Source organism: Equus przewalskii, chromosome 13 (genome assembly GCF_037783145.1).
Source record: "Equus przewalskii isolate Varuska chromosome 13, EquPr2, whole genome shotgun sequence".
Classification (NCBI taxonomy): Eukaryota; Metazoa; Chordata; class Mammalia; order Perissodactyla; family Equidae; genus Equus; species Equus przewalskii.
Window position 1 is genome coordinate 71,848,072 of NC_091843.1, and position 144,179 is coordinate 71,992,250.

The 144,179-nt window shown below is 39.3% G+C and overlaps 1 protein-coding gene and 2 long non-coding RNA genes across 3 annotated transcripts in view; all 3 read left to right on the forward strand.

Annotated features, from left to right (window-relative positions):
- LOC139075152 (uncharacterized) overlaps nucleotides 1-6,861 on the forward strand; it is a 24,663-nt gene extending 17,802 nt beyond the window's left edge. The window contains exons 2-3 of the long non-coding RNA XR_011525269.1: nucleotides 1,217-1,397; nucleotides 3,727-6,861. This is a non-coding gene — a long non-coding RNA (uncharacterized lncRNA). The remainder of the gene's footprint in view (nucleotides 1-1,216; nucleotides 1,398-3,726) is intronic.
- A 38,569-nt stretch (nucleotides 6,862-45,430) lies between these two features.
- On the forward strand, nucleotides 45,431-119,653 carry ELL2 (elongation factor for RNA polymerase II 2). Its single transcript, XM_070569676.1, has 12 exons — nucleotides 45,431-45,915; nucleotides 61,975-62,022; nucleotides 88,728-88,849; nucleotides 93,635-93,798; nucleotides 100,700-100,959; nucleotides 104,218-104,342; nucleotides 104,750-104,837; nucleotides 106,657-107,227; nucleotides 109,781-109,847; nucleotides 113,243-113,414; nucleotides 115,623-115,667; nucleotides 115,759-119,653. The coding sequence occupies exons 1-12, from the start codon at nucleotides 45,769-45,771 to the stop codon at nucleotides 115,873-115,875; spliced, it is 1,926 nt and encodes a 641-aa protein (XP_070425777.1). The 5' UTR covers nucleotides 45,431-45,768; the 3' UTR covers nucleotides 115,876-119,653.
- Nucleotides 119,654-123,596: 3,943 nt separating this feature from the next.
- On the forward strand, nucleotides 123,597-134,732 carry LOC139075153 (uncharacterized). Its single transcript, XR_011525270.1, has 3 exons — nucleotides 123,597-123,686; nucleotides 132,232-132,332; nucleotides 134,514-134,732. It is a non-coding gene; the product is annotated as an uncharacterized lncRNA (long non-coding RNA).
- The last annotated feature ends 9,447 nt before the right edge of the window (nucleotides 134,733-144,179 follow it).

Below are 144,179 nucleotides of genomic sequence, written 5' to 3' on the forward strand. Positions count from 1 at the left end.
ACCCAACCACCCTCCCCCCAGAGCAAAATACTGTTAGTAGTTTCTTATGTATTACTCCATAAATGTACTATGCACTATAGGTTTATAAAGATAAAAATACAGAGCATTTGCATATTATCTTAAGGATGTATATCTAAAGACCTGACATAATTGAATACTTATTTTCTAGGGCTGGCCCTGTGGCTGAGTGGTTAAGTTCATGCACTCTGCTTTGGTGGCCCAAGGTTTCGCCCATTTGGATAGTGGGCCTGGATCATCAGGCCATGCTGAGGTGGCATCCCAGAGAGCACAACCAGAGGCACTCACACTAGAATATATAACTGTGTACTGGGGGTCTTGGGGAGAAGAAGAAAAAAAAGAAGAAGATTAGCAACAGATGTTAGCTCAGCTGCCAACTTTAAAAAAAAAAAAAACAACATCTTATTTTCCCATAGGACTGCTAAGGAAAAACAAGTATTTTTTTTTAACCAACTACAATGGCAATGGCATTAAAAACAATTTATAACTCACTAGGCCCACCAACTTGAAAAAGTATGCAATCCTTACTTAATTCTTTTTAATGTGGGGGAACTCACAATATTTCATTTATATAGAAATGCAAAGGACATAGAGTAGCTACAATTTAGAAGAACAAAGTTGGCAGAGTTACACTACCCAAATTTTGAGACTTACAATTTAGCTATAGTAATTAAGACAGGATGGCACAGTGTGGCATGGACACAAGAATAGACGAACAGGTTAATAGAACAGAATACAACATATTCTTAGCAGTTTATCACATTAATAATCGTGATTGAACTGACAATTCACTAAAACCACTAAATCTTTTTCATATGGGCGACTATTTATCCAGGTCAGCCTCATCCTCATTTTTCCCAGTTGATGATTTGGAGCAGGTATGGGACCTTACATTCATCACTACTACATTTTATCTTATTGTTGTTGCTCTTCTTTATAGCCAAGATCTTTCTGGATTTTCATTCTGTCATCTAATATATTCTCTCTCTCCTCATGCTTCTCACTGTCTGGGAACTTGGTAATCACGTTATTTAGCACTCTTTAAGTTATAATTAATAAAGATACAGTTGAAATTGACCTAAGCCAAAGAGGAAATTTATTGGCTCACATGATCAAAAAGTCCGGTGTAAATTCAGATAAAACTATATCCAGGTAATAGAATAATATCATGGTTTCTCCCCCTCTCTCCATCTCTCAGCATTGCGTTCCTCTGCATGGGTTTGAGCCTCTCTCCCAGTGATTTCAGCAAGACTTGGAACTGTATCTCATTGGCTTGAAATGAGTCACATGTCCATCTCAGAACCAATCAACGTGATTAGGAGAATATATTTCTCTGATTGTCCTGGTCTGAATAACATGCTCAAGGAGCCACGGATGAGGTAAGCCTCCCTTCAACCACATCCTGAGGACTGAAAATGGGAAAAAGAGATTTTCCAAGGAAAACAACGCATTTTAACCAGATTGTAAGGGAATGGACTCCAGAGAAAGGAAAAAATGAGATATTTACACTACAGCACGCATCTAGGTTGTTGAAAAAAATTCTAGGTATGGCCAAATGAAAGGACAAATAAGATGCTTCTGAACATAAAGATATTGTCTCCAAAAATAATCTATTTTTATATTTGGTTTTAGAGTATGGTACCAGGAAAACGAATGGGTGTTAGGTCTAAAGGAAGTAGGAGAATATCACCTCTATACGCTCCGTACTAGTTAAGGTTTAATCACCCTATTCTACTTATATTGAATCCAAAACCTGAAAAAGTTGGAGAAGGCCCGTGTCTTAGATAATCAGGCTGCTATAACAAATACCATAGACCAATTTGTTGCCTTAAACAACAGGACAGTTATTTCTCACAGTTCTGAAGGCTGGGAAGGCCAAGATCAAGGTGCTGGCAGATTCAGTTCTTGGTGAGGTCCCTCTTCCTGTCTTGTAGACAGCCACTTGCTCATTGTGTGCTCCCATGGCCTTTGCTCAGTGCATGCTCATGGAAAGAGATATCTCTTGTGTTTTACCTCTTCTTATAAGGGCATTAATTCCATCATTAAGGCACCACCCTTATGACTTTATCTAAACCTAAATATCTCCCAAAGGCCCACCTCCAAATACTACTGCATTGAGGGCGTAGGGATTCAACATATGAATTTTGAAAGGACACGAACATTCAGTCCATAATAGCCTACAAAAGAGCTGTAACCAAGTTCAAAAATCAAGCAAATGGTCAAAGGAATGAAGTTTATTTAGCCATTATTCACACAATGAAAATCAAAAGAACCAAAGATGGTCAATTCAATCTTCCACCCAGAAATAGTATTATTCTTTGGGGAGCTTAATGTGCAAAACAATGAGAAAAACATTCTCTGTATCACCTCCAAGATTTCTTGCTTGGACCAGGAGCTAGTATTAAAGTCAACATAACAGGAAAAAAGCCTCAAAGGATACTACTGAAGTAAACTATGTCCCATAGGCAGGAAGTTCAAGCACAAGAGATTACCTTTAATGGAAGCAAACTGGTCAATTAATTGAAGAATATGACATCAAAACCACCTTTTAAACTCCACAAGAATATCTGATAATTATGTGATCGAGGGAAACTGGAAGTACAAGATGTAAAATGGGTGATGCCAAAAAAGAAAAGAAAATTACAGGTTATTATGCCAATTAGGGCTTTTAAAATACGTTTTTAAAGCTTAGATATTTAGCTATTGCAGGGCTGTCATTTTCATTTTGGGATCTACTGAGAGAAAACAAGGTATGAGAGGACTTTCTGCAATATCTAGTTCTTACAATATAAAATGGAATTTAAAAAGTATAGAAAGTAATAAGGAAGTAAGTAAAACATGCTAGAGAGTCCAATCCAAGCACTATATGCTCACCACGGTTTTGCTTCAAGGTCAATCTCACTATCCTGGAGTTTATGCTTCCAAGTTTAGTGTCTACTGTGATGACAGCAACAGTAGACACCACACAACTTTGGTGCCCCAGGACAAAGCTATGCTCCTGCCCCTGGTATCAGAGGGCTTGATTTCTAAGCTCCACTATGCCTCTAGATCAGCAGATAAATCACTTAATTCCTATGAAACAGGACCGCCATTTAGACAAACTGATGGACAGGAACAGGAGAGCAATAATGCCCAACAACAGGTAGCACAACATTTCAAAGATGTGGCCTAGCCAGATGTGCTCATTGAACACCCCACCCCTGACCAGTCCTGCACAACCTCTAATGTGGTGTGTTCTTAGTGGTTTAGGACACTTAGATGGGGGTGAAGAGGCAAACTTGAATAATCATACTCGAAAACTATATTAATCCACTGATGGAAAAATTGTCTACCACTTAATCTTAAAAATGGGCATTCATTTATTATTTTAAAAATCAAGAGGATCCATAAAGAATAAATTGACCGGTAATATTGAATAACTCAGAATGTAAGGCATATATGTATAGACAGTATTTATTAACAATAATACCATATTTTATTTTTAATAATTTATTTTGTTTTCAAAATCAATAATGAAATTGATTTTATTTATAGTATATTTTGATGCTCATTAATTTTATTGTACTATATTTAATATAAGATATAGTATGCATTATACTGTACTCTTTCCTTTGCTGCTTCTTTTTTGTTTCTCCAATTTTTTTTTTTTAAAGATTCGCACCTGAGCTAACACCTGTTGCCAATCTTCTTTTTTCCTTCTCCCCAAAGCCCCCTGGTACATAGTTGTATATTCTAGTTGTGAGTGCCTCTAGTTGTGCTATGTGGGACGCGACCTCAACATGGTCTGATGAGCCGTGCCATGTCCGCGCCCAGGATCCGAACTGGCGAAACCCCGCGCCGCCAAAGAAGGAGAGAGGGCGAACTTGACCGCTGGGCCACGGGGCCAGCACCTCCAATTCAATTTTTTAAGGGACTTTGTTTTATAGAAAAGTTTTAGATTTACAGAAAAATTGTGAAGAAGAGTTCCCATATACCCCACACCCAGTTTCCCCTATTATTAAGATCTATAAATGTTTTATTTCAGTTTGAACTGCTTTTATTTCCACTTGATTTTAACTAATAAAACTGATACAATTGCTAATATAATCAAAGTAATAAAAAGCTGATAATCAAATCCATCAGTCTTCCCCATGAGTAATCACTTTCATCTGTATAGCTATTTCTTCTAGTTATTTAACCTCTGTGCTTCTAAATAACATATTTATACTGAAATTCCTGAATTTATCAATATTAGAAATTTTGATAATTTTTTCCAAATGCTCCATCAGATTTGTCAGAGACCTATCAACATTACTTTCTGAGCAGTCTAGAGTTATCAGATAACCCAACTATTTCATTTCTTCCCCCTATTTCCATTATGGAACTTCTATCCTCTTGCTCCAGTCTGCAACTGGTGGCTCTCCAGGCTTGATGCGAAGCTGATACTTCCTTCAGCAATCTCCTGTGTTGGAGCCACAGTTTCTTGGGCCTCCAGACTGTTTTTCTTGGGTTGTGCCCTCATTTTCTTGGGATAGATCTTCTAGCTGCTTACAAAAAAACTACACGGAGGTAATTTTTTTAAACTTTATTTATCTAACGCTGTCTTTATTCTACCCTCATAATTGTTTGCCTGGCTGAGTACAGAATTCTAGGCTGCAAACCATTTTTTCTCAGAATTCTACTGGCTTTGCTTTATTGTCTTCTATCTTCCAAAATTGCTACTGAAATGTACTGTGCTATTCTATTACCTATTGTATGTGACCTGGTCTTCCAGAATTTTTTCTTGAATCCTAGGGTGCTAAAATTTTATGAAGACTTGCTTTACAAGGATTTCTTTTCATTCACTGTGCTAGGCCCTTTCAAACTGGAGACTCATGTATCATATTATTCTCTGCTTTCTATCTTCTAATGTGGTGTTGAAATCTCACATCTATTAATGACTCCATTCCCACCTTTTACCAGAAGTCCTTTGAGATAATATTTTAAGTGTATAGTCAACTCAATTATTAACTCTGATGGCATATGTAGTGACTTTGGAATATGGTCTAAAATTTTGGAATATATAGCGTTTCAAGCCAAATAATAAAGATACTTGAAGAAAACTCAATCACCTGAGTTGAAGTTACCCAGTTTTCTCATTTACCTCCACATAAAAATATTCACATAGGACTGAGTTAATAAATTATGAAACATTTATATAATAGAATATCATGTCATTATTGTTGTTGTTCTAAACCATCTGAGAATAAGTTGGAGACATCATGCCCTTTACCACTAATATTTCAGTATGTGTTTCCTAGAAATAAGTCATTCTGTCACATAATGCCTTAATTTTATGCCCAGATTGAAGGAAGAAGAGATGATCCTGCTAAAATGAACCATATACACAGAATTTCTGTATATAATGTATCTACAATGGACATAGTCCAAAGAGATTTAATGATAACAATACAGCAGGGTCTTTTTGTAATGATTTCACCTCTCATTTCATCCTGTGACAGAGGCCCTGTAAAGCTCTAGAGGGCATGGTCACATAGTACAACCAGCCAACATCCAGCATGTTTTCGAAAGCCAAAATGAACTTATTTTATTACTCATCTTTGATATGCAAAGAACTCTAATGTGCTATATTTAAATGTTGGTTTATTCTACATGTATGCCACCCCTTCATCTTATTCTATTTTAAAAGCTGGAGCTGTCCTAATTTATGAGTATGAAAAAAAAAAGATTACTGTATTTGGATTTGCTATTTTAAATGCCTGAATGTAATTCTCTCCTTCATATGTGTTTTGGAATTTTCCCATATCAGAAAGCTTATCAGGGTCAAGATATGGGAACATATGAACATGTGTATAGGCTCTATAACAGGGAAATGTGGTTTAGCTGAAGCTTATAATTGTGGTCATTTAAAAACGCTTTTCTAGTCTTTAGGAAGGATTTGAGACAAATTCCATTCAAAAAAACTTTTTTAATTCTAGGTAACCAAACACCATCAATACATCTAAGTTATTAAAGAGAAATGACTTTTTAAATGATCTCTCTCAACTATAATATTTGTGATTTTTATTGTGAAATAAACATAGTCTGTGCAAGCAATCACAATGAGAATAGTTACAAAATATTGACAAAATTTGAAAATCAAAACTAAGAGTTGACACTGACTGCCAATTTAGTGAAAGGTATTATATTACCATAAGGGAGATAAAGAAAGAATGAGTTAAACATATCCCTGCAATATTTGAGATGGTTTCAAAGATAAACAAATGTTGCAATATTATTAATAGCACCTTCGCACATTTGTGGCAAATGAAAGCTAGTGCTCCTTTCACTTAAAAGTGTTTAATAACACCTTACCAAATGTGGTGGACATCTGTTGTTTGTGTCTGCCTGGTATCCACTGGGGACCTGCTCCTCTTTCACCCTATGTGGATCTGGATAATTTGTCAATCAGAGGGCCTTGCTATGCCCTGGGTTCATGAGCTGGGGCAGTTCTTGGGCTAGTCATACCTTCTAGTTATACCTTCTTCTGCTGTTCACAGAGATTGGTGCAAGGGTTAAGCAAACTACCCAAGTAGGACCAATCAGAGTCCCCTGATGAGATTCAGTATATGGACCCCAAAGAGTCTTTCTTCCTCTGATCTCAACTTATAAAGACCAGACAAATCTGGAGGTGCCAGTGGCTATCTTGGACAACTACATGCTGAGAATCTGCCTGAGAATGATGATAATACCCAGAAGGCTGAATTGAGTGACAGAGGGTGAGAGAGCCCATAATTCTGATGAGTCCCTAGATTCAACTGTGATAAAGCCAGTCCCAGACCTGGACTTGCTAGTTAAGGGCCAATAAATTCCCTTTTTTCTTGAGTTAATTTGAGTCTGATTTCTGTCACTTGCAACCAAGCACCCTGACTAATAGACCAAGACAAGTCTTTTTCAAAACACAATGTATAACTAAGGCATATCTAAGTACACTTGAACAAGGGTTGCTCCTAAATGGTATATCTGCCCAGTAAAGATTATATAATTATATGAATGTAATGTAATGTTACCTTAATTTTCTTATAACTTTGCAAACAGTTCCACTACTCACAAATAAGACTATCTACTGTCAAGAAGAGAAAATGTACATGTATGTGGAGGCAACAGGGGAGAATTGGAGGGGGATCTCAAGCCAAATGAGCACAGACGCTTTGGTCTGAAAAGCCTTCAAAAGTCAGAAGTTTAGTTTCTGTACGTTACATGAAAGACTATTAGATAATTTAGGTTCAAGTCTGAAGGTGCTGTAGTTATATAAAGAAGTTCAGAAAATGTATTGATGTTACTCAGAATCTGAAAGACAAGTCTTGGGAACAGGGGCATGAAGTTGATTTATATCAGATTCATGTTCTTGCAATATATTAAAACATACTTCCTAACAAAATGTCTTATACTGAAGGTTTGCTCTTTGGGAAAACCTGAAATATAAGAAATATCCATTCTAATTTTCAATGCAATAAAGAGAATTGGATACCTAATATCTGTCAAGTTCTTTACATAGTCCCAGGTGTTATATACCCTTCCCTTTTACTTCTCTTAAGGAAATATACCTTTTTACTACAATGTAAGGAAATCTCATTGTCCAAAGGCTGGTTGCAGCTCTACAGGCTGGAACTCCTCTGTCACATGTCTGACACGTGAATTTTCTCCTGCAGGGCACATTCTCTAAGCTGATCCTTGGGATCATTTTCCTTCTTGTTTCATCCTTCCCAGTTAACTCCTCGGTCAGAGAGAGATGCATTTCTACACCAAGGGAATCATAGGACTAGCATAAAATGTGCAATATTATCTTTTAATGATTTGTTTTCACATCCCTTTCTATAAAAGCATCTGGCATCTCTGTCCTGCCCTTGATTAATAGTGCCCAACAGTGCCTGGCACAAAGTGAGTACTCAATAAATGCTGACTGAAGGAATAAATAGAACATTCCAAGGAAAAGATCTTAGAAATGAACTGCCACTTTATACTGGGAGCAAATTGAGGGTCTCAGAAATTAAATGATATTCCAAGAACACAAAGCCGTTAGTGGTAGTCCTAGAACCAAGTCTCTTGACTCCTAGTTGGATCTTTATTCACTAAACCAGAGTTTTCAGCCATTTTTTAATTTTATTTATTTATTTATTTATTTTTGAGGAAGATTAGCCCTGAGCTAACTACTGCCAATCCTCCTCTTTTTGCCGAGGGAGACTGGCCTTGAGCTAACATCCATGCTCATCTTCCTTTACTTTATATGTGGGACACCTAACACAGCATGGCTTTTGCCAAGCGGTGCCACATCCACACCCAGGATCGGAATCGGCAAACCCCGGGCCACTGAAAAGCAGAATGTGCGAACTTAACCGCTGCACCACCAGGCTGGCCCCTCAGCCATTTTTCTAATAATGTTCACATGGGAGAAGTTCTCAAGGTATAACCTGGGATGTGATCAATTCTAAGATATCACTATAACCCCTACTCTAAGCATATCAAGTGGTTTAAAAAAAAATCATTAGCAAACAGTTGTATTTGAACTCTTCATTAGTCATACATTTTTTGAGATACACCTTAGAACAGACAGTGACAAACTAATATGTTAAGAGACCAAAGAAGCTGAAACCATTACACTAGACTAATGTGTACAGGTATTTTCCCTGAGGACACCAAAGCCATCCCCTTGATTTTACCTCAGAGTCATTCTTCTTGAAGTCACCAGATCTTGATTCCTGGTGTGTTCCTCTGTTCTACAATCTAATTATGGATATACACCTCCCTAGACTGTACTTGAAGTTAGAAATTATATCATTTATCTTTGCATCACCAGTGCCTACCCTAGAGCCAAGCACCTAATAGATGTCAGTTTACAAAACAAGTGAAAACAATTGGATGTCCACATGCAAAATGATGAACTTAGACTTTTACCTCAGATCATATACAAAAATTAACTCACGTGGATCAGAGACTTAATGTAAGAGCTAAATAGAAAAAAATATAGGAGGAAATCTTTGAGACTTTAAGTAAGGCAAATACTTTTTTAGATGTGACACCAAAAACACATTCCACAAAAGAAAAAGTTGGTAAATTGGACATCATCAAACTTTAAAACTTTTGCACTACAAAAGACATCACTAATAAAATTAAAAGACAAGCAACAGAGTGTGAGAAAATATTTGCAAAACACATATCTGATGAAGGATTTATACCTGAAATACACAAAGAACTCTTATAACCCCTTAATAAAAAGACAAATGACCCAATAAAAAAATGGGCAAAATATATGAGCTGATATTTCACTAAAGAAGATATACAAATGGCTAGTGGCTAATATAGACATCAAAAGATGTTCAACATCTTTAGTCATTAGGGAAACGCAAATAAGAATGAGATACCATTTCTTACTCACTAGAAAGGTTATAATATAATAAGACAGACAATAACAAATGTTGGTGAGGATGTGGAGAAATGACGCCTCATACATCACTAGTGGGAATATAAAATGGTGCAGCCACTTTTAGAAATGCTTTGGCAGTTTCTCAAAAAGCTAAACATAAAACTACCAATTATTCTGCAATTCTACCCCTAGATATCTACCCAAGAGAAATAAAAACAAAACATATGTCTATACCAAGATTGGCATAGAAATCTTCAACACCAGCATTACTCATAGTAGCCCCAAATTTGCAAACAACCTGAATTTCAATCAACCAGTGAATGGATATACTGAATGTGATATATCCATATACTGGGATACTACTTGGCAATAAAAAGGAACTACCAACATATGCTACATCACAGATGAGCTTCAAAAACAGAAAGCAAAGAGAAAGGAGCCAGACATAAGAGACCGTATATTGTATGATTCCGTTTATATGAAGTGTCCAGAAAAGGCAACCTTATAAACAGAAAATAGATTAGTAGTTGCCTGGGACTGCGAGTAGGAATGGGAATAACTGTAAATGGGCATAAGTAATCTTGTTGGTAGGATGAAAATGTTCTAAAACTCATTTATTGTGATGGTTGCACCACTCGGTAAAGTTACCAATAATCATTGAATTGTACACTTGAAATGGATGAATTTAATAATATGTAAATTATACCTAAGTTATTCTTTGTTTTTTTTTTTTGTTTTTGGGTGGTTTATTTTGCTGAGGAAGAGTAGCCCTGAGCTAACATCTGTTGTCAATCTTCCTCTTTTTTTTGCTTGAGGAAGATTAGCACTGTGCTAAAATCTGTGCCAAGCCGCCATACTATGTGTAGGTCCATGTCTGGGATCCGAACCCGCAAACCCAGGCCACAGAAGCAGAGCACGCCGAACTTTAACCACTACTCCATGAGGCCAGCCCCGCTAAGTTGTATTTTAAAAAGACAAGTGCATGAATCATTGCTCCACTTATATCCCTTGAAAAGATGGTCCTCTTCATTGTCATTTACTATTCCATTATATGGATATACCGCCACTTTCCAGAAGCTCTCTACTCTCCTTATCTTAAGATTCATACCCTTCCCCACTGCATACCCCCTACAAAAACTCTCTCAAAAGCCCTTAGTACATTTTAGCATATTTGTCCCAGTTCCTCCAGGGACAGCACGGAAACATGGGCCCTTTGGCAGCGACTCATTCACATTTTTATGGAGTCCATGTCTAGCAGGTACCTTGCTCTCAGAATGCTAACAATCTGACAGAAGAGACACAGAGGTTTCACAGAATTAACTGAAATAGAGTTTCCGAGGATGGCAAAAGTTCCTACTGGATGTGAATGGGGGAAAATCGAGGAAGTCTTTCTGTAGGAGGGGTCATCTCAACAACACACTGCACAGCAGTCAGAATTCCCACAGCTGGAAATGAGCAGTATAAGACCTCCTCAACTGGGGCCAGTGGGTGAGTATATCTATTTTGAGTGCTTTGAGCTACACATCTTTGTTCCAGATCTATCTCTTCTCTTGCCAAACCATGTTCACCTGTTGTTAGCTCTGTTATCATACCTAACTACTCAAACTCAGGAAGATAAAGAGCAGAAGCTAGAGAAATAACTTGGCTTTCATCTGAGCCCTGTGATTGTTATCTCCACATCATCAATACATAATTATATCTCAGAAGGTACTATTTCACAAATGCTATTTTTCTCAAATTTTAAGCTCCTCACACCTAGACATAGTGTCAGAGAGGGGAAGGATAGAACAGTGGTAGGAAAGGAAGTCCTGACAGATCACAAGCACTAAAGCTCTGGAAAGACACCTTCTTTGGTGATAAACACATCAGACATATGGGTACAATTTCCCCTGATACATATGTGAATAAATATGTGATAAATCACTATGTGGTATCTTATGTTTGACCATGCATGGAAAATGAATCCTGGCTTTGGTTGAGAAATCCACTGAACCAGAAGTTTGACCCTGAAGTAGAGAACCTGTTGAATGACTGTACAGAAAAATATTACTCAATTTGCTTCTTTGGTTCCAAAGCATTCTCAGATTTTTGAGCACTTGTATATGTAAAATGTCATTGTTTTCAATATTTCTGTCCGTTACTGTTTATCATGTGATGAACAAATTCAGCCATTAAACAAATACTTATAGAGTACCTACCATGTACCAGGCACTGGACTAACATTGAGGAATGAGGATTAATAAGCATGAAAGATGTGTAAGGAGCTCAAGTATAGTCCAATGTTTAAAAAAGTATGGTCTATGGACCATCTGTATCTGAATCACCTGAAAAGTTATTAAAAATGAATCAGAATCTCTGTAGGTAGGGCCCAGGAACACACATCTTAAAAAGCTTCACAGGTGATTTTTTTATGTACACTAAAGTCTGAGAATCATTGCTGTGCTGAGGCCTCGAGAGGACTCACATCACAAACAATTGTAACACAGTAGAATAATTGATGTCTCCATTAGGTTCTGATAATTATGTGCCAGAGTGCCCTCAGATAATATTCTCGGTACTGAAAATTTTTATATATGAGCTTGTTTCTAGAATAAAGAGTATCCAAAGAAACCACTATAAAACTATCAATATCATGAAAATAATTATCAATGTTAAAGGAGGGCACAAAGGAGGACGGGATTGACTTACCAGAGGCAGGAAAATTATCATAGAAAAAACACTTGAGTTGAGTCTTAAAGTTAGAGCTTTAAGCTGGGTCAGCCAGCGTTGAGGCTTTCTGTCAGTAACACACTCAAGAAGTGGATGAATCAAGTTGCTGCCACCACTGATCCTAAATAGGGTTGGCTTCCGCCATCCATTCTAGAGCCAGCAATGTGATGCTTTGTGACCAGCCTGTTTCCTCCCATAGGTCACTTCTGAGTCAAGGTCTTTCTTGGTGCATCAAACTGGTCACATATCTGGACACTAGCTACAGGGGAGACTTGGAAACATAGATTTTTGTTTTTGTTTTTGTTTTTATGCTACTTTGGAAAGCTGAAATTCACAATGCAGGGAACCATCAAAACATGACGTGGATGGTCAAGAAATTTTGAGCTGCTATGATGTCATATGTCTACCACAAAGTCTATCTCCAGAACCTAGACTTTTAGCCACTCTGCTATACTGCTTCTTACAGTGGTCAGGGGTAAGCCGTACTCTCATTGCCCAGATCCGGGTCATGCACAGAATGTACGTGGTTGTCTTTGTCTTTCGGGCTGCTATAATAAAAATATCATAAACCAAGTAGCTTATAAATGGCAGAAATTTTATCTCTCACAGTTCTGGAAGTTTAGAAGTCCAAGGTCAGGCATTAGCAGATTTGGCGTCTAATGAGAGCCTGCTTCCTGGTTCACAGACTCTCTTTTCACTGTATCCTCACATGCTCACATGGCTGATGGATCTCTCTGTGGTCTCTTTTAAAAGGGCACTAATACCATTCATGAAGGCTCTCCCTCATGACCTAATCACGTCCCAAAGGCCCTGCCTCCTACTACCATCATTTTGGGGATTAGGATTTCAACATATGAATTTGGGGGAGACATATACATTCAGTCCACTGCAGAGGTATTTGGAATTGGAATGGGAAGGGATGAGCACTTCAGAGAGCATAGTCTAACCCCCAAAGGGATCTAATATAACTGTTTCCAAAGCCTCCTCCTCTTCAACCACAGCCATACTTAATTAAACAGCATGAACTGGATCCTGGCACAGCAGATGGGAATGCAAGAATCCTCCTCTCTGCTAAGGACCTGAGACCACAACATGTAACTGAATCTGTTGATCAGTTGCTTCAGAAATCAATAACAATCCAGTATCAAGTATCCTATGACCCAAATCTTCATTTTCCACATAACAAATCTCAGCAACACTCAGATAGAAAATAGTAAATAATTCAATAGGTAAACTAATGTAATTAGCCGAGGCTATGTCTTAAAGATAACTTGGTAGGTTTATCAGGCTACAGACCAACTCAAATCAAAACACTGTACACGATCCATATTAAAGTTTTATAGTAGAAGCAGGTAACTATTGAATGAAATAGCCTTATCAATGGAATTTGTCTTCTCTCCATGTAATATAAAAATTAGGGATTCAACAGAATGCTCGTCTAAATATTTAAACAGATAAAATCCCTTGCTGGGGGGATGAGTTCCACTTGGGGCAGGGTATTTGATTCTTATAAAAATATCAACATCTACAAGCTTCATTTTTAGATAACACCTCAGTCCTTCTCCAAAGACTTCAACCACACCTTTGTTCTTGAGCTCACATCAATTGTCTTGGTCAGGTTACTGACTGAAAAGCTGCTCCAAGCAGTAGAACAATGAGAAGCTATGTCCTTTACCCTTGCTCCTAGAAAAAAAATGGTTTATCCATGGTCAGTGTAAGAGTCAAGCATATGAAGAATACTTCCAACTTTTTTCAGTCCTTTAGAAAATATCGCCCAGTGTGGTATTTAATGTTCTTAAGAGAAAATTCTCATGGAAAATCACTCTTTCCTGCTTATAAAAATGTATCATCTTCAGACAGGCAAATATTCTTCCATTTATGGTACAATGAAAAGTATATACCAAATGCAGTTTTTATTTTTGTATTACCTACCAGGAACCTTGAAGCTAAATTTAGAGCTCAATTATAATAATTACCTTTAACTGTTTTTTAGGAATAGTTAACTCTTCTCCTTTATTATTTGGTTCATATTCATTTAATAGTGTGTTATTAATTTCAAAGTCTCAAATTCTTTTTTCAATTTATATTTATATTGGTTAAATTTAACATAAAAGTCACTCACTTTAAATGTAGAGTTGGATGAGTTTTCATAATTGTATATAATCCTGTAACTATCAGCACAATCAAGTTACAGAATATTTCTATCACCTTGAAAAATGTCCTCTTTGCAACTGATCCCCTCCCTTGATACCCAGCCTCAGGTAACCATTGATCTGCTTTCTGTCACCATAGTTTTACCTTTTCTAGAATTTTATATGAATATAATCATACAGAACATAATTTTGTGATTTCTTTCACTTAGTATAAGGTTTTTGAAATTCATCCATGTTGTTGAATATCAGTATTTTGTTCCTTCTTTATGGCCAAATAGAATTCCATAGTATGGTTATACCACAACTTGTTTATCCATTAATCAGTTGATGGATAATTGGATTGTTTCATTTGAGGCTATTATGAACAATGTGGTTGAAACATTCATATACAAGTGTCTGTATGGACATATGTTTTCATTTCTCTTGAGTAAATACCTGTGAAGTAGAAATGCTGGGTCCTATAGGTATATGCTAATCGTATAAGACAGTGCTAAGCCATTTTTCAAAGTAGCTGAACCATTTTGCAATCCCACCAGCAATATATGAGAGGTCCAGTTGCTCCACACCTTTGTCAACACTTGATGGTGCCAAGCTTTTTAAACTTAGCCATTCTACTCAGTGTGTAGTGGTATCTCATTATGATTTTAATTTTTATTTCCCTGAAGACTAGTGATGTTGAGCATCTTTTCATGTGCTTATTGGTCATATTTATAGGTTCTTTTTTGAAGTGTCTGTTCAAATTCTTTGCCAATATTTTTATTAGACTTTTTGTTTTCTTATTATTGATTATAAGAGTTCTTTATATATTCTGAATCTGAGCCTTTTGTCAGATATATGTTTTGTAAATACTTTCTCCAAGTCTTTGGTGCCTTTTTATTTTCTTAACTGTCTTTCAGAAACAGAAAAGTTTTAAATTTTCAGTAAGTTCATTTTGTTACTTGTTGTCTTTTACGACTCATGATTTTTGTGATCTATTTAAGAAGTCTTTGATTAACCCAGTCTTTCTTAACCTCTGTACTATTGACATTTTGGATTGGATAATTTTTTGTTGTAGGGAGCTGACCTATACATTGTAGGATGTTTATCAGTATGCTCGGCATCTATGCATTAGATTTCAACAGGATGCTCCCCACCCCAGTGTAACAATTAAAAAATGTCTCCAGACAGTGCCAATGTCCCTTGAAGGACAAAACTGCTCCCAGTTGAGAAGCACTAGCCTAACCCAAAGCCACAAAGATTTTCTCTCTATTTTTTTTTTTTAGAAGTTTTATAGCTTTAGCTCTTACATTTAAGTCTACAATCCATGTTGAGTTCATTTCTGTGTAAGGTTCAGGTAAGGATCAAAGTTCATTTTTTCCATACAGATATTCAGTTGTTCTAGCACCATTTGTTGAAAAGACTATCCCTTCCTCCATTAGATTACCTTGGTACTTTATCAGAAAATCAATTGATCATATAAATGGTGATCTGTTACTGAGCCCTCTATTCTGTTCTATTTCCATATGTCTATCCTTATGCCAATACCAACAGTCTTGATTATTGTAGCTTTATAATAAGTCACGAAATTAGGTAGTCTAAATAGCTCATTCTTCTTTTTCAAAATTGTTTTGGCTATTTTAGGTCGTTTGCCTTTCCGTATATTTTAGAATAACCTTGTTGATTTCTTTAATAAACTTTTTATTTTGGAATAATTTTAGATTTGAAGAAAAGTTGCAAAGATAGTATCAAGAGTTTACAGAAATGGTGCAAAGACAGTATGAAGAGTTGACATATACCCCTCATCCAATTTCTGTTTCCCTTAATGTTACCATCTTACGTTACCATGGTACATCTGTCAAAACTAAGAAACCAGCATTGGTACATTGCTATTAACTAAATTGAAGACTTCATTTGGATTTCACTAGTTTTTCCATGAATCCTCTTTCTGTTCCAGGATCCAATCTAGAATACCACATTGCATTTAGTCATCTTATCTCCCCTCTCTCTTCTGATCTGTGACAGTTCTCAGACTTGCCTTGTTTTTCATGCATGACCTTAATGGTCCTGAGGAATACTGGTCAAGTATTTTGTAAAACGTCCCCTAACTTGGTTTATTTGATGTTTTTCTCATGATTAGACTGGGATCATGGGTTTTCTGAAAGAATGCCATAGAGGTTAAGTGCACTTCTCATCATATAATATCAGCTATCCACATGGCATCACTAATGATGTTAACCTTGAAGTCAAATTCCTTTGAAAAGCCCACTAGGGGGGCTGGCCCCATGGCCAAGTGGTTATGTTCACGCGCTTTGTTTTGGTGGCCCAGGGTTTCGCCAGTTCAAATCCTGGGCACGGACATGGCACAGGTCATCAGGCCATGCTGAGGCAGGAGAAAAAGGAAAAATAAAATCTTAAAAAAAAAAAAAAAGCCTGCTAGGATTGTAATTGGGGTTGCAATAACTCCATGTGTCAATTTTAGGAGGATTGCCATCTTAATAACACGGAGTTTTCTCACCTATAAACAAGGTTTATCTCTCTACCTATTTAAGTCTTCAATTTCCCTTACCTCCTCGAAACATGAATTTCTCACCAGGATCTGTCTGCTTCTGTCTACTCTCCTGTACTTTCAAGGAGCTGCTGTTAATTGTTATAAAAATATATACATGTTCTAGAGGCTACAGTTGTTATCTGGAGAAGGTCAGTTTAGTAAGATCTCACTCAGCCATTGCTGAAAGCAGAACCTAACATTGCCTCAAATACTTTTTAAAGGTAGACAGGAAAAAATAGATAGACAAATTTATGTTATTATCCTTAAAATATCCTTAGAGTAGAGTCATAATCACAATCTGTGCTAAGCCAACCTTCAATCTTAAAGTTCACCAACAATTAGTAGACATACAGTCTGTGATCATGAAATAGAGCCTTGCTGTGTGTCAAATGAATTTGACTATATGAAATTAATGGCTTCCTGCTTGCTTAAAATTTCAAATCCTAAAAGATCAAACATGGGAAAATATTAAAATCTTAGTAAAATCATTCAATGCCATCCACGTTGTGGTAAAATGGGCATATTTCTGTAATGTATTTTTAATGGTAATACAGTTAGGTTAACTCCTTTGGAAAGCAAATACACAAAAACCTTAAAATTATTCATATCTTTGACTTAAAAATTCCACTTCTGAGACTCTATCCTACGGAAATAATGCTAAATAGTGTCAGAGGGAAGAGTGACCGTTACGGACAAATATTTTCATTAAAGCATTAGTCATAATATAAAACAATTGATAATACTTAAATGTCCAATAGGAAAATAAGTTATTATATTTACCTAGTCATTTAAAAATGATGTTCATAAAAAGCTTTTAATAACACTATAATATTAAACATATGCGTATGCTGTATGAGCTCAACTCTAATTTTTTTTAAGTGTAGAACAAAAGACAAGAAGTTAATACACTATACTCTTACTGGAGGCTAGATGTTTTCTTTTTCTTCCTACATGCTATTTTTCAACAGTGAGCCAAGAAAACAATAAGATTTTTTTAATCTTATAAAAATTTACCTTACTATTGAATTTCTTTTTTTTTTTTTTAAGATTGGCACCTGAGCTAACGACTGTTGCCAATCTTTTTTGTTGTTACTGTTTTTCTTTTCTGCTTTTTCTCCCCAAATCCCCCCAGTATTATTGAATTTCTGAGCTGGAAAAAAATTTTTAAAACTAGTTTACACTCTGTACTTGATTGATAAGGAAACTTCCTTATCAAATGGAGGCACAGAGAGTTGAAAATATTTGTCTAAGTCCACAAAATGAGTTGGTAGTACTCTAAAACTGCTATCTCCTGACTCTTTGGACATGACACCACATTCTGGTCATTTTTGTTCTGTTCCAATCTCCATTTCTAGGGTTAAGGGAATGGGCATGGTTCACATGAGCAATATTTAATTAAAAATAATTTTTAAATTATTAAATAAAACACTTCAAACAATTTTAATATGAACGCTCTACTGGAAAATGGAAGAAATTTTAGAGTTGTGCTTCCAATGAATATTTCAAATGCTGAATAAAAGTGGAGTTTTATTCTAGAAAGCTTTCCAGTTTTGAGATTTAAGATAGCTAATAAAGAACTTATATTACATTTTATTTATTAAAAGCTCATTGTTCCCTTATTAGAGTTATTACTGTTTGCTTGCAGTTGCACAAACAGAAATGACAGGGTACAGTGTGATCTTATAAATCAGGACTTTCTGTTATGAACTGGTCTACCTTTACTGTTCAAGTCTCATGAGCTAACGATACAGTAAGTACTCTATCAGCATGGCTGATAATTACTAATCATACACTAGACATAATGACCTTTAACTGGGTTTCAAATATCCCAAACAATTTTTCCTGAAGTCTTTTTGAATAGAAAAAAACATTTTTAGTTTAACATTTCATACCACTGGATGACAATTCAAAGGGAATGCTTAAGGTTAGTAGAGTGTTTATCTTATCAAAAGTGGTCTGGTCTGTTTGGGTTACTGCTTAGATTCCAGGTTATCAGGCCTATTTACTAGTTTAAGAACTTTCAGCAATTAACAGTGTTCAAACAGCACCAATCTGCTATGTTATTTCAGCTGGGACAACAGCTATATGAACCAATACAGCTTCCTTACTAAACATAAATGATAGCACTTTCCACTCACTGGGGAGTTAGTTTTTAGGTATGTCACACTGTCACACTGCATAGCAAAACAAAAGAGTGTGAAATGTCTAAAGAATAAAAAACCCAAAAGACATAGCATGTTTTTGCATTTAAAAAAATAATAAAGTAACCTTGCCAACAAAAACATCATTGCAGGAAGACAAAACAAATATAAAGTAAATTTAAGCAGTAGGTTGTGGTCCCTTTTCCATCAAGAACAACTATTTTCCTTGTTTTTGAGACTGCTCAGTTATATTAGCAATTTTCAGCACACAGTAGCTCAAATCAACAATACATTTGCTCTTCAGACTTTGACACTTCCCCAGCTGCTAGGCCTGTGCTTAACTAAACAAGTACAGTAGTGCAAGTGGAACATTTATGTAACACAGAAACTATAAATGTTCTCTGAGAAACAGAGGTCTACTCATTCTAGACGATGTGAGAAAAGGACAAGAGCGTTCTATTTTAAATCTCCTGTGAGGAATATATATATCCTATACATGTTGTAGTTAAAAGTATAGCCTCATTTGTTTACTGACAATGAAATATCATTTTTTTCTCTAAATAATTTTTAAAAATTCATTGAGTATCTATCTGGCATTAGACACTATACTAAGGACTTTACAAGTATCTTTTCACTAATCCTTTCAACAATCCTATGAGATGTAGATATTAACATTTATCTTCATTTTGCAGATGGAGAAACTGAGACTTAGAAAGGTTAAGCAACCTGCCCAAGGTCACTCAGTAAATACTGGAGCATGGTTTGAACGCAGGAGGTCTGACTTCAGAGCCTTCGCGCTTCCCCACTACGGGCAAATCAAAATGACACTGAAGAATTTTTAGAATAGAAGAGATATCAAACTACCTGAAATAAACATTATTGATAATAAAATCATAAAACACATACTATCTATGGTCTTTCTTTTCCCACTGACAGATATTTAGTGACTTCCCTTACCAATGCTAGCTCTTTCTTCCCCCTTTTGCCCCTTCCTCTTCCACTTTCCAGCAAACACACACACACACCCCAGAAGCTTCACTCACAGTGCCTGTGGTGCTAAAAAAATAGGGCAGGAAGGGGCCAGCCCTGTGGCCTAGGGGTTAAGTACAGTGCACCCTGCTTTGGCAGCCCAGGTTCAGTTCCCACACACAAACCTACACCACTCATTGGCATCCATGCTGTAGTGATGACCCACATACAAAATAGAGGAAGACTGGCACAGATGTTAGCTCAGGGTGAATCTTCCTCAGCAAAAAATAAGAAAAGAAAAAAATAGAGCAGGAAAAAGTTAATGTTCTACTTCAAAAAATGAACTAAATAGTAAGTGTGGCCTCAGAACTTGTAGGGTGGGGAGGAGGGGAAGAGAGATCAGTATCTGAACAATCGATTGGCCTTCCCAGTTGTTTGTTTACTTCTAGGTAAACTCATTTACAGGTATATAGGAACAAGGAAAAAAAGGCTCCACGGAAGAGGTGGTTCCTGGATTTCCTTCACTTCTCTTCCCAAGCCAAAAAGTCTGTTGTTTACCTGACAGAAACAAACGTAGTGGGTTTTCCAGAACAGAGTTAAAAGTGAATTTTCTCTGAATAAAATTAGCCCTTACTGAAGCAGATTCTTATATACTAGCGTTTTCCAGCCAATAGAACTTTCTGTAATGAAGGAAATGTTTAATGTCTCTGCTGTTCAATGTGTAGCCACTAGACACACATGGCTGCTGAGCACTTGAAATGTGGCTAGTGGGACTTGGGAACAAAAGTTTTAATTTTATTTCATTTTACACAGTCACATATGACTAAGGGTTATCATTTGGACAAAACAGCTGTAGAATAATAAGTACTATTCACTAAGTATCTACTATGTGCTACATAGCTACCTTTGAGGAAGGTATAATTTTGTCCTCATTTTACAGAAAAGGAAACTGAGGCTCAGAGAGATTAAGTGACTTGCTCATGGATTTACAACTAATAAGTGGTAAATTCTGGATTTTACACCCACATCTAACCCTCTCAAGGCCTGATACTTTCACTACCAGTGGTTCTCAACACTGGCTGCATATTAGCTAGTGTGCTTTTCCTATCTACTCTTCCCACGGTCCCACTCCCCAGACATTTTTATTTAATTGGTCTGGGGAAGAGCCTAGGCACATGCATATCCCTGAAACTTTGACTGTGCAACACCACCAGTGTGACCAAGGCCCCCTGGTAGTGGACAACCATTTCCAAAAGGGAACTGGGATAATGTTCTACCTCTACCTCTTGTCTTAAGCATGGCTAACAGTTTAATGCTAAAAAGAGTCCCACTCCTTCCTTCTGCAGATCAGAGTAAATGACCAACAGCAGCTACTCCTAGCTAGGGTGAGGTCACATAGCTGGTATTTTGATAGAGCTGAGACCAGGGCCCAGGTGAAAGTTATATGTAAATGCTCCAGCTTCTGGAACTGTGGGGACAGCAAACAAGCTAAGGTCAGGAAAGCTCAGCTCAGAATTTAAAACCCTATGCAGCAACTCAGAAACCCAAGGGCAGACAAAGGCTGGCATGTATAGTATCTGACTATTTCCAGAGGTGGGAATGCTCAGCTCTCCCAGGCTTGTCAACTTCAACTTTTCCATCCCCTCTTTCTGCCACTCCAAAGGTCCTTAGGTGGGGTCCAAGGGCCTCTGTGCAGCGTTTTTCACTCTGCCAAGATTACTTCTTTTTTTTTAAATTGAGATATAATTAACATATAACATTATAGTTTCAGGGTAAAACATAATGACTCAGTATTTGTATATACTGCAAAATGATCACCACAGTAAGTGTAGTTAACATCCCTCACCACACTTAGTTACAAATTTATTTTTTTCTTGTGATGAGCTGCCAAGATTACTTCTAATGGATGTAACCCTACCCTGGCACTTAGTCGGTGCTTAAAATTAGGATTGTGAAATGAATGAAAGCAGATTTTGGACTTCAAGAAACTGAAATTACAGCTTCTACACAGGTTCAGATTCTGAGTATGTACTTGGCAAATAACTTTTAAAAAATCAAATCCAAAAGTCCCTTCAGAACCTTTGCACTTGCCTCACAAAAGTGGTTAGAGAAGAAGACATCAGCCTCCAGGACAGGACTATATTTTGTTTCAGGGGCTGAAAAGACTTGAAAGTGGTGAAATAAGAAGAGAAAATGAGAATACTGACAAAAAGTTAAACATAGGAATTTATACCGTACATATAGGTATTCCAACTGTCCTGTTAAACACAGGCAACATTGTCTTGGCTTAGGAGACCACTAAATGGTTCTGGGGTGAGAAAGAAAGTCAACAATGCAAGAGCTTGAAGGAAACTGCCACAAAAATAGAAAATGCTGCCGTAAACATTACCCCTCAGACTGGCCAAGTATGTCTTTCTCTCCTACAATAAACGAGTAAAAATAAAAATAATTTGTGTTTTAGATTATCCTTAGGAATGGTGTGTGGCTATAAAATGCCCTGTGGAAATCATCTCTCCATTCAGGAACTCAGCACAGCTGCTCCAGTAAGGAGGCTGTGTATGTTCTGAAGCTAAATGAACTTGTGTTCTAAGAAGCTTCCTTTAGAAGTAACAGCTCTAAAAGCCATGAGCAAAGTATCTGGAGGATGACTGTAGCAAATGGCTTCAAATAGAAGCATCTAGTCTGCTGGCAAGCGCCCTTCAGAAAGCAGGACTTAAATTCTCTTGAAACGAAATCACCAATCATTCTTACGGCCTGCTGCTTACAAAAGCAGGGGAAACATGAGTTTTTCGAGTTACTACAGCTGCACCAAAAATTAGTTTGCACCAGTAGATTTTGCTTTAGCAATGTAAAAAGTAAAACACCCCAAACAAAGTAGAAAGAGTTAGCTAAGGGTGTTTAGAGATGTGAAAGAAGATAATGGAAGAAGAAGCCACTTACATATTTCCAAGACTCAAATTTCTAGCCATGGTTTCTTTTGAATCTTATCTGTCTGCTGCACGCCCCCCACCCCCACCTCAGGCCTTTTTTTCTCTTACTTAATAGTAATACATGCCCAAGGTTTAAAAATAACACTGAGGTATGTAAAACAGAAACTTAAAGTCTTCTAACCCCTATCTACTCTCAATCCTATTCCAAATGCCTAGAATTTTTTTTTTAATCATTGTCTAGTTCTTAAAAGTTTAAAGAAATACTGTCTCCGATTTGTAAGTGTCCTAATGAAGTCTGTTTTTCTGGCCTCGAATCTTCCATAAGGGGGCAGGTGTGTAAGCTAGAAAACAGAAGACAGAATCAAAAGATGGAAGCTCTACTCCTCACTTCTTCCCAACCATGTTTGTGCCTTTGAGCAAAGCACTGACTCCCATGGAATTCTTTTTCCTGTCTGGAAAGCAAGGGAGGTGAAAATGCAGATTCTTGGTTCATTTCTAATTCAAACCTTCTATACCGGCACTGTCTAACAGAAACGTAAGTGAGCTACAAATGTGAGCCACATTGATAATTTTAAATTTTTTAATTAAAAAAAATAAAAAGAAACAAGTGAAGTTAATTTTCGCAATACTTTTTTCATCTCAATATATTCGAAATATTATCATTTCAATATGTAATCATAATAAAATACTATGAATATTTTAATAATATTGTTTTCCTTCCATCTGTCAAACTAAGTCTTCAAAATCTACTGTGCATTTGACACAAGACATCTCAATTCAGACTAGCAACATTTCAAGTGCTCAGTAGCCACATGTGGATAATTCCTACTGTTCTAAGCAACACAGTTTCATACCAGTGCTAGACATTATCCCAGAAACGCTCTGTTTCGGCAAGTAGCTCATTTCTGTATTTATATACCTGATTGCCTCTGCTGCCAACAAAACATTATTATTGATTATCATTTGTTGGCAAATATCTAATTATCAGCAACGAAGTATTGAATCTACTTAGATTACTCATAGAGTTTCAGTATCAGAGCTTTGATTAAGACTAGTGCTGTTTCCCTATAATATATTTAGTCTTCAAGTGAATTTTTCTTGTCTGGCTGAGTCATTCCTGTTGAATTTTAGATCATTTACCCTGAGCTTCACAGCACAATTAGGATATAGTATCACTGTTAATTAACAATTTGAAAAGTATCCTATGCTCTTAAAAAGAAGACTAAATCACCCACTTGCATCCTATCAATCATGTTCTGTACCTCTCAACACTCTCACTAAAAAAGTACCTAACATATTACAAAACATAAAGCATCAACAAGCAGTGAAATTTTAATAGGTGAACTATCACTTTAAACACTGTACTGTTTTCCAATAAATTCAACACATAACTCTTGAGGGGGCCAGCCCTGTGGCTGAGTGGTTAAGTTCGCGCACTCCACTTCGGCAGCCCAGGGTTTCGTGGGTTCCAATCCTGGGTGCGGACCTAGCACTGCCCATCAGGCCATGCTGGGGCGGCGTCCCACACTACACAACCAGAAGGACCTACAACTAGAATATACAACTATGTAGTGGGGGGATTTGGGGAAGAAGAAGAAGAAAAGTAAAAAAAATAAAATAAAAAATAGGTCTTAAATAACTTCCATAGGCGAGGACCTGTGCTTGGTTTTGAACATTCCTGCCTTGGTTTAATTTCAAAGATTCCATCAGAATAGCCCATTATCAGAAGCTTTGACATGTGTGTTTTGGGGCAGGGGTATAGGTTTGTATTCTAGGGTATCTTTTCCAGTAGATCAGCCTTCTCCCCAAATCGGACACATTTTCAAGTAGACCTTTTTCTATCCCTCCAAGTATATTCTGCCTATCAAACAAAATATGCTGAAATACTGTACACTATATCCCACCTTAGGCATGTGCTATAAATTTAAAGGTAGTACATGTTTAATGTAAAAGAAAATATTCAAATGTATCAGAAGTATATTAAGTAAAAAGTGAAAGTTCTCCTCTCACTTACTGCATTATCCTCAGGTGCACCCCTAAGAAGTTACCACTGTTAAGAGTTTTACAAGTATCATCCCAGAATTCTGCAAGCATATGTAAATATCTATACACAATATACACATACATATACACATATGTATACATATGCAAATTTTGAGAAAGTATTTTTAAAGTAACACGTGATTATGAAGAAAATTCAAATACAGAGGCATGTAAAAATGGAATAATCTATATTCACATCAACATTTGAGGGGATATTTTAAAACAAAGCAACACATGATTATGGAGAAAACACAAATTATGGTAAAAGGCAAAAAGAAATTTTCCCTACTCGGCATTCCCACTATCCAAAGGTAATAACAAATGCCTATAGTTCTTTCTTTTTGTGTGTATGTATCCTTTGTGAAACTGTTTATGAACACACAGGAATATACAAATACACACACATAAATATATATACATTTATATGCCTAATATATATATGAATATATACATGCTTAATGCAGTTATGAAATATGGTTTTTATTGTGAAATCTAATCTGTATACACATAGATAAGTGTCCAAAACAACAAAGTGAACCCCCTTCAATCACCACCCAGAGTGAAAAGTAAAGCATTGCCAGCACCCTGGAAGCCCTCCTCCTGACTCCTCCTAATCACTCCCACCCCCACCCTCCCTCTTTAAAGGTTCCACTATCCTGACTTTTAGAGTCATCAATTCCTTGTTCTTCTTTTGAATTTTACTGCCTAAGCACACATCATTAAGCACTATAACTTTTCCTATTTTGGTTTTAAGTAGAGCATTATCATATGTATTCTTTTGTGTACGGCTTCTATTATTTGAATATTTATTTGTTTATTTTTAGGTTCAAACATCTTGGGCATCTTAGACAATATATATGGATTCACCTCATCTTTTTAATTCCATGGTTGAGAACTGAATCAATGGCCTGATAACCAAATTATTTTCACTCTTTTGGGGCATTATGAATAACATTGTAAAGAACATCTTGGGCATTCATTTTCGTAAATCAATTTTTTTAACTTAAAAGGTAACCCTACTGCTAATGTAAAATGAGGTGGCATGTTAATTATTTTAGAATTCTTGAAGAAATGTCAGTTCCAATACAATGAAAGTTTAACAAGGGATGTTCCCATCTTCTAAATTCTAGACCCCCTTCCAAAACTTCTATTTTGCTTAGAGGCAGGGAGCCATCTTTAGAGCACACTGGTGCTGTATTTTCAAAGTATAGTCCCTAGACTGCTGGCATCACAGTTGCTGGAGGATCTTATTAAAATGTGTATGTCCCAGCATTTAACACCTTTGCAGATGGGTCTGATCAATTAGTTAGGACACAATCTAAACTGCTATAACCAAGAGACTCCAAATTATAGTGGCACCAACAAGATAAAAGTTTACTTCCTTCTTATTCAACAGTCCACTACCATGCAGGTAGGCCAATGTGGAAAAGGTAGCTCTGCCCCATAAAGTTGTCCAGGGAATCAAATTAAAGCTGTCTTGTTGCTCTGCCAATCCTCAGGGTATGGCCTTGCTTACAGAGTAGAAGCTGGTCCCCCACAACGTCAATGGGCTATCACATTCTCAGTAAAGAGAAAGGGAAAGCAAGGAAGTAGAAGACAAGCAAATTGTCAGGAAGTGCAGAAGTTGTACACATTCCATTGGCAGAAAACATGGCCACAGCTATTTACAAGGCAGCCTGGAAACGTGATTTCTGGCTCTATTGGCCATGCGCCCTCCTAAAAACTGGCAAGAGGCAGGGTTCAATTACTAAAAGGAAGAAGATAGGGATGGGGGATAATTAGTAGTCTCTGCAGCACATGGGAATCTTGTTAGGCGCTCCAACTCCTTTATCCTCAAGGTGTGACCAGCCACTGGGCTGGAGAGAAGCTCTTTTATATTTGGTTTAATGTCACTTCTCCCAAGTACCCCTGGAACTCTGTGGGCTAGCTACACTTACGGGGAAAACCAGGAATCAATAAAAAAAAATAACAGTTAACATCAATAAAGTGTTAATTATATGCCAAGCACCTTACATGATTTCATTGACTCCTCACAACAAGTTTATGAGGTCAGTACTGTTACTAACCCCTTGATTATAGATAAGGAAACTACTACTTAGGGAAGTTCCCTATCCAAGCTGTATATTTAGTCTGGGACTTGAACCCAGAGCCTGTGAGCTTAACCTTAGTCTGTACAGTGAAGGATTACAGTTAAAAGAATCTCTATCCTTAAAAATCTATACATGCTTAATATAAAAGTTGTTGAGATCAATAGTTTGGACATAAAGAAGCAAAATATGGAGCAATTGTTAGTAGAAGGCACCAAGGAGGGCCCAGTCCTAATATTAATGATACTATTAATTGCCACTGAGCATCTACAATCTGCAAGGCACTGTTCTATGTGCTTTACATGTGCAACAACCCTACGAGTTACGTCCTATAATCATCTTCCGTTTACAGATAAGGAAACGGGGATAGAGATGTTAAGTCACTTGGCCAAAGTCACACAGCTGATAAGAGTAATGTGCTTAACCACTAGGTGATACCACCAAAATACAAAGATAGGCAGGCATAGTCCCAAGAGAGGTTGATAATTATGAGTCATATTTACCAAAGTTCTGATACACATTGCCTTTTTACAGGGCATTTCTTAGATAACAAGTCTTATGTGTGAAGTTTGGAGGCCGTCTGATGCACAGATAAAGCAATTAGCAAGCCCTCTGAACATTATGATGACAAACATCTTACTTCATCATTATCAATTAATATTTATCAATTTCCCTACTGAGTCCTGGAGATCTACTAGGTGTATCTGGTTCTTATTTTCATCATGGCTCTGTTAAGTAAAATGATTCCCCCAAATTTCCATTTGACTTTGGCGCACCCCAGGATGAGCAGATGGCACTTGGACAAGGGCTACTATATTTCCCTCCAGGAATCAGGGTTATTTTTGCCCCCAAGCTTATTCTCACCTCATTGCTTTAGTGCACTTCAAACTGCCAAGCTCATGGTTTGCTGCATTCTAGAGACAATTCTCACTGTGAGGAAAGAGTAGGTATTGTTATTATATGAATTATTCAGAATTCCCAATGCATCGTGTACATCCTTAGGGGACATGAATTAAAGGGGTAGCATGAGGAAGTTCCTCTGTAGTGAGAGAATAGTTCCATATCTTGATTGTGGTGGTAGTTACACAAATCTATACACGGGATGAAATTACATACAACTATACACACACACACATATATGCAAGTAAAAAATGCTGAAAATGGAATCGGGTCTGTAGTCTAGGTAACAGTGTTGTATCAATATCAATTTCCTGGTTTTGATATTATATTACAGTCATATTAGTTAGTGAATTGTATTACATATAAAATGTCACCATTGCAAGTTGGGTGAAGGGTACATGAAAGTCTATGTACTATTTTTGCAATTTTTTGTGCTCTATAATTACTTCGAAATAAAATGTTTTTAAGGGGTGTGGGGGTAGGGGAGGTGTGGAAGGGTGGTTCCCACACCAGCTTTGGCATCAGCTGGGAACTTGTTAGAAATACAGAATCTCAGGCCCCACTCCAGACCTACTAAATTAGAATTCTGCATTTTAACAAGAATCTTAGATGATTCATATGCACATTAAAGTTTAGAAGTATTGCTGTACAAGAAATAAAAATGATATTCAAGTATTTATTGTCCTTTCAAAAAAGTTCCTTCATTTCAGTGTCAGAAAGGTTATTCCAGAGGCCCAGGGCCTGCTTCATTGGTATGCAGCTGGTTCAGTCACACAGGGTACTGGCTAGAAAGACTTTCCTCCTCCATGAGGTTTAATACTCTGTCTTCAAATTCTTAATAATTTTATCTATGCCTTTGTGTTTTATAAGTGAAGTCCTATGAGATCACAGAGCATGCACCAGGAGCTGGAGCTTCAGTTTACCCACCTGCCCACTTTCCTGCCTCGCTGGTAGGGGTTCTCAGCTGCCCTGGAACTTTGGGACCCCTCACCGTCCTCCTCCTGGTCCTCACTCAGCTACTGCTGCTGACCTCCAGCCCCAACAGCGCTATGGACACAGACAGAAGGGTTGTGTTGCTCCTTGAGACATCCCAGGACAAGGCATAGTGGCAGCCATTCCTGTCCCAGAATGGCAGCGCCATGCGGTGTTCACAGGCAACTGATGGGTGGAAAAGAGCCTCCTACCCACCTCCAATCCAGGTACCAAGCATGTTCCAGCACGGAGGTTGCACTACCCTCGGAGGTACCCCATCCACTGTGGGTTCCCACAGGCAGTAGGCCCAGGGAAAGGGGAGAGGCCTGGCATGACTTCTCTGCCTCCTGCCAAGACACGAGTCTATCCCGTGGCTGGTAGAAGTAGGAACCCAGCAGCCGGTGGGTGGTATGTGTGCTTAGTCACAGGATGCAGTGATGTGAGAATCTGCATTTGCTGGGCAAGCATCCCCATGCCTGAAGATGGGAAACATTAAAGAGCAAATAAAAATGCCATTTCAGATTGAGAGCATGGACATTAATAAAAGAAACCTTAACTAAAGCAGAGTTGGGAAAAGCTGTAGGGGGAGCTCTCGTGCCCTATCATACCTTATCAATTACACCAAACAGGAAGAGCTGGTAGGCTTGCATCTTCCACAGGAAGTAAAACTACTTTACTACTGAAGGAAGATTTCTCTCCCCACCCAATGAGAAATACCTCGGGTCAGTCAATGAGAAGCTGTTGCTGCCCTGAACTGTTGTTCCCCGCAATGGACTTTCCTTTAGAAAAGCCTCTCCCTACTCCCCTTTTTGCTCTATAAAAGCAAGCTCCCCTTCTTTGTTTTCTGGATTTGTCTATGGTTCACCATAGCTGGCACATCCCAAATTACAATTCTTTGGGCAATAAACTCATTCTGAGGACAAAATAACAGGCAAATTTTATTTTTAAGTTGACAAGAGAAAGACTGTAGAAGAAAGGAAAACAGTTTTATATTTTAACTTCTTTGCTTTTTGAACAAGGCTCTCCACATTTTCATTTTATACTTGGCCTGGCAAATTACATAGTCAGTGCTGCAGAGGCCTTTGGGAATCAAAAGATAGACTTCCAGGACCTGTATGGCAAGTTCATGGGCCTAATGGTGAACTCCAACGGGTACCAAAGGCAGCCTTCATTACAAGATGGCTACAGGAATCCTTCAGCAACATAAGGTTTGCTTGTCCCTCTCAAGGGAGACTTTCCACCATGGAAAATATAAGCCAGCACCAAGAATTGTAAGCACAGATCTCCCAATTCTTTGTGTCTATACCTACTGGTACCCAGGTGTGCTTCCATATTTTCTACATTTTTTAAAAAAGAAGATATAATCAGCAGTAACTCTTCTCTCACTTTTAAAAATTAAAATTCCTAAGTGGCAGAATATAGTGGAAAAAACTGGGATTTTGGAATAAGTCTGGGAAGAGAGAAAAGATTTAAGGTTTTAGGGACTATATTTATATTCCAATATGTTTAGTTCTTCCTTAATTCATTCATAAAATAAGTACTCATTGAGCCACTCCCTAAAAGATCACTAGTGAACTTCAACCAATTCTCTCTGAAGCATTTTTGAGATCCTGTACTTTTTCCATAAATAATTTTAAATCTCTGCATTTTTCAACTCTTCCTCATAAATAGTCATGTGCTGCATAACGACATTTCAGTCAGCGATGGACTGCATATACGACAGCGGTCCCATAAAATTAGTACCAAATAGCCTAGGTGTATAGTAGGCTATACCCTCTAGGTTTCTGTAAGTATATTCTGTGATGTTCGCACAACGAAATTGCCCAGTGACTCATTTCTCAGAACATATCCCCATCGATAAGCGACATGTGACTGTAATTTATTGATGAATAAAAAAGTGATATTCAGAAATAACACACATTATTTATTCTTCATTGTCTTGGCTGCCCTGGGTATTGTCAATCTTTCTTTTATTTACATCCTTTATCTTGAATTTATAATATTATTATTTAGCATCTCTCATGTATAACTGAGAAGAAAACAAAAGCTTAAAAATTATTTTGTCTTGCAACGTGCTCTCAGTGACTTCAATAAGATAAATGCAAAATTTTTTCTGTAGTATGACCCCAATGTTAATCTCATTAATGTATGTAATTGTGGCTGGGAGGAGCTGGTATATAAAGTTTTTAGTAATCATTGTTTTAGAGTATGGAATTACAGGTGATTTTTAGTTTTCTTCTTTCTATTTCTCTGTATTTCCCCAGTTTGCCTGCAGTGAATATTACAGGAGACATTCGAAGCATTACCAGATAGGGCCCTAATGCCTCTTGATACTCATTATTCTTTAATGAGAACTACTTGGATTTTTTTCAGAAATGTACTTTGATCTTTTGGATACTGCCACCAGTTCACTGACAGGAATGATGAAACTAAGTGTGAATTTCCCACATTTTAAGGGGTGTTAATTCATTCAATAGCCCAATTAAGTCACCACCTGATAATCCAATTCGTTACAACATACCAGACACCAAACACCCAATTAATTTAACTTCTGTTCTACATGAGCATACATATACTGACTTTTTTAACTGAATCATGAAGGCTTTTTTTAAACCAGTGATTTCCAGACAGTGAGTTGAAGCAGCCTAAAACTCCTTATTATTTTTAATTGAAAAATTGCTTGACTTAGAATCATGGGGAAGCTATCATAATAAAGTATATCCAGTAAGTACATACTAAATAATTGTAACTGTTAATCTGTCCTTCTTTCAACAGCTTTCAAATAACTTCTGTCTTCCCATAGTACTTTCTGGACAGAACTTAAACTATAAAATGAAAGGACAGGAAGCATAGGCACGAAAGCCCATACCACTGCTAATTAGGGTAGACTTTGAGAATCATCTAGTTCAGTGGTTCTCAATCCTCACTCCACATTAGAGTCACCTAGGGAGCTTCTTACATACACAGATGCATGAGCCCCACCCTAGATTAATTTAATCAGAATCTTGGGGTGGGGCTTGGGCATGGTATCTATTTTATGTACTAGTCATCATTCTGAGTGCTTTTACATGTGTTAAATCATTTAATAAGACACCTTCTGACATAGGTACTATCATCATCTCTATTTTACTTGTAAGGAATTGAGGCTTATCGAGGTAAATTGAACTAAGTGGCAGGTCCAGGATCACACCAGGCTGTAACATAGCCCGTATTTTGCTAAACAATCTCACAATCCTTCAAACCATCTTCTTAGAGCCTTGAGTGCTGCCATACAATTCTTGATACTGCAGAATTCTATTGGACAAGATATAACCAGAAATGAGTAAATGCAGAAAATGCAGACTGATTTTAGGAAGAACTAAAGGCAGCAGTGCAAATAGGGGAGATGACAGGAATCTTGCACAAGACATCCTGAAACAGTTAAAATTAAGACAACACAGTCTGGCTGGTGGTGCTCAGGATCATGCTATCATTTACAGAAAAGAAAACTGAGGCACAGAAAGGTTAAGTAACTTGTCCAGAGTCACAAAACTAGTGGGTGACAGGGCAAGGATCTGAATTGAGGAGATGTGGCAGCCAAACCCATGCAACTGGAAAATAGGGAATGACAAAAGACATCTGCCAACTTAATGATCAAATTCACAAATATTTAGGCCAACCACACAAAATGAAGCCTTCTTGCTCAAGAAGGTGCATTTGATTATTAATGTAATCTCATGGTGATTAAAAATGTATATGAGTAAGATAGAAACCTCTCCCGTAAGAAGCTGTCAATTAAGTGGGAGAGTTAAAGTAGAAGCAAAATGAGATTCAAAAATTAGGTAAGAGATGGGATTCGATGTTCCAACTCTGGAAATTTCTATGAATCTCTTGGCCTTGTCAAAGTTTTCCCTTGAAAAGTTTCATCAGGTACATAGAAGAACAAAAGCATAGGTCTTCCAAGGGGAAGAAATAACCTCTGGCTTGGGTATTCTAATTCTGCAAGCTGCAGAACTTTGAACACCAGGTCAGCAAATTTCCTTCCCTTTGTTATGTACAGGGAGAACCAATTTATATCATATCGTATTCATTTGTGCAGTTGCTTTGAGTCCAGAAACTAGAAATGTTCCATCTTACCTAAGTATCAACAAAGAGAGGGAAAAACCCTGTCCAAAATATATTTAAGCTGTTGATGTGGGAAGATAGAAACAATTCAGTGCTAAGACTACAGAATACCTGATGGAGAACCTAGATTTTGATTGCTTGTGTTTGATAGGCTTTTCAAATTACTTTTAAAAGTAGGTCATAAGTGCCTGCCTGAATTAGAGGAGAACTCTCTAGGGACTCTTGCTGTGTTTTAAGAAATCTACTTTGGAGCACATGTGCCTTGTCCCCAGAAAGGAAAGTGTCCTTGAAGATCACAGGCAACAATTTCTATCTTGTCTCCAACAGGACCAGAATGGGGTGGAGCCACAGGATTTGACAGCCCCTGGCTTTTGAGAAGGGACCAATTACTATATTCACAGCTAACCTAATGGGATCCTGAGAAACATCATTAACAGCACAGCAGGCAATAAATGATTATAAAGAACCTCATGAAATTCCCTAGGTATTTATGCCTGGTCTACCTCGCTTATCTAATACCATCTGTGGATGCGCAGATGACCTGGAAATGGAAATTGTGTAACTAATAACTTCTAATTGAAAGAAATCTAACTTAAGTCTCCGCATACTGCTCACTGCATGTTATATCTTAGTTCACACCTGGGGGATCTTAACTAGTTACTGCTAACCTCTTTGGAACTCCGAAGCTCAATCATCGTTAGGTTTCATAACACCCACTTGTACTAAGTGAAATAGTATTTTAAAAATTCAGTTGAGGGACAATAGTTTTTGTTAGGAGGATTTTGCAACTTCTTGAGAGATGACTCAGAGTGCTAAACGGAGTGAGGTTGTTGTTAAAATGCAGATTCTTAGCCACTCCTCAGATCTGCTAAATCCAAACCTTTGAGGGCTTGAGCCCAGGGACCTAAATTTTAACAAGTTCCCCAGGGGATTCTTATGTACTTTAAAGTCTGAGAACTTCTGCCCTAAGGTATCACCAATCCAAAGCTAAAAATCACTTGTTACTACCAAATGTTATAAAATGTTGAACTTCTAACACAGCTTTAGTTGGCTATAGGAAACCAGCACTTCTTAATATTAGAAAAATTCCAGCCACAGTTTGACTTTCTCATATTTAGAGGCATGATTCAGCATGTAGCAAAGACTATACAGCATCTCTATAGAAATCTGGCCCATCCTGTACAAGGCTGCTGGCAACAGGCTCCTCTCTCCCCCATGCACACGGCTGGTTCCAGGATCGGTATGTCCTGAACTTAATCACTATCTTTCTCCTTCATCGTCATGCTCTCTCATCTTCTCTAAAGTAAGGACGATGTTAATTTGGGGTAACTAATAAAAATCAGTATGCTTTTCTCTTACCAGCGTTTTATAATTTATTTTTCTTATATTGTTCTTTTCAAGGTATTTACTGACTGGCACAAAAACTTGTCCATATGATTGCAAACTTCTTCAACCTCCTAACAAATATTCTGCTTTAAATAATATTTGTAAGTCTATCTGAGCTAACAAAATGACCGAAAAAAAAATGGCGATGAAATTGGCTTCAGCAGTCCCAGAGAAAGGCCATGTCCTCAAGGGATGTGACACTATCTCCACAGGCACTGGAAACTTCTTTCACCAAATCCAAAACATACAGGTCATATCTTGAGCAGAGAATTTTTTGCCTTTTGGCGAATATCAGAAGCCTGAAAGCTTGTAAAACTATTAAAGAATTGGTAACACAACAACCTTTTTTACAGAAATTTCCATGCTTGTTTGTTTTTTTCAGGAAGAAATAACAGCCAATACAAACACTTGATGAAAACAACATTTATCTATCTAACTGAGCTCACACAGAAACTGGAAATCAGAATGTACCTGTTAAAGAATAAAAAGTTCTATTGCTGAGGCACTAGAAATCAAACGTCTTTCAGAAATAAAATTCTCCCAATCAGACACCATTCAGCCTGGCTCTATTAGCGTCACTTCTCAAAAGGCAGAAATCTTAAATGGGATGAATTATAACAGCTGCTTTTCACCAACCACCACTCCACCAGACAGGAAGCTGGTTGTCAATGGGTGGTAGGGTGTCACCACAACCCAAGCAGCTCGGGCTGGGTGGTGGGGGGGCCTGTAAGAGGAGGGGAAGACCATCAAGGGAACTTCAGCAGATAGTGGCTTAGTATTCTTTTGCAAATTTTTGCATTTTGACTGTGATGCAGAGAAAGCTCTACTTAAATGCTACAGTCCACAGGGGTCTTTTTCTATCCAGGGAAGACACATAAGAAGAATGGCTATAGCCCATGTTTATAATCAATATATAAACTGAATGAAGACAGAAGACATTAAAATTGTTGAGAAATAATTCATTTTGCTTGGATAAGAAGATTGAAAAGGAAATTGACTAGAGTCCTACAGAAAACTTGTTTCTTTCTAGCAGAGATGTTTAAATTTAATTTTACTATAAAGCTACAATAATCATGTCAATGCGTGGTATTGGCAAAAGGATAGACACATGGGTCAATAAAGAATAGAGAGTCCAGAAATAGATCCACATAAATATTATGGTCAATTGATTTTTGACGTAGGTGCAAAGGCAAGTCAATGGAGAAAAGACTGTCTTTTTAACAAATGGTGCAAATCTATAAGCAAAAAAATGAACCTAGTCACATACCTCACACTTTATATGGAGATTAACTCAAAATAAACAACAGACTTAAATGTAAATATAAAACTATAAAAGATTTAGGGAAAACATACGGGAAAAGTTTTGTGACTTTGAGCTAAGCAGAGAGTCCTTAGATATAACACCAAAAGCACTGTCCACAAAAAATGGATAAATTGGACTTCATCAAAATTAAAAACTTTTTTTGCTCTATAAAATGACACAGTTTGCTCTGCAAAAGACACATTAAGAGAATTACAAAACAAGCTGCAGACTGGGGGAAAATATTTACAAATCACATATCTGACAAAAAATTTGTATCCAGATTATATAAAGAATTTTCAAACCTCAACAATATCAAAACAAACAACCCAATTTTAAAAATGAACAAAAGATCTGAAAAGACACTTAAAAAACGAAGATACAAGGATGGCAAACAAGCACATGAAAAGATACTCTATATCACTGGTCATTAGGGAAATTCAAATTAAAAGCACAATGAGAAAATGAACTCTCAAATGAAAAATGGTACAGCCACTTTGTAAAGAGTTTGGCAGTTAATTATAAAGTTAAATATACACTTACTATATGCAGTTAATCCTACTCTTAGGTATTTGCCCAATAGAGATGAAGACTTATGTTCACATAAAAACCATGTGTGAATGTTTATAGCAGCTTTATTCAGAGTCACCAAAAATTGGATATAATGCAAATGTCCTTCAACTGGTGACTAAAGAAACTGTGGAGCATCCACACAATGAAATACTATTCAACAATAAAAAGGAACAAACTACAGATACATGCAACAACATGGATGAATCTCAAATGCATCATGCTAAGTGGAAGAAACCAGCCTGAAAAGGTTACATGCTGTATAATTCCATTTATATGGCATTCTGGAAAAGCAGAACTATAGGGATGGAGAACAGATCAGTGGTTGCTAGGGGTTAAGAGTCGGAGGCAGACAGTCTGACTACAAAGGAACAGCACAAGGGAGTTTCTGGGGGTCGATAAAACTGTTCTGTGTGTCAAATGTATAAAACAAAAAGAGTAAATTTTACTGTATGCAAACTAAAAATAAATTTTAAATAGTTTATTCTGAGCTAATACTTAATTTTACAGTACACTTTCTGGAATAATTGTCATTGCAAACCAAAAAATGCTTTTGAATTCTCTATATAAAGTAAATTTCCAACGCCATAGTTCCGTTTTGGAAAATATTCAAAAATAACATTCAATCAATCTATTCAAACCTATATGCTTAGGACGAGTATGTAAAAAACAGGTTAATTTTAAAACCACAAGATAGAAACATTTTTCCGTAAAGATTCAGGAAACTAAAATTGAAGCAAAGACACTGACCAAACCAAAATCTACATAGGACAGAGCTATTCCTCCATGCAAAATACAAGATTTGTCAACATTGGACAAAGCTAAATCATGCTGCTTGGCTTTCTATACTATTGAAGTTTAATACAATCTGCTGACTCCAGGACCATTTTTTCACCAGGGGTCAGAGTCACAATAGATCATTAACATTCTGAACTGTTGTTTTCAATGACTATAAATATCCCTGTTAGAGGATAATACTCTTTTCTTTTAATTGAGACATAATTGACATATAACATTGTGTAAGTTTAAGGTGTACAACATTTTGATTTGATACATTTATACAGCAATATGAGACTAATACTTTTTTGCAGGTAAATCAAATCATACTTTATACTTTTTATATTTTTTATGTTGGCTCAGTTGAAAAATATTGAAGAGAAATATCACAATTCAAATAACTAGAGTATTTAAATCGCCTCAAATCGTTTTACACGAAAGAGAAGTGATTTATTCAAGGCAAGGATTAGAGGGACCGAATCAGAAACAGACAAGAAGCTCTCCTTATTCTCAGTTAATGGCCCTGCTTCCAAAATCAAATTACAGATTACCAAACACATATCTGTTGATTAGTCATTGTTAAAATTAATTTGCTATAACAATTTGAAGGCAGCATTACTGCTCTGAGTAACAATAACAGCCCTTGGAGACAAATGTATTCTTTTCCTTTTCCAGTTGTTAATATTCCCTATCATTGAACTGAACTTTCGATGCATTTAGGATGGACAATATTCAATGTACACCCAGCAAACTTTACTCAGTAAGTATGTGACTACTACCAGTAGCAATGATCTCTTACTCTTAAATGCTTTTTGCACATAACCAGTTATTGAAGAACAGCTCCACACCGTTCATTATTTCCACTGATAGTACCCTCTTTCGAACTTCTAAATGATACAGAGCCTCCTCTGATCATTGGTCTCCCTGCTTACTCTCTTCTCAATAATCTCTTGTTCCTCGCACAATTCAGAATAAGGTGTCTTCAGGCACCCCATTACTGCCTACAATACCTACTTTCTGTCATAACACACCCAATGGATGAGGTATGCAAGTCAACACCTCTCCGTGGGTGTGCACTGAATAAGTGCAATGCCTAAGAAGCAGCGTTAATTCCACTCCCCTCTTCTCCCACTCCAAAACACACAACTGAATGCAAGTGACTGAGTATGATGTCACTTTTGGGAAAATCTTGGAAATATATACAGGGACACACAAACACAGATACCCCCTGTGAGTAGTGTGGCCCACCATAGCCGTGATTCTAAATGGGAAGGAGGTGTACAGCCTTTACGGAGGGCATGGATTGGGAACACCTCCCAGTTCTTTCTCTTCTCTTCCTCTTTCCTCATAACCTCCCTCAGAAAACCTGTCCAGTTCCATAACTACTATTATCTCAATGGGATGGACTCTGAGGCCCAAGACTCACATTTCCAAAAGACTGCCAAACATTTCCATTCATATATTCTACCGCTACCTCTAACCTAAACCAGCTCCTACTCCTGATTTCCTTATTTCTTTTCATATCAATACTATCTTCTAATAAACCAAACTTGAAGCTAGTAGTTATTTTCGGTTCCTCATGCTCACTCACCTCTCGTACCCAAATAAAGCTGCCAAAATTAGTCAAGTCTACCTTCACAGAGCCTTTCACATCCTCCTCCTCTTCTTCATTCCCATTATGAAGACCCTCGCACAGGCCTGATTACGTTTTGCCTCCTAATTCAGCTTCCTTTTTCCAGTATCCCTCCATGCCAATCCATTGCTCATACTGCTATCACCTGGACAGTCCTAACATATGGATGAGATTATGCTACTTTCTGGTCAGAAGACTCCAAAAGTTCCCCACTGTTCACAGATAAAACTCCATAGTCCTTAACCAATACTGAAAGCTCTCTTCACAATCTGTCTCCAACCCATCTTTCTGGCCCCATCTGTCATAACCACCTTCACGTGCCCCCTATGCCAGTTAAGCCAGATCATTATCTTTCCCTCAAAACACCTCACGATAACAAACCACTGCTTATAAGATTCCTACACTTAGAATGTTTCAAGACTCCGGAGCATTATCACAGCTACAAACTTTTGATATTCCAATGCTAACTCTTCTACGAAGTTTTCCCCAATGCTCTGAGCTGAATATGTTCTAGCAATCCAGAACTCCTAAATCAATGAATTAGCGCCTGTATGGCATTTCTCATCTAATATCTCTTATCCTCATATCTTACATCCCTTATTAGGCTATACTGCCATGTTTCTAATTGTGTAAATATTCTAACCTATAAGGGTCATGTTGGCTTTTAAATTTCCAAAATCCAAAGCAACAGCAAAAGCTCCCAAATAGTACACCATAACACATCAAAAGCTCAAAGAAGATAAATACGATGCTTGAATAAAAGGCTGATTGAAAACAAAATGGGATCAGGAAGACTGCAATTCTAATTCTCTGAGTAGAAACAGAAAAGTCTTCTGTGTTCACATGTGTGATGTATTTATTCTCTACTTTTTGCCATAATATGTTCTGGAAACCACATTATAAAGTAAGTGCTATTTTCCCATGGGAACAAGTGATACCACTGGAGATTGTGCTTTTGACCAATGATTCATTATCAAATAAATCATAGATATGAACAAGACACAATAATAGCAAAGATGTAAACTGTAAATCCTTATAATTTAAAATTATAACACGAACATTTTCAAATGGGCACCTATGCACTGTGCTTGTTATACCAAGAGTTCTAACATATCACAAATTATCTATGCCACACATAAAAAGAGAATTAGCTTTCATAAATCTCACTAAAGTCAATACGCTAGCTATAATAAACCAAAGCTGAATAGATCATTTTATTTGCCTTCTTACTATTTAATAGGATATTTGCTGTTTGCATAGAGGGAGTGATTCAAATGACTTAAGCCTTGCTTTCAATACCAACAACAAAACCAACTCCCAAGCTGCCCAAAAAGGTAGAATCAACCAGTTCCTCTTTATTAATTTTACTGAGACAACTTGACATATTCAGTATAATTCCTCAAACTTTAGAGTCATGTTCATAGACAGAAGTGTTAGATTTGGAAAAGGAAATCTTAGGTTCTGACCAGGCTCTGTCACTTACTGACTGGGTGAAACACAGCCTCTCTAAGCCTCAGTTACCTCAAAGGTAAAATGAATATAAAACAACGGCTACCTCACAGGGTAGAGAGAAAATTCAAAAAGACAATGTAACAATTGCTTTTAAACTGCAAAGCCCCATCAAGAATAAGCTATTATTATTATTTATTTATTTTTGCTGAGGAAGAGTCTCCCTGAGCTAACATCTGTTGCCACACCCAGGAACTGAACCCAGGCCACCCAAGTGGAGTGTGCTGAACTTAACCACTAGGCCACCGGGGCCCACCTAAGAATAAGCTATTATTAATTATCAATATTGCTCTTGATGTTGACGGTATTTGGCCCACTATTAGCATGTTTGAAACTGAAAAGTTGAACAGGCATTTTGCCCCCTCTAGTCTTCCTACCTTCTCAGTTTATTCAGAAATACACATGCTCCTTTTCAATACAAAACAGCACAGAAACAGTAAGAGTTGTGAGGTCACTCTTTACTACCTTCTCATTCTCAGTGCTTTTCTGACAGCTTTCAGGCACTTTGCACTATGCTGAAAAACCATAGAAACAATTATCATGTGAGAGAAAGAGACACTTTGGCCACTATATCATGCAATTCTGTGGACAGAACATTTTTCTCAATCAGTACAGAAGGGAGTTTTCTTGGTGTGCAGGAGAATTGAACCTGAGTCTTTTTGCTTACAAAGGACACACAACTTCCTAGAGATAAATTTTCAATTGGAGAAACACAAGGAACAGAGAAGGAAAGAAGGCCAGAAAAATGCTAGTGAAGATTGAGTATCTGAGTCTTAGGAAGCTAGAGTTGTGTTTTCCATATATCTGAATGAATGAGAGATAGCCCTGCTCACCTAGCCTTCTACTCAGCCCCACCAAAAATTAAGAAAGGATTGGAACTGGAGAAAAGGATATCAGGGAGGTGGGGAGCACTTTCCTTACTCCCAGATCACAATTTTTAAAAGAATCAGACTGTCCTAGGAGGAGGAAAGAACTTTGGAGACTAAGAAAACACAGAGGTGAAAGTCTAGAGCTGGGCTAACTTTCCACAAGATTGGGAAGGGGCAGAGGCTGCCAATCCCAGGACAGGCACAGCCCAAGTCCACTGTCCTTTCAGCTCCCCAGAAAAGTGCACATCTGCTGCCAGTCTCAGCAAAGTTCCCAGAGGAGCTCTACCTCTCAGGAAATGAGGTAGACCATCATCATAAATGTTTTGGTGCCAAGCAGTAGCTAGGAAGAGGTTCAGCCTCTCGTCTCATAATTCCCATCAGTGCCACTCCCAAACCCATTGCCAAATAAATATACAATCTAAATAAAATTAGTATGTTTGCTACATGAACCCAGTTTCAATTCAGATCCCCTAGGTTCCTTCCATCCAGACTGCACCCAATCCCAAACCCTTCCTAAAGGGAAATTCTTGAGCTTCTATTGAATACCAGCAGTGATGGAAACAGACCAGAGAGCCCTCCCTATACATTCTGGGACCTTTCCCAGACCTGTGGATTTATTGTACTACCGCACAGTGAGATGGGGAACTCAGAGCCTGATTTGTCAATAATGATGACAAAAAATAACGCAATGTGACATTTCTTACACTTAAATGGAATAAAAAATAATCACACATGATACAATAATTGTTCAGCTTAAAATCTGTGTTTAGGCAACAAATACTTATGTCCTTCCTGTAAGTATTTCACTTTTATTCTCTAAAAATATTTAGTGACGTTCTCTCAAAATCACCAAGCTCCTACTTCAGTTGTCTCTGAGGAAAGGAGGAGATTTTTGCACAGGACTGGGCAAAGTCTTGAAAGGAGAGCTGTGTAATGATGCGGGGTCAAACACCATAGGGGCAGGAGGCTTTAAGGAGAGGGAATTCCAAGAGGAAAGAATTCCCCTTGGAAATTCTTCTTCCAGAGAGTTTCTCTGCTATAACTCTGTAAGGTTCTGTGTTCTCTTCATAACAGAAGACGTTGTCTTGTATTAAGACATTAGTAGGAACTTTTTCACAGGTGGCTTTAAGAAATAAATCACAAAACTAGTAAGACAGGTATAAGATAATGGCCTTCTGCACTGGAAATCACTAAAACAGAGGTTGAAAACTAGAAAGCTGTGGGTTAACTCAGGCCCAAAGACTTATTTAATGTCCACAAAATGTTTACTGAAAATCTTAGTTAAGTGCCAACCAATCAAAGTCAGAAAGCCTATGTAAAAATCTGCGATTTCCAGTTTTTCTTGAAAAATTAGAAGACTGGACAACACTGGGCCCCAGCATGTTCACCTGGCAACAGTCAGCTGGACCAGGAAATCACTGAGCCCTTTAAATACCCCAAGTTCACCACAGTCCAGCACCTTCAGTCCATGTGGCATTGTATTTGGCCTGCTTCACTCATTTTGAGTACCCAATGGTCCCTGAAGTCATCTGAATTGGTGAGCTCAGCTCCAAAGGAGAAGTGAGAAATGGTCATTAAATATATGGCAAGCAGGAATGAGGGGTGGCCCGGCATTTGAAGGCCAGTGAAGGCCTTGACGTTCACACGTCCTCTGCCTGCACTGTACACAAGGCATCAGAAATAGAGCGGGCTCTGCAACAGGTTACTTCCTTTTCGCCTTTTCCTTGCACTGAACTGTCATATAAAACAGATTTCTTCTCAGTTATTAAATCCAAACAATAGCTACTCAGTGTATATAGTGTCTAGATAGACACTTAAAAGAGCTGATTCAGACCCTATCTCTCCTGGTTGTAACAGGCTAGGCAGGTTGCTTTTAAATTAACGGTGTTTCAGTTTCCTCATTCATAAAATGAATGGGTTCAGCTAGAATGATCACTGAGATAATTTTTAGTTGGCCTCTCCCCATCTATGCCACCCCCACTTATCTAGAATCTACTCAGCCCTCAAGAGATATTCAAGTTCCACCACCTCCACAAAACCTCTCTAGACTTCTCCTTTCTCTGAATTTTTGAGCTTATCACTACCACCCCCCAAATTAGCATTTAATTCTCTAATTGCTCTGCTTTGAGTGTTGGTTCATTGGCCATATTTAAAGAGAAAATTCCTTTAAATAAGAGATTATACCGTTTAATTTTTAAATCCCCCACAACACTTTACACTTAATTCGCATTCAATAATTACTTGTTAATTATTTAAACCGAATAATGATACAGAAAATATCTATAAAATGGCAAACTTCCCAAAGAGCAGCTTTCATCAGCCTCTTCAAAATGAATTACACTTATCAGCATCACAACTTGCTCATCTGATTCAGGCAGGCATAATGTGTACCACGCAATGAAGAGACCCACTATTAGATTACCATATTATTTTGTACATGGTCACTGCTTCCTTCCATAGCCAAAAAGCTCAAAAGGGGAAAGACACAAACAATAACTCACTACAATAATATATTATCCACTGAAAGATTATTTTACCCACGAAAATAGGGCATGAGAAAAATTTTCCTACCACAATTAAAAAAAGAAAATCAATTACTAGTAAAGGGCCGCAGGTCAAACATTTGAAAACTACAGTAAAAACCACCCTTGCTACTCCCCCACCCCTTGGATGTCATCAGAAGTTCTGAGTAACAAGAGGCCAAATTAAGATGCCATGTGGGCGGGGATTTACCCACCTTCACCGGAAAAGCAGTGGGATACAGGTTTTACTTGTTTTGGTCAAACTTCCCCACACACACCTCCCGAATAATTAAGCCTTTAGATATGTGGTCAGTTCTTCCCCATCAAAGCAAAGCAAACACAAGAAAAGAATAATTCAAGCACAAAATTATTTTTTTAATATTTTTGTGATTGCCTTAGTTTCTCTATTCAAGATAACTAAGATAATTAACACTCGAAACTAAATTAACAAGTGTTAATCATGTTTTAACAGCTAGCCAATTCTAGTGGATTGAAATTAAGTCAATTTAAAAAACGCTCTCCTGCGATGGAACAACACTTAATACGGGTGTTTTCACTTAACCCATACTCTATGGAAGGAGAATTAGTTCTGTAACTCACATTACACCCATAAAAGGCTTGAGGGTCTGAATCAAGAGGTAGTGTACCTCTAGGCTGGGGAAGGGATTTATGCAAGCGCAGGGACGATGAATCATGAAAAACTCCCACCTGGACCTTTCTGGAAAATCATAACCCCATCCAATGAAAAAGGATGGGGAATACTGACTAAATGCCTATAATTTTTTCCGGGGAATCCCTGTAAAACACCACAAGGTTTTACAACCTGAGGGGAACAACAAGGGTCTCAAACTTCAAAAAACAGAAAAAAGTAATATTTTTAAACAGCCTTTCAGCAGCTCCAAGCCTTTCAATGGTTTGTTATTATCTGACGTTTCTGATCGCCCAGTTAATTCCTCCTCTCTGACGCGAAGCCCATCTGTCAATCTATGCACACACAGCCTGAAGAGGGCTTTTGATTAGGCGCCCTCCTCTAGCCACGCCTACACACGGAGCATCGCGAGGAACGGAAAGCATGCCCGGCCTCCGCACACCGGCATCTCCGCCGCTCAGTAGCTTAAACCCTTGCTAGGTTTTTCCCACATCCCTGTGAAATAAAATGGACAGACCTCAAACAGAGCCGGAGAACGAGAGTGGCGATGTCTCTTTTAATTTAGGTCAAGGCCAGTTCTACTCTTCTACGGTCCTTTGAAAGGAGATACCACGCCAACCAAGAGTGCCTCTCCACGTCCTATACAAAGGCACAACCCTGCCCCTCTGGCGAACCCCAGTGGAACGGAATATGTTCCTCTGGGATCACAAGCGGGCATGGCGTGGGCAAGACCTTGAAGTTCAATTCTCTATAATACTATGCCCACCAAAGGCGTTTCAGCCTTAGGCTTGGTGTGGAACTTAAGATGCTCCACACAATCCAGTACAACTCCGAAAGCCCAGGGTCGACTCTCTAATGTCAAGTTTAAGGCGAAAGGACGAAGAAAAAGGTCCTCCTCCATTCCATCTGCTCCACAACAGCGCTAAACTGAGTTTTGAGGAGAAGCTCTCCAGTGACTCCACCTACTGCGTCTTCCCTCACACGCACACACTCAGCTCCACAAGCTTCTGCAGCCGTCGGGGGATGAAGTCCTTACTTGGCCACACATGTGAGGCGGGGGTCCTCCTCTCTGAGGACCACCAGCGCAGCAAGAGGCTCTCCCCTACTCTCCCGACTCTCCACTACTACCCCCCACAGCGCCGGGGCTCCGACTCCAGGTAGTCAGAACAGGCAACCTGGACACCCAATTAGCAGGGGATCCCCCAGGCAAGCCTGGCCAATCGCAGCCAGCGATCCAAGACGACCAGACGTGACGTCAGATGCGATTAAGTTGGCGCGTCACCTCGACGTCAGCCTCTCACCTCTCGGACGTCCCGTCCCGGGAGCAAAACTCCAGCGACTTTGGGCCCCGCCTCCGTGAGAGTGAAAGGCGGCCAATGAGGGCGGTGCTGGGAGGGAAAGGGGCCAATGAGAAGAGCCCGGGGCGGGGCGCGGGGCCGGAGGGTGGGGCGGGTGGCGGCGGTGGCAGCCCGAGGTCTGGCTGCGCGCAGTATATGACAGTACGTCAGCAGCGGGATGGCCGTAGCTGTGGCGGCGGCTGCAGAAGCCCGAGCAGCCGCGGCCGCAGTGGAGGCTAGAGCCGGAGCGGCGTCGGCGGCGGCACCCCGGGGAGTTTAAGATGGCGGCAGGGGGGGCGGCGGGCCTGCGGGAGGAGCAGCGCTATGGGCTGTCGTGCGGACGGCTGGGGCAGGACAACATCACCGTACTGCATGTGAAGCTCACCGAGACGGCTATCCGAGCGCTCGAGACCTACCAGAGCCACAAGGTGAGGGGGCCGACCAGCCGGGCTCGGGGAGGGAGAGGGTTCCCCTCGCCGCCCGGCCGCGCCTCCCTGGGTCCCGGGCACCCGGCGGGGGGCCGGTGGAGCCGTGGCTCGCTGCCGCTGCCGTCAGCGCCCGCGGCTCCGAGCTGGGCAGGGCCGGGCAGGGTCGCTGACGCCGCGGTCCCGAGCCGGCCGGGCGTCCGGACGTTGGGAGGCGGGCGGGCGGGCGGCCCCTGGTGGTGGGGCCGAGGCAGCCGCAGCCCTGGCTCGGCTGCGCTGCCGCTGCGGGGCTTTCCGACGGCGCCCGCGGGTTTCCTGGCTTTTTCTGTGCCAGTGAGGGAGAGGCACCAGGGCGACAAGTGAGATGACCACGCTCTCCACGGCGGGGGCGGGGGGCGCGCGCGGCGACAGGGTAACGCACCCGGGAGGACCTGCGGACACAAGCCTTCTGTGTTGGGGGGAACATATAGTCACCGTGGACCCGCAAAGACAGGGACACCAGCGCTCCGCGTCTGGAAGTGGGGCACACCTTATACTCGCAGGGACTTGGGGACACAGGCACTCCGCATATGGGGCAGGCACACCGTGTACTCGCAAAGCTGGGACACAGGCGCTCCGTGTACGAGGGGGAGAGGACACACCTTGCAATCCCAGGGACTCTGGGGACACAGGCGCTTCGTGTTCCCAGAGACGCAGCAGCACCGCGTACCGAGGAGCCACACACACCCAGCGCTCACCGGCAACAAGACATTGGTTACGGAGGAGAGAGATTCACAGAGGCTCCTCGTACCCGAAAGACGCGCCGCGTCTCGGGCGAACTTACGGATAGGGAGACATAGGGAGACGTGGAGTAAAGGGGAGAACACACTGCGTCCCGGGCAGAGACTCCCGTTGCTTACCCCGCACCGCCTTCCGGCGAGAGACCTAGGGGGACACAGCTCGAGTGCAGCGAAGGGTCGTACGGACGCACATGCACCACAATTGGAGTACAAACCCAGGAACGCATTTTCACGTTGAAAAAAGGAGAGAGAGGCACACAGAGGAGACGCCGCAACCCGGGTGCATGAGGAAGCCGTTTATGGACATGCAGTGCGGTGTGTGGATGAGGGAGACAGGAGTGGACACATTGCAGAAGGAGAGAGATATATACCATATGAGGACGGGTAACATTTACTCTGAAAGGAGAGAGGGTCGGAGGGAGATAGAACCCATGGGGCATCCTGACAAATCGCCCAGTCCATACCGAGGAAACATGCTCCAATTAACTGATCTCATAAAACAGACACAGAGGGCCAGAGGGATACCCAGATACAGACTCACATAGTTATTCAGATAAAAGTGAAGAAAAGAATTAACATCTGTTGAGCTCCCACTAGTGCCAGGCACTTTAAATGCATAAAAGGAAGAGACAGAGTTGGAGGCAGAGCCACAGGAGAGGTGTGAACCCTGGTTCACTAAGGGCGTGTGAACCTGGGGCAAGGGAGACATGCCCCAAGGAGACTCAGTTCAGAGAAACCCCCTGCATATGTGTGCACACAGGAGGAGGCACAGCTTGGGAAGTACATGAACTCACATGATAATGTACGTGTAAACAGCAGGCTCTCATGGAGGTGAGCATGCTCACAGGGGGCCACTCACAGAATTGAGTGGACACATGGATGTACACTCCAGGACACATATGTTACCCACCAGAGAAGCATATGGTAAGAAACACTCAGATTTGAGAGGAGAGGGAGGACTGCATACACAGGGAGAAAGACACTTTCCTGCATACCATGAAATCCCAGGGAAAAAGAGTCTCATGTATGCTGGGAGGTCAGTGTACACCCAGCAATAGGAATGGAAGGAGATCTAAGAAATAGAAAAGTGTGTGTATCAGTAAATACTCTCAGACAGGTGCACCTGCGGGGAAGAGAGCAGCGCCAGCATGGAGTGGGAGGCCCATATGGGGGAAGCCAGATAGGCAGGCAGAGGGCACTGGAGAGGAACTCAGCCCTGCAAGATGGAGAGATAAGCCTGCCTGTTCCAAGGGGAGGTTGTGGGAAGGAATGACAGTGGGAAGAAGGTAGGTCAGGGAATGTAAAGAGGAAAAAACACAGAGGCCAGAGAGGAAGAAGCCAGCAGAGGAGGCCAACTTTCAGTCGGAAACAGACCCAGGGAGCAGAGAAAGGCTGACACACAGAGGATGAGAAGAGGCATCTCTGGGGACAGTAGGTCAGCCAGCCACCTTGGGGGAACAAGAGGCAAACTGTAGTTGATTACAGCCAGATTGACAGACGCTGTACACTTGGCAGGGAAGAGGTGGGTGAGGAGGCCCACACAAGGAAGGGATAGTACCCAGGGAGAGTTAGGTGACAGAGAGGCTCCCTGGGCTCACTGATCTGCATGACGGCTGAGGCCCAGGAAGGGAGTACTGTTTGTTTTCCTACCTTCATTTCTACCACCTACACTTTAGTGTTTACATGTTTGGGATTAAGGTTGGAGTGCTTTGACTCCAAAAGCTCCCACATTTATATACCCGTGTCTTCCAGGAGACAGGAAATCAAAAATTCTTTCTCTCCTAACTCACCTCTTAGTTCTTGATTTTTTATTTTATTTTATTTTATTTCATAGTCGAAGGTACCGAACTCAATGCCTTTCTTTGCTCCTAACTACTTCTGTTACCTATTAATATCATTACTATCTTTTTCCATCTCTGTGCATGCCAATTAATGGGTCTGGTCAGTATGTACAGAGACAGAGAAGGGAAAGGAAAGATGACTTTTCCAAGTCCCTCCACCTTTCTGAGTGTGGAGCCAGGTAAACTGAGTTAATCCTAGGATTCCTTTTCTGTTGAAAAGCTGGTAGTAGAAGCAGTGCCATACAGGGAGAGGAGGAAGAAATAAGCTGACTTGGCCTTTGCAATTGGACACTGCCTTGTTTCTGACTCAACCATCTCCTGCCCCCAGGCATCACTGTCACTTCAGCCACGGAAACACTTTTTAAAGGGGCTTGGAAAAGCAGGAATTGGGGTAAAACTGTTACTCCAAGATGGGTGAAAAGTGGGAAGAGACTGAAGAAAAAGAAATGAGGGATCCTTAGGGTGATCGTACACACTGTTGGTACTTACTACAGGATCCTCTCGCATGTTCGGTTAAGCCTCCCACGAATGAATGTGTCCTCAGTGCCCCTCCTCCTGGCTCAGGCCGGACCAGGGCTCCCCCATCAGCACAGTAACAGCTGCCAGCAGTAGGCATCTGGCTGAGCTTTTATCCTCTAGTAGAAGGATACTTGTTTGGTCTTTTACACCTTCCACTCTTATCAGAAGTAGAGCTTGTGGCTTTAAATTGTAGCTGCTCTTTGGAAATATGTTGGCATGTGTTGACTAATTGGGAAGAAGTTTCTGATGATCACGCCTATTCTCTCTGGAAAGAAAATGCCTTTAATTTCTCACATAAAACTGCCTTGCCATTTCTATGCTTGGATAGGAAGGTGCTTGATGCTTAACAAGTGGCCTCCGAGTGGCTTTGGCCTGTGCAAGGTTATGACTGTTATTCCTCATCTCCTAATGACTTTCTAAGCCAGAAGTTTCAACAGGTTAATTCTCCAAATTAAGCATCAGAGAGCTATTATCCAGGTTATTTTGTCTGTTGTATTTACTCATCTAAATTAATCCACTTGACGTAAGGCTTTAGGGAGGTAAATTTAGGAATTTTAGGAAAGTTTGGTTTAGGCAGAATGCAGTTCTTTAGATATAATTGAGCAAGTATACAAAATTATTAGGGTTCATGGAAACAGAATCTTTAATTGGAAACAGTTCCTCACTGTTTCAGATGACAGGCAATTCAAGTTTTCTATTTTTAGAGAAGAAATGAAGAATGCTAACTTGGGAACCTTTCTAAACAGGGACTGGGATGGGGAAGAGAGACATTGTGAGTCTAGGAATGGGAGCTGTGGTTGGAGTAAATATCTCCTAAAAGTTGTTTTCTGCTCAATTTCAAATGGATTAGTATAAAAAAGTGTTAACTGGGAAGTTATTTTCATAGTTTGCAGAATAAATTTAGACATACTAATTCAGATATCTAGGACATATTGCAAAGCTACTTTTTTTTTTACTGTAGATAAATTATTTTGAATGAAGGGACAAGTTACTAAATAAATAAAATCACAAATTACAACTTTATAGTCATTCTAAATTGATGTCTTTTATTAGGTGGTCTGTATAAACTGTACATATTTTAAAGGAGCATATGTTACTGTAATTATGTATTTCTCCCAAATGTATGCTAAAACTATATTTAAAATTAAAACCCAAAATTGTAAAATATATTTTACCTAATTTCTTCAGTAATGTAGCTGGCTTTATTTTGATATCTGAGTAACTCATTTGTAGTAGTCGGCCCTTGCTGTCAGTGACTCCGTGGATCAAAAGGCCTACGACGGTTGTGTCTGTACTGAACATGTACAGACCTTTTTTTCTTGTCATTATTCCCTAAACAATACTGTATAACAACGATTTACATATCATTTACATTGTATTAGATATTATAAGTAATCTAGAGATGATTTAAATATGCAAATATGCCATTTTATATAAGGGACTTGAGCATCCTAGGATTTTGGTATCCTGGGGGGTCCTGGAACCAATCCCCCATGGATACCAAGGGACAACTTTAACAAAAATCGTATCAAAATATTGTTTTCAGATTCTGTCATTGCTGAGCCTGTCAATTTATTTTTTTTAAATGTTTACTCAAAGTTTCAAAGGTGGTGGCTCGAATAATATTATCAAGTTTATCCAACACTTATATAAAAAGTCTTGCATATATGCCTTTGAGGTCAGGGGTCATTTATTCTCTATGCCTGAAGACCGGAAAGCAGATTCCTTTAAGAAGGATTCTCATAACACATTCTCTAGTCAACTCTAATTATTGGCTTTAAGTAAATTTTCCTGCCTTGATTACTGTCTTCTAGGAAAATGATAGTGTTTTGAAAATTTGTAAAAATATGCTTACACTTAATTTTACATGAAGAATTCAGTCTCTCTCAGTATTATCAGAGACTATTATTTCCAATCAAAGCATAAAGTCTTATTTAAACCTCCAAAGTTACTGTCCTTCATGATAGCTCCTTTTATAGTGTTCCTTGATCTTTTAAAATCACTGATCCCACAGGTCATGGGGTAGGTGATTTCCTCTCCTTTGCCTGTCTGTCTACCAGGTGAACTTTTCAACATTTGATTCTTTGTGGTTTAAAGCACAGAAAAGTCTCAAACTTTACTTTATTTCTTGTCTCTTCTTTCTCTGCCTGCCTTCAAAGAATTTTGAGTGTGTGTGTGTCCAGTAATCTGCCTTATAAATACAGACCCTTTTCTCCTTAAAGTACCACTCAAGTGTCCAGACCTGCCAGCACAGAGCTGCCACTGCTAGCAAACATGTTTAAGTAATACAATGAGGTTTGCATTAGCACATTCCTTTTGTTGTACTTTTTAAATGTAGCCAGGTTTAATATAAATAAGTTAATGTTACTAACTTTTAACTTAGACCAATCTTCAGGCTGAACTTGACCTTAAATGCTTTTTATCAAGTCAAGTTTGTGCCCCATGTTGCAGTAAGTGTTTGAAGTTTATTCAAATGATCAGATGCTCAGTGCAAAGAAGGGTGCTCCTCCTAGTGAAAAGAAGTAGCCAGATTGCCTAAAAAGATAGACAGGGAACCTTGGCACCAGAATTGGGAGGAGAAAGAAAGAACATATGTGAAGGATTGGAACATGTTCAAGAAAAGAATTTAAAAGGAAAGGGGCGTAGAATTCTTGGAATGATTTACAGGAAAGCTTACTGAGGACAATCACCAGATCCAGCTGCTCCATTTGCACTTGTAAAAAACGATGGAAGCTGTGCTCATACTGCTTATTATGTAATTTGTGATAAAGCCAGCAGAGGGAGGAAAATGAGAATTTCAGCTGAACCATTTCTGGGTCATTTGTAGCACTTTGCAGTGACCACAGAGAAGCTTAGGAGCCTGGCACCAGAGTCCAGCCCACTTATTTGCCAGTTTGGGCCAAATGTATTTGGTGTGTTTGAGAAGATGGCATCTAAATTGTGCTTTGGATATTTCTGTATTTAAGATGAGCTAAGTTTTGGAATAAAGACAACAGCATGTATATAGCCCCAGGTTTGCCTCTCCTGTATACCTCAGCTCCATACAGCGTTTCCCATGACTTACGTAAATATCTAGAAAAGCAAGTCTGGAGTAGAATACAGTAAATTAATGGCCGTGTCTCCATAGCCAAATTGAAGCCGAAAAACATGGCATAACTCACATGAGATTTCAGGAAGAGTTGCTCTTTCTTTTCTTTCCCTCCCTCCCTTTCTCTCTTCCAGTTTATTTATCTATCTATGATTTCTGTTGTGGCATTATGGCTCTTGAGAACCCTGTTAAACCTTTAGGAAAAACTGGTTTAAGGGCCTAATACTTTGCCAGCAAAGGCCAAACCTAGCATTTCCCAATTTAAGATAGGATATAAGAAGAGAGAATCTTATTAATTAGGCTATATATTCTCCTTAAAGATTCCTAAATCAACTTAGCACCTTGAATTGAACTCAACAGACAAGAACATTTGGCTACTAGTTTCCTAGTAACTAGATTGGTAGTAAAATGGCATAAGTTTCTTGTCTTATTGGGGATCGTATACATTATTGTTCTAAAAAACCTAAAGATCCTTCGGTCTTAAAGGATTTTGGCAAGATTTTAGTAGGCAGAGACTGGATGGGGGACCACATCTCTAACAGAAGGAATGGCACAAGCAAGGAAAAGACAGCAGTGGAAAAGCTAGGGCAGGCTCTGAGAGTTGAAAGGAAGACCTTGTTCCACTTAACCTGGAGTGCAGGAGAAAAGTATAGTTGGATTTAAGAGAAGGAAGGCAGATTGGAGCAGGTTGGATTTTATTCTGTCAACACTAAGGAGAAACTGAGTAGAAATCTAAGGTGATTTGAGCTATGCTTTAGGATTATTCTGGCCTTGGTGTACATGATGAACATAAGGTGAATCTGGAAGGAAGTAGACAAGTTGGGAAGAAGTATGTGGTCCAGGCCAGAGATGATTGAGGTCTAAATCAGGGTGCTTGTGGGAGACATTAGAGGTGAATAGAATCTATAAAATTTAGCAACAGGTTTTAAACGATTGAATCGAGATTTCTAGCCATCAGCACTAGGAGAGGTACCCTTAGTAGAAAAAGGGAAATCAGAAGTAGTTGGGAGAGTGGAGTGGGGAGATAATGTTGAGTACTATTTTAGTGAATATTCACTCAGTCTTTTGTATGGTGACCAAGAAACTTAGGTTTGATTAGATGTTTTATATTTGAGGAGTATATTTGGGGGTCTGAGGCTAGACTAGAACAATGCTATATTGTTTACATGTCCTATATGAACTCTTTTCTGTTTGGATGGAAATTTGGGGGATTGGTGATGTTTTGGGGGAAATCGAAATTATTAGGTGGAGGAATTTTGGTTTTGAGCATGGATTTTATTTTGTTTGTATTTTTGTGGACTTCCTTTATTCAATAACTTTCTATATAAATTGGACTTAAGACCATCATAGAGCTCAGATAATATGAAAATCAAATTTGATTTTAACAAGAAGATCAGACCTTCTGTGGTTTCTGTCTCTAATGATTATTGAAATGTTAAGCAATTCTATAATGTGCCTGGATTAACATTTCAAGCATCATTTTTAAGTGGTTCCTAAAGGCCTCGAAAAGGTCAGTGTTTTCACTTCTTCCAGATTACCTCCATTTCTGTTTTGGTGTTTTGATTCTCCTCTTTTTGTTTGACAGTTTCGTTATGAAAAACAAAACAAAAAACAATCATGAGTACATAAAGCTTTTGTTCTATGTGTACATTGTCATGAAGTAGGTATGGGCACTTGGTTCATGGTCCATGGAGATAACCTTGGCTAGAAGACTTTTCCACTGAACAGTGAGCTTACTTAAGAGTGGAGCCGGGCTTGAACTTTCTAATAAGATTCATTGAAATACTTTAGGATCTAAACATGTTTACCAGGAAACGTAAATGTCAGAATATTTTAAAATAACATTTACTTATAATCATTGCTTTTGGTTTCCATTATTGGAAACCATTGTGTCTCAGAACTAGAAAGCATATCCATGTAGTAAAATCTCAGGTGAGTGTCCTGAGATGTTTTTTCTTTTTTGTTTTTTTTTCTCCCCAAAGTCCCAGTACGTAGTTGTATATCCCAGTTGTAAATCATTCTAGTTATTCTGTGTGGGATGCTGCCACAGCATGGCTTGATGAATTGTGTGTAGGTCTGCACCCAGCATCCAAACTGATGAACCCCGGGCTGCCAAAGTGGAGCACTCGAAGTTAACCATTGGGCCACGGAGCCAGCCCCTGTTTTTTTCTTTAATAAAAGATTAAGAAATAGGAGTCAGAATTATAACTAACAAATATTCATTTAGCACACGTTTATTAATCTTCTGACATGTGCCAGGCATAGAACTATGCTTTGGAAATATAAAGCTGAATAAGTCGCGGATGGTCCTTGCCATCAAGAAAGTGCTTGTGCTTTAGTAGAAACAGGCAGATGTGTGAAAAAATAAACGCAATAAAGCCTGTGTTCAAGGGAGACTCCTAAAGAGAGAAGGATTATGTGTGAGGATGTATCTGAGAAACAGTGTCTGCTTTTTCAACTCCCATTCTCTGCTCAGCCCATTCCCATTGGGTTATCTTTACCACACCCCTGAGATTGCACCTGACTGGGTCCCTTGTTGTCAAGTCCAGTGGTCCTCTCTCTGTTCCTGTCTTACCTGACCTCAGCAGCATTCCATCCTGTTGACCACTCCTTCCTGTTAGAAACACACTTCTAATTTCCCTCCTGCCTCCTTGCCCATTCTTTTTCAGTCTCCTCTCCTGACTATCCTCTGCTTGACTGGCCTCTGAATGTTGGAAAGCCTCTCTCCTTTCTCTTTATCTATTCCCTCTCCCTAGGTGAGCTCATCTAGTCTTTTGGATTTGAGTGCCATCTGCATGTTAGTGACTTCCAAATATTTATCTCCAGCTCTGACGTTCCTCCAACTCCAGACACTTATTCCAACACCTTATCTCCTTATCAAGTTTAATAGGTATCTCAAACTTAACAGATTCGAACACAATTCTTAATTTCACTCCTCAAACCTGTATCTTCCTGAGTGTTCCCCATCTTAGTAACTGGCAGTACTCTTCACCAGTTGCCTAGTAATTGACTAGTCATCCATGATTTGTCTCCTCTTTTCTTGACTTATTTGTTCCAGCATCAAGTCTTGTCAGTCTTCAAACATCTGAAATCTAATCCCATCTATCACTACTGCTCTAGTCTCAGCCACCATCATCTCTCTTGAGGACTACTGCCATGGACGTCCAGCTAGCCTCCAAGCTTCCACTCTTCCCCCCATAATGCATTCTCCACACAGCAGTCAGTGTGATCTTTTTAAAACTTTAAATATGATCATGTAATTTCTCAGTTTCAAGCCTTCTAATATCTTCCTTTGTCAAAGTATTTTAGATGCTTCATTTTATCAGTTTCTAGTATTTTAAAAATAATCTTATCTTCCAATGCAAGTTTATTTTACTGCTTGTTATACTTCTACTCTAGAGATCATGATCCCAAAGAACAAATCTTTGTTTGCATTTATAGTCAGATTTGACATGTAAGCTTGTTATACAGTTATAAAGTCCACGTAAGCTCTATCTTGGAAAAAATGATGAGATATTATGCTTCAAGTGTTGTTGGTTTAAAGACTAGTTCATAGTAACCAACTTTTTGGCTGGTTGTTCAGTTTAGATTTTTGCTTTCTTTGTTCTTTTAAGAGCTTTCTTTGAAATGGTAAGATTAAAGAAAATAATTTTTTTAAAAATTTGACCTGCATCAGATAGCTACAGTTTTCCAGAAGCTATCTTTCAAAACAAAAATTGTGTTAAATAGATTAGGTTTTTAATCTTCTCACTACTGTTTTGGTAATCACTTTTATATTTCACTCTATTCTATGCTATAATGACTAGAAAGAAATTATTCTTTAGAATAAGAAATTATTCTTTATTCCTTATGTTCTTTAATCTGGTTCTTCTAAATCTGCAGAGGGGGAGTTTCCCCTACTTATAGGGTTGGATTGACTCACAAAGCAAAGTACTAGATTTTTTGAAGTGGTGGGTAAGAGCACAGTTCTTAAAGTGAGACAGGCCAAGGTTTGAGTCCCCCGTCACTTATTAGCTGTGTAACCTTAGGTAATTCATAGGACTTACCTGAGAAGTGGAAATCAGTCTCTACCCCATAAGGGTGTTCTGAGGATTCCCGGCGGTGATGGTAAAAATGATTATAGAGCCTGACACATTCTAAGCTCCCAATAAATGGTAACTAGGTAACCATAATTATTTCTTAAAACAATCACACTTAAAGCAATCACCTGACCCATCACCATTTATAGAAAGTTTTCTGGTTTTGGCAAAGTTCCAAAATTATATTTGACTGGAATTTTTTTTGTACTATCATTATCATGACTTATAATGCAGCTTAAGTACTCAGAGAAATACCAAGTATTTAATAAATGCCTTCTGGTTGATTTTAAAGAATTCTTGAATGAAATAATTCACGAGTTAACTTTGGGTTAAGTTGAAGTTCCATGATGAGTTCAGAAGGGAAGCTGAAGCTGTTTCACGTACATCTCTAACCTTAGGGAATAAAGTTAGAAAGATTTCTATAATGCACTTCTTAGAGAAATTACTCTTTTCTGGGCCCAGAATGCTATTTCTTATATTTGTGTATTGACCAAACCAATGGTGGTTGATAGAGTAAAAGTAACCATAGATTTAATTTGTCTACATGGATAAGCAATATGTAAATAATCAAGAAATGGTTATAACAACTTTTATAGGATAAGTAACTTTCTTTTATTAAACTCCAAAGAAACTTGAGCTTTATTCCTTCTCTCCCATCCTGAAAGAATCATGTCAGAAATTAATATTACTTGGTAAAATTAAGATTACTTAGTAAAATTAATTAGTAAATTACATATTACTTTTATAGTCCTGATATATTGTGAAGAATAATCCCTGGAAATAAGTGGACATAGATTTCTTTGGTCCTAGAGGAATTTTTGTTGTAATAGAATTGGTTTGTAAGGGCAGATGTCAAGAATATAAACAAACTTTTGAGCATTTTAGTGTTGCCTACCCTTTTATTCTTTGCTTAAGAATGCCCCACATTCCCAGAGATATAGAGGGTTAATTCAGGAGCTCTAAAAACAGTGGATTGACTGAAGTTTAACAGACCCATCATTTTTATCAGGTTGTTGAAGCATTTGTCAAAAGTAGTTTCCCTAGCCAGTCCCAGTCTGCACTGTGTTTCTTGGCTGGATGAAGATACAAGATCGCCATCTTACTTATAGCTCAACTACTATTCAGTTAAACCCTCGAGTTACCTGATTTTCAAAAGAGCTACTTGGTGTGCATATATTTAATTAGAGCTAAAAATCAAAAGTTGAAGCCCTGTTGAAACTCATTTTTAATTGAAATTCACTTAAGTTAAATATTATATTAATACATGCTATATCATATTTGGCCACCTGTAATTACATTATCCTTTTAAATTGAATTGCATTTGAAAAAATATACAAGTTGAGGTCATGTTTGTGCAATTAACTTAGGGTAAAAAACATTTAGACGACAAACTAAGATGCTGGAGACATTTGCTTATAATGGTATTGACTTTTAGAACTTATTCCTGTGGCTGTGCCCTGAACACAGTGGTCAGATGCATAATAAGTGGTATGGGGTTCTAGCTATCTCCTCCTGTTGCATTTTTTACAACATTCAAGAACTATAGCCTGGTAACATCTTCTTCTAAAATTGGGATTAAAATCAATAAAGCATTTGAGTTTCTCTCATGTATTTTTCTCTTCTGGGTGGTCAGATATCTTAAAGGAGTTTTTCAGTAGTGGTGATCTTAGTTTGTCCTGTTTGGATAAGCACCCACAACTATCCCGTAGATCAGGGTTTTGTTACTTTTTAAATGAGAAATGATAACACAAATGTTTATATATGTTCCTTTCTTATATTTGGTCCTTATAGCAAAGAACTATTACTTTTTAGTTTGTATTTAATCAGAAACTGAACTTTGGAAATTGTTATGAAATTCATTTTCCTTGGGGAAAAAATGCCAGAAGAACTAAATGAACATTTAAGAGCTTTTAAATGTTCAGCACTAGGAGGTAACCTGTTACAGAGGCAAGAGAAGGAGAGGGGTCTGTTTTTGGAATTAAGAGGCCTGGATTTGAGGTCTAGCTCTGCTCTTCACAAGCTTGGTGATTTTGAGCAATGCACTTGCACTTTACCTGTTGGAGACTCATTTCTCTCTCTCTGAAACCGGGGATAATGATGCCTTCCTACCACCAAGGGCTGGTTTTAGGAAGCTCACTTGAGACGATAGATATAAAATGCTCTGTACATTACAACACTATGTAAGTGATCATTTTTCTTTGAGGTATCAAGCAATAAAGATAGAACCACAAGCATATCAGGAGGTTAGGTTCTAAATTCAGGTGATGAGGCAAAAAATTGGGTGAAGTCAAAATTACTCTGGAAAGTTCCTAAATTGATGTAAAGAATAGTTGTATTGTTGGGTCTATACAACCCTGACTAGTAATTGGTAAAGTGTATAATGTTTATAGTAGTGTACTGCCTATATAAAGAGAACATGGCCAAGGTGATTTTACGATATTTCTTTTTTTAAGCTGAGCATAATGTAGGTAAATACTTGTAAGTTAAATATGTATTAGACTCCTCTGTATCATAACAACTAGGAGTAGGACAACATATGAAAAAATACAGTGCCACTGTAGTGGAATCATAGACACAGGCTTCTGGAAAAACACCAGCTAACATGAGTTAACTCAAAGTGGGCATAGTTTAGAGTTAGCAAAATGGTGGCAGCAGTGTTTTATTTGGCTAGAAAAAGGTCTGTCGTTTTTAAATTTGAATCCTTTCTCAGTTGGACATTCATTCTCCAGGTACTCTCCACTCCTTTACAACTGGTCTCTTGCACATTTACCTGCCTTGGGTCCTTAAACACAGTGAGTCTTTTGATTCCTGATTTATCCAAGGGAAGGCCTTGCTGAGGAAATAATCTTGAACTTGAATGTTAAGTAAGTGATTGGTATGGATTAGCAAATTAGTGTTTTTCAGAAGGTATTCCAGGTTGAAGGAACAGGAAGAAGGTAGAAATAGAGAGGAAAATGTTTACAAAACAAAAAAAAACAAAGGTTAACACAGCTGAGCCACAGTTGGGAGGAAGTGGAAGATGAAACTGGTTGGTCCTGTAGTTGGAGGGTCTGTTTTACATATGGAGGAGTTTGCTTTGCTTCCATAGAACTCAGTGGGAGGAGACCCACTGCCGGCTGTGTGACATGCCATGTGGTGTCTGAGAGAACTTCCACTGGCCGTTTGAATGATGAACAGCATTTGGAAGGAATTGAAGGAAGAGAGGAAGGCCTTTATCTGGGTGTTTGGTGATAGGGCCTGAAACAGCCCAGGGGCTTTCAAAGTAGAGACTAAGAGCTTATTTGATGGAGTCTAGGGCTTTATTTTTCTTTGGTACCTGATATTCAAGCTTTCAGCACATTTTATCACTCTTCCTTGAGAATGTCTGCTCATTCCATCATCTTATGTTTGCTCCAGATGAAGTCATACTAATTTAGGCCTTTATCAACAGACTATTTCTAAATAAAGCATCCCTTGGAGCTGATCTCTAATCCTTTTCTCTAGCCCCAGTCCATCTCTTTCCATCTTTCTCACACATGACTGAAAGAGCTGCCTTCCTGAAACACTTCTTTCAGCAACTCACTTTCATATTCCAAAAATTAGAAGAGCCTGCAATTGTTTATCATGTCAAAGGCAAGACTTAAAGGCCATCTTGAGGGGGTAATGGAGGGGATATGGGCAGGGTTATGTTACAAGGTGATAAACGTTTTGAAATCCTGAGGCCTGAAATTTAAATTAGTCTTGTTTATTCTGTAGTGGATAGAAGCTGAAACTGAAGACAAATTTTGAGGTCAAGGAAAGATTAGGCAGGGATAGCAAGGTCCAGTTCTCATCTTTTGTGTTGTATTTCAGCTGTGAAAGAACTCTGTACACACCCAGAGACCTGTCCTCTGCCCACACAGCACCCTTTTCTGCCTCCCTTCTTTTTTGCTCAGGGCACACCCTCTCCCTGGAGTTTGTCTTTTCAAAATTGCTGCTCAAGATCTATCTTTTCCATAAGTCCTTCGGCTTTTCTGGTATCTCTTCTAACCCATACTCTTCTCTCCTTTTTGAGAATTCTTGCTGCACCTCCCAGTAGTACCTGGCCTAGTAGTTAATCATTCTGAAATGTTCCCCAGCTAAGATGTGAACTCTCTGGCATGAAGAACTAGGCCCCCCACTCTTAAATCTCCCATAGTAGGTGTGTGTGGAGCACAAGGTGGTAGAAGAAAAGCAGCATGGCACAATAGGAGGATTGAGTCCTGGGTTCTGGCCCCAGCTTAGTTAGTAATGGGTCACAGGGCCTGTGGGGGGTGGGCATCAACTATATTATCTCTGGATTTGGAATTCTGTGATTCTGGCAGTGTGTAATTGCCAAATAGAATATGGTGTGCAGAGGGGGAGAAGAGACTATAAATTAAATTTAAGGTGTGAGCCTGGAGAACTGAAAAGAAATATCCTTGCCAGAAAAGTGGGAAAGAGGTGCCAGTTTGGTTGGGGGATGTGGGGGGTCAGGCAGAGGAGTTCGTTTAGTGTTAGCTAGTTTTGCTGTCGTTGACAGTTTCTAATGCAAAATGTCCTCAGCAGTGATAAGTAGCAGGTTGTAGAGAGATGCAAGTTGAGGAATAGAGATGTTCAGAGTCATCACCATAAAGGCAAGGTGAGCCTCCAGGAGGGAGTGAATCTAGAAAGAGGAAAGGGAAGGGCACTGACTTTGGAAATGGAGGCGTGATCAAAGAGCTAGGACGACCAGGTGTCTCTGAGTGTAAGGAAGTTGTGATATCCAGTGGAGAAGTGAGCAATTTGAAATGAGAAAAGTTAGCATTTTTTTGACTAAAAAGAATTGATAAACTTGATAGAGAATTTCAGAGTCAGGTGGTGAGCTGAAGACAGCCTCTGGGTTGCAAGGAGTCAGGGAGGAAAGTGTAACCAGCCTCAGAGGAGATATTCAGTGTTTGTGATTTGAAGGGAGAGTCGGGAGGCAGGGCTGGTTGAAATATTGCAAAAGCTGGAACCTGGATCTGTGTTACCTAAATTGTAGGGCCACCTTAACTTCCACTGTATGAGGGGCTCCTCAGGGCTTCTGTAGGCCCGCTGCCATTACTTCAGGAAGAGGTTTAGCTATGGAAGGTAGGTTTGGGTGGGGTTTTCTCCTTCTAAGGAAATTCACATTAGCATTAATCTATATTTTATATTTTCATGAAACACCATGAATTAGAATGAATCACTACTAAAAATTATTTTAGAGTTTCCAGCATTACCTTTTTATCCTTCCCTTTTTAAAAACCCACTTCTCCCACACCAAGGAATGAATTTGTCATCAGTAGTACTTTGATTCTGCTGATATGTCTAAAATTACATGGTCTTTTTATGGTGGTAGAACAATGATAATAGTATCTATTATAATATTTTTCCAAGAAGATGTTTATCCATTTTTTGAATAATAATAGAATATAGATTAATGCTAACTTGAATTTCCTTAGAAGGAGGAAACCCCACCAAAACCTGCCTTCCATTCTAAAGGTATCTTTTGGCAATGTAGCTAATCAGGTTTTTGAAGAAGACTGACATGATTTGGCAAAAAATGATTTGTCTACTAATACCTTGGTTGTGTAATTCAGAGAAGTGTCAACAGTGTGATATTGTTCCTTAAGGCGACTTAATATGTAAAACATAAGTATATAATGAAAAGATTTTTTCACAGACTAAAGCACTAAATGCACAGATTTAAAGTTTATTTAGTTCCGTGTCACGGTAACCAAGGTTGATCTGTTTATTTCTTATGTTTCTTTTGATAGAATTTAATTCCTTTTCGGCCTTCGATTCAGTTCCAAGGGCTCCAAGGGGTGAGTACTCTTACTGATTTAGCAAGAAAATCTAATAGTCTTCTTACAAACTGTTATATTTTAACTCTTAAAATTTGTTTTCACTTGTGCCACTTACTATAATGTCACTCATATTTTGTGAACTTTGTGACTTTGTGAACTTTGTAAATTTCTGACAACTTTAAGACACTTGAATTATCTTCTTTTCTTGATTTATTTAAAAAATAATTCAGATGTACTTATTGAGAATAGTTTTTCCCCAAATCATGGATATTCCATTTTTTTAACCTTTTTATGGAAGTATATAACATACATCAAAGTATTATGAGAATGTGTTTTGTTTACCAAAATTAAGCAAATGTAAGGAATTATTAATTTCAGGCAAGTTGTGATTATGTGATTGTTGTTACTATTAACAAATTTTTGCTGTCTATAGGCTTAATTTCTTTGATTGTACATAGTAGGAAATGAAATGTATAAATAGAAAATTGAATTTTTCCAGTATACAGAATAAACAAAGTGTGGTGTCTATTTTATTGCAGCATTTAAAAGCATAATAAGTGATAACTCATAAAATGTACCTATGAATTTTGTTTGTAATAGATGATAAACTTTACAGAAGTAGTGTCAGTATTATTTTTTAATTATTAATTTTTTTTTTAAGATTTTATTTTTCCTTTTTCTCCCCAAAGCCCCCCGGTACCTAGTTGTTTATTTTTAGCTGTGGGTTCTTCTAGTTGTGGCATGTGGGATGCCGCCTCAGCATGGCTTGATGAGCAGTACCATGTTGGCGCCCAGGATCCAAACCAGCGAAACCCTGGGCCACCGCACCGGAGCATGCGAACTTAACCGCTCGGCCATGGGGCCGGGCACCTAATTATTACTATTAATATTTAATATTAATTAGACTCAGTCATTTCTTCACTTAAATTAATATGCATTTCTGAATTTGTCTCTATATACTGGCTATAGTATGGAGAATTAGAATATCTGTAAATGGATTTTAGAGCTATTTATAAAAGGCAAGCTGAAGGGGGACAGTCCTGTTCCTGCTTATTGTAAATCTGCATACTTGTGAATTTTTGTTTATTATGTCACAAAATGCAAAAATTCAATGTAAATAAATACAGTCTTTCTAAACTTTATAAATTGAAAACATATCAAGAGTCAAGAGACTAATTATATCATTCAGTACCAACTAAGAGTTCTTCTAAATCTTGTGTCATGCTAACTTGAAGGAGATGTTTATGTGTGGATGTCAGAGCTTTGCTTCTACATGATAGCTTTACAATGAAGACCTTTTTTTTCCTCCCTCAGTAACTGAGTGTTCTTGAATGAGATCCTAATATGAACAAGCATTCTTCTGAATTCTGTTTTAAAGCTTTTTAGGTAGTCTTTTAGCTCATGCTGATTCTATTTTTGAGGTATTGATTTGGGGCCATTTATTTAAATTTAGTAGCGAATTTTAGTAGCATCAATAATATCTGAAGGGATGTTCCAGAGGCAGGCCTGAGTCCCTGAACCCTGAAGGGCTCCATGGATTTTCAGTGAGGTGTATCAGGGAGGAGAGGGCAAGAGCTAGGAGAAGAGAGTAAGGTTTGAACTGCTTTTCCCTCTCTAGCAGCTGTGACCTTGTTTGGGATGTGCTTCTTTTAATTCTCTCATTCTCACAGTCGAGACATGGAGGCCAGGGAAATGCTGGTGAAGGACATTTTTCTTAGGAGGCATCAGGTTAGACTGAATAATGAGAATGAGGAACCAACATGTACTGGCTTTCAAAGTCTTGATTCAGACCTTTGCAGCTTTTAGTAGTCTTCGAAGGAATATGGTTTTCTTTGGCATACCCATTGCTTCTAGGCCCTAGGCACCCTTGCAAAGCAGACAGTTATATTTGAGACCTTGGACCTCCTTTTCTGAATTCTCCTACCTACCTCCCCCCACAAGCTTTCCTGTCTGTTGTGTCCAAGTATCCTCAGTTTATCTTTGCAAGCTTCATTCTCTCTTCCTACCCCATTACTTGCCTGAGTAGTACAGTTCACTGATAAAAGTAACTTAAATGTAAATGACTGATAGGTTTAAATCTTAATGGGTGTTTGAGTTTTAACAGATAAGCTTTTTAACCCAAATGAATGGTTATTGGATTTGGTAGAGTAGAAATCGGGGGTGGGGGGAGGAGGCTGCAGACAGATCTGTGGGATACTTGGCCCTACCTTACTTACTCTGGGTTCTGTCTCCGTGACCCCACCCCCACTGCAGTCCCCTTTTTATTATTCTAACTGGGAACAAAATATATGGACTCAGCATTGTTTCAGAGCCTGCAGCTGCATTCCATCCACCCTTCCCCCTTCTCTTTGCAGAGCTCTCACCAGCCCTTTGGGACTTAGTAAAAACAAAGAGTCATTACAGGGGAGAGAGTGGGTTGGCACAGCCCACAGGGAATACGCAGAACCACAAATGTGAGGGTCTTCTCTACAGTGCTCCTCTGTTTTTCTCGAGAGCCATGATAATTTAACATTGCCTGTGCTGATTGCTTTAAAAACTGAAGAGGTCAGCGTACAGAGTTTTCCTATGTGGAAAACATTTAGGACTTTGAGTTGGAAGGTTTAAATTTAGATTTCCCACAAAAGATACTTTTTTCTTAATGAGAAATTTTAGTCATGTTTTAATACAGTGTTTCAGAAACTTTGAAAGTTTTCCTAGAAAGAATTTGGCAAATCTAACAAATTTACAGTCTTTTTACTTCAAACCTGATTAAAAATACACAATAACTATCATGATAGTGTCATATATAGGCATATTTGAAGCATAACTGAAGTATTGTTAAAATATCATTTTAGAAGTGAACATTTAGTGTTAAGATTATATTTTGTTTCCCTGATGCTAAGCACTGCAGGGTTATGCTGTTTCTTGTTACTAATTATAGGATACTTTTTTCTCCTCAGTAATGTCTTTAGAAGGTCAGAATTTGGGTCTTGGCAGGTTAGGTCTTAAGCGTATTTACTTTTGTGCCTGAACATGTTCTCTTAAGTTGAAGTTTTCTTCTAAATAAATGCAAATTGGAACATTAAACAAAGTACAGCAGTATGCTGTTAAAGAGTGAAAATTTTGAGAATCATTGATTACCTGGATTTTTATCATCACAGTTGGGCAGCAGCTTTTATAACATAAAAAATGTAAATTGTGTCTTTTACAATTCATCTCACCCCTTTCCCTTAGTGGAAGAGGGTGCTCAGGAAATTGATGGCATTTTCTGGATTCAGAAAGACAAGGCAAAATGAGAACAGTTCATTTTGATTTTTAGAGCATGAATCTCAGGAGCTGAATAAATCAGCCAAAAAAGCCTTTTGATTCTAAGGAATATAGGTCAACCAATTATCCTCTAATTCATACCTAGGATACTCATAACTAAAGGTTTACTAGGATTATAAATTTGTTTAGACCATTCTATTTGAATGGAAAATGTAGCTGATAAAATTCACATGGGCTACAGTATTGAGGTGTTCAAGTTACAACATTCAAAGGGGTGTGTTGGTATATAATGCACCCAGTTTCCAAAATCTACATATTTATTGTCAGGTAAGCTTTATACAAATCAGGACAGTTCTGTCTCTTATATTTTAACTGGATACTGAAAATGTGGCAGGTAAAAATTTTCTGAAACTCTGTGTCCTGGTGAAGTTTTAAAAACTCAACTCTGTATTTTTATGTTTGAAAGTTTCTTGTCTAAAGACACACCGCTTATGGAGGCAGCGCTGTAACTAAAGTCTTGGTCTTCACACTGCCAGGGACAAGTTCTCCCCACTGGGCTGCACGGCTTTAAAAGGAGAGGTGCTGGAAGCAAGTTAACTCAGTATTTTCAAGTAATGGCAGTTGTTACTGATGTAGTTTTCTACTAACGTAATTATTCTTCACAGTAAACTATAAATAGGTGCCTAATCAGTGGGTGTACTAATAGATTTGTCGTTCTTTTTTTCTTTTTTTTTTGTCACACAAAGGTTCTTTCAGCCCTTGCGGGTGCCAAGTGCTTTGCTAAGTGCTTAGTGTGCAGAGATATGGGGATGGGTAAGACATGGGCTCTGCCCTCTGGGAACTCAGAGTCTGACAAACATGTACAGAGTAATATTCAGGAAAGAATAACGTAGGACTTATCCAGAACCTTCCACTCAGAACTTCTATAGAAATGGGGCTGTCAGGAACAAGGCTTATGTGTGTATTTTTGATTGGTATGAATCAGCGTTTTAAACAAAGCTTTCAGTAGATGCAAAATGTTATATCCTGGTGAGAGGTATGTAAAATTCCAGAAGGCCTGTTAAAATCTGTGTACACACACATACACAAAAAGGTAAATCTGTGGTATGTTTATAATTCAGATAAAATCTGAAATGGCAAAGTTTTCAACAGCAAATAATGGCCACATCTGATGGCGTGTGGTGGCCTTGCAGAGTGGATTTGCCTGTGGCCTAAAGGACTCAAGTCCTGGGAACACTTGCCCCAGGGCAATAAGAAATAATGTTCACTTTGTCATAGTAAAGGGGATTCCAGGCCCCAGTATTAACTCCATATTTGTTGTAAGAATGTTGTTGCAAAATTCTTTCCAATTTAATTGCTTATTTGAGACTTAGCAGTCCCAGAGACTTTAGAAAATAAGTTAGTTTTGCATATATAATTTAGAAATTATTTTTAAGAAAAAGACTGAAAATAGAAAATATTTTCTATAAGTACCATGCAGTGTCTCCTGTAAAATAGAGTCACACACTTTTCCAAGAATGCACGAGGAATAGCCAGCCAAACAAATTTTAAATGTATGCCTTTCAAAAAGGCACAGTGACCTTCTGAAGATTAAATCAGCATTTAACTGCAAACTTTAAAGACTTGATTAATGCTATAAAACTCTTACAGTAGCATCATTAAAGAACAGAGGCTTGGATTTTTCCTTTCTTTTTTTTTAACTTCCAAACTTAGCAAAGCATTCAGAAATATTTTGTTAATTATTTATTTTCCTTTGAGGGGCTTGGGAGAAGATTGGGTTTGAAAAACCAAATTATACAGTATTGAAATTAGTAGGCAATTTCAACCCACCTGCAGATGCTTCCTGCAGACTACCCTTCTCTAACCTACTTGATACCTGGGAAGCAAAGATAACTATCAGCTTGAAACAGCAGCAGAGATAAAAATAAATCCCCAACACTGCCATTCCTGCTTAGATGATATGCCTGCAGCCTGACTGCTTTCCCCTGCTGTTTTTGCTTTGGCTAGCCAACTGGTTTTGCCAACAGTTGTGTTTAGTCAGTCTGCTCAAAGGTTGCTGACTAACAGCTACCTTTATATACTCATCTCTGAACATAATTAATACCAGAAGGATGTTAAAATTATATCCTTTTGTAATGGCAGTTCTGTTTTAATTTTTTTAATATTAGCGTGGTTGACATGTGTAGATAACATTTCAGTATTCATATTGAAGTATAACTCTTTAACCGCATGTTAGTTTACTAAGGTAATACAATAGTAAATTACCTAATTTGAAAGAAATCTTTAACTTTGATATATATCAAAGATTGTATTATATATAGTATAATTTTATGTATAATGTAATTTTATGTGTAATATATAACATATATAATTATATATATGTAAAATCTTATATTTGGCCAGGGGTATGGGCTGACATTCTGGAAACTTATGTCATCTCAAACAATAACTAGAATCATAGTTTGAAGCTATTGTAAATTGACCAACTTCTCTATTTTATGTTGCCGCACACCTCTGCCTTCCTGTTCTTTCTGGATAAGAAATAGCTGTGGGGTTTCTAAATAAGGAGAGCAGTGAGCTAAATTCGCCATCCATGTCTTTACACCGAGGCCAGGTACCACTACAGGCACTAGAGACGTAAAGGGGACCCAGCCCACCCCCTACCCTGGAAGAATGCAGAATTGTGGAGGGTGGGAGGTTGACTTTGTGTGTTGGTGGTGCCTGTGGAAACTTTCACAAAGTCCTCACTGACCACTGCCTCACACAGGCTCCAGTGTGGGCTGCAGCAGGTTAAGCTTCCCAAAACGTGATCATGAACAAGAGTTGAAGGCAAAACCATCCTGCTGTGTCCTTCACCAAACTGCATCACTTTGGAAAGCAGAGATTGGCACTATAATTGAAATCTGAAGCTGCTGCAGATAACATCAGTTGCATTCTTAGCAGTGAGTCAAGCTTACTGTCTTCATTCAACAAACATTTCTGAATACTCACTGTGTACCAGGCACCACGGTAGACACTGTGTAGACAGAGGTAAACAGGACCTTGAATTGCCAGCTCTTGTTCTTAAGTGACATCATCTATTTGTCAAAAAAATCTGCCACTGATGGCTTGCCTTTTTGTTTCCCACGAAACTGAAACTTGTGAAATTGAATCCTCTGTATTACAGACATTGACACTTGAATAGCACTCAACTTGTTTAAGCTTGGAAAATAATAATCTTTTACCATTCTGTAACACCTTTTGGTTCTTATAGCAAAACTACCCCTAAATTTGAACCGTGAGCATTATTTAAATGTATTTTGACCTCTTATTATGTGCAAGGTCCTATCCTAGGCACACAAGATGAGCTTATTATACTTTTATTAAAAAGAAAAGTCAAAATTTAAAGCAGGAAAAACAACTTTGAATGTGTCAAAGCCCCAGATCTTATTTCAAACAATGTTAAACATAAAAAAATACTATGTGTCATTGATTTCAAAGTATGTTTTCTTTTTAAGATTTAGCATCTTTGTAATTGGAATGCATCTCATTATTAATGGCATCTTAGTGTTGTGTCATAGTTTGTCAGCATTTTATATTATGCAGTGAGATACACCATCATGAATAGTCTTACAATTGCTGGCATCTTAGGTTCAATGAACTACAGCAATGCAGTAGAAGTATTTAGAGAGTTCTGTGTTCTGCAATAAGATTTTATCTAAATAGAATCTTTTCAAAAGTTTTCTTTCCTGACCCCACCCTTGACTATCTTGCTTGTTTACTTGATATGTTAGATAATCTGGAGAATTTACAGGAAAGGTATATTTTTATAACCATTCTTGAATTGTGATTTAAACTGGAAGGAACAAGAGTATGAAATAAAAATGTTCTCAAATTTGTTTTTATGTTAAAAACTTTTACTTATAAAAGTGGCTTGTTTTGAAAACAAGTTTAGAAGAAAAGAGTTTTACTGACTTAAAGACTTAAAAAGGTCGGAGACATGCTTTGAGGCTAATGAATTTGCCCTTTTCAGGCTAAGAATTTTCACATCTCTCTAACTAGTCTTATAATTTATACTATATTTAGCATAAATGCACAATTATCTATTCTATTATTTTGTTTATAGGTTCTAATTATTTTTCAATAATTCCAGCTAAAATTTATTGAATATTTATTACATGTTAAGAACCCTATGCTAAGCACTTTACATATATTTTCATTTAATCCTCACAGGAATGCTGTGAAGCAGATACTCCCATTTTGCTGATGTGTAAACTATGGCTCTGAAGTTAAATTACTTTTTGAAGCTCACACAATTAGTGAGTGAGGGGGCCTGCACTCAAATCTACCCATCTGATTCCCAAGCCTGCTCTCATCACTACACTGATCAGCTGCCTAGAGTAAATGTCTGATGAGCATTTATTCATTCTCACACTGACATAAACATTTGTTGAGTACCTCCTCAACTAGGGAAGGGAAGAGGAACAGTCAGGAAGATCTCAGAGGAGAGGTGGTGTTTGAGCTGAGGTTTGAAGGATTACCGGGAGTTGACTGGTCAGAGGAGGACGGTGCCTTTCAGGCCCGTAGTTCTGCACAAACAAAGTGGTAAACAGTTGTGGCAAATGTTCCCACCTTCTTAAGGAGTTTGAATTTCTAGTGATCAGTGCCTCTTATCTATCAAATCTCCCTGGGGGGCTGTAATGAGGTCTGGAAATCTGGACTTTAAAATTTTTTCCCCTAGATTTTCTTATGATAGCCAGGTTCATTATGATTAAGAATGTGATAAGAATATGCATACGTGTGGGTATGTATGCATTCTCAGGAAAAGGTGCACGAATTTCATCATTTTCTGAGTGAGACCTCTGACCTCCCAATGGGAGAAAACTACTGCAGTCGATGTTTCAAACACATTTAGAAACAATTCCCAGTAAGAAAATCATTTTACCTTGTGACCCCTTACTCGTATAGGTGTACACATTCACACAGCTAAAACAAAAGTTTCACAGCACAGTATTTATCCTTCATATTGTACTCTGATATTTTCTATTCTATTTCATTTTAAAAGAATCCTGATCACAATCCACTAAATTAATGTCATGACCTTCCAATGGGTCACAATCTGTGGTTTAAAAAACACTGCAGGTTATCATCTATTTAAAAACTTTTAGCCAGGGAGCCATGTGGTCAGATTTGCATATTAACATGCTTATCCAGTAGTTACCTTGACTTAGTTATTCCTTATGTATGGGAAGGAAGAAAAGGGAGGAGTCAAGGATAGCTCCATATTTATGATGGTGTGGCCCTTATTAAAGATCTGAAACACAGGAAAGAACAGATTGAGGTAGGAGACATGGGGTGTGTTTGGTTTGGGACGTGCTGTATATGAGGTGTTCAGGTAATACTCATCACCTCATTCTATGAAGATGGAGCTGCCCAGGAGGCATTGTCGTTTGTGGATTTGGAACAACATGATTTTAAAGAAGAAACTCCAAAGGACATTTTATAGGATTGAATTATACATGGAAGTCTAGTAGTGAGAAGAAAAAAAGGTGTATTTACTCATGGCCTTCTTGTATAAAGCTATATTTTAAGTTATTTTTTTCAACTGTTAAGATAACTGATTTACTTATGAATACTTATGAGTCTTGGTACTTTTAATTGCTAACATTTAAGGAATTTGAAGCTCGTTTTGCCAAATTTTGTTCACACTAATTAAGAACAGTGGCAGGCTAATAGAGAGAAACTGTGATGTATTGATTCAGTGGAAGAGTACACAACAGTGAAAGGCTGTGACTTAGATCTGTACAACATGGCAGTAAAGACTCTTAAGTGGGCAGAAGACTACATATGGTATGTCACTGATTTTATAAAGTTTAATTACAGGCAAAATCAAACAATATGTTGTGTAGGTATACACACATGATAAATTATGAAAAACAATAAAAAGAGGGGCCAACCCGTTGGCGTAGTCGTTAATTTTACACACTCTACTTCAGTGTCCCAGGGTTCACAGGTTGGGATCCCAGGCTCAGACCTACACGCTGCTCATCGAGCCATGCTGTGATGGCATCCCACATACAAAACAGAGGAAGATTGGCAACAGATGTTGGCTCAGAGCCAATCTTCCTCACCAAAAAAACAATTAAAATTAAGAACAAAATGAATGATAATCACAAAAGTTAGAATAGTTGTTCTCTCTGGCAGCTAATAGGGAAAGGCAGGCAGAAGGGATAGGAGAGAAGCAGATGGGTAGATATATTATTGCTAATGTTCTATTTCTTAAGTTGGGCAGTGAGTTTACAGGTGTTCATTATATCATCAAGCTTCATAACTATCAAGCTGTATTTACTTTCTAGAAACAAATATTACATAAAGTTTGTTCTCATTATCACTAAGTTTAAATATAATCTGTCATTTTCATGGGTTAAATGAGAAAAATCAGAATGTATTTCAGTAGATGCCAAAAAGGCATTTGGTCCTTAACATGATGAAAAATATCTTTGTCAAACTTATAGCCAGTTACCATACTTAGTGATAAGACAATAGAAATATCCTTATTAATGTTAACAATAAAATACACATGCCTGCTATCATCTCTGTAGTTTAACATTGTTCTGAGAATGCTCAGTAATGTAATAGAAAAGAAAATGTAATAAAAACTATAGATAAGAGGGGGCAATTTCCCAGTATCTGCAGTTAATCCAAGTACAAGTAAAAAACTATAAGAAATTTTAGGATTTTCTTCAGTAAGGTAGTCAGTTCAGAAATAACTGTTTAAAAATCACTGGTCCAATAGTGGGAGGGTGGAGTGAAGAGAAGTTTCTTTTAAATTGGGAGAAATAGCAGAATGTTTATAAAGTGAATGATCCAGTAGAAAGCAAAAGTTGATGATGTAGGAGAGAGAAGTCGTCTTGCTGGAGTAGTGTCCTTGCTTGAATAGGTTAAAGAGATGGAGTCTAGCATTCGGAGGAGAGATTGACTTTAGATAGCAGCAAAGAAAGTTCGTGTTGGTAGCTAGTGGGAAGGCATGTATATGGGTGCAGATTTTGAAATGCCTCTTGTTTGTTAGACCATTTCTTTAGCCATATCTCCAATCTAAAGTCAAAAGACATAGGCCAAAGTCTTATAATGTTAGAACCTAGCAAAGTGTTTGGCACATAGCAAGTACCCAATAAATGATAAACATAATTTTAAAAAATCACTGACCTCCCTAAGCTCTAGCAATTAAGAATTTCAGTGTAAAAATTATCTCATTTATGGTAGCAACAAAAAATTATAAAGTACCAAAGATGAGGTATATTCCCGTTATTCTAGACCTATCTAAAGAGCTATTATACTTTACTGATGGGTATAAGAGAATATGTAAGTGGTAAATGGCAAGACTCTCCATGTATTTAGGTTGGAAACTTTTGAAGTTATTAATTTCTTCTAATTAATCAATAAGTAATAAGACATTATACATACCATTATACTAACTTTTTAAAAGTTAAATACGCAAACACAAACATAAACCTACAAAGAAAATGTTAAATGCCACAACTGAAATGTCATTGCTGGTGATTTACTAATGAGATATATTTTATATATATATGTGTGTGTGTATATAAACATATTTATATATGCTTATATATATATGTTTATATTTCCTAATCGTTCTATAAACATAAAGGTTTTGAGATGTCAAGTTTAAATATGTCAAGAATGGAGGAGAAAGGCTGAAAATTCAAGGTTTAAAAAACGGGTTGACAAGGAACATAGAAAAGGCAGATCTTGAGAAGTTATCTATAGCTAGACACCAGCTAAATATCTTGCTGGTCAACTACTTGATAGAGTTGCTTTGTCATCTATCAGTGAAGAAAGCAAGTTTTCTCCCCGTCTGTGATCTTTCTCCCCAGTGGAAGGAAGGTACCGGCAGAGCTGCTGGCGTTATCAAGGGTGTGGAAGGAGAGGCTGCTTTCCTTTCTGAGTTAACACTTGGCGCTTTGAAGCAGTGGCATTGTGAACTTTCCTAGGAATGGGTCCAGTCTAGAAAGGACAGGTTATGGGAATGAAAAGTAGTAGTTAGTTGAATTTAAAAAGATAAGATTCTTAGGGAGCTTCAGGTCATAAAACTCAGAATGCAGTAGAGAACTGATTAAGGATAACTGTGTTGGGCCCACAATAGTAGAGGGTTGGTACTTAAGCAGCCATGGGAAAAGTGCAGTCTTTTATAATACTTTAAGCTTAGAGTGTTGAATAACCACTCAATACGTTATGTTGAGGATATCTTATTTTAGAATGAGAATATAAGGCATAGCCATATTTATGAATGTAGTAATACTCTACTAATCAATACTAAGAAATTCATTCTTATGACTAATCTGGATGCTTTTTAGTGTTCTCTTTTTTTTTTTTTTTTTTTTGAGGAAGATTAGCCCTGAGCTAACATCTGCTGCCAGTTCTCCTCTTTTTACTGAGGCAGACTGGCCCTGAGCTAACACCCATGCCCATCTTCCTCTGCTTTACATGTGGGATGCCTGCCACAGCATGGCTTGCCAAGCGTTGCCATGTCTGCACCCAGGATCCAAACCAGTGATCCCTGGGCCGCCTGAAGAGCAACGTGCGAACTTAACGCTGCGCCACCAGTCTGGCCCCTAGTGTTCTCTTAATCTAGTTGTGTTGGTAATTCATTAAAGTCGGTCTTTACAGACTAGGTAGGATGTTACTTAGGTGTTCCATTTCTTCTGAACAGTAAGATGTTGCTGATATATTTCCATAGCTGTTTAAAAAGTTTAAAAGCTTAAAAAGCTTTAAAAAGTTTAAAAAGTTTAAAAGCTTAAAAAGTTTAAAAGCTGTTTAAAAAGTTTTTTGTGTGTTGTTTTTTTTTTAAGATTTTATTTTTCCTTTTTCTCCCAAAGTCCCCCAGTACATAGTGTGTGTTTTTAGTTGGGTCCTTCTAGTTGTGGCGTGTGGGATGCCGCCTCAGTGTGGCTTGATGAGTGGTGCTGTGTCTACGCCCAGGATTCAAACTGGCGAAACCCTGGGCTACAGAAGCAGAGCGCAAAAGCTTAACCACTCGGCATCGGGGCCGGCTCCTAAAAGTTTTTTATGTGGCTGTAAAGAAAAACTTTCTCCTATGGATGCTTGCAATTTTGTTTTGTTTTTTAAGGAAGATAATGTTCTCTTCCTTCCTTAGAGAACTTGAAGAATACAATAATTATGAGTCCAGGATTAATTTTGGATAAAGTCTTAAATCTCACAATTTCTGATTCTGTAAAAAAAAAAAAAAACAACTCTCATTTATTTGAGGTGATTCAGTCACGAAGGGCAAATGTCATAGTGATAACTTAAAATCTAATTATTATTTTTTAAAGAAGGCTTTATTGTTTTTCTGATTGAAAAACAAATGAATCCACATTTTAGAATTGTGTAAAGTACATACAAGGATAAAGATGAAAAAGTGTCCCCAACAGTGAAAACCAGTTTAGTGTTGTTGGATTTCTTCTTATCTTTTTTTCATATCCACACACACATTCTTAAAAGTTGTAGTCACAGTGTGTTTAGTGCTTTTTTATATCCTTTTTATTTATTTTTTTTTTTTGAGGAGGATTAGCCCTGAGCTAACTACTGCCAGTCCTCCTCTTTTTGCTGAGGAAGACTGGCCCTGAGCTAACATCCTTGCCCATCTTCCTCTACTTTATATGTGGGATGCCTACCACAGCATGGCATGCCAAGAGGTGCCGTCTCTGCACCTGGGATCCGAACCGGTGAACCCCCGGCCGTCGAGAAGCGGAACATGCGCACTTAACCGCTGTGCCACTGGGCCAGCCCCTATATCCTGCTTTTTACATTTAAAATGTATCGTGATCATTTTCCTATGTCATTAAATAGTAAACGTTAGTTTTAAGTATTTACCTAACGTTTCATTTTATAAATACACTAGCATTTCTTTAGCCATTCTCCTGTTAACTTATATAGTAATGGTATAATGAACATCCTTATGTGTTAATTCTTTATTGCCATTTCTAACTGTTTCTTCAGGCCAGTTTCCTAGGTGTGGAATGACTTTTAAAGTTTCTGATAACGGTCACCAAATTCCCCCACCCACAACACCAGCCACCGCCCCCCGAAAGCTGCTGCTGCTGTTGCCACAGCTGTTTGAAAGTGCCTGCCACAAGGTGTTTCCCCTGGCCGATGTTGAATACATGTTTTTTAAATTTCAAAATTAATCAATTTGATAAAGTTTAAAAACTGTTTCACAGTGTGATTTGCTTGATAATATCTGGCACAGGTAAAATATTATGCTATTTTAGGACATCATGAAGTAAACAAATGTTTTACTGTCTCCATCTGATATTGCTAGGAGTGGTTTTGAGTTTCTATTTCTTTATATTATTTGTTTCTCCCAATATAGTGGGGAGAAGTTTTTATTTTAGTAATTAGTGGACTTTCTTTGAAATAATTACTCTATTTCTCTAACTTTATAAAATAATTACTCTATTTCTCTACCTTTCCATATATTTTACTATGTTGCCATTTCTCTTTACCCTTATTTATGCTCCTAATAATTTAGTGCTTTTGAGTTTCTGCCCTGATCTTTAGATGCTTGTCTTCTTTAAAAGAACATCACAAACTTCTCATGAAGCCTAGTGATATGGGTACCATTTTTGTGGGGCAATGCAGTAAATTATTGGCAAGGGGATAAAATGTTTTGCTACCTCAGATAGTTTCATTGTTCTAGAGGGACCTGTGGTGTGTGGTTCTGCCTCCTAGCAGAATCAAATAACCACCTAGAAGATAATCAAGCAACAGTTTTGTGATATGAATTATCCAGATACAGTAATTACCTTAGTTGTCCATATGTAAATCTTTGCCATATCTCTTTCTCTCCTTTTTGGCATAGGTTTGATGGCTTTGCCAACAGCCCAAGCATACCATCCTTAAAAATGAATCTTTTCAGATGGTTATGATTTCTTAAATCATAAATTAGTTCATCTAAGAGATTGACAGCCCCTCTTATTTACATCAAACTTACCAAGTCTCTTAGAAATCAGAACTGAGTTTCTAATTTAGCTCTTGAGGCACTGGGCATATCAATAACTTTATACATGTAAAATCAGAAACAATTTTATTACTTCCTTTATAGGCTTGAAGGAAATTAGCAAGTGAATTTGACTTAGGAAAACTGAATAGAAATAAATTTTATGAAATGGACCCTGCCTCAGGAATGTATTTTCAGGGAAGATGTTGGAAAAAGATCTATAAAACTTAAAATACTATAGACTATTCATTTTTAGAGCTACCTATATCTTTGACACAAAAAACCCACAAACTCTAAAATATTGCTTGCATTTATGAAGATTGAATGCTTTAAAGTCACAGAGTTGTGGTTCCCATGAGAACCCTTAATTCTATTTTCTTTGTTTCTTTGTTGTGCTGTAGCTGGTATCTGGGGCTCTCTTGGGCTCTGAAGGCGGCATATTTTTTATGGATAGGACACTTGGGAAGCAGCGTTTGTTCCCCTTCTACAGCAACAGCAGGCATCTGTAGTTTTTCAGCTTTCCATGTACACCTGTTGTGGCTGATTCGTTCTTGTACCTTATCTCTCTGTCCTTTGAGTTTGCAACAGTTAGAAATATTGCTAGTCCTTTTGGTTGTTTGTTTTCCCAGATAGCTTTTATTTAAGCTAACACTTAAGTGTTGTCCTTGAAGGTTCCTAGCCCCTTACTTTTGTAAAGACTGAGAATTCAGAGTAAGTATTGTGAACTTTTGATTATCCACAGGACACTTATTACCAATCCATTACTATTTGAAAATTACATTAAAAATCAAACATACCATTATGCTAAGGCAGGCATGGGTTCGCTTGAATCAAACAGGTGAAATCAGAGTGGAAGTTCCGCAATGTTGTCTTTACATCGTCAGAGCAAACGTTTTTGGGCACATACGAACGTTGTGCCAAGCACCTTAGATGGGTTATCTCTTTAAACGTAACAACAATCGTATGAGGTGAATGATATCATTATCCGCATTTTACTGATGTGGAAACTGAGGATTAATGAGGTTATGTTACTTGCCCAAGGTAACACAGATGGTAGATTCTGGAGCTAAAGTTGGAAACTGGGCAGTTTGCTCCAGGGCCTGTAATCCAGCACTAAATGTGGTCTGTGCGTGCTGCTCCCTTTTCATCTGTGTGTAAAAGAGAAGTTCTCACTTTTTTCTTCTCAAGCTATTGGGGGAGACCCAACTTAGAACTGGAAATGCAAAGAGATACGATAGTAAAGAAAGCATTTTAAAGAAGAAAGAGAACAAAGCAACAGGACACCATTTCCTTTCTTTGGTATCCTTCAATTAGTTGGCATTAATCCTCATCCAAAAATGGCACGTAAGAGTTCATATTCTATACACACTCTTTTGTAATTGTCATTTAAGATGTGATTAAAATGTAATTAATAAAATTGTATCTCCCAACTATTGTACGTCTTGTTGCTGTTACTCTTTCCTTAGTGTAGAGTCATGGCTTTGTGTCTTTGGTCCCCAGAGCCTGAGGATTCTGTGATGTTACCACAGTGGCTGCCTCAGCAATCCCAGTCCCTCATCATCCCTTTCCTCAACTAGAGCAGCTTTAACTCTATTTGTAATACATAGTGGGTTTCCCATAAGATTTATTGTGAAAAAAGTGTTCTATAGCTTAAAAAAAATAGTTTGAGTATTGTTGATATTGAAGAACAGAGAATTGAGTTGAATATACTTCCAAATCTATATGAAAATATTCTTAAGACTTAAGTATTGTTTATGTTATTGAACTTATAAGTTTTCATGGTAACATTGATTAGGTTGGGGTGAAACCATGTATTTCGCAAAATCTAGGGCCTAGGCCACTTTTAGCAACTTATGTTAATCTTGAAGAGTCACATCTATTAAGTACAAGTCTCCCCCCGTAGATTTACACAACTGTTGCTGACTGCCATGCATGAATTCTCTGCCCGCTCATGTTTACCAGCGTTTCCTCCTGGTATGACGCAGAAAGAGCAGTCCTCAAGACTCCAGGAGAGCAAGAAGGAGAGAAGATTGGCAATGGATTTGGAAATTGACATTCTTATTTAAGATTTTTTTTCCGTGTAGAATTCTGGTTTGGGCTCTGTTTCTGAGAAACAAATAATTTTTTTAACACAAAATTCTGCTTCCAACATGACCAGGAGAATTACTAAATTTAGAATTATTTAGTGTGGTCTCCCTGAGTCCTTTAAAATGCAAAGTGGTTTTAAAGATACTAGATCTTTTTTTCAATTGGAATTTGGTGAGGCCAGAGTATTCTGTGAATATTTTAATAAAGATAAAGATACTTTTAAAAAAGAAAAATGTGTAATATAAATTTAAGTTCCACAAACCTAGGCATCCACTTGGCCTAGGTTTGGCGGCTAAACATAGCACAGGAGAGGTCAGAAAATTTCTCATCTGACGTTTGTACCACACAGCTGGTAGCTGTGTGGGATTTTTTTTTTCTTCCTTTCATTTGGTTATCTATTTTTGCCTGCTCTGGGGAGCCTTGGTTTTCCACAGACTCCTAAGTGATCTATTTCAGATACATCTCTAATTTTTTAGTATCCCTGGCATGAAGCTTCTCCTGAGTGAATTTAATCTAGTCCCAAGTTTCTTTAGATGAATCCAACAAATATTTATTAGGTATCTGCTGTGTTCCAGATAAATGAAGTGAGACCATGGTCCTTGCCCCCAGAGAACTCACAGTCTGGTGGAGGAGGAAGGCATATAAACAAGTACTTAGCATGTAGTACAGTGCAGGCAGCAGTAGAGTTGAGCCCAAGGGTCTGTGGGGACCCAGAAAAGAGGCTTCTAAACTTACTTCACTGGGAAAGGCAAGGTTCCCTCAGGGAAAGGCTGCTGAGCTGAATCTTACATAAAGGATAAGCTATCACAAGCCAAGACAAGAATTGGAGACATTAAATTCAACGTGGAGAGTTAAAGCCCAGGTCTATTGGGAAGGAACCACATATGTCCTATTAAGGAGCTTAGACTCTACAGTAGTTAAGTGGTAGGCAACCATAAAGAAATAAATGACTCTTGGAACTGACATGGTCAGATTGGCATTTTATGAAACTAGTTTTGGCAACTGAATGATTAGAGGATTGGATTGAGAACAGACAAAAGTAGAGGCTGAAAGACAAGTTGTCCAAGCAAAAGGTCATATTGAGCCAAAACAGAGGAGGGAGATGAGATACATTTGAGAGATAATTTAGGAAATAACAGTAGGACTTGGAGCCAGCCTGGTGGCATAGTAGTTAGGTTCACACATTCCCCTTTGGTGGCCCAGGGTTTGCCGGTTCAGATGCCAGGCATGGACCTGCATGCCAGTCATCCAGCCGTGCTGTGGCAGTGTCCCACATACAAAGTGGAGGAAGATTGGCACAGATGTTGGCTCTGGGGCAGTCTTCTTCTGGCAAAAAGAGGAAGACTAGCAACACATGATGTTAGTTCAGGGCCAACCTTCCTCAGAGAAAAAAACAAACAAACAGTAGGACTTGTGATTATCTGGATGTTGAGGGGGTGTGGGGTGCTGTGAGAGAGAGAGGAGTCAAGGTTGACTCCCCAGGATACCAATAACCTCAGTAACTAGGTGAATTGTGGTTTACTATAGATAGTGTGGGAGGATGGGCAGATTTAGGGATACGATGAGAATTTTTTTCTATATAAGCATTGATTCTATGGAATATATTTAAATTTCGGAGAGGACTGGTTAATAAAATGAAAATGAAAAGCAGTTTTATGATAAGAGTTATGGAATTGAATGGGAGGTTTTAGTTTTTGCCACCAAAGAAAGACTTGTGGATTTTTCTAGCCATGAAGTTTGAACAAACTTCTCAGATTCTCTTGGTGGCCCTGTCACTTTTCTTCTAAAAGCTACTTTGGCATTTAGCTCAATTTTGCAGTCATTTTTTTTTTTCTGCTTTATTTCCCCAACCTCCCCCCCGCCCCCCAGACACAGCTGTGTATCTTAGTTGCAGGTCCTTCTAGTTGAGGAATGTGGGACGCCGCCTCAACGTGGCCTGACGAGCGGTGCCATGTCCACGCCCAGAATCCGAACCCTGGGCCGCTGCAGCAGAGCACGCGAACTTAACCGCTCGGCCATGGAGCCGGCCCCTGCAGTCATTTTTAAATACAAATTTTCTATTTTGTCATGCCCCGTAGTCTGAATACCTTTTTCCTGATACAGTATCTCTAGTATCTGCTATTTGCATCTTTCCCCTGCCGATAACTGTCATCCCCCCTTTTTTCCTGGAAATACCCAGCTACCAACCAGCTACACCCAGCCACCTGGTCTCTTTTAAATAATTTTTAGCTATGAAGCTACAAAATGAGTCATAACAAAAGTTACTTTGAAGCTCCTTTTTAGCTGGTGAAACCGGCATTGGTCAATTGTATTTTCGTATACTTAGCTTGTATGGATTCAGTTACAGTAAGGTACTCATCATCATATCCAAGATACTATATGTATGTATGTGTACATGTATATATATGTACACAGATGTGTGTATGTATATGTAAATGTGTGTATACATGTGTGTGTGTGTGTGTGTGTGTGTAGACACATACACTCAACTCCATTCTTCCTTTGGGGAAAACACCTTGGTGTCATTCTTGATTTCTCTCTTTCATTCCTCACATTAGTTTGTCTAGGAATTCTGTTGCATCTACCTGCAAAAATATATCCCAAATCCTCCGTTTCTCCCCATCTCCTGGTCCAAGCTACTATCATCTCACTCCTGGATTTCTATATATATAAATGTGCCACCAGGGCAGGGATCTTTGTCGGTTTTCTTCATTCGTGTGTCACAGAAACCTAGAACAGTTCCTGACACAGTAGGTACTCAGTTAATATTTGTGGAATAAATGAATTAAATGAATGAATCAATCAGTGTCATCTTACTGGGCAACCGACATTGAGAAGGCGAGTTTCATATTAAGAGAAACCATATTAAGAGAGCCAAAAATTACTCAAAGCAGTTTTTTTCAGTTTCAGTTATATAGCAACTTGGGTATATCTGACTTTTAAAAATTAGCGCTTTACTTCTGGAGATGTTATTGCTTACTTGTAAACAATTAAAATTCGTTTTGAAATGTTACCATCAATGATGTGTTCCCCAAAATGGCCATAAACTTAAAAGGATACATTAGGGATGAAAATGCAATTCTCAGGAATGATTTTTCTAATAAGACTATATCCCGTGGAAGTAACAGAACCAAGAAAGCTCGGTATTGGCCTGCTCTTCTCTTTCATGGAGAACTTTTTAAGAAACTCTAATACTGGGTCTAAAGGATCTATATGGAGAATAATAGGGAAAGCTACTCTACTTTACTTTTTTCTTAATATACGTCTTGCTAAAGAGGAAGAATACAGGGAAATAAATAAGCTTATTTTGTCCTGAATTATTCATATTAATTGCTACACGGCCTGAATTTTTTTGGATAACTGCCAATATATCTTTGTTCTAGATAAATTTAGCATTTTGTGCTACTCTTCTCAGTAAAGTATCTATCATGTGGAAATTTCAGATGTTTCTAATATATGTGGGATCTTTTCCACCTGCTGCCAGTCTTTATCAAAAGGAATATTTACCCCTTACTGGTTTCTCTAATACTTAACTTTTTCTATTGCCAGTGAAAGATGGCCTCCCCTCCCTCCACCCCCACACCCACCCGGCATTGCTTTGCACATCTGGGCTGATCTGAGAGGCTTTTTTTTTCTTACCTAAACTCATGATGTTAATCCTCAAGTCTGAAAAATAGGACTTGTGGCTTTCAGGTTGAGGTTTCTATTTTCTGTTCTGATTCTACATTATTTATTTTGCCCCTAAACTCTAGACCCTGAACAGTACCTGCAAATACATTTTTCTAACTAAACTGAATTTTCTAGATTATTAGGAAATCACAGAATCATTAAGAGTTAGGAAAGGATTTGAGAAAAAAAGAATTCTAATGCTTAAATATTTGTTGCAATTTTTCTATCTAAGCTAAGATATATTGTTTATATATAGCAAAATAATATATTAGTCAAATAATATTAAGAGACAGGTTGGCCTCCTGAGACACTGGAGGAATAGAGGAGGTGGGTTCTGAGGTCTTAGGAATTGGAAAACTACTATTCAGTATGAAAGGACCTACAGCAAAGAAATCCGTTTTGTTTCACCTGGCATTTCCCAAATTTATTTGAGGATAGAACCCCTTTTTTCATATACAGAAACTTTTCAACACGCTTTGGAAATATTGGTGGAAAGAAAGCAGACACTTCAGTTCTAGAGCTGGCTCAAGCATTAATCAACATTTTCATTCATTCAGCAAATGTGTGGAGTGACTCCTTTGTGCCACATACACACTGTTTGAGATACTGGCGATATATTCAGGGAAGAAACCAGACAAAAGCCTATGTCCTTCCAAGGACTATATTCTAGTCAGGGGAGAAAGACAGTAAACATAATCTGTAAGTAGTATGGGTGCTACATGTTTTAGACAAACTTGGAGTAAGGTCAGGGAGTCGGAGTACCGGAGTTGCAGTTTTAAATAGAGTTGTAACCTTGAGCAAGTCACTGAGACTCTCTCTGTTCCTAATCTGTAAAATGAAGAAATTCGATTAGATGATCTCAAAAGCCCTGCCAGCTCTATGAGTCTGCTTTAAGGACTGAGAGTTGTCATATCAAACTGTAATACTACTGAGTCATGAGCATCCCATTGAGTGCTTACAATCAGCTTAGCAGGAAAGGTTGGCTAACTCATAGGGTTACTGTCAAAGAAAAGCTTCTATAAGTTTAAATAATTTGTAATACCCACAAAAGAATAAAGCTTTCATTTTAAATAAATGAAAAAAGAAACCTTGGATGATCCTGTTTTAATCTAGCCTGTACCTCAATCCAGTATTGAGTAGAAAGTATTTAAGGGTGGGAAACCTCTGCAGCAAAGATACCAGTGGCTTCTAGGCAGATGTTAGCATGCCCATATGAGAAATTTGCAGCAGTGTGCACATTTTGCTTCTACCCCACATCCTTATGTAAATAGGAGGTCAGTAACTTGATGTGGAAATACTTTTCAGACAGTATTCCACTGCCACATGCCTGAGCTTGTGTCTCAGAATAATTAGAAGCTTTGACTTGCACATCTTGGTATACAGGGTTTATGTTAATTATAAATGTCTGAAAGTTTCCTGAAACTTTTTCTTCATAGCTTTATATCGAAGACAGTCTAGAATTTGGGGGGAGGATTGTGGACTGTGGTCCTAAGCCTTTGATTTCCAGTCTCTCATTTTTGGAATGCAAATTAAAATCTGCTTTTCCAGTTGCCCAGAAAATGGTGGTATATTTTTATTTTCTTCATCTTGAATAAGAAACTGTTTGGAATCTTAGCCTTTCATACTTTTTAAATAACATCTCATTCTTAAGGCATTTAGCTAAAAATTTCAAGTAGACCCTGAGTCCCTAAATATAAAGGTTTTTCCATTGACCTATAGGAAAAGCTTAAAATACTATAATTAAAATTGAGAAGTTCCTGTTACACAAAGGGATGCTCTTCCAAGATTGTTTCTAAATCAGACCTTAGAATTCCTTCTCCTATGGTGGTTAGCCCAGTCCCCAGAGGCTTACCCTACACCTGCAAGTAACAGTCAATTCATTTTCGTCCCCCCTCTTCATATTCCATAAATTCAAAGGCCAGTTTATAAGTAAATGCTTCATAACCATTCTGAAAGAAAGGACTCCTATTTCACTATCTGGACAAGCTGTGGTATAGGCTCCTATATATCAAAGAGAGGAGTGAAGAGTATCCACAAGTTCCTCTGAAAGTCTAGTGTCTGAAATGCTCCAGATTAGACAAGGTCTCAGATCCCACCTTAGCTGTGGCCTTCAACAGTCCCACAGGCTCTGGTCCCCTCTGAGGTCACCAAAGTTTAGTTATGAAGCCCCCACTCCCCTGCTGCTTTGCCTGCCCTAATTGTCACACACAACCTTCTCTTTCCATTAAGTCTCCTGCCCTACTGCCTGTGGGGCCAAACCGTTAAGCAGACTTACCAGCTATAAACATAAGTGATCCTTTGTACATACGTTTCATTCTTAAGAGTATATTTAGGTATTGATACAAATACAATTTGTATCCAATTTGTACCATCTTCTTCAGGAAATTAGATATAGTAAATCCATAGACAATGTAATTCAAGCTTTTGAAATTTTAAAGATATAAAGATTGTTTGGTGCTGTCTTGCTCTTAGGTCTTGTACAGGAAAAGCCTGAGATTAGGTCAGGCTGTACCATCTGCATTGCTGCTGCTCTGAATACTACTGAGGAAAAGTGATGTGGAAACTCAGAACTCCATGTTCCCTCATCATTCTTTAACCTCCAACCCCAAACCCAGCTCCACAGCTGAAAGAAAATACCATGATATGCAACAAGATTCACTCTTGGGTCCCAAAATGAACATGATTTGCCCTGATGTCTGCCCCTGGCCCCATCTGCACACTGTTCACAGGGTCAGACAGTGGGCAGGAGAGATTGTGGAGGAGCCCTGCTGTCATTCTCTATCATACTACCTTGCTTCCCAACAGTTGAGGACAAAGCTGGCTCGTCGCTGATAGTCAGCAGCCTGAGAACCTTAATCGATACGTGTGGTATGTAAGAAGGAGGGATGGCAGCGATTACCAGGACTCTCCAGTTAATTGTTACTGTGTGGCTTTTTTTTAAGTTGAAAACTACACTAGTCTTTTCTAATTGTTATTGCCAGTGAGGTGTTTGGAACTTACCAAGGGAACAGAATTCTGAGGGACTGTCACTACAAAGCTTCACTTTCTTTATCCTGAAATGATTCTTTCTCATTTGAGAGTTTGTTCTTAGTAAATTAATCTCTCTTCAAGACCTCCTTTTTTTAATTGATATCTAGAGTAGGCATTCCAAAAGAAGTACTTTTTTTATAACTCCTGTTAAGTCATTTGTTTATTTACTGACTTTGTGATGCTTAGGAGAAGTGGCAGAAATTAATTTGCAGTAAGTACTTAATCTTCACATTCTCTCTCCAGCTAAGTATACTTTAAATATAAATATGGCTCAGGTGCATTTAATTGCCTTTCAGTGTCATCTGATGGGAAGTTATAAAACTGGAATAAGTGTTTCAAAGAAGTTAAAATGGCTTCTTTTATTTTATATAAGATGGGTCCTTTATTGCTTTAAAGAAACCATTTTTTCCTCCACTTCATTACTTTTCAGAAGCCAGTGAAGTCAGAATTCTCTGTTTGTGGGGGGTTTTTTGTTTGTTTTTTTGCTGAGGAAGATTTGCCCTGAGCTAACAACTGTGCCAATCTTACTCTATTTTGTATGTGGGTCACCACCACATCTTGGCTGCCGATGAGTGGTGTAGGTCCATGCCTGGGAACTGAAGCAGAGTGCACTGAACTTAACCACTAGGCCACGGGGCCAGCCCCTCTGACTTCTTTTCTAAGGGACTGACCTACTTCTGTTTCTAACCTATAGTTTCTTAGCCTCAGCCCTACTAACATTTTAGACTGAGTGATCCTTTGTTGTGGGGGCTGTCCTGTGCACTGTAGGGTGTTGGGCACTATCTCTAGTCTCCAGTAGATGCCAGTGGCACCCTCCCAGACCAAATGTCCTCTATGGGGCAAAATTGCCCCTTGCTGAGAACTGCTGTTTTAATCTATGTGTAACACGTGCTTCTAAACACTTCAGTGGGTACATAGCATCGGTTGTGTAGGCTTTTTCTTTTTTTAACTTTGTTCCTATTTAACCTGATTTTTTCCTTTTCTGTGTATGATCATATTTTGTAAATGACTAAAGCTTCTTTTTTTTTCTGTTCAAGAGACTTTTAAAGTACAAGAATAGGAAAGCCTTCTGTGCCCACCATCAGGCCAGACTGTAATGCTTTGAGGGGTGTGCACAGTAATTAGTTCAAACAAGGTATTTTTGTTATTGAACCCTCCAAATTTACACAAGACACTGCCTGTGTGTGTGTTTTAAAAAATGAAAAAATGTATAGGAAGATAATTTTTTACCTTGGAAAGTGTAAATGTTACTTAAGAATCACAGTTTAGAGAATGAAAACGGAAAAAAAATCTACATTTAAGTTATATAAATGTTTAAGAGCTTTCCTGAAATGCTGTTTAGTAGATGTCTGAGCTTCAAGATTCCAATAATTAAGTTAAAAGTTTCCAGTGAAGGAATACTGAACATTTGTAGAATATGAGTCCAAACTGTAGTCACTCTTGAAAAATAGAAGAAACTATATGATTCTACTTTTTAAAGTTGCAATTTAGAATCTCCCAAAAGGGACAGTCTTCCATACTCTGATGGGTAAAGTGTTTCTGCATTCCCAGACCTGAGCTGCACAGGAAGGAAGACCGTAGGCCTAAACTGAAGCCAGAGATGAGCCCACAACCACTAGGAGAATCTCCCCAATCAGGTTCTGCAGATCTGCATGAGGGGTTGAGAGGGAAGTGAATGGACATTGAGTGAGTCATGGCTGGGGAAGGAGTTTCATCAAGTGTTCACACCTTCCTCACCTGTCCACCGCCTCTCCTAGGCCTTAAGGAGGCTTTAGGTTACGATGTACATCCCTTCTCTGTCAGTAGAGTCCTGCTATTCTCAGAAAAACTGAGTGCTGTTACACCAGCCTGCGGGCGGACTTTATGTTCTCTGTGTCTCACGCAAGCATTCCTTTGGCTCCTGCTCTCCTCCAGCTCTGTAGGATTAAGAAGTAAAACATTCCAATTTATTTCACCAATGTGTGTTTACCAACTAGGCATTCAGTTTGCACACCCAGTAAGACAACCTAATGAGTACTTATGGACAGAGTAAGTTAAGACTTGTTCACAAAGTTCCAGCTTTTAGGACTAGGGGAAATAAAAGAGTAACTTTAGGGCCCAAAAAAGATATAATTTATAGAGTAAATAATAAATGTAAAAGCTTGTTACTCTAGCAATTGTAACTAATTTAAAATAGGGAGTCAGAGATAGTTTAGATTCATGGCTGAGGGAGGCACTGTGGAGTTATCTAATGCTCAACATCTTTGATGGAATTTGGCCTTTCAAGCTCTCCATGAGTCTTCTGAATCACCCTTGAAAAGATGTTTTTCTTTGACTTATTTCTTCTCCTTGTTCGTTCATTCCTTCAACAAACATTTATTGCATGTCTACTATGCGCCACACACTATAGATGGTCTCTCTTCTTACCTTCCTTTACTTTTTTAGGGGGAGGGGTGTGGGATGGAATTAGTGGCTCCAAATTCTTTCCTGTAGGTCAAAGGTTAGGAGTCTTTGAGTGAACAAGTCAGAGTTGCAGGGTGTATATATATATATATATATATATATATATATATATATATATATATATATATATGGCAGCCAGTTACCTCTGAGTGTTAATCTTCTAATAATGGAAAGGGCAGATTTGGGGGAGAAGAATGAGAATTAGAAGATACTTTCCCCGTTGCAACTTGTCTACTAAGTTGCTAAGACTCTGGGGGCAGCGGTGGGGGGGGTGGAGGGGTAAGGTGCGCATGCTGGAGAGCAGGAGATCATATTTTACCTTCTTGAATGTAAATGAATCTTTTTTATAATTATCACCTAACACTGTGGTGGCCTCTGCAGACCCAAGGGAAGGAAAGTCTTGGGATCTGGGAAGGGTGGAACAGTTGAAAGACTGAGAATTTTCCAGTTCATTTGTTTGCAGACATTTATTGAGCTTCTACTCTGTGCCAGGAAAATGTGTCTGGTAGAGGGGCTCAGTCATCTAGAGCAACCCTATCCCTTCGCTCATGGAGCTTCCCATCTAGTAGAGAAAGCAGACCTTGAGCAAGAGCAAGAAATGTCTGCCTGTTCAGCAGTGTTACCTGGGGCTCAGCCTTGGAGTGCCCTGCAGAATCCTCTTGGTAGGCTGCTGACCCTGTTCTGTGAAGAGGAAGATGAGGAAGGGATTCATAGGGCAGGGAGAAACACCCAGCTGCATTTTGATGTGAATGTAATTATGACATTCACCTTACGCTGCTAGTTGTTCTTCAAAATATTACACAAAGAAGCAAGAATTAATGTGAAACATGTATATAATAAGAGACAAAAGATTTAAATATGGGATGTCTGTCAGAGACTATTTAAATGTCTAGAAGGTATTCAGCAAAGGGTCATGTCAGCTAAAGACAGAACCTGTATTGCTCAAAAAAGGAAGAGATTAAATTCACTAATAACTCTTCCACCTGAATTATAATCATTTACTAGATGAAATGAAGAGGGTTCCTCTTATAAACTAATTACTGACTACTGATACTTAAGGGTAGAAAATGGAAATATGAATGTGGTGAGTTATAGGCATGCTTGCCAGATTACTTGAATGACTTGGTAACTTAAATGTTCAAGAGAGCTTGGGTATAAAATGAATGTCACTTGAAAAACAAAGTCAGTTATCAGATCGTTCTATGGCAAATTTATAATTTGAGGTGTTTCTCTCTTTCCCTCCTTTTAGCTTATCAAAATTCCCAAAAATGATCCCCCCAATGAAGTGCATACCTTTAACTTCTATTTGTCAAATGTGGGTAAAGACAACCCTCAGGGCAGCTTTGACTGCATCCAGCAAACATTGTCCAGGTAAGTACATTTCAAGGTATGCTGGAGGGAAAGTAATTTTTCTTTGAGGGTTCTTAAAAAATTAATAAAATACATAGTAGTCATTCCATAAATATTTATTGAATTGAATTGTGGAGCTTATTTATTTATTTGAGAAATAATGAGCAACTACTATGTGCTAGAAATTATATTTGTCACTGTGGGATACCATTAGAAAAATTTTAAGTTTTTTGCCCTCGAGGGATTTTAAACATCCAGATTTTTTGCCTGTAAAACATGGTTTGTTTGTTTGTTTTAAAGCCAAGATTGAGGTTTTTAAAAAAAGTCTTTATTCAGTGCATTTAAATAAGAGTGCCTTATAGTGTACTCAAGGCTCGCACTCAAGGGCAAAGGAGGAAAAAAATATATATATATATCTTGTATATTTCCTTCCTTCTTCCCTGTGCAAGCCTTGTTGTAAGATAGACTTAAAAATCTTTATTCTGCAGCAGAATGGAAATTAACCCCAGTGTAGCAGTCACTTCTGATTTTGAAAAAAAAAGCAAAGGAGGGAGGAAGACAAGAATACACACCCACATCCCAGGGTACCATGGAACCCTTATCTACTTAGGTCCTCTGTAAACAATAAGCTACTTGTTTCACTCTTCTTTGCTGTGGTTGTTTCTGATTAAAGAATGGCCCCCTTGAGTAGGGGGAGTTTGTTCTGCCTGTGGATAAAGACAAGCCCCTAGAGCCCCCAGCTTCCCCGGAGACACTGACGTTGGCCCAAAGTACCCTGGGCCGTGCATCTCTCTCTCTCATCTGCGTGGTACTTGAAACTGTGTAGGCCTTGCTGTGCATTGGAGAGAGAGGAAAGGAACCTAGTTTCAAGTGAGCACAGGAGGCAGGGATACAGAATAAGACACTTCACTGAAAGAGTGCTAAAGTTCTCTTCCCATTTAAGGTGACTAAATAACTGTATGTTTTATCTTAATCTGCCATTTTCCCTAAGTATATGTTAATTTTGCTTTCTAAAAATTGCTCACCCCCAAACTTATATTTTTTGGTATAAATTGCATACATTATAGATTATATTGACTTTTCTGCACTGTCCACTGGCCACACGTGGCTATTTACATTTCAGTTGATAAAAGTGAAATAAAATTAAAAATTTAGTTCTTCACTCACATTAACCACATATTACAGGCTCAGTAGCCACATGGCTAGTGGCTATACAGAACATTTTCAACATTGCGAAAGTTCTGTGGCACAGCATTGCAATAGATTATAGAATCACCAAGTATTAGGGACCTTGGTGATTGTGCAGTTCAAGCGCTTCATTTCACAGATGACTTAGCCACAGTTGCATAGCTGGTTAGTAACTGGGCTAAATGAGTACTGAGTTATACTAACTCCTAGTCCAGTGTTCTTTACATACCACAGGGCACCTGATTTCTCATTGTGGTGCCATCACCTGTAATGCTTGTCTTTAGATAAGAGTTATTTTATTATAGTGAGAACATTTTGACACCAAATTGAACCATGTCCCATTAGGAATTTTATTAAGGAACTTAATCCCCTCTTCAAAACCAGTCATATCATCATAGGTAATATAGTTTCTCCCTTGCCTCATAAAGACCTTGTGTGTTTATTTCTACCTTGCTTGTTTAGAGACGGAATTAAGGTCATTCACAAAAAAACTATACATGATACAGCAAGATAAAAGAAACCATTATTGTGAGAAAATTGGGGTAAATGCATTAGTATGATCCAAGGTGCTGTATTAAATGTGTGGTATGGGTATAAATTGAAATTTGCCACTATAAAAACAAAAGCACTCAAACTTTCAGTTCTCATCCTAGCAAGCAAACCTTTTCATAATCTGGCCTCACTTTTTCTATGTAATTGAATTTTATTTTTCCCGTAGATCTTGTCTCTCCTGCAGTAGTACAAGCTCCTCAACGGCAAGGGCTTTCTGACACCCTTTTTCTAGTCTTAGAACTCATACTAGATGCTCAATAAACAGATGTTCAGAAACATTTTAACTAGTCTCCTTTCTTATCTTTCTTTTTAAATCTCCTTGTACCTCACTTTTCTCATATGTAAAATGGAGGAAATCCCAAAATCAAAATTACCTTTTAAAAATTCCTTAAATCTGCCCATTCACAGACCTAGTGAAAATATATCCAGCCCTCTACAGTAATACACACTCAAATGTGAGGAACTGTGAGCGAGGCTAGAGAAAGACTACAGGAATGTTTATATTCATATGTCAAAGTATTTAAACTTTTAAGGTGACTCAGTTGAGGATGAGTAGAGAATTCAAGAGAGTACCTTCTTGCCGGGTTTAGCTCTATTTTGTTTTCATGTAAAGATCTATTTCTTGACCTTGAATAGTATAAGCTGTATACTTGTATAAGCTGTAACTTCATCCGTGATTGGTAATAGCTTCAGCTTATTCTCACTATGTAAATTACTTGGTAAATAATAGAGGGAGATGTTGAAATTCAAACTTCCTGCACAGACCTTCATACTGTAGTCTCTTCTCTACTACAATCTTTTCTTTCCATTCTTTCTCCTCCAACCCTCTTCCCCTGAGGGTTAAACCTTCCTTCCTCCCTCACTTCCTCCTTCCCCTCGGATCAGTGGCTTTTCAGCATTCATACGTGCTCAACTCTTATTAAAAAATAAAAACAAAAACAACTTCCCTTGCACTGTCTTTTGGGGCTGAAGTCTGACTTTAGTCTCCATCATTGCACTGAAACTGCTCCCCCAAGGGGCCCTTGACCTCCTTGCTCTTGAAGCATCCAGTAGATGCTTATTGGTTCTTTATTATTCTGGACTGTTCCCACCATTTCATACTGTTGACTGCTCTGATTCCAGTGGCTTCCCTGACACACTGCTCTTCTGATTTCCCTCTACCTCTTTGGCTGTGTCTTTTAAGTCTCCTGTGGTCTTCTTTTCCCCGTGCTATTGCTTATTTTAAATATTAGTGTTCTTCACAGTTGGTTCCGTCCTGAGACCTCTCTTCATTTCTTCAAAATCACTGTGTACAACACTGAATTCTTTTTCTCTCTTCCAACCCTACCCCAGTGTCTCAATAAATGGCAGCTCCACCTGCCTAATACCCTAGGCACAATCGTTAACTTCATCCCCTTTTTCTCCCCCTGTGGCTAATTACTGACCAAATCCTGTCAATTCTGCCTCCTCCCTATCTCTGGAATCTGTCTACTGTTCTGCATTCACAGTGCCCTACACTGGTTCAAGCCATCACTTCTTGCCTATAATCCTTCAGCATCCTCCTAACTGGTCTCCTGCTTTTACTCTTGTGTCCCCCTTCCTCCCAATTCATTCTCCATCCAAATTGATCTTTCTCCAATACAGGTGAGTATTTTTCTCTCCCTTGTTTTCAGCATCCATTATTCTTGGGATAAAGTCCAAAATCCATGGCCTCCAAAGCCCTGTGTGATGTACTTCTCATGCCCTCTTCAGCCTCATCTCTAATTGTCCCTTCCAACTCTCTTTCGCCAAACTGAAAACCCCCTCCTTGCTCCGCCTGGGCCTGCACAGGTTGGTTATCCCCCTAGAACACTTCTATCCTTCTTCCCTCTTGTCTGGTCATCCTTCTAAATCAGCTCGGGCATCACTTCCTCTAGGATGCCTTTGCTTCACCCACAAGTCCAGGTGAAGTACCTTCCTGGGGGTTCCCTTCCCCTGTGGCATTCGTCACACTCGGTTATAATTTCCAGTTTGCTCATCCTTCTCACCCGGTAGGCAGAGAGCTCATTGAAGGAGGGACCACATCTGTCTTAGTCCTTGTCACACCCTGTATACCTCACGCATTGCCTGGCATGCAGTTCTTGCCCAATGAATATTTATGAAATGAATGAAGTGATCTTTTAAAAACAGCATTTGTACAGACAGTTTCTAGTAAGTTACCAAAGTTTTATCAACTCTTATTTTTTAGCGTCATAACAAAGCTATTTCGAATTAAGTTTGGAAATAGAAATATCAGAGCTGCAATGGCATTTTCATTACTTTTATATTCTAGTCTGTTTTAAGGCCATAGTAATCACTTTTTAAAATATGAGTATAACTGTTACCATCATCCCCTCATCTTAGCGTTAATACTTTGAAACAGAGCCATCTTTTGGGCTAATGTTATATTCGTGATTATTTAAATAAAAGTTTCTTTTAATATTTCTGCAAAAATCTGTCTAGTATTTTCTTAAATATTTGCTATATAAATAGGTCATCTTACATAGAGATTTAACAAAGTGGTAAATGTAAATTCTACAAATGTTTAGGATCTTTGGGCTAATAATAATAAAGTAAGTTTTAATGTTTGGCAGTATTTTAGCATTAAAATTAGTATCTTTTTAAAAATTTTGGCAGGTCTGTTTCATCTAGTCAGTTCTAAAACATGCATATTATGGTTCCACTAAAAGTAAACTTTTAACATTTCTTGTATCAGTGGTACATAATTCTTAGAAATAGTTGACTATTAAATGAAAGTAGAATTACAGTGCCCATCGAGACTCTTTACTCCAGATACTGATTTTTTTCAAAATTTTGTAGATTGGGTCTCTTAAGAACTCATTTCACCTGTTCTATTCAGAATATGAAAAAAAGTGTGCTATGAAATGAAGAGGAGGAACTTAAATGTTTTAAATAATCTTTACATTTAAAAATTAATAATAATATCAGTTATTTTAGGATTACAAAGCTATTATTTGGGCTGCTGATTTTAGGATTACACAGTTCTTGCTTGCCTTTATTGTGCAAAATGAGGGGCATCTCTAACAAAGCCACCATCTTACTTGTCAGCTCTGGAGCCTCCCAGCTCAATTGCCTGGGATTTATACAAGATAAAATTACAGTGTGTGCAACAAACGACTCGTATCAGATGACACGAGAAAGAATGACCCAGGCAGAGGAGGAATCTCGCAACCGAAGCACAAAAGTTATCAAACCCGGTGGACCATATGTAGGTTTGTATAGATACCTTTCTCCTTCTCGCTGATTGATGGGAATAATTCAAGATCACTATCGGTAAATACTGGTAATATTAACTCAATGAGAAAACAGAAATTAGTTTTCAGAACATTTTGGATAATATGGTCAGAAGTCATTTATTTTCTTCAGACTGCTGATTAATTAAAGAACAGATTTAAAACTTTTACTTCTTTTATAAATCATGAATCCTCTGTTGGCTATTTGTTATTATTTTATAATCTTGGGATCTGGTCAAGTTACTTTACTTGTGAGGTTGTAATAGTGGTACCATTGTGTTTTTTGTCACTGGATGATGTAATTTCAATGATGGACAGTATGGTTCTTGTTTTGCACTTTCGTAGGGTTATTTTTACAATAAAGTCTGAGTAGAATTTATGAGTTGATAACCTTGCAGGTTTTGCTTACGTTTTCAGAGGAACTTTATACAACAAGGAATTTTTATTGCAAAACTATAAACTGTGCTTATAGCAAAGCATTAGAGTGATGCTTCTTCGGTACCTCAATTATGATGTCGTTTATGGATCCTCATCCTCATCTATTCATTAATTAAGAGCCTGCCCCACCCGCTACATCTTTATCATCAGCTCACTCAAATATCCATCAGATTGAAGGGAAGTAAGATCAGACTAGCAAGATGAGTCTCTCCTTTATGAGCAGTGACCCTATCCATTTTAGGGTCGATTCACAGTGGCTAACAGTACAGTCATGTGTCGCTTATCAACGAGGAGGCAGTCTGAGAAATGCATCCCTAGGTGCTTTTGTCATTGTGCAAACATCACGGAGTGTACTTACACAAACTTAGATGGTATAGCCTACTACACACCTAGGCTGTGTGGTACTAATCTTATGGGACCATCTTATGCGGTTTGTCATTGACCAAAACATTGTTATGCAGAGCATGACTATAATAGAATTACAAGAGTGCAAATGAGCTTTTTGAGGCCTTAGTCAGTTTAATAATACAAGTCACTGGATAATAAATGATGAAAGAATACTTATTTGGAAACATAAATTCTCACAAACAGTCTCTTGAAGAACCAAATCCCTTAACATCTTTCTGTGGTTTGGTATAATTCTACTTCTCTATTTTCCCATTGTTGACCCAGCTACCATACATTCAGCTTTGAGAAGCTCCACTAGTATCCTTAATAAGTATTTCTTTGGAACAAAGCCAATGCTCCTGGGACTTGGTGGCTTAGCTTAGATACATTTAGTTTGGTTTAACAACAATTCATGGCTTCCCCAGGCATCTGTACCCACAGGGCCCAGTTCCCAGTAAGTTACCAGCAGTGAGGATTTTTCACTTTCCTGCTCAGTGAGGTAACAACTTCCAACCTCCTTCCTTTCTCCTCACAAGTAACTTAATTAACTTTCTCTGCCTAAATCTTAAACTGTTTTTAAAATGCACAGGATCTGCCACATTTAAATTTAAGTACCAACTATGAATTTGCTGTCCTTGTTGCTTGAAAGTGTTTTTTTCCCTCTGTCCTGTACCACCATTTTATAAAGAGTGAGACAGACTGGTTTATTTGACAAAGGAATAGAAGACTCAAGCCATCAAAATGATTTTTTTTTCCTCCCAATATAAATAGCTGAAACCACTTACCTTGATTTATTCCAAAGCTTGAAAATCAGCCATGATTATTGTACTTTTCCATTGAGTGATCCTTGGGTGTCCTCTCTGTTCACATATTTTTGTTTGTTTTGATAGGGTCAGGTACAGCTCATTCACAGCTTGTACAGCAGACTTTTCAGCACCCAGAATCCCATAGACTATACACTCCCTAGTGGCACAGGAATTTTAGAACTTGCAGGGTTTCTATAGGTACTACAAACAATTTATATACATTTTGGGGAGTGACCACATAAAATTTGGGGTTATCTGTTTAAATCTGACCCATGTTATATCTACACCATTCTAAGAAGAGCTGGCTGCCCTCTCCGCACACGTTTCTTCCTGCCTCGAGACCTTGCAGTGATCTCTACTAGCCCTCGTCTCTGTTTAGCCTTTTCCTCTGTGCTGTGTCATCAGTGCCCCGGCTGCTTACCATCACAGCACAGTGTTCTTCTCTGGTCTTAAATCTTGTTGTTAACCTCCTCAGCCTTTATTCTCTAGGTCAAATAACCCCAGCTCCTTTTAACTTTTCTTAATATGGCCTGTATCCCAACCCTTTAATTATTTTTATTACTCCCCTCTGGACTGCCTCTAATTCTTCACCTCAAAATTCAAAACTGGACATGCTACTCTTAGGAGAAGTCTGATCAATTCTGAATACAGGGGAGCAAAAGACTAGTATCCTGATTGGCTTTTATGTTTGTGTTTGATTTTTCCTTCTCTTTGTTATGACACATTTTGATCTTTTTCTTTTAACCTTATCTATTGCCAGTCCTTTACCATGTTTCTTTCCTTCTGAGCATCTCAGTGTGTACTTTCTGCCTTTTTTCAGTATCTCAAAACTATCTGACTCATTCAGTTCTTTAAAATGCTAGTCAGTCACTCTTCAGTTCTAATATTACCCAGCAGTTATTGACTGCTTGCCATGCATGAGGCACTGGTTAGCACTTTACCTGTAGTTACTCACCTAAATCTCACAGTCACTGTATGAGATAGGTTATGAGTACCTCTCCATTTTACATAGCAAGTTGTTGGTATCAGAAATAGCAAATGATATGGGTTTGGCCTCAATAACAAGTTGTATTTTCTTAAGACAATAGGAGATACCTCTTTAGTTCATTATTTTAATATAACATATAAAATAATACCAAAAGCACACCAGCTTAGAGGTTTCTACAGAACAAGGTTTCTTTCAACAGTGTCAGCCTGGGCAGAGGACAAATGGGAATAATGCTGTCCCACTGTGGGGCTCTGGTGGCATAACGCCAGGCCAGGCCACTGTCAGCCGAGTTAGAGCACAGGCCAAGTTTAGGAGGGTGGAGACTGCTCCTAGGGTTCACCTGGCCTAGTCCGCTGGGAATGTGAGCTGCTGCAGTCCTCCTGTGGGCTGAAAAACAAACAAAGCCTGTTCTGCCTGGAGAGGAGCCAGAGAGGCTTTAACCCAGAAAACATTATTATCATTTTTTCAGTAATTTTTCCACTTCTAGTTGTGGCGTTTATATCAGTGGTAATAAGCATTATTGGCTTGTTGTAATCCTTCCCTTTCATTAAAAAAAAAAGTCACTAATCACCACTGCTTCCAGTTTCCCTCACTGACTCCTACCTAAATTCCAGAATTTTGTTGAATTGCAAATTTTTATACATGCCAATATTAGGTGTATAAAATAACCCAACCAATCTAATTCTATGTTTCTGTCCCCAATTTTCCCACCTTCTGCCTCCATCGTCCTTATTTCTGAGGAGTTAGTACAAGTTTGAGTGACCTTGGACTTTGCATCTGCAGGCCTTAATTTTCTCAAATATTAAATAAGGGGTGTTTGAACTGGATAACATCTAAAGTCCTTTGTAGTTCTAACATTTTGTGACTGTTTTTGACAGTAAATTATATATTTTGATAGTAAATCCTTTGAAGAAGTGATCACAAACGCCAGACAGTGGAGATGGAGTCCGCTGCAATGGATTATGTATTTAAACCATGATGGAGTCACACCATCATCAAGGTCCTGACAGTATTTTAAAGCCTTGGGTCAGTGTTGCCAGGGCTTCTTGGTCAGGTTCCACAGAACAGAAGAACAACTGGAGAAGACAGCTGCAGTGCCTGCTCTGTCTGCGTACTGTTTTAACACCTTCCTTTCAGATTGTTTACCGAGAGCCATTAGACAGATGGACAGTACTTTTACCACCTCATATTAATTGGAGAAGCTAGAAGTGGACTCCTTGTTAGGAAACAACGGTTCAGATATAGTCCCAGATTACCCATCCCTGCCGGACCCACTGCTGCTGTTTATATAAAGAGCCCAGGGAATTGATTAGCAGTTGGGTCTGGGAGGAGAATTAGGTTCTCCCACAGGCTTTATTAAAAGGGCTTTTCTGAGACAAATGTAAAAAGTAACAATAAAGCCTTTCTTCTGCCAACTTTGAACCTGACATTTTCCTGCTTTACTTTTTTTCTTTAGCATCTCAATTCAGTAACCACTCATAGAGCACTGATGTTTTCTTCATCTTTAAGCTGACTTACTTTAAACCAGAGGACTCCTTCCTGGTTGAATAGGCACAAATTGCTGGGGAGACAGTGAGCAAGTGATCTTTGCATAAAACTCAGTGGCTCAGTGTGGCCGGATTGTTCTTTCATCATTTGAAAGAAATGGGTTACCCCATGACTGGCTGTTTAAAAGAAAAATGAGGTAAAGGGAAGTGAGTTTTGGGGGTAGGAGATTCAGGGACTGATGGCAGCCTAGCGTTAGGCCCCAGGTAAGGCTCCAGTCATATCCCTGACCAGATGCTAGTTTCTTGTCAAGCATCATATTTACACCTCTCTTAAGGGTGAAGTGAGCCTCCGTTATTTGTCTGCCCTATGCCTACTTCAGGGATGGGTGGGGGTAAACTCAGGAGACCTTGGGGCTCTCCTGAGACTGAGGATCAGAGGTGGGTCAGACAGAAGAGGTAGGGCAGCCTGGAACACAGTGATAATACTGTCCCTTTCTAGTTTTGTTTTTATTTGCCTTCCTTGCTTGCTTGAATCCTAAATGAGCTATCATCGTGTGTGTGAGTTTAGCTAAAAAAATTCTCTGCCCATCCCACTTCCCAGAGAGTGAATGGAGGAAGGGCTCCACAGTCAGCTTGGTTGGGGAAGAGTAAGTTAAACAGGTTTCAAAAGGGAGAAGGACGTGGAATTTATAGCATTTCCTAAACTTTTGTGACCCTGACTCTATTTTTTTCCTCACAAATTCCTATTAAAATTTCAAGGAATAGTACTGTTTGTTAACACTATGGCAACTGAGAAATGGTGGATAGGAAGGTGTGCATTTGCCATGTTAGAAATTTCAATGTGTCTTCAGACTCTGGCAGCCTAGCAACGTGAGAAAATACGGGCTGCATTGATTCTGGCTCCTCTGCTGTCTACTTACTCTCTTGCTGTTAATCACTCTGACTCTTTGCTAGTCATCACATACTGATTCCAGGTCTGCTGATGGGCAAAGCAGCCACAGCCCTAACCACAGGGAGCTTGCAGCCTACCATGAAGCAATAGTGGACATAGGCGTTTGTTCATAAAGCCTGTCCCACAAAGTACTACAAGTAGGAAAACTTGGATATTAATCACAGAACTTTCCAAATGCTAAACCTTACCATTTAGCGTATCTCATCGAAAGCCCCAATTTTCTCATTTGTGAAACAGGACCGATGCCCACCTCATCAGGTTACTGTGAGACTTGGTGTGTATAAAAGCTATTAGCACAGTGCCCCCCTCAACACATAATTGGTGCTGATAAATATTCGTTACCTGCCCATCTGACATTGATCTAGCTGTGTCTAAGAAAAATACAGAAACCAGATCTAAACCTCTAAAACTAATTGTACCTTAGTTTTGTAGCTTTTCTTATCATTGGGCAGGCTCTTTCATGTTGAGTTCGTTTGTTGTGCAATATTTTGATCTGATATTTGCAATTAGTTATGTCCAGATAGTAAGGAAGTATAAGAGCCAGTGAGATCATTCATCCTTTCTCCTTTACTCTAGGTAGGATGGTGTCAAACAGCCCTTCTGGCCAGGCCTCAGGAGCCCAGCAGGGACAGAATTACTATTCAGTAAAGCTCCCCCCATTAAGCTCTTTTTACCCCAGACCACAGCACTAAAGAGATGACTCTTACCGTTGTTTCCAGTTTTGAGTTTTGTCCCCAGTGCAGTTGCCCCACATTGTATGTCATTACCAGTTCTTCCCCCTCTTTAACCAGAGGGCATAGAGTTAAGGGCTTAGAGTGTACTAAATGAGCTATAAGATTCCACCTCAGAGATCATGAAATGAGGGTCTTACACAGTTTTATTCTAATTTCCGTTTCTTCAATAAGGAATTGTTATTAGGTGTTGTCAGTGACCAGCCGTGTCCTGGTGGTTTCGCACATCCACATAATATCTAGGTCACTTCAGCCCACAATGTTTTCTGGAAGTAGCCACTTGCCAAACACTTGTCAGTATTAAGTCTAAGCAGAAAGTGGTTAATTATGTGAATGGCACTGGTCTGTATGGGAATGGTGTGAGGGCCTTTTTGCCTTCCCCATTCCTGTAACTCATCGGTGTAGTCTGAGGACCACGAGGATCTGCTTGTCTGGCCCTCTGAGATGGTTTTGTTGGTTCGTTGGTTTTGTCTCTTTTTGCTGTTTTGACTCCTAAAATTCATTATGGCCTGTTGAAAAGGAATCTCTCTCATGGATACCCTTGTAGATGTTGACTCCCCTCTCTGTGGCTTCTGAATCTGAAATTATTAAGGCAGTGGCCCAGCTAAGCCAGGAGTGTGTTTTTAGTGAGGAACAACAGGTGTTGCTCACATTCCACTTGTTCGCTATATTCATGTCTGCCAAAGAAATGACATGTAGTATGTGCATTTAAGTTCTGTAAATAGCACAGGTGAGCATGGAAATTAGTTTATTTCCATTTAACCTCAAATACCTACAACCTTAAAATTTCCAGTCTGTTCCTATGGTGTGTGTCACTATTATTATCCATGTGTAGTTAATTCGCCAAAATACTTCTATAATACATATTTATTCCAATAAATGATTCCATCAAAAAATTGCTAATTCATATTTTAGGCCATTTATTCAGACCGCTTTCTGTTTGCCTATCTCTTTAAAGTAAAAACTGAAACAAAGTGATGTTTATTCCCTTCAGAAATGAAGAGGTACCTAAATCAGAGTTGTGGAAACTGAGATGCTCATTATATTATTACCCACAAATGTGTAACAGTGTCATTTCCACTGGACTTTAGGGAAGAGAGTGCAAATTCGGAAAGCGCCTCAAGCTGTTTCAGATGCAGTGCCTGAGAGGAAAAGGTCAACCCCTATGAACCCTGCAAATACGATTCGAAAGACACACGGCAGCAGCAGTGTTTCTCAGCGGCCATATAGGGACAGAGTGATTCACTTGCTGGCACTGAAGGCCTACAAGAAACCTGAGCTGCTGGCTCGACTGCAGAAAGATGGTGTCAATCAAAAAGACAAGAACTCCCTCGGAGCAATTCTGCAGCAGGTGAGGACAGCTGGAGAGAGTTCCTTCCGGTTACCTTCTTGTTGAGAAGTTCATTAAGAAGGCTTGTTGTTGTTATCATTCTTATTGGGGTAGAGAAATTTCAGGATCATTTTGATCAATTATATATGAAATATAACTACTGAATGTTAAGTTAAATCAACTTGCTTTAAACATTTAATAAGAACTAAATATGATCATTTATACTAGGTTTTATAAGTCAGAGGCTTTTGAATTAATTAAAAAAATTAAAATTTTGAGTCATTATTTTCATTTGGGTTAAACAAATTTTGCCTTGAAATTCCATAAAAAAAAGTAAGCCAGAAGTTTTTGTTGCCTGTTTTTAGTCTTGAATTACCTAAACTAATTTTTGTTGGTGTAGATCGTGAAGTTATGCAGTGTATTTTTATCAGTCTTTGGATAAGCTAGAATATTTTTGCCTGTTAACAGTTTAGAAGGTGTCTTGCCCTGCGTATTCTTTGCTGCCTGTATGACTCTGCCTTTTTCTGCCATTGGGTATGCTGAGATCAGTCACTTCTTGTCATCAAAGGACATGAATGTGTAAAGCATCAGCTCTGATCAGTTCCTTATAATCGCAAGCTTAAGTATAAAAGTCAGTCATTAATTTTTTAAAATCACTGGTTTGTCAGACTATAACTTCCTGTATTTTTCATACTGATTTTGGGCCGTAAATGTTGATTAGCATTTAAAAACACCATAAGTAGTCCATCTGTTTTCTTTATTTTTTTCTAAAGCAGTAACATTTCCAAAGTTGTTCTTAAATTTCATCATTAAAAAAAAACCCTACAGATTTTCATCTACTATTCAAAGAGTAACACTTGTAAGTCTGTTTTTTCATCCATTCTCTCTTACATTCAAGACATGATACTAAATGTTATGCAAGAGTGAAACCATAATCTCCAGTTCTGGGTTAAACAATCCCCGAGGTATCATGGGCAAGAATTTTATTAAATCATTTGCGCACTTTTTGGAAACAATTTAAGTTCATATGTCACACAGCAATTTTAAGAGCTCAAAAGACAGGATGAAAGAATAAGTGAGGATGAGGGCATGTGTGTTCGTTTTCTTAATTTGGGGAAGGGGGAAGTTCAGGTTACAAATCACAAGATATTTGGCCACTGAATCTCCAGAAAGGTTGTAATTACCTTCTAGGTTAGAGGATGAGAGGGCAAAATGATGGCAGAGGCACTTCACACAGAGGGCTCCTATTGACATATGTCAGTAGTTATGAGACTATGTATATGCAGATATACATACATAGTTTAAAATGTAGGTGTACTTAACTCCTGGGCAAGTGAGACATGAGTGTCTTTAGTGTTGATCATTTGGTAGAATCTAGAGCATAGTCTCATCGTAGCTGTATATTAGAATCCCCTAGGGAGCTTTTAAAAAACGCCAGTGCCTGGACTCCACCCCAGACCAACTAAATGGAGCAATGAATGGATGTTGAGTCATTGACTGAGATTGGGAGGGATGGAAACGGAACAGGTGTATGGAGGGGAATCAGGAATTCTGTCTTTCATACATTCTGTTTGGAAGATGTCTATCAGACGTACCCAAGTGGACATAGATGTTCGGTAGGTAGCTACGTATATAAAAGTCTGGTGTTCAGAGGACAGTGGAACTGGAGTTATAATTTAGGAGATAGCACATAGTTTGGGTATTGAAAACCTTAGAGCTGAATGAAGTAGTCTTAGGAGATGGGGATAATGAAGAAAATAAGATAGTAGACAGGTCCTGAGCACTTCAACATAAAGAGGAGTGAGCAAAGGAGACTTGAGGAAAAAAGATCCTGAAGGGAGGAAGAGGAAACCAGGAAGCGGTCCAATTACAGAAGCCTAGAGAAGGGGTGGGGTGGGGTTAGTGTGTGTGGTGCCGCGGATGACAGGGAATCTAAGGATTGTTGTATTTATTTCACTCTGAGAAATCTGGTGGTTATCTCATGTTAACTTATTTGCAAATTCGAATTTTTGGATAAGCCTACCATTTTCTACTTTCTAACAACATTAACCTTAAATTAGTATTCAGCTGAGCTGTGAGAAAAGCATAAGCTATCATAATGTGTTTGATAGTACTTTTAAAAGACACAGAAAGAACTTGAGTTATTGAAAAGACCATTCCAGGGGCCGGCCCGGTTAAGTGCGCACGTTCCACTTTGGCGGCCCAGGGTTCACCGGTTCACATCCCGCATGCGTACATAGCACTGCTTGGCAAGCCATGCTGTGGTAGGCATCCCACATATAAAGTAGAGAAAGGTGGGCACGTATGTTAGCTCAGGGCCAGTCTTCCTCAGCAAAAAGAGGAGGACTGGCAGCAGTTAGCACAGGGCCAATCTTCCTCAAAAAAAAAAAAGAAAGAAAGAAAGAAAAAGAAAAGACCATTCCAGTAGGAAATGACTGGAGGAATACCTTTCTGCTGGCTTTAAAAATGACTGTTGGTTTGGCACGTGAATCCGTACATTTGTGTTGTTAATGGAATCTAGGCCTGGACGCTCTAGGAATTATAGTGAAGGGATAACAAAAGATTACATTTGGGAATAAACTGGCTGACTAATAACAGTAATTTGGAGGTTATTTTGGTTTATGGATCAGTTTATTGGTTTTTGGGAATTTGAAGGACTTTGAATAAGTGGTTCTTCAGGAGAGCTGGCAGCTGCAAGGAGCAAGTTTAGCAAGCCAAGAAAATGGCACACGGTTATCAGAATTGATACTGTTTATGGAGATCATTTCTTTTGATTACTGAAGGGAAAGTTTATAACCCAACATTTGGGCACTGTTTGGTTTCTACTTAATACAACTAATCAAGAATTTTTATGGTGACTCAAAAGTGGTGGAGTTATTGGCCAGAAGTATATAATGAAGTTGTTAGCATAAAAGGGTTTTGGACTCCTTTGACTAGAAAAAATTGATTTAAAAAAAATCTTCCTTACTTTTTGCCTAATGTGGGCTTACAATTTGCCTAATTGATTTAAAAAGAATCTTCCTCACTTTTTGCCTAATGTGGGCCATATTTGATTAGAAATATGACAAATGCAGTGGATATTCAGGGAAAAAAATACTCATCTGTGTATATAAAGTTTTAATTCCCCAAATGAAATCAAACAGCATTTATTAAGATCTGGCATATACAAAACTAGCAGTCCCTTGTTATAGTTATTCTCAGGATAAATCCAAAGGTTGCCTGTTTTAGGTTAGGAAATAGCAAAAAGATCTAATGCTTGGTTTTCATGCCATGTACCAGGTAGCCAATCTGAATCCTAAAGACCTCTCGTATACCTTAAAGGATTATGTTTTTAAAGAGCTTCAAAGAGACTGGCCTGGATACAATGAAATAGACAGACGGTCATTAGAGTCAGTGCTCTCTAGGTAAGTTCTTTTTTTATTTCTTTTTGTTTAAAAAATGATGCAAATAGGGGCTGGCCCCGTGGCCGAGTGGTTAAGTTTGCGCGCTCCGCTGCAGGCGGCCCAGTGTTTCGTTGGTTCGAATCCTGGGCGTGGACATGGCACTGCTCATCAGACCACGCTGAGGCGGCGTCCCACATGCCACAACTAGAAGGACCCACAACGAAGACTACACAACTATGTACTAGGGGGCTTTGGGGAGAAAAAGGAAAAAAATAAAAATCTTTAAAAAAAAAAAATGATGCAAATAAGTAATTATTTTAGTCATCGTTATTTTAGTGTTGAGCTGGGAAAAGAGAAGCAAGGGTAAGCTTTCTATCATGAACATTTAAAAATTCTCTCCATAACTGGAACATGTGTATCCTTTACAGAAAACTAAATCCATCTCAGAATGCTGCCAGCACCAGCCGTTCAGAATCTCCAGTATGTTCTAGTAGAGACACTGCATCTTCTCCTCAGGTATTTCATAAAATTATATAAGGCCCTGAAACGGACCTGAGGGGCCATCTAGATCGGGTCCTCTGATTTACACATGAGAGAAATGAGGCCCAGTGAAGCCGCACAGCTTGCCTCCCCAAAGTCATATACCTAGTCCATGGCAGAGCTCAGTCTAAAATTCAGGTCCTGGAAGCCCAGAACCATTTTCCACCAGGGCACTGCTTGTCAAAATACTTGATGTCTATCTTGCTGTTCCATTTTTAAAGTCTGCATTTTGTTATAAGGTTGATCTACTTTTCCATTTGGTCACTAACTAGAAGACTTAACCAGTCCTATATCCAGTCTTAGATTATATAGAAAATTGAAGATGTTTAATTTTATCTGAAGTGTATTCCAGTAAAATATTCTTGGGGAAACATGTTTTTATAATAAGCAAATAAAAAACTCTGCTATTTTCATACATGTTTTCTTAAAACACTTTTTGATTAGATCTATTAGACTCCATTTGATTAGACTCCATTCTAGCTTAAAGTTTCCCCCAAGAGATTCAACCCTCCTTGGAAAAAGGTGGGGAGATCCTGGGCAGTGTTAGTGTTCCTGTCCACCTGGCTCTCAGATGACCCAGCCAGGCTTGAACTCTCTCGGTTTCCCTGATCTTTGGGACTGACAGTGGGACAGATCTCTCCACCCCAGTGCTGCTGGAGAGCGCTCCTCTCTCTAAACACTCCTCCCAAGGATTAGGAAGACCCAACAGATGTGTGAACAGTAAGCCTGCCCTGGGCAAAAGGCTATTCACACATCAGAAAATGTTAGAAACCTATTGTGAGGAACAAAATAAAAGCAATTCTATCCTTGCATGTGCATTGTCTATAGAAGCCTCCCTCTCAATCCCAGCTACTAGGAAGCTGCTTCTACTCTGATCTGATTATATACTGGGTGCCAAATCGACGGCACTAAATTGAAAATAGAATAAATTAATGGAACGATTAACTATTAGTTTTCTTTCAAGCTGAAGTTTAAGCCACAGTATTCTATTGGGTGGATGCTTTGTACTTTTCAACTGTCTGAATTTCCTTTTTAATTTGAATATTATTGTTGCTGTTGCTGGATTGGGCTAATATTAGCATGATTTTTTAAATTTTTGAAACAGGAATTCCATATCAGTTTTATTGACCAGTTATTAAGATTTATTTTCCAATCCGGTAAAGAGATATCTGTTAAGGTGGGGGGAGGAAATTGAATAGCATTTCAGCAATGATAGAGATATTTAGAGAAATTACTCTGAAGTTGCTGGCTATTCCCATCTTAAGACAGGTGAAATAATAAACGACAGCCAAAGTATTCATAACTGGAGCATCTTAGCACATGAGAGGAGATTAAATAAATGTAGGCTTATAGCCCTTTACCTGCCCGTGTTAGTTCTGACCAAGTGAAATGGTACAAACTGCTTCCTCCTCTCACTATAACTAGGTCAGCCGTGGCCAGCAGAGGAAGGACGCCACTTCTACTGAATACTCTCCTGAATGGCATAATCCACATAAATTGGCATAGTCTCTCAAGGAACTTCGGGTGGGGCTGTATGATCAGAAAGTATAAGTACACCAGGAAACATTATTTGCCAGATTCTGCTTTTTCACATTAGACATGAAAATTTATTTCACTTTTGTTTCTGTGGATTGTTTTTCCTTTTTACTTAAGCTTGAAGAAAGGTTAACACAACACTGGCCATAAACTTAAGTATGAATAAAATTACTTAGTTGTTCATATGGTAACCAGACACACATGTACTGAATTTTAGTGCACACTGGCTCATTTTTTTTCCTGTTTTTTTTCCCTCCAGAAACGGCTTTTAGATTCAGACTTCATTGATCCTTTAATGAATAAAAAAGCTCGAATATCTCACCTAACAAACAGAGTGCCACCAACATTAAATGGTCATTTGAATCCCACCAGTGAAAAGTCGGCCACAGGCCTCCCGCCGCCCCCTGCAGCTGCCGCCATCTCCACCCCTCCACCGCCACCTTCAGCCCACCTGCCCGTCTCCAATCCTCCTCAGACTGTAAACTCGAACTCCAATTCCCCTAGCACTCCAGAAGGCCGGGGGACTCAAGACCTACCCGTTGACAGTTTTAGTCAAAACGGTAGTGTCTATGAGGACCAGCAAGACAAATATACCTCTAGGACTTCTCTGGAAACCTTACCCCCTGGTTCAGTTCTACTAAAGTGTCCAAAGCCTATGGAAGAAAACCATTCAATGTCTCACAAAAAGTCCAAAAAGAAGTCTAAAAAACACAGGGAAAAGGACCAAATAAAAAAGCACGACATTGAGATGATTGAGGAAAAAGAAGAGGACCTTAAAAGAGAAGAGGAAATTGCCAAGCTGAATGACTCCAGTCCGGATTCCAATGAAGGTATTTTATATTTGTAAAAGCCGACTAGATGTGTTAAATGAACAGGAAGAGTGGACAATCATGAGTATGAGATTATGCTGTTTAGAATCAGTAATGCTTCTTTATCAGATAAACTTCCCTTTAGTTATTAATCTTAGTATTGCGCTTTTGAGCAGATTTTTCCTTGCATTTTACATCGGTCATTTTTGGTCTCTTTCTAGCTAGCTATTAAACATGGTTTCTATTTGTTAATAAGATGATGGCATTTGAAAATGACCCTGTCATTGTCCAGAGACCCCCTTTTAGCAGACGAACCTTCTTGCTCTTTCCCCATAATGGTATTGTGCAACCTCAAGATGACCTATTATATGCCATTCTTGAACTGATTTAACCACACACATAATTAGCAATAAAAATATTCATTTCCTTCTTTGTGAAAGAAACAGGGTCACCCTGCTTTAATTAATATTAGCACAGAGGAAATGTCAGAATCTTTATAAAACAGGCAAGGTAAAATTACATTTACAGATCCATGACACCATCATCATTCAGAATGAAAGCAATTCTTCTTATGCGAGGCTATTGGCGATTAGCTTGATAGATCTTAAGAATGTTTTTCAATTTTGAGAACACTGTTGTAGTAAATTAACGTTAATTGTTATTAGTAAAATTAACCATTTCAAGCTTTTGGAAGCTTTAAAAGCCAAATATCTAGAGACCTAAAGAACCTTAAAATAATGCTTTACCTCTAAAGAAAAGCTGATCAGTAGAAAGACTGCTTACTTCAAGTGTAGTGATCTTGAAAACCTAATGACAAAATTAGATTTTTCTTACTTTAAAAAAAATGTCCTCCAAAACTTAGTATTTTGCATGCCAGCACATGGAAGATTCAAGTCTATCATTTAGCATTGCTGCCAATTTTAAACCAGTGTAACTAAGGCAAAATTCCCCAGGAAAATATAACTTTGGAAAAGTTACTTTAATGAATAGAGTTTAAGGAGTGTTGTCTTATGTAATTTGCCTGTAACACTGAAAGTCTATAATCCTTAGATTTAACTGACCATTTTTATCATATGAGAGAAGCTTTGATTGTAGAGTGGTATGATACAGTGCCTTTATTGACGTGGATTGAGTGTATTGCATGTCAAAGCATATCTGTTGAAATATTTAGATCGGTATGGTACTGTAGTGGCCCAAGAGGTAGTGTAAGCTCTTTCCCTCAAACACTATCGTACTTGAATTTACCAGGTCAGGAAAAGGCAAGAGGCAATAAAACCTCAAGTTCAGAGTTAGTAAGTCGGGTTCCTGGGAATGCCCCACTTTCCACACTTCCCACCTTCATCCTGAGTCAGGCTAGTGGAGGACTGAATCCCAGTACGTTGAGACTTGCAGCAGAGTTTGAATGTTCTCAGAGTTGGAGGCCTGGAGAAGCAGACCTTGTCCTTTTGAATCACTCACTCAGGAAGTAGTACCTTTCAAAGCCAGTTGAGATGATCACAAACAGGATAGATCCAGACCCACATCCCCTGCATCTATTGGAACTTATCTGGTGTCTGTGGCAAAGGCAAAGCCAGGTGACCTGTACCTGATGCCTTTTTCTTTAAGACTCAGACTGTTGTTAAAACAAGCTCTTTTCCCCAAGCATGACTTAAATACACACACACACACGCGCACATGCACATGAACAATAAGCCCATAGAGTCTGCATAATTCATTGTGCGCTTTGTCATTTCAAATACTAAACCAAGGAATTATCAAATAGTCACTTTTGTTTTGCATTGAACATGTATGTTTTGCCAGTAGGCACAATTAAGGTTTGAGTTATAAGTTTAATTCTACTTTGAATGATATAAATGACCCTAATAAAAAGTCTAAACATACCCTCTGGAAATGGTACATTCAAACAAATGGAATACTGAGGGATTTTACACACTTTCATAGCATAGTCCTGAGTGACTGGCACTTTATTTATCTGTTTATTTGTCATTTTAAAAAGCAAATCTGTGTGGTATTATGAGGGTTAGAGATTAGAGGAGTGTAAATTGGCATTCAGTAATAACTTATTTTAAATTACTTTAAACTGATGGGAAAACTTATTCCACTGTGTGCATACAGAAAGAGTAGCAGTAAAAATACAGTGACCAAAGCAGTCTGCTACCTGACTTCATTGTCTCATCTGCCTTGTTTGAATCCTATGAAAAGTAGATGTTGATGTAAAATTTGTATCTCCCATTGTCTGGCTGCATCTGCCACCACAATCTTTGAATTGCTGGGCAGATGCCACAACTGTTGTGGAAAGAATAGAAGATTGACCTTGGGTTAAGATGGAATTCCTTTATTGTGCAGACACTGCAGTAGCCAGGGTGCTTTCAATGCCTGGCGTCGGTTCTGCTGGCGCTGGTCATAGGGCCTCTATTGTTCGTGTTCAATTGTATTCCTTGCTCACTGTTGCTTACTGAGATGGAAGAATAGAATTTGAGGAAAAGTGTTCCAGATGTTTCTGATCTATTTTAGAATTATAGGCATTTTATAACCATACTGTTTGGTGAATGCTTGAATTTTTTTTCATTGTAGGAGTTAAAGAGGGTTGCACTGCCTCCACGGAGCCTTCTTCAACAATTGAACTCCCAGATTATTTGATGTAAGTTCAGATGTCTGCCAATGGGAGAGAAGTGTTTAATTTTAGAAAGTTTGCAAATTCTTTTCCCATAATTTGCAAATCAGAAAAGAAGTTGTTCCAGAAATAGAGTCCTGGAGCCACCCCTGCAATTGAAAGGCTGCCATTAAGCCTGCTTGTCCCAAATCCACCCTTGTCTGCTTGAGCAGGTTGTGCCTCCCCCTGCTCTGAGCTCAGCTCTGCGGCCTTTAAGTATAGAGACGCCTGCCCTTTGTTCCGGGGCCAGGTCCAGCATTTGACTATGGCAGATTTCAGGGATCTGACTCTTCAAAGCTGACAGTCTGTCAATGCACAGACATTTACTTGGGCCCCCCAAAGGGATAGTTTATTACCAATAAAGTGCTTAAACCTCTGCAGTTAATACAAAGTAGAGGTAGATTGATTTTCATTTAAAAAAAGCTCTGACATCAAATTAATTTTAAGAGGAGAGAATAGCACAATTTGATCATTTCACATTAGTACCAGTTGTAATGTTTTTCTTGTTATGACAACAAGTTGCTAAATGCTGAGCTGGGGACATTTTTGTAACTGGTTATCACAGAAATTATAACTTGGACACATAATTCTAGCTTTTTTACAGACTCAAAGGCTTCTGTAAGAAGAAAATAATTAAGTTGCAAGAGCCTGGAAAAATGGAGAGTGAAAGAGCAAACAGATCTGACTCTAGCTAGCTTTGAAAATGAACAAATGTGCAAAACAGCTTGGTGTAGAATGGAAAATGGAACTGGGCTATATGGACATTTTTCCTCTGTTAGCAGCATCTCATGGTAGACAAAGTTAAACTATACTGTTTAGCCCTCCACGTCCCATGAAATGCTCATTTCCAGAGTAGAGAACATTTTATACTTCAGATGTGTTACTTTTGCTTAACGGTAGTGTGAAAGCTATACTTATTGGGGAATGATACAGCATGAAACCATAATGCTGATTAACATCTCTTAACTAAAAGGAACCCAAGAAATCCTGCTGAGTACTCTCTCATCTAAGGTAGTGTATGGTTTTAGTTTGCCAGGGGGTGGGGATGGCTTTGAAAAGCAGCCGTCACCAAGTTGGCCCAGGGAGGGTCAGCTGTGGGACGGCGCCTGGCTCCACTGATGAGTGGGTCACCTCTCCAACTGCAAACCCACTTCTCCTTAAAAAGTCTTGTGGAAGGCAGCCCCCTCAAATAAACTGCACTGTCGTGCTCTCATTCTCTTGTGACGGATTTTGAATTCCTCTTTTTTATAATAGTGATGTATACTTGTTACATCTGACAAAATCCTATGGGGAGACTGAAAAATAATTCTGTTTCCCCCTGGATTCAGGGTGTTGCTGTGTTTTGCCAATCAGTTAATTCTGTATTTAAAAGCTCGTTTTCAACCTGCTGATCTAAGGATGCTTGCTGCGTCTGCCTCAGTGCATTTCTGTGTGTTTGTCATGTTTCCAGCTCTTTTAAAAAATCTTGAAAATATGTAACTTATGTGATGGTTTGCTTAATTTAAGTAAAAGCAGTTTATTTTAACCAAAAATTGTCGTATATAAATACAGTAAATTTTCTAAAGATCACCAAACATACAGAACTTAAACTTAAGTTGCTTCATAAGAAAACCAAAAGGACATATTATAAAACCTTAATGATCAGCCTCTGAATAATTCATACTTAACCACAGTATTCCTAACTTTTATATAATAAGAATACTTCTGTTACTTGTGGTTGTGAATTGTCCAAACTGTTTAAAATTTCATTCCATCACTTCATTAAGAGCCAACTGTAGAACCATAACAATTTTTGTTAAAAATAGTGAATGATTTTCGTTAAAATGCCAGTATAAACAATCTTCTCTAATAGCAACACGACTGTTGGCGCATTTGGTGTTTTTCCCTAAAGAAATTATTAAATAAAATACTGAGGGTGTGGCCCCGGGTGTGATTTGGAGAAAGCAGGGTGAGTATTTCATGTAACAAATTGAACCTGAGTTTCATGATCCGTTTAGCCATTTCGCTTACGTCTGCTTATCCCGAGAACCTCTTTCTCCCCTGGGCTCCCTCTGCTCTGCAGTCAGGACGCCCCGAGTCTGGAAAGGGCTGCCTCACGGCTTGGCTGGCAGTGCTCCTTTTGCAGCAAAGACTCCAGCAAGGCAGCTTACTACTATTGTCCCAATTACAGTTAGAAAATTAAACCTCTGCACTAACTCAAAGTGAATAAAAATATTAATGCAGACAGTAAGGTTGCTCACTGCATCACTTTCTCACATGCCAACAAGGCATCTGTGCTATCACGTTTTATATAAAACTGGTAAGCTTATCTCAAACCATTTTGGAGGGGACTGAATTCCAGGTTTTCCTGCAGTGAAGTGTGTATGTGTACCCTCAGGGGCATTCTGAAGCTTCTGCCACTTGCCTGAAATTGCTTTGAAATCTCTCATTTTTATCTCAAAAAGTCAAGGGAATTTTACATTCCGTGGCAGAAGCACAGAGTGCAAAGACCCAGGCCAGGCCCTGCTGTGATCCCCGTTCCCTGATCCACAAATAATAGTAACTCTGTTTTAATATGAAAATGCTGTTTTAATTTACCACGGAATAAACTGACACTCTGGAAAATGGCCTTTACTCACCAGGTCCCTAGAAGTATTCACACCCCAAAGTAAAACAGATTTGTGGCATTTTTATTAAGCAAGTAAATTAGACCAGTACTCCAGCACTGCCTTCCCATTACACATAGTATGACATTTAGGTGCTTGAAAAGAACTAAAGCAATATACCTTTTTTCTTTTTTTTTTCTGCTCTCATTTTAAAAAATGATAAACAGTTTCCCCTTTGTATTTTATGTATTTGCCTAATCAGAACTGGGAGGAGAGGGATAGAGGAAACGGGCCTGAGGCATCTTGCTGTCAGCAGGTGGGAAAAGCCAAAAGACAGACTCCTCTCAGGAAGCAGCAGGTCCGGAGAGAGCGGGACTTCAGCGCTTAGTGACTGTATGACAGCCTCCTGGTTTCTCATTACCAATCGAGGTCTCCATGTGACTCATAACAGATGGGTTGGCCTCTGCCACCATTGTGATAATTATTTTGGGTAGAGAAAGGTTTAGGGAGCCACGTGTGCGTGACTGTTTTCTTTTTACACTGTTGCACTTTAATTCCGTTGCCACCCTGTCTTTTTCACATTTACTCTCCTTCGTTGAAGCGCCTAAGCTCTCCTGTGGAATAATTTCACCTGGAAGGTCTTTGAAAAACATGGCAGCAAACAATGGCAGAGCAGCATTCAATCCAGGGAAACATGCATGGATATAGTTTCTAAAGCTTTGGTTTAAATCTGAGACTAGTACATTATGTTTATTCTGTAGCTACTCTCCATTTCTCTTTTGCTTTTTTTCTTATTAGTAAATATATTGCTATCGTCTCCTATGAGCAACGCCAGAATTACAAGGATGACTTCAATGCGGAGTACGATGAGTACAGAGCCTTGCATGCCAGAATGGAGACTGTAGCTAGAAGATTTATCAAACTGGATGCGCAACGAAAGCGCCTTTCTCCAGGCTCGAAAGAGTATCAGGTAAACGCGTTTGTTCCTAGGTGGACTGATTTTCATATTTTACCTTCTTTCTTTCTCTGCCCTGCACATCCCCAGGCATCCTGCTAGCCTTCAGAGCAAGTCCTCTCTCAGACTGACCTCTCTTCATTTAAAATTAGCTAGGAAACTGAATATTTGAAATAGTTCTTGAAAATAAGTAAACACAGTGAACCTGTATTTCTTGCCAGTGGAAAAAATAACTATATTTTTTATATAATATAATATGTATAAAATATGTAATATATACTTATATATTTACTATAATATGATATATAGTATATTGAGAAAAGTACCAAACACAATTAAATAGGAAAAAAATACTGAATTTGATTCATTGAAGTATTTGATTGCATTGCCAACTGAACTCAGACGACAGTTCCTAGATCTAGTGCTATTTCCTAAAACTGGTATTTCAAGTAAATGTATTTTTTTTAAAAACCTCAGTCTGGCATAGAATAGAGAAGATATAGAATATAAAGGGGACTTAATACCAGAGAGGTTTGATGTTTAAGTGAAGAAAAGCTTGGTGCCTCCAGCTATTCAACAATTGACATTTGTTAACAGGTATTAATCTGTTTTTACTTCCCTATTTTAATTGGTAGTATTGCTACAGCTGATAAAGAGCAGTGGAACCTGACCTGTGTACTGAATGTTCTCATAACTCTTAGCAAAAGGATTGATAAAAGGAATCTTTCCCTCTTTATATAGGCCAGATAACTTTGTCACACTTCACAGCCATAGATGGCGCTTCCAGCCTGGCCACTACCGTTGTTCTGACAGGAACCTATGTGAGATGATGGATGGCTTTTCCCACAATGGGGAACACAGCCTGAGAGTGTCTGCGCCCTAGAGATTCATCATGTCTTCTATTAGTGGCCCTAAATCTTTTAAACAAGGTGCCTAGAGTTATAGAAGACTTTGCCAGAGGAGTTGATGTTTGTGGGTGCAAGAGGTCCGTGATTTGGTGGTTTGGGATTTTTTTCCTACATAGTTATTTACCAGTGTACTATGATTGTATTTAAACTAAACTGTAATTCCAAGGATTGCTTAGTGATCAGGAGCAGGCTCCGGAGCCCGATTCCCTGGGTTTGGTTCCTAGCTCGACTGTTTAGTACTTGTATGATGTTGGGCGACTTACTTAACTTGCCTCAAAATCTTCAGAAATCCCCATCCATAAAATGAGGTGATTATAGAGTTGTGCAGAATAAATGTAAGCATTTGGAAACTCCTTAGATCCATAGTACATCAGATTATATGGTACACAAGGGTTAGCCATTTTCCTCAGCCACCCGGTTTCCCTCCCTAGAGACAATCAAGTAGTACTGGTTTCCAGTGTATTCTTTCAGAGATCTGGGGGGGGGGGGGGGGGGGGTGTTTATAAGACATATATACACAAACAAATTCACAGATATACCATATTTAAGTGAATCTGAGAGTCATCAATTTATAAGATGCACCATTGTCTTATGTTCCAGCAAGTTAAACTATGATACCTTATTATCTGATTTCATTAAAATGAGAAGAAATGTGCATCTTAGAAGTAATGAAATTCTTAGACTATAATTATTCCTTCCCCCTTTAAAGAAATGATATCAAATTATATAAATCATTCTGCACTTTGCTTTTTGTTTTGCATTATAATGTCTTTTTTAAATTATTTTTTTATTGAGGTCATATTGGCTTTTAACATTATTATAAATTTCAGGTGTATATTATTATATGTCAGTTTCTGTATAGATTGCATCGGGTTCACCACAAATAGTCTAGTTTTTATCTGATCACTTTGCTTTTTTCACTATATAATGCATCTTAGAGGATTTTTTATATAAGTTCATAAAGCACTTCCTCCTTTTCTAATGGTTTCTTAGTATTCCTTTGTGTGGTTTGATGGCCATTTAGATTTTGTTTACTGTCTTTTGCCTTACAAACAGTGCTGTAGCAAGTAACCTTGTACACGCGTCATTTCACTCGGGCACAAGTAAATCTGAAAGAGAAGTGTAAGTGCTGAGTCAGTTTTCCATCTTCTATTTTGATAGCAGTTGCAAAATTGCCTTCCTTAAAGATTGTACCAATTTACATTCCCATCGTCAATATTTCCCACACCCTTGCCGAATGTGTGTATTAGCTGTTTATATTGCCAAAAAAAAAAAACAGTTGTTCTCTTCTGATTTCTAATTTTCAATTTTCTAGAATGTTCATGAAGAAGTCTTACAAGAATATCAGAAGATCAAGCAGGTACTTATCATCACTGTTGGTTTTCTGACCCGTAGTTGGGAAGTTTTATAAATTCTTCAACCTAATTCCTCACTATTTTTTTCATCCACAGTCTAGTCCCAATTACCATGAAGAAAAATACAGATGCGAGTATCTTCATAACAAGCTGGCTCACATCAAAAGACTAATAGGTGAATTTGACCAACAGCAAGCAGAGTCATGGCACTAGAGCCCTGCTTGGACCAGAAGATGTGAATAAACTTAAGCTTATTTATTTAAAATCCCAAATGAGTTGCTCTAAGATTCTAAAAAGATGAAACTTTGCCTGTTGAAAGTTTCAGTATTAGTAAACTTGAGTTGCTTTCTTTTTTTCCATTTTACTTTGCTTCCCTGCATTTTTGAAGCTGCTTTTTTCCCTCAAGACTTGTGTTTGTCAATAGAAATAACTATTTTTTAGATATTGGGGATCCAGTGTCTATACTTCAAATCAATTTTTCTTTTCCTTAAAAACTTGTGTTTGTCATTAGAAATGATTTTTTTAGATATTGGGGATCCAGTGTCCACACCTCAAAGTTATGTGTGTTTAAAAAAAAAACAGTAATGTACAAGGTGAAATGCTTTTGGATAAACATAAGCCTATTTTCTGACCTTTCTTAATGCAAACTCTTTGCCTTAAATGGTAGAATCTTTAGAAATTTGCACAAAATACAAAAAAAATTTAAAACATTGTTTTGGAGGGTTAAGAAATAGAAAGGTGTATGAGCCCGTGTATGTGTGTAGATATACATACGTGTATGTATATACAGGCTGACTTGATCTAGAACAGTAAATCCGCCCTGCAAGTTAACCCCCCATTGCAATGGTTGCCTTAAGGTGTTTGCTAGTTGTGTACATAGTGTGGTTAATCATTAGCTACACTGCTTCCCAATTGAGTACAGCAGTGGGAAGCACACTGTGGCCTACCAGCGTCTGAACGCGTGTGCTCGACCTGTCTGTGTGCAGAGGTGGTGTGGATGTGAGCGTGCATGAAGGAAAAAAAGCTGCTACTCTCCGTAGGCCAAACGCTCAGGTTCAACAACTGACGAGTGTTACTGTAGGTTTTTTGTTTGTTTGTTTTTTCTGTCAAATTGCTACTTCTATTGTGGAAGACAAAAGCATTTCCATTTCAACAGTTTGTCAGCTTTATTAATGTTGGGCGAAATCGATATGTTTTGAAAATGAAACAGATCTATAGTTTTGGGACAAAATTATAAAATTAAATGTGTAGGTAAACCTATTTATATTCTGCTATAAAGTATTTTTTGAAGAGAGATATGCAAAGAAGCTATTACCTACATGAAATGTATATTTAAAGATTTTTTTTTTCATCCTGGATGCCAGGAATATAAAAAAGAGCAGATATATTTAACCATAACATACTGTGATTCATCAAACAGCACAAACTTTCATTTCATGGAGTTTATCTGTTGACGTTGGTTTAAACTATCACTTGTTTTATCATGTGGGAACATAAGTTATGTGGTCAAAATATAAGGATTTTGAACTAATGTTGATTCAAGTTGTGTTGTCTTATCGTATTGTCGTTTCAAAGTGCTGCCAGTTGAAAAGGGAAGCATTATGTTTACAAATCTGTTTTGAAATGTTTGCCAAAATTTTGGTAGTATCTTTAATAAAGATGTTTGTCTCCAGCATCCAAAAAAAATAAATAAATAACTTTGTTGTTTATCGTTGTAAACCAGAAAATGTTGGTGTCTAGAAAACCTGAGAGAGCATGTAGATGAACTTTTCTCTTTGGAGTTCTTCTAAAACATTAACTGGAAAGTAGATAATAAAGTAAAAGTGTACAAACTATACAAAGAATGCAACAAGACCCTGTGCGCTATAACTCTGTAACATTACTGCGGAAATTTGATTTCTGTGTAGTATGGACCTCCTAGGGAATTCGATTTCTTTTAGCATTGAGATCCCTGGTGCTCTTCCTTTTACCTCAGAATTGGTACAATCATTTTTAAATGTTCATTGATTTCAAACTTTCAGTTGAAAAAACATAGGAAAGGAAACCTAATTGGGGATAAATTTGATCCTCATTTTATGGTGGAGTCTCCTGAGGGATTTGTCTGTAGGTAATGACCTCATTGGTGTCATTTCTTGGACATCTTGGCCTTTTAATCAAAGATTGTGTGCTGCTATTTGCTAGGAGCGGTGTTTCTCAAAAGCAAGGTGCTTGGACCACTTCCATCGCCCGAATTAGAATCGCTGGGTATAGGGCCCATGTATCTGCATTTTCATACGTATCCTCCAGGTGACTTTTGCAAGCTAAAATGGGAGAACCATTGGCTTGGATGTAGCACTAAATCTTTAGGTTTCTAAATCTCCAAGTCTTGAACTGAAGTTCAACTACCAGCTTTTTTAAAAACCTGTCCCTATCAGCAGGCGCAAATCATTTTTCCCCTCTACATGATGTGAGGCACCCTCTCAATTGTTTCACTGCCAACTCTTATTTCAGAACTTGTTTACAAACAAGCCTTTCAGTTGGTTAATTGTCAGTCCTTGGAGCTCCTACCCACCTACATCAGCACATCTTCTGGTTTACAAATAGAGTAAAATGGAGGCTGGAGATGCTTTATGAAAATCCAGCATTGCACACCCATACACTTGACCACTTACCTATAAAAGCCTTAATTTAGATGTTTGTTGTGTACAGTGGGCAGATCTTGCAAAATGTCTATCAGTCACAAATTTGGGAGTCATAAATCTCTGAATCTGCTATTACCTGCAGCTGCATCCCTTTTGAAGCTGGGCATGAGCCTATTAAAATATTTATAATCATTCTTCATCTCCTACTGTAAGATTTTTGGATTCTCTCAAATAATTGCTGCAGGAATGGGTGGCCACTTAGTATCAGTTACTGTGGTGGAAGAATTTATTTAGGTTTTTTTTTTTTTGAGATAGAGAAACAGTAAAAGTATAAAACAGCATTGTCAGGATGAGAGAATGAGTTGTGTTATTTTTCCATCACATTTCATCTAAAATAATTTGAAGCATTCTTGAAGATTTTTACCAACACCCATAAGTTAACTCCAGATTGCACGAACAGCTGATTTAATACAAACCAAAAAGAACATTAACTAGATGTGGTTTTGTTTTTTACGTGGGGATTTCATTTCCTATCTCGTTGGTTATTTATTTCCCTTGGAATAATTCAGAGGGGTTAACTTCAGCTCTGAGTAGTCATAGATGTTCAGTACTTGCTCTCCAAAAAGTAATTGGTGTAGTCAGTTTATATCATTGCTCTATGCATTGACTGTAAAAATTCAGTATTAATTTTCCTTCATCTCTGATTGATCTTTTAACCTTTATAGGAATTTTCTTTTCCCTTAAAGTATTTCACCTTATTATGCAAACCAAACACATACTTGCATGTTGGAAGCAAGATGTTGAAATGAGGTTTAGACACCACTGGTCCATCAGTTCCGACACTGCTTGGTTGCCTTACCCCTTCCATTAGTACAGTCTTTGCTTCTGGAACTTGGCTGAAACTCTTTAGCCAGGTCATTGTCTTTCTGGCAGTGTGAGTGTTGAGCCCATATGCTTGGTATATGCCTTTACTACTTTTGAAGTTCTTACAGTTTATTACTTGCCTAAGTGTTAACTAAATCCTTTTCTTACGTGTACTGGACGGGGGAAAAACTATAGCCGGCACTTGGAGAGGAACTTTTTGGGAAAGGATATTAACTGACACTACTAAACGAAGGCAACAGAAGATGTTATCAATGTACTTTGTAACCTGAAAACTGAGCAAGGCTGTGAGGCTCATTTCAAAATATTTTGAAGTGTTAAAAATATATCTATATTTACGCTGTTTCTCAGTTGTTCCACCCCAAACATGTCAGGGTTCTCAAAGGTAAAATGTCACCGGGAGTTCTCAGTTGTTACGAGCTCAGCAGCTGTGGTGGCCCCTGTTGTTCGACAACAATTTCAGTTCAATAAAAATGTTAACTTTGCAATTCTGGTACTTGTTTTTACTTGTCTCATTTCAAGGCTCTTAACTTTGTCTTTAAAAAAAAAGAGAAAAACCCTGCAAGAAAGTGCTCTCTGGTGCCCTCATGTAAGACATCCTCCTGGGACAGAGAGGTTATCGCTGGTGACTCTAGAAAGCGAGAGCAGCGTACTTGCTCCGGGACCTGCCTGTGTTATAAGGACGTGTCCTCTAGAGGTGACATCTACTAGGGGGATAATAATCACAATTACCATCTATTGAGGGTTTCCTCTGGGTTACACCCTTTTTGCATGCCTTGTCCTGTTTCTCCTCACCACAAACCTGTTATCCCCATTTTATAGGTGAGTAAACTGAGGCTTAGAGAAATTAAGGAGCTTGCCCATCACACAGCTAGTGAACGGTGGAGCCTCAGAAGCCTGGCCCCAGTGTCTGTTCCTAACCACTTCTCCATACCACCCCTCATTTGTTGGGACCTATTTAGGGTTAGTGTAATCTTCACAAATTCCAGTAATACCACACAGGCTGACAAATGCTTTTGATTCAAAGGAGCCTAGAATCTGGGGGTCAGGGTGATGTCTAGTGGATTATTCTCAGCGAGTTTATTTTGTCAGAAATGATAAACTCGGAGGCCAAAGTACTTTTTGAGAAAAGCTATGTGTGCAGTTTGAAGGAGATTGGGGCAGTGCAGGTGGAGATAGGAGGCAGGGGTGCGCTCTTAGAATCTTGCTGTCTTCATATTAAAAGGCTGCCTCAGGAACAGACTCCAGCTGTAGAGGGTATCCATCTGAATTAGACATCAGGACATTCTCTTAGCTGGATCCTTAACCTCCAGTTTCTACAAGTTTTCTGTAGGAACAATGGAGGAGGAAAGGAAGAAAGCCTCAATTAAGCATTGGTACTAAAACCTAGAATGATCAGTGCCAACAATGATTCTGGGGAGGTTTACGAGGAGCCTCAAGGATGACTGAGGTTCCTAATGTTATAATTGTGTCAGTAGCCCTCCCCTGCCACCCCCAGACATTTGACATTGTTCTTGTCTTTTACCTTAACTCCTTTCCTCAGCTGTAAATTGGAAATATTCCTTCTTACTGGGGTTTGGAAGAGGTTTAATTACTGTTTATAAAGCTCTTTGTAGTTCATGAAAAACAGGTGTCTAAATTAACGGATTAGCTGCTGAAGGCAGTAGCGAGAATTGGATCATTATTTTCCAGGTGAGAAGGAGTCCATTTTGACTGATTGCAAAGGGGCCAAAGGCAGAGAGAGGCATGAGGTTTCAAGGTGGGGTGTTTGGGGTTTGTTTTACTGAATGCTGGACCCACATGTACCTGCTCCACTGGTTTTACCTTTTGAGACGAGACCGGAGGCTGGCAGTGGCAGTAGGTGGCTCTGATATTTTTATGATAGTTAATTCTCAAGTTGGGGTCAGATGATTCTGCTGTGTGTGATGGTGATGTGTCATTTTCAACTCCTGCTTGCTTAATTCAACTGGCCAGCCAGGCTGGTTTGTCTTACTGTGATTAGATACTTGGTACTGTGAGGGCATTTGTAGATGGATGATAAGAATTCCCCATCTGGGTCTATGAGATGTGGGAGACTGCTTCCTAAAGATGAGCCCACAAAGCTAGCCACCATATTTAAGTTCTAAAGGTGCGGCTTCTAAAGGAATGGCCAACTGCCTTTCTCTACTTCATGGATTCCAGCGGGCTTACAAAATTCCACTGTGGTGTAGATGGGCAACATGATCTACCTTGCCAGTCTCCTCCTGTTGCTCCTCCTATCTCAAGGCCTTTCTTGTCTCCTTGGTGGCATTTATCACAATTATAACCAAATGCTAATTGTATTGTTAAATAAGTTCCATGAGAGACTGTCTTGTTCACTAGGGTGTCCCCAGCTCCTAGCCTAGTGCCTGGCATATAGAAGGTACTCAAAAATAATTTATTGCAAGGTTGAATGAAGCAGACCATTCATACGTGTGTAAAATTCATGTGGCCAGAGGATTTGGATTACTCAGAAGTCCACTGTATCATTCAGGTTTGTGTGCTTTGCCACTTCATCTTCCCAAGGTCATGATTTAGGAATTAGTTACCTATGGCAGACTGACTTGACTTTACTGACTAATCCCTTTGCCATGATTAACTAACTAGACACCTTCAAAGGGGACATCTCTTTGCAACATTGGCATTCACCCCTCTAGTCACCTCTGGGATATGAGCATCTATATTGGTCTGTAATGGTTTGGAATATAAAATGAAATGGTTTAAAAAGTTACTTTTTTATTATAACTGACAGTTTCTGATTTCATTTCCTAAGGTATTTTTTCAGTAGCTTTTTTCTCACTTCTCAAGGACATGGTAGAGGACAGCAGTCTAAAGACAGTGTTGTATATCAGTTTTGCATCTTCATTAAAGCATCTCTATGGGACTCCATGTTCCTTTCTTTAAATTCGACATGTGCTTTTATTGACATTTATTTTCTGCCCAGCACCTCTGTAACCTTCCAAACCATAGACATTTTGACAATAATCAAAGGACTTTGTGATTCTTGTAATGATTGAGCTAGCAGAGCCCATCGACAGCATCCAGAACAAATGCCTTCATTTCACAGATGATGAAATGAAGATGTTTAAATGCTAGCCCACAGCAGAGCAGGATTGAGACCCCAAGAGCTTACACACTCTTCCCGGGGGGGGGGGGGGGCTGAGAACATCCTACCAGCCACTGCTGGAAGAGGGTACAAAGACAGAGAGTGGCCAAATGCCAAACAAGATGTGCCAAACACAAGTGGTTTAGAGCACAGAGTCAAGCCAGACAGCCTGGCTTGGAGTCCTATCCTGCCCTCAAAAGTTACAGCAGTGGGCAAGTTTATAAAATCCTATAGCCTCAGTTTCCCACCTTGCATGGGACAGTACCTACCTCGGAGGGTTGTTGTGATAACGTATATGTAGAGTGGTGCATGGCCCTAGTAAGTTTTCTATATGTAATTTTGTTGTTTATTTTCTAATTATTTCTTTCCATCTTTTATTTCTTTTGTGGCAATATACCAGACAAACAGGCAGCCAGCAAGAACTGAAAACCCTTTTGGGTTAATTTAGATTTTTGCGTAATAGTGATGGAGCTCCTATGGGAGATAGACACAACCCAGAACATTTTAAAGTCTCTGTTCCCAGTTGCTCTATGAAATAAATTTTCTGTGTGAATCTTTTCAGGTACCACATTAACTTCCTAACATCATGGCTACCAGTAACTTAGGTATAGTGCTGATGCATTTGTTCCAAACTTGAGCTTAGCTTTTCATATTCGATTAATTCTCTTTTCCAGTTGTCTTCATAGTGGAGAGTTTTTAAAAAGCCTTGTTGTCTGTAAACTTAAGTGCTTCTTGCCACCTAGTTACTAGGGGGGGTTGTCACGGTTCATTTCAGGTAAGATGTTTTGGGGAAAAGTCTGCTATGAAAATAACTCTCTCTTGCCACCTGTAAGCTTTTCCTTCTCTCAAGGATAGAGTTTATTTAAGTCAGCCTTGCCAAAGGAGTGCCAAGAGGGTCTCCAGGGGTCTCATGGCCACCTGAGCTACAGAACTCTGCAGCTGAGAACAGCTGTAAGGAGGCACTGGGGAGTGTTGGCAAAGCTGCCTCCTATCTACCCTCACGCTCCCTTCCCCTCTCTCTGCCCCTGTTAACAAGTCTTTATTGCTGTGGTAGCCAATTATCACCAGCCCACCTGCTCCTCCCTTCTTTTAACTCACTATTCTCACCTGAATGAACTATGATGGCTCCTCCTGTGAAGGTGCACATCTTATATTTTTCCTGTCTCTTTGATTAAAGATGACTTGGCTTATAGGTAGTGAGATGACTAGGTCAGAACCAGGAACCTGCAAGCAAGACATAAGAAGTTTGAGAAGTAAAGTTGAAAATGCTTTGTGATGTAGAGACCAAAGAATGGAACACGGAGTCCTACACTTGGCTCTGAGTCCTCCTGAGATTTACCAACCTCTGACCCGGGGCTATTTGCCTAAACCCCTGGATCTTCCTTTCATCATCTCTGGTAAATTAGGATGATACCTACATACCATGGTTATGTGAGGATTAAATAGAGATTGTTGCATTCAACCACAGGGAGTGGGTGGGGCAATCATAAAGCCAGGGCCCGCTATTTGTTCTTGTGTGTGCCCCTGCAAACCCACTGTAGTGGCTGCCCTCAGCGATGATGTCTTTGGCACGTCTTATAATTCCTCCAGGACAGCTACTCCTAGATGATAAGTCCTGAGGTCACTTTTAGCACAGGTCTCATTTCAGCAACTAGTAAGTCTAGTCTCGTATAATAGCCAAAACTCTGAAATACATTTAAAATTAAAACTTCTCCCCTCTTTCAGCTTAGGCCTGCTTTAGGCTAGAAGCCAAGTGCTTCTTGCCATTCTCCCTCCTCCTCCCACCCCTCAGCATCCCCCAGGGTCGAAGGAGCAGAAGGTAGGGAGGAGAAATAAGGGGCAGGAGAGGTCTTATTTCCCAGCACCTCTGAAATCTGGCCTTGGCTTCCTCTGGGCATTGTCAGAGCCCGTGCTGGGCGCCTTGGACAGTGCCCTGCTGAGCTGCTCTGGCCTCTCGGGATGTTGCAGGCCTCTCCTTTGGCCAGCCCTCCAATAGCACACCCCCCACCTCTTCAGGCAGGAAGCTAGTAGCTTAAGGCCCCTTTCTAAAGGACTATGCCAACATGCCATCTAGAGGTGTTATATCTGGTCTCTCATCCGCCCTCCAACCCCAGCCATTAACAGAAATGAGCACTTTGGGCCTGCTACCTGTGAGAGTGTAGTGACTTCCTAAATGCATCCTCAACTCTGTTGTAGGGGTTTTTTTTTCCTCAGGCATGAATCAGATACCAACCCTCTGTGTCCCCAAAGCTTGAGGAGTCACAAATCAGGTTTTCTTTTCTTTAAAAAAAAAAAACATTTTATTCAGGTATGATTGACATGTAAAAAGCTGTACATATTTAATGTATACAATTTAATAAATTTGTTGATAAGTATATATCCATGAAACCATCACCACCATCAAGGCCACAAATATATCCATCACCTCCCAAGGTTTTCCTCTTGCCTCTTTATTATTTGTGTGCATGTGTGATAAGAATACTTAAGATCTACCCTATTAGCAAATTTTAAGTATGCAATACCATATTGTTAGCTATAGGCACCATGCTGTATTATGCATCTCCAGAACTTACTCATCCTGCATAACTACATTGTACCCTTTGATCATCATCTCCCCATGTCCCCTTCCCCAGCCCCTGGGGCTCACCATTCTACCCTGCTTCTATGAGTCTATTTTAGATTCCACACAAGTGAGAAAATACAGTATTTGTCGTTCCCTGGCTTATTTCATTTAGCATAATATCCTCCGGGTCTATTCATGTTGCAAATGGCAGGATTTCTTTTTTAGGCTGAATAATAGCCCGTTGTGTATCTATATACCACATTTTCTCGAGCCATTCATCCATCAGTGGACATCTAGGTTGTTTCCATATTTTGGCTATTGTGAATAGTTTTGCAGTGAACATGGGAGTGCAGTATTCAGAAGTGGCCTTGCTGGGTCATATGGTAGTTCTATTTATGATTTTTTAAGGAACTCCCATACTGTTTCCCATGGTAGCTGCACCAGTTTACATTTCCACCAACAGTGCACCCGTTTCCGTTTTCTTCACATCCTCACCGACATCTCAGTGGTCTTCATGAAGCCCCTCCCATTCGCCTGTGGTAAGGGGAAACACACTCTCAACTCTCTTGAAACACTCCTCTGCAAGTCCTGCGTGTGTGGTCTGGCATCTTGCATTACATCGTAGGGGTAGACAGCATCTATTGTCTTGTGACTCTAACTAAAGCTGTCAGAAAGAGTTGTGTGTTCAACCCTGTTATATATGTTTGTGAATTTTCAGTGCTAGCATCTGTGCATTGATCCAACAATATTTATGTGCACCCAGACATTGTGCTGGGTGGTGAGAATACACCGTTGAACAAGGCAAATGCGAATTACACAAATTATTTGATTCCAATTGTGGTGAATGCTGCAAAATAAAATGGTAGCCATGAGACTGAATAAGGGGACATACGACAGTAAGGGAACAGGGCAAGGCTTCCCTGGGAAAGTGGCATGGAAGCTGATATTTGACGGATGAGTAGGAGTTGGATGAGACAAGAATGTACCAGAAAAAGAACATGTTGGAGAGGCCATGGGAAGAAGGCCTTTAGCTCTCACTGCATGTTTATCCAAATCACTTTTCATTAACAAAAGCCACTTAGGATCTTCCTTTTTTGTTGTTGAACTTCTTCGCTCCATTGCTCCTTTACCCTTACAAAGCATTCTGGGGAGACGAAGCCCAGACATGATTCCCTCCTGGGCTCCAGGCACTTCAGGTTATTGCCTTATCAGAGGCGTTTCAGTACTTGAGCTTGTTATCTGGTGGCCTTCTCATGTTGCTAATAAGTTCCGAGGAAAGTTTCCAAAATAGAGAGGTATCGGTTTAGTGGCCTGTGGCTCAAACAGTCTGTGAGCTTTCACGTGGAAAACCTGAGCTGGGGAGGAACAGTGACTGCTTTTCCCAGGAATTGGCGAGCCCGCCATCTTCTCTGAGGTCTGGTGCAGAATGAGTGCACAGAAAGCCAAGATTGGCAGGTGCCCTCCACTGGCAAAGGTTTCTGGAGTTATAGCAAGAAGTCTTGGCCACAGTGATAGAGCCCTATCAGAGGCTGTTTCCCTAAGAAAAAAAGAAAGAACATCTGTACTATTAAAGCTGCTGACCAGTTCTCTCCCGTCAGCAGCCAGGCAAACCACCTGTGTGGTGTGACTCTAAACAAGGTAATTGGTGGACAAGCAGGAAACTGAAACAAGAAGGGAGGGAGAAAGATGCCCAAAGGTCAGAGAAGCTGAAAAGAGCACTTCTGGGCAAATGAGCACAAGCAGGCAAGTGAAGTGGATATTTTTGTATAGACCACTTTACAACCCACAATGCTTTGGGCCTTTTCCAAGCATTTTCGCCGACGTGCTCAAGCGAGCCGCGCTTTAAACCCTTTTTAGCATGAGGTGGGACATCCCACCAGAAACAGGCCCAGAGGGATCACATGATATCAGCACTAGGACAAGAAGACAAATCTCGAAGCTCTGCTGTACCCGGCTTTCTGCCAGCCTGCCTCAGGAGCCTGCCCTCTCAGACTTGGTGCTGATCCCCAAGATGCACCTGGTACCTGAGGGACCAGCAAGGTCTCCTCACAGCCCACTCATGTTCTGCCTCCTTGAAATTTAGTTTTTCCTCTAAGAATGTTGAAATAAACCCCTATTTACAGGAGGTAAAATTTCTATACCCCGCCTGTGCTCTCTGGGCCAGGTGTTCCTCACTGCCCTGGCTTCTTCAACCGGGTAAACACCTCCATTGGCTATAAAAATGCCTCCCTTTCTGCCAGCACCACACTTGAGTGTGGCCAATCCACGGATCACTGACGGCCTTCCCAGGCTCCCATCCACCATTGGAGCCACTCCCTCCTTTTGTATTCTGCCCGGAGGTGGGATGCGCTCCATCACAACCAGACTGAGCTTCCACCTAGCAGTGGGGACAGAATCTTAAAGGATGCTCCTAAGCGAATCATTTTCACCAGATTATCTTTATAGAACTACCTGACCATGACTGTTATGGTCATCCAAAATTAGTTTGTTCTCAGTCTTTTTCTTAATCTGTTGTTAAAAAAAAAGTCATTTCTGCTCTTTGCAAAAATTTCAAATATTACATAGTAAATAAAATAAAAAGCAGAAGCCCCCTGTTCTCACTCACCTACCTCAGGCTCCAGAGGTAGCCACTCACAGTGCACACTTTCCTCTTTTGTTCAAACAGGATATCAAACTATAGATCTGCAACTTAATTTTTTACTTAACAACATTGCTTAAACATCATTCAATGTTAGTCCCTGTTGACTTATTTCATTCTTTTTAACAGCTGTATATTACATTCCTTATATCATGCTTTCATAATTTAACCACTCCTGATTAAGATTCATTTTATTCCTAATAATGAAGAACTGAAATCATCACCAACAATAGTCAGATAAATTTTTTTTTTTTTAAGATTGGCACCTAGGCTAACAACTGTCACCAATCTTCCTTTTTTTTTTTAAGGATTGGCACCTGGGCTAACAACTGCTGCCAATCTTTTTGTTTTCTGCTTTATTTCCCAACACCCACCACCCCCCCTGCCCCCCCCCCCCGACATAGTCGTATATCTTAGTTGCAGGTCCTTCTAGTTGTGGGATGTGGGACGCCGCCTCAACATGGCCTGACGAGCGGTGCCATGTCCGCACCCAGGATCTGAACCCTGGGCCGCTGCATCGGAGCACGCGAACTTAACCACTCGGCCACGGAGCCGGCCCCAATTCTCTTTTTTAACTAAATGGTTTAACATTTTAGTCACTATCCCTGCTGACAATCTCTGCCTTATCTTGCCTTATTCACCAAATCCTCTTAAAGCCTGGAAAAACCATAAAAATTTAAAGACTGTTGAGAGGATGTTCAGAAATCACTTACAAATGCAAAAATTTAAAGTACATCAATTTCTAGAAGCGATCAAGTACGTTTTGTTTCTTGAATTCAACAACCTTTTGTGGTATGGCTCCATGCTGTGAATAAGGAGAGAAGAAAAAAAAGCTAATTTCCCTACTGACAATTTTGGACTATTAGATTATATATTTATATGTTTAGGACTTACAATAGTTATGCATTCTGCTCTTTGACCATAATTTTGCATGCATTTGGTTTAGTTCTATATTTAAATGGACTCAAGATTCTACCTCAGTCCTTTGACACTAAGCCTTCCCCTTTCTTAAGACTTTATTTTGATTCATCTCATAGTTAACCAGATTTTATTGTCCACTTTTTTCTCTCATTGAATATCTCTGTTGAGAAATCTGAGGTCAACCTGCTCTTTTCCTCCTTTCAGGAAACTTGCTTTTTCTGCCTAGATGCCCATGGATTTCTTATATTGTCCTTAAAGTTCAGTAACGACTTACTATGTTCCTTCACGTTGATTATTCTGTTATCAGGGGTGTTTTTCCCCCAAAGTCTCTTTCAGTCTACAGAATTGGATCATACTTTATTTCACTGGAGTTTTCTTTAATTTTATTTTTGCATTTTTACTTCCTGTTCCATTTGTTCTGTTCTCTACTTCAGGGACACTGTTATCCCACATGCTGACCGACTGTTGGCTGTCTTTAATATTAATAGTTGTCATCTTCTCTCTGCTTAATTTCATTTATTTGGGGTTTTTTTCCCCCTGAAAATGCTATTTTATTCTCTTTAGTCTGACATCTGCATCACTGAATATGTTTTCAACAATGTTTGTTCTAATATGACTTTCGATGATGGTTTTATTATCCTCAGTTTCTTTCATCACTCTTAGCTTACTTTATCTTCTTTTGCCCATTTTTCTTTGAGCTCTTCATTTTACAATTATTTTCACAAAGGCCTTGTTGACTTTTTTAATTTCTTTGAAAGTATAGATAAATATGCATCTGAAATTTTTTGGTTTGCTGGAATAATTCTTCTTAAGAGTATTATTTTTCATCTGCCTTTTGATTGTTGAGTCTCTTTCCTCTGTTCCCATTTTTTGTTTTTACTTGCTTTTAATGTTATTAATATGCCTAAGTCTACATGAAAACAGGGACTCTGCTCTGGAGGGAAGGCAGTTCTCTCCTGGCTTATACTATCTGTTTACAAATTATGGAGAGGAGTCAGGGGGAAAGCTGGGACGGCTAAAGCTTCACGTTGGGTCTGACTGCTCACAATAGTCTTTAGCCATATCTGCCATATTCTCTGACCTCTTGAGTGAGTGGATCGCCAAGCAGGATGTCAGTAAGGATCATGGTGGGTACTCCCAGCTCTCTCATCTTTTGTTTGATTATTTATGTTCATCTGTAGCTGCTTGTTTGAATCTGATCAATCACTGCAAGGCTGGTTGCCATTACCACTTTTTTATCCACCTTGCCTCGCCTCCTAATTAGGAATTCTATTTTGGAAAGAATAAATATGTGTTGCCCAATAACCTCCCTCCATCTGTCTGACCATCCTCTCTTCTCTGCAGTGTAGACCAAATCCCCAGAGGGGTGTTCTGCCTTTCTCCTGTGTTCCATCCACACCCTCAGTCCTTGCTCTGAGGAAAAGAACTTCACCTGGGCCCCTTATATCACTTACTTTCAGAGAAATATGAATCCTAATTGGAACCCAGAAGGTGCGTTTCAACTCTCTACAGCCTCCCTTGCCCAGTCCAGATTCACCATATTTGGTGAATAATGTAATTTGAGAGTTTAGCTATTTCCTATTTTCATTGCAGATGGACTTTTCTTATCAAAATTTCATTCATTTTAATTTCATGCGTTTTGAGGGTTTCATGGAATGGGTAAAGAAAACCACTTTCACCACCATCTTTTAGCTAGATCATTTTTTTTCAAACTCTCTAATTAATAGATTCCCTGAATTATGAGCACTTTGCTTCATTTAGTTTCAGGCAAAAAAATTATTGAGTAGATATTAAATGCAGAACAGTATGTAAGATGCTGCTTAAGATATAAAAATGAATAAGACGAGACCTACTTTCAAGGAACATATAAGATGAGTAAGAAGAGAAATCCATCAGTAACAGGAGTAAGATGCATTAAATGGGGTCAGTGAATGATCATCATCATTATCATGGTGATCATGATGATGAAATGAGCTATGGAGAGTGTGATCACATCCAGTTGAAGGGTTGACAAAAGTCAAAAGGGAAGAGAAGAAATGATGGGCAACATTCATCCTAAGTAACTTGAGACAGGGTGGCATGACGGCAAGACAACGGGCTTTGGAGTTAGACAGTCACAGGCTCACCTCTCAGATCGTACATCACTATGTGCCCTCGGGAACACCACTCCTCTCTGACCATCAGTTTTGCCTTTGGTAAAAGACCTAACACTATCAACCTGTTATAAGGATCAAGTGGAACAATGTGTGTCAAGATCCCTGCACAGTGCCTGGCTCATAGTAGGTGTTTCATAAATGTTTTTTTTTTTTTGCCTGAAGTAATTCTATTCATTTATCATGCTTCATCCCTTAGTTGCTGTATATGTTGTATTAACTATTTAATACATAGGAAGATTTTTTTTAGAAAAGATGAGTGTTCTTACCCCTTGTTATTATATTTATAATTCTTTACTATATCATTGCTCTATTAACCTTATCTCTAAAAAATCAAATGAGACAATCATGAAAGTGCTCCACAAACTGTCAGGTAATAACCAGCGTAAGGAAAGGGCATTATGCTAATGTATACCTTATCTTATGTTCCATCCTTTAAAGAGAAATCCCAGCGCCCCACCCCTCACCTTGAATGGGAGACACCTTTGGCAGATTTGAACTCGGTTGTACTCTGGTGTCTATTTAGACAATTTCTCTACTGATTGAAGGCCATTTTTCTGAGAATATTTAGAGTCTGCTTGAGGCTAGCTTGGGAAATTGCCAGTATTTTCCATAGAGGTGCAACATTATACCCATAAAAAGAAAAATAGGTCAGAATCTCCTGTAGTTGTGCTCCCTGGTTCCTCAGCTAAAGGTCATTCTTAATCCTCCTACAGCTCCCAGCACGCTGTGTGCAGCGGTTTTTAAAATGTTCCAGGAAGGAAATGGCTTCTATAAAGAAGGGCAGGGAACAGATTCTTCATGGGAGCAAGGGACCCCAAATGTTTCACAATTCCATTTAAAACTGCAAAGATGCGTCCAGCCTGGTGGCATGGTGGTTAAGTTCACATGCTCTGCATTGGTGGCCCAGGGTTCTCAGGTTCGGATCCCGGGTATGGACCTGATTGCTACTCATCAAGCCATGCTGCACCAGCGTCCCACATACAAAATAGAGGAAGATTGGCATGGATGTTAGCCCAGGGCCAGTCTTCCTCACCAAAAAAAAAAAAAAGATGAATTCTAGGGAAACTTCATGGTAGTAGTTTTCCTATAGTTAAATTTTGAGACTACATCCCTGTGTAGAACCTTGGCTGGGACTTTAACCATTAACCTTCTGTGAAAGAGAATGGAGAATGAGAGGATTCCACAGGCCAGAATCACCACACTTGAGTGCAGAGGATGGTATGAAGCATGGCTGGAGAGTTTCCAGTAAACCCAGTGACCACCAAGCTGGGACCAAAGTAAGACTACATTGCTTCTCAGAAACACAGAACTCAAAAGAAACTCTGGGAGTGCCATGGGGCACACTCAGCCTGCTAGGGAAGACGTGGCATTGAACAACACAGAAAACAGCTAGGCCAAGCTGGAAAGCTGCCCCCTTGCTCCCTGAGCACTGCCACTTCTCATGAGGAACCAAGCTGCTCCCAAATCTCGGCCTTCAGCAGAGGCCACCAAGGCTGTTTCCCTCCATCGCCATGAGTATTGTCCCCCAGCTAGACGACATGCGATTTACCATTTCAGAAAAGCAGTTATTTTCAAAAGAAAATTTGTTGTTCTCTGAATATGATCTCATTTCCACCGTTCCTAAAACGACCACACAACTTGAATTCCCTTTTTTCTATTCATAGCAGTTCCCTCATCCAGTTTCAACTCAACTTTGATCAAAGCATGTGTCGCTCCCTCAGACATTTGTCTGGAAATACTGAGTATGTGACTCAGGAACAAACAAGTAAGTAAACATGAGCACGCAGTGTCATCCCTTTGGTTTACTATCCTTTATTTTACAAAAGTGATGCTAATAAATAATAATAATAATAAAGTGATACCTTTATCCAAGTATTAGCTACTAACACATAGAAAAACAAAACTGTACATGTACACATATATATACATATGTGCATAGATAATACATATTTTATATGCACACCTAAATATGTATGTAAATTTATGTATTACATATATAAATTTTGAGACTACATCCCTGGTTCTATGGAGGGAGGTAGTCTCAAAATTTAACTATAGGAAAATTACCACCATACCTAAATATGTATGTCTATAAAATTTGGTGGATACTAATATAATTTACTGCAAAAGTTGTACATATTAAAAGAAAAACATCATAGCAACATCTAAAAAATGATGCTGAAATTAAAAACCATGTCACTGAAAAGGTTAAATGCAGCATATTATCGCTAAGATTCAAGCCTGTTACTTCCTTGAACACACATGCTATACGGATATTGCCTAACTGTGGACAGAAGTACATTCTTTGCTTCCTTCTAGCCCCTAAAATAAAACCAGTTCCTCCAAACCAAAAAATGGTAGGTGTCTCAGTTACTACTGGTAGGTAACTCAGTAAGACTACTCATGTGGTATCTCAGTTCATGCTGGGAAAGTGATGGCAAATGTACTCACTGTGAAATTGGTAAAAATGCCTTGTTTGGCCCACATTCTGTGGCTGCTCCAGGCCTGGGGCTGGGGGATGAACTTCTGCAAAACTCTGCCCACCCTGGGCTCCTTCCGACGCCTGAGCCCAAACATTTCTTGCCCCTTCCTGCTCCCACTCTCATCTCACATCATAATGTGGGCCTTAGCTTACCTCCATCTGGCTATTAGCCCACTTTTGTAGCCTTCTCAGCTTCCCTAAGAGGCCTGGAAGCCCTGAAATAAAGTCAAGATGACTTTAGCAGTTTATTTTCAAACGTACTCTAAAACCTTGGCTACATATTGTAGGGATATCTGGTTACCTTAGCAAAAACACAAAACAAGCATACGTTGACTCTTGTTCCCAAATGAATTTTGCCTTCATTTCTTGTCATTAAACAGAAGTATGCCATTTGGAGATGAGCTGTGAAAACTGGGTTTTATAAATAGATACCAAGAAGATACAAATAATCCTATTCTTCTTAATCCATGTGGCTATCCTTTGGGCCAGTAGCAAAGAAGCCACTCTGGCAAGGGGCTTACCCTGGGGTCTACAGATGCCCAAGGGGCTCTTGGGTAGAATTCTAGAGGTCTATAAGTTTGGATGGGGAAAAGACCCATTTATTTATTTTCATTAACCTGTAACTGAAATTTAGCATTTCTTTCAATTATGAAGATAGGTAACAAACTATAAGTTACCTATGACTTTGTCACCATTAGTTGTTTCCAATACCTTGAAATATCATTAACATTCATCACTACTTTTAAGATACAATACTTACTAAACCCATCAGTAGATCTTATTTAATGTGTTAATAAAGAAGCATCAATGTTACATATCACATATTTTTTAAAATGTGTTTGATAACTATGCTTCAATATAATTGGTTTCCTTAGTATCCTACGTATTTTGTTTTATATTTTAAGAACATCATTCTGAGAAGCAGTCTATAAGCTCTAACCAGACTTCCAAAGGGGGCTATGGCTCAAAATCAAAGATTGGGGATCCTCGCACTAGGGTTTTATAAGATGAGCTTGAATTGTTGCTTTATGAATACATCAATCACAATAGAAACATAGCAGATGATAATGACCAATGCTTAAGGAATTTGCTTTAAGCATGGGCTTCTAACAGGTGTTCAATCCTCCTGGGACAAGAAACTTCAATGAAAGGGTGGAGAGACAAAGGACCTATTGTCAGCAAGCTTTCGGAACTGCAAGGCAAGCCACTGCACAACCATAGGCTTGATTCACTGGTTGGCCTCCTTTCTTCGGATTGCTGAGATTATGATATTCTTGTCTTCAAGGATGATTATAGGTTACTAGGCCTACAGGTTCAAAACTGCCCTCTGCAGCTATTTGTAAATTCCTCTGACTATTTATTACCTGTTGACTTCCCTGGTTCTTTGCCGTAGAAGTTCCAGCTTATTACTTTGACTTAGGGTTTCATTAGAACTTTACCAGAAAAGTTCCTTGTCTCCAACAGAAGTTAACTCCATAGAATGATCTCCTACTGGACCTGAGATGATTCTTCCCTCAATTTCAACTGATTCATATCCTTCCTCAACGGCTGACTCAGAGTCATGACTCAATAATGACGACATCATTTTAAGCTTATAAAATTTGAAGAGAACCATGGACAGAAATAGAAGGGGAAAACATGTAAAATGAATGATAGGAATAAAAAGAAAACATACCAAATGAATGACTACAGTGTTCTTTTGTCTTGGAATAAAATAGAAACTTTACTAATGGTAACATAATTTACATTTGAGTAGTGCTTTTATGGTCATTATTTTTGTCCGGTGCCCTTAACAACTCTGTCAGCAGTCACAAAAGCTGAATCTCAGACAACCTAAAGGACCAGCCCGAGGCCCTAGATTAGAAAGTGGGGCACCAGCCAGAGCTGGGGGGCTAGGCCTTCTGCTCTGGGGGCGTGGGCTACTCCTCAACACAAAATCTGAGAAGCCCAGAGCCCTTGAGGGTACTGCTCTAGGAAAACTAAGTAAACAAAAGAAACAAACACTGTGTGCTGATTGAAAACTAAATAAGACTCAGGAGAAAATAGTAAACATAGGCACAATTCCCAGGTTTTCTGAGAGAGAAAGTTCCTGATGTTTATAACACTCACTGAAGATAGAAAAGAACAGAGAAGCATTATTGGCCATTCTAAGCAAAAGAAAAAAATGATAATACACATAGAAGATAGCATCTAGCAAAAGAAACTGGAGTCAAAAACAAGTGAGAATTTACTTTAGGTTATATTTTAATTTTTAACAAGTTTATTGCTGATCTATTCATAAGTTTGGTATATTTTGATATATATATTGAAATATTATATATATATATTGCATTACCTATATGATCTATATATGATCTATAATATGAACAATAATATCTTAAATTGTTTTAAAATATATTTCTTAGTTTTCTGAGTAATATCCAACAAAAAATATTATGTAACACTCTTTGGTTTTATTCAAAAATGAATAAATAACCTTTGGTTATTTTTGTTTTGTTTTTTAAGGATCTCTTTCCCAACTACGGGGAAAGCTTAGTGCTCATAAAAAGAAAAGGAAAAAAAACAAGGAGGACGGAGGGCCCTGGCTAGTCTCTAAGCACCGAATGTGTAAGCGGTTGCTACACAAGTTTCCAGATCCTGACTCAATCTCAGGGGCCAGAGCTGTGTGTGCTCCACAAAAGGCCCTTTGAAACTCCTTCCCCTTCCTGGTGTGACAAAGCCCTGGGTGACTGACCTTTGAGGGACACACACATTGGTTTGGCTTGGCCTCTGATCTCCCATGAAGGACTGTGAGCCATGCTCATCTGTCTGGGATCTGCTGCCTACTTCTCCATTATATTTAGCTCTTTGGTTATTTTCCTAATGAGCTGTCTGTTTGCCTCCAGCCTTCCAGCCAGAAGATGAATGTGTGCAAATCATAAACTAAGTATCCAGTGCTTGGCACCTACAAGGAGCTGTTCTATACATTTTGCAATCCAGACATCTAGAGATGCTGCTGGGGCTGTCTCTTTACTCTGTTGGCCCCGCGGCTGGGCAGGAGCACATCCCTGTAGCTAGAGCTGACCCTAGCCTTGCACTCACATTCTCTCAATGACTACCTTGACAGCTGCCCTTCCCCACCTCTTCCCACCTTGCTAGCTTTGCTAAGGCAGCTAACAGGCAGACCACGCACATGCTTAGGGCAGCGGCAATTCAGAGAGAAAAGAAAAACTGAAAATATTTTAATCAACCAGGTAGTTACCATGGGAGAATTTTTTACATTTATGTTGTGGCTTTGAATAGTCTATTTTGAAATATATATGGCGGGCTGGGGGAAAAGGAATCAATATTTTTGCTTCATGGGGACTCTAGGGTTCATATCAGGCCCTGCTTTCTAGTGTCCTACAGATTGGTTTTTGCCCCTCCCTGCTCCCCAGGGCATCTTGCACCCAACGTGGACGTGACTCAGAGTTCAATCCTGCTGGAAATCTGGGGCTTGTTGAGCCTCAATCTACCTTAACAAGCACTTTTTAGCTCATGTGGTTCCACCCTTGCACAACCCCAATTACCTAAGGAAATTGTAGAAACCCAGTATTTTCCGTCTTTAGAGCCAAATGATATGTTGGTAGTAGTTTGGAATCTTTATTTTCATGGAGTTGATGAACACCAAAATATATACAGCTATCTTTTCACACATATAGAGTATTGCATGACCCCCACCTTTCTTGTCTTCTAAAACACTTACATGCATATTTTAACTAGGTCACACAAGATTCACTATATAAAATGGACATGATTATTTTTTATTTTAAGGCCTAGGACGTGCTATGTAACCAAGTTCTCCATAACTGTGAGAAGCAATTTGTACGCCATGGTAGAAAAGCCCACCATTGATGTCCATGAGAGTCAACCTGGATGGGCACGCGGCTGCTGTGCCTAAGTGGTTTTCTGTACAAGGCAACACCAAAGGATAAAGGAACCCAGAGAAGCTTTGGGGTTGATTTAGCAGCTGTTTGATATCATCAAATACTGTATGAGGGCTTGATTTCAAAAAACTTTGATATATTAAAAAATATACAAATTTGCACAAAAAATAAACCAGGTAGACAGTGTACATCTTTTTTTTTATGAGGAAGATTGGCCACGAGCTAACATCTGTTACCAATCTTCCTCCTTCTGCTTGAAGAAGATTGTCCTTGAGCTAACATCTGTGCCAATCTTCCTATTTTGTATGTGGGACACTGCCACCGCATAGCTTGATGAACAGTGTAGGTCAGCACCACAATCTGAACCTGCAAACCCTGGGCTGCCGAAGCAAAATGTGCAAACCTAACCACTTTGCCACCGGGCCAGCTCCTAGAGAGTGTACATCTTTTAGAGGACTCAGAACAGCACTTCTTAGGAAAAAAAAAACTACATTGCCCAGATATAGTGTAGGCTTTTAAATTTAATTTATATATGACTTTTAGAAACAGTTTTGGAAAAAATAAAAGTATATGCAGAAGATCTATTCATTTGATTGGGAGTGAGAACTTTTAAATTATACTTTCTGAGCTCAAACAGCCAGTACATCCCCTCACCGCCAGCACTCTCCCCATGCCTTTTCTTTCCCTGGTAACTTTGTGCTGGGCAGGAACGAAGGGGCCGAAGTTGCAAGGTCTACTTGTCATTGTGTGCCTCCCTCTCCTCCTCCTGCCCTGACAGGAAGAAACCACGGGACCTGGGATTTTGTAAACAGGAGGTTCTTGCTCAATGCTCTAGGGAAGGTAAACCCAAGCCTTGGCAAAGGGGAAAACGCCTCCCAGTTTCCAAAACTGGACAGTCAGGCCTGGTTTGAACCATGTGATCCAGCTGCACCGGAGTAAGTCTGGGTGGCCACTGTGGCCACATTAAAGAAAACACACAGCAACTTGAGGACATTTCCCCTGAAGTTTTGGATGGAAATGCAAGTGGGAGGAGAAGCTGTGACGGGCCCCAACCTCTTACCCTCCAGGTCCCTGGTCGCCTTAGGACCTCCAGGACACACTGCTCCCACTGTGGTTTGGAATTTGCTTGTTGAGACAAAGAGTTTGTTGAGCCTTACACATGAATGAAGAGCATGTGGAGAAGTCAGCTCGCTGACCACTGCTTCCCCCAGCGATTTCTCTCCCACAGCCCTCACCGAAAGCCCTCCATGGAAAAATCAATCTCCTGGCTTTATATCTGCCCTCTGGCCTAGTCAGAGGTTGCCAAGCGCAAAGCACTACGGGGGACTCCTGTCGCAAAGCAAACAGGGTCTGAGCGGCCGGAAGGAGAGAGCTGCTCTTTAAAAGCTTTTAACTGCTGTTATATTTTAAAAACCACTTACCGAGGAGGTGAATTATTTTCTACTCCTCCTTCCCCAGAAGCACAGCCATTAAGGTTACCTAGAAACCTGTCCAGGAAGCATGTGGCAAATAGCAACCGTGCAATAGAAACATCCGGATCTGTCATCTAATAGGAGATGGTATTGGCAAGGTCATATTTGGGTAGAGGCGGAATAGGAAACTTAATGAGTTTGCACGTCCTGGCTATTTTGGGGGCTAATGACCTGTGGTTTAGAAGGGGGCTTTTTTCTTAACTCGTCTGGGAGGGCGCTTGGTTGGTATAAGTTGGAAATGAGAGAGATTTGAGATTGGATGCTACTTGTCCTGGAGACTACCCCGTGGAAGGACAAAGCACAGGGAGAATTCAAAGGCTCAGAAGGCGTGGCCTCTACTCTGGGAGAACTTCCGTCTATTGGGGATGTGATGGACACAGAGGATGACCTGAGAACAATTCTCTTTTTAAGTTTCAGAAGCAAAATAATAGACCATGAAGGAATATCTACTAGGGAGACGAGATTTCAAGGTGAAGGTGATTTTCAATAAGGTCTTGAGAGACACTGAGGACAGCGAAGAAGATGGGAGAAAAGCCGAGGTGGGCAACTGGCATGGCACGTCAGCCAGGTGCCTGTGCTGAGGACGTGAAACAAAATAACCAGAAGATGTGTTGACAGAATGAGAAAAGTACAGTGATATTTGGATGTTTTAATTTTCATGATTGTCCGGGTGAAAAGGGGAGATAACTCCTGTTTCTTCATACCTCTAGCTCCAGACTTTTGGAAAAAAGCCTCCACATTATGAAACCTGTTTTTTGCTTTGTTTCTGTTTGGTTTTGTTTTGTTTTGTTGTTTTTTTTTTTTTTTTTTTTTTGCTGTTTCTAAAGAGCTTATTTCTAATGCGTATTTCATTTCCAACCAACACCCTTTCTATGTCAGATGAGGTGATAAAATTTGTAATTATAGAGAAGCAGCAAAACCCTGACTCAGCCACTTCACCGCGTAGCCAGGCCACAGACACAGGGCGTCGGGAGAGCCAGCCGCTGTGGAAAAGGCAGCAGGGAGAGGGGACCACCAAAACAACGGCGTAGGAATATTTGCTGTTCCGGTTCCTTTTTGCTTTACCCCAGAATATATCTTTTTTCCAATTCAGCATGAAGAAGGGTAACTAATGAAACTGTAATTCTGGAGGGTAAGCTATCTACAAAACTTGTGAAAAATCAGCTGAAAGCCGTAAGGCGAGCTATGGGACAATTCCTGGACTTTCCACGCTGACTGCTTTCTGTTCAAAAGTCGTCACTTCTACCAGGGCATCTGCGTGAGTCAGTAAAACACGGCCACAGAGGCTTGAGCAACCACGGAGAATTAGACGCTAAAAACACAGACAGGAAATCTCCATAACGCAAACAATTCTCAGGAAGGGAAGAGGAGTTCATGATAAAAGCCTGGCTGACATACCACACTCCTCTCAAATTACAGAAAACCCACGCTGTCAACCTGAGACGATTGAGCAACCGTCTAGCCAGTCTCGCGGGCTGCCTGCGTGCTTGCCGAGAGAGCGCTGGCGTCAGCAGGCAGGGAGCGCTCACCTGAGGCCTTGGCCAGCCTTCTCCGATGGTAGGAGGCACCTGCCCTCAGCTCCTCTGAAAACGGATGAGGCTCTTACACACCTGCACCTGGTCTCCCCAGTGCCCTTGCGAAGGAGAGGAGGCAGGAGTTCCAAGGCTTGAATTGGAAGTCGAAAGGCTTAGTTGCACCTCTGACGTACCGTGGTCTCAGGAAATTCACTTGAGGCCCCTGTAAGACTCAGTCCCCCCATCGTCAAAAGGATGTGAATCCCCCTTACCTATTCTACAAAGGTCAGGTATTAAAAATGCCATACCAAAGCATGGTTCTTTATGGGTGCGAATGTGTGTATGTGTGTCTAGGGATAATAGGTTTTTGGGTTCTTTTGGCTTTACTGTTTCCTATTACCCTGATGCCTCGGAGTCAGTCATAATCTATTACTTAGCAAAGTTTCAGTTTGCATGTTTCCTCTCTCATATAAAACACATACAAACACACGCAAAGAATCAGAATTCTTTCCTTTTCTTCAACCCCAGTATGTCTCTTGACTGAGGAAGAAAAGGATGGAATTTACATTACAAGCCAAGAATTACTCATAACGTTGCATACGCTCATGAGAACATATTACACAAGCGAGCATCATTCTTCCTGTGTGCCCTGAGGGGTGGGGATGGGGGTGAGGTTAGTTCGACAAAGCTAAACTCTGCGGGACTTGGTTTTCACAGTGTTTGGGGTTGTTTCTTTGCTTGCTCACTCCGTTGAAACATCCATATCCTTGTGTCCGAAAGGTGCTCAGTCCGGGTAGTCACGCCCCTCCGGTCAGCCCCACCCAATTCCACTAAAGCGAGAAATCAGCCAGGCACCCGGAGAGCCCCTCCCCCACCCGGCGAGGCCTGGAAGGAAAAGGGAGCTCGGGAGAGGCCACAGACGGTGTCCTACTTTCTCGGGTCCCCAAGGATCCTTTTTCTTAGTAAAAACCTGAAAGGACCAAAAACTATATATCTCAAATCAAAGCACAAGAAATTCAACCAGCCGTAGAGATTTTTGTAGGAGAACTTTTAGGGGACAACAGAATTTGAGATTTCACTAGGTGAGAAGTGGGATTGGATTTCAGTAGAAAAAAATCCCGAGGGAACCATTAGCGGAAACTAAGAATGGGGATGTATTCCCCTCTAAATGCAGTAGAGAAGAGTCAGGAGAGCTGGAAAGAGGCAGGTAAGAGAATCACCTTTGCATGGCCTGGGGACGCTACCTGCTGTACCTTCAAGTTCGGGCCAGCAGCAGTTCCCTTCGCTGTCCTGCAGATGAAAAGCTTTCCCTGCCGCTCCTCCTCTCAAGTTAATTCTCTTCAGGTGCTTCTCTGATGTAAATCCGGGGTATTACTCGGGCTCCTTCTTGTTCCCTTCACCCTTTCACCACCACCTCCCCCCCGTCCTGCCCTGGCCTGTTGTTTCTCTCCAGTTCTAACTCCATCTTATCTCTTTCCCCCAATTTCAAAATTCTGCCATAATCCTCAGAACAGATCGACTCTAGTAGTTCACGTTTTTTTTTCCAGGCGCAAAAAAAAAAAAAGTTCTGGGTGGATCTGCCAGTTCATGGCCGCCTCACCTGCGTTTCAATCATTGTCTCTGTGAACAAGCCCCTCTTGGGTTTCCTGCCAGAAAAATATTTGGCAAGTTTCGCTTGAATTTATACAGGACACACTTTTGAACATGTAAACAATATACAAGGCCAACTTGTTTTGGGAGCTACGAATGACAAAAGTCTCGAAATCCAAATCTGTGCCAAGTTAGTTTTGCCCTTAAAAAAAAAGTGCTTATGAAATACTCGAATCTCTTCAGTTAGCACAAATACAATGGGTGACCTAAAAGTTCAAGTAATGGCCCAGAGTGAGGGGAAGTGTATGTAATGTTGACTCCGGTTTACAGAAAGTGAATCTGAGTCATGACAAGATCCTGAAATTCTGCACGATCTCATTCTGCCTGTAAATGCCCTGGACTCAATGGTAAGCAAACGTGAACTCTGGCCAGGCAGGCAGAAGCACTTTGTTTTCCATTGTGTGGCGACACCAGCCTCCCATTGCTTCTGACAAAGGCCTTCGTCAAGCCGGTGTGTCATCGTTTGCGTTTGCCACGGCCGCAGCTCGCCGGCTGCGCGCGAAGACCCGCTCCCCGACTTGCCAGTAACTCTGGTCTCCCCGGGCGCGAGGCCAGGCCGGCCGGTCCACGCGGGATGCAGCGCCACCTGCTGGAAGCCGAGTGATAGAGCCGCAGACGGGACTAGACCGCGGAGACCAAAAAGACCAGCGCTGGGTGCCCTGTTGGCTTCGGGGCGACAGCCAGGCCTGACTGGAAGGAGAACAAAAACAGTAGCAGAAATACGCACCGTTTATCCAAACCAATCCTCCAGGCTACATGCCATCCTTTCCTCTCTGCGGAGTGTGGTGTGGTGTGTGTCCACGCGCCCCTGTCGGGAGCTATATCATGGTTGGACATTTGGGTGTGTCTGTCTGTGATCTCCTCCTCCTCCTCCTCCTTGCTGGATTTGAAGGAATTCTACAGCTGACAGAAGCCTCTCCATCAATTATCCCATTTAATCTCCACTATTCTGTACACGTAGATAAAACAGTCAGCCTAATAAACTGCCAGCACCCTGGCTCTCCTCGTAGAATTACTCATACCCTAACCACGTTGCAGGATGACAGCTAACTAATGAGCTTTCCCCTTTTCAAAAGACTTCGCCCACATGGAAACAAAGACTGTCCCAATCCCCCAGCCGGGGAGGACCGGCTGGCAGCAGGAGGCGATCAAGGCTGACTCGGAGATGAAGTCAATTCCAGCCGGCCGTGGGGTGGAGCGGTCTGATGTCAAGCGTCAACCCTTCCACGCGGCCGGGGGTGGGTATGTCAGAAAACTCAGCGCGTCGGCATGTGTGGGCTTCTGCCAGAATCTCGTTGGCTCTTTAGAGATTTGCTGGCGGATGCCACAATCACCAGGCGACTGTCCCAGCCTAAGAGGTCACTGACTGAAAACCATGTGCATCTGTTAAAGCAGAAGGCCCGAAAGACAAAGCAAGGAAGGGTGCTGCTGCTTTGGCAATGTAGAAGTGTTTGCTGACAGTCCTAGGAACGCCAGTGACCCAGGCGATGGAGTCTTCTGGATTTTCCTGGCGACTGAATAATAAATACTACAATATCCTGAGGACTCTTTTATGCCAGGCAGTAGGCTAAGCACTTTACCTTTGGGGTTTTTTTTTTTTCCTGTAATCCTCACAACTGCCCTATAAGATAAGCACTATGATCAACCCTGCTTTACAGATGAGGAAACTGAGGCCCAGAGAGGTTAAATGGCCTGTCTAAGGTTACACAGCTCAGAAGAGTAGAGGCAGGAGTCCAGGCCCGGTCTCGCTGGCCCAAAGACTATGCTGCTGGTGTTTACTCTGCTGCTTCCCAGCTGTGAGGGCCCTATAGGCCTTGAACTGTGCTGCGGTTTACTGTTTATTTCAGGGCCAAAATGACTCAGCAGCCACATGACCACACCACTCGTTTTCCTGACCCCCTGCATATGAAAGCAGGGCTTGAGGAAAGGGCTTTCGTCCACTTTGTTTTGAGCCAGGGCAACAGACTGGAAATGGTTGGAACAAAGAGTTCTGGGTCAGAGGTCAAGGGCAGTCTGGACTGTGACAGCAAAAACAAACAGGGCCTCTCACGGCGGCCGTCAGTGCCATGTGGGAACCCGCAGGCTGGGCCTTGCACACACGTCTCCGAATGGAATGGACCGGGTCTGAAGGGCAGCCTGGCCTGTTCTTAGGTTGTGGGGGCAGGTGGGGAAAGCACTGTCCTGGATTCGACTTCCAGTTCCACCACATTCCTCATGCCGCATTCTGTGGAACTTGTGGGACAGATGCAAGGAGCAGCATATGGCAGCAGCATCTCTGAGAACTTCAGAGATTCCAAGGCTTCTCAATATAAAGCGGCAATAATGGCACCCACCACACTGAATTGTGGGGTAATGTGAGCCAAAGTATGAGAAAGTGTGGTTATGCTCCAGGGCTCTGTAGAAACAGTTTTATGGTTATCAGTTCCCCAGCAAAAAAAAAAAAAAGTACTATTGTTCTCATTAATTCTGCCATGCACTTGAATGAGAAATGGCAGAGGGATATTATCCTGGCAGTCTTTGCCCTCTGGTGAAAGCTTTCTGGACAGAGGTACATAGTTTGAAGTTTCCGGGAGGTAGTTTGACCTGGCT

Excerpts from the sequence above, each read along its gene's own strand:
- ELL2 (XM_070569676.1), top strand. The coding sequence starts at position 45,769 with ATGGCGGCAGGGGGGGCGGCGGGCCTGCGGGAGGAGCAGCGCTATGGG. Across the intron at positions 100,960-104,217 it reads TCGGAGCAATTCTGCAGCAG|GTAGCCAATCTGAATCCTAA; the intron begins GTGAGGACAGCT and ends GCCATGTACCAG. Across the intron at positions 113,415-115,622 it reads CAGGCTCGAAAGAGTATCAG|AATGTTCATGAAGAAGTCTT; the intron begins GTAAACGCGTTT and ends TCAATTTTCTAG.